Genomic DNA, 144,179 nt, shown 5'->3' with positions numbered 1-144,179 from the left:
GTTATAAGGAGTGGTGGTGTATTGGGCCTCTGTTTGTTTTTGACAGTTGCAGGTCAGTGATTGTGTTCTTTTAGTGGTTGTTGGCCATGTTTAGTGGCTGTGTGCCTTTCGAATGGTGTATTCTTGTGTTGTTTTGTTTTGTCCTTGTTGTGTACGTGCGTTTTGAGCGTGTGTACGGTGTGTACATGGGCCATTTGGTTGATACGATTATGTCCTTGTGTGTGGCTTTGTACGACTCGTACATGCGGTTGTGATGTTGGGGCATGGGGTGCGCTCCGTACTTAGGAGGTTGTGTTGGGGGTGCGCCAGGAACGTACTGGGGTGTAGGTACACGGGGGTATGACACGTACTGGGGTGGGGGTGGGGCTCGAACGTACTGGGGTGTACATAGACGGTGGTACGACACGTACTGGGGTGGGGGGGTGTACATTGACGGTGGTACGACACGTACAGGGGTGGGGGGGTGTACATTGACGGTGGTACGACACGTACTGGGGTGGGGGTACGACTGGAACGTACTGGGGTGTAGGTACACGGTGGTACGACACGTACTGTGGTGGGGGTACGACTGGAACGTACTGGGGTGTAGGTACACGGTGGTACGACACGTACTGGGGTGGGGGTACGACTGGAACGTACTGGGGTGTACATAGACGGTGGTACGACACGTACAGGGGTGGGGGGGTGTACATTGACGGTGGTACGACACGTACAGGGGTGGGGGGGTGTACATTGACGGTGGTACGACACGTACTGGGGTGGGGGTACGACTGGAACGTACTGGGGTGTAGGTACACGGTGGTACGACACGTACTGGGGTGGGGGTACGACTGGAACGTACTGGGGTGTACATAGACGGTGGTACGACACATACAGGGGTGGGGGGGTGTACATTGACGGTGGTACGACACGTACAGGGGTGGGGGGGTGTACATTGACGGTGGTACGACACGTACTGGGGTGGGGGTACGACTGGAACGTACTGGGGTGTACATAGACGGTGGTACGACACGTACAGGGGTGGGGGGGTGTACATTGACGGTGGTACGACACGTACAGGGGTGGGGGGTGTACATTGACGGTGGTACGACACGTACTGGGGTGGGGGTACGACTGGAACGTACTGGGGTGTACATAGACGGTGGTACGACACGTACAGGGGTGGGGGGGTGTACATTGACGGTGGTACGACACGTACAGGGGTGGGGGGGTGTACATTGACGGTGGTACGACACGTACTGGGGTGGGGGTACGACTGGAACGTACTGGGGTGTACATAGACGGTGGTACGACACGTACAGGGGTGGGGGGGTGTACATTGACGGTGGTACGACACGTACAGGGGTGGGGGGGTGTACATTGACGGTGGTACGACACGTACTGGGGTGGGGGTACGACTGGAACGTACTGGGGTGTAGGTACACGGTGGTACGACACGTACTGTGGTGGGGGTACTACTGGAACGTACTGGGGTGTGGGTAGACGGGGCTATGACACGTACTGGGGTGGGGGTGTGGCTCGAACGTACTGGGGTGTAGGTACACGGGGGTACGACACGTACTGGGGTGGGGGTACGACTGGAACGTACTGGGGTGTGGGTAGACGGGGCTATGACACGTACTGGGGTGGGGGTGTGGCTCGAACGTACTGGGGTGTAGGTACACGGGGGGTACGACACGTACTGGGGTGGGGGTACGACTGGAACGTACTGGGGTGTAGGTAGACGGGGCTATGACACGTACTGGGGTGGGGGTGTGGCTCGAACGTACTGGGGTGTAGGTACACGGGGGGTACGACACGTACTGGGGTGGGGGTGCGACTGGAACGTACTGGGGTGTACATAGACGGTGGTACGACACGTACAGGGGTGGGGGGGTGTACATTGACGGTGGTACGACACGTACTGGGGTGGGGGTACGACTGGAACGTACTGGGGTGTACCTAGACGGGTGGGGGTATACATATACGGGGGGTACGTGTCGGACGTACGGGGGCTGGGGGAGTGTTGGGCGCGTATGCGGGCACATGTCTCCATGGTTGCTATAGGTGTTCGGTGCGGACGGTGTTTTTTCCATACGGTTGTAGGCTCGGACGCACGGGATGGATCGTGATTCCTCGGTCGGACTTGGATTTTTACGTTTGTAAGGTAAATCGTCCGAGGACGTGTCGGACACATTTTCCGACCCGAGGACGTGTGGGGAATGATTCCCAGTGCGGTTCGTATGGACTTTTTACCATGCGAATCGTGATTGCCAGTTCGTACGGCACTTGTACGATTCGTACGGTAAAAAGACCCGATACGAGTCGCACGGGGGAATTTTTTACCGGATCGTGATCGGCACCATTGTCTTTCATTTGCAAGGCAGAAATGCATTGAATGTCAATAGGTTATAACAGCTGCTCTACACTTCTGAGGTACCCTAAGTCTCCCAATAAAAATGATACCCTACTTGTGTGGGTAGGCCTAGTGCCCGCGACAGGAAACAGTCCAAAACGCAATGTGGACACGCTATTTTTACAGTGAAAACTGACCATTTTTTGCAAAGTGCCTTGCTGTAGATTTTGAAACCTAGCTCTGCCGGCACCTATGGAAATCTAGAAAACCTATACAGTTTTGAAAACTAGACACCCAGGGGAATCCAGGAGGGGGTTACTTGACTTGCTCTCACCAGGTTCTATTACCCAGAATCCCTTGCAAACCTAAAGATTTATTTAAAAAACCCACATTTTCCTCACATTTCTGTGGTGGAATGTTCTGAAATCTGTGTGGATCCACAAAATTCCATCCACCCTGCATTCCCCAAAGTCTTTCAATAAAAATGGTACCTTACTTGTGTGGGTAGGCCTAGTGCCCGCGACAGCAAAAGGCCCAAAAGGCAACGTGGACACAACACATTTTCATGATGAACAGATACCCTTTTTTTGCAAAGTGCCTACCTGTAGATTTTGAACCCTAGCTCTGCCGGCACCTAGGGACACCTAGCAAACCTATACATTTTTGAAAACTAGACACCCAGGGGAATTCAGGATGGGGGTGAATTGATTGGGTCTCACCAGGTTCTGTTACCCAGAATTCCTTGCAAACCTCAAAATTTGTAAAACAAAAAGCTAATTTTCCTCACATTTCTCTGGTGGAAAGTTCTGGAATCTGCATGGATCTACAAAATTCCACCTACCCCGAGTTCCCCAAAGTCTTAGAAGAAAAATGGTACCTCACTTGTGTGGGTAGACCTAGTGCCCGTGACAGGAAATGGCCCAAAACGCAACGTGGACACACCACATTTTCACAGTGAAAACTGACCCTTTTTTTGCAAAGTGCCTAGCTGTAGATTTTGAACCCTAGCTCTGTCGGCACCTAGGGAAACCTTGCAAACCTATAAATTTTTGAAAAATAGACACCCGGGAAATTCCAGGGAGGTATGGCTTGCGTGGATCCCCCAACGTTTTCTTACCCAGAATCACTTGCAAACCTCAAATTTAGCTGAGAAAATCACTTTTTCCACACATTTTTGTGTGGGAAAGTTGTGACATCACCAGGCTGACACAAATTTCCTACCACCCAGCGTTCCCCCAAAGGGCCCATGACATTTTGTGATAGGCAATTTTGATATTGCCTCAATACGTTTTGGGCCCTTGCCTGTCGCGGGTACTTGGGCCTCCCACACGAGTGAGGCACCATTTTTATTGGCAGACCTGGAGGAATGCTGGGTGGTAGGAAATTGTGTCAGCCCAGTGATGCCACAACTTTCTCACACAAAAATGTGTGGAAAAAGTGATTTTTTCAGCTAAATTTGGGGTCTGCAGGTATTCTGGGTAAGAAAACGTTGAAAGCCATACCTCCCTGGAATCCCCATGGTGTCTAGTTTTCAGAAATGTGTGAGTTTGGTAGGTTTACGTAGCTGGCCGCCGAGCACAGGGTCAAAAACCCAGGTGACACCCCTTGCAAATCCAGGTCGTTTTGTGATAGGCAATTTTGATGTCGCCTCAATATGTTTTGGTCCCTTGCCTGTCGCTGGTACTAGGGCCTCCCACACGAGTGAGGCACCATTTTTATCAAAAGACCTGGGGGAATGCTGAGTGGTAGGACATTTTTGTCAGCCCGGTGATGCCACAACTTTCCCACATGAAAATGTGTGGAATAAGTGATTTTTTTCAGCTAAATTTGAGGTTTGCAGGGGATTCTGTGTAAGAAAAGGTTAGAGAATCCACGCAAGCCATACCTCCCTGGCATCGTCTTGTTGTCTAGTTTTCAGAAATGTGTGGGTTTGGTATGTTTCCCTAGCTGGCCACCAAGCAGGGGGCCAAAAACCCAGGTGACCCCTCTTGCAAAACCAGGTCGTTTTGTGATAGGCAATTTTGATGTCGCCTCAATACGTTTTCGGCCATTGCCTGTCGCGGGTACTTGACCCACCCACACGAGTGAGGTACCATTTTTATCAGGGGACCTGGGGGAATGCTGTGTAGAAGGAAATTTGTGGATCCACACAGATTCTAGATCTTTCCCACGACAGAATTGTGTGGAAAATTTGTTTTTTATTTACAAAGTTTGAGGTTTGCAAAGGATTCTGGGTAACAGAACCTGGTGAAAGCTAGACATGTCACCCCATCCTGGATTCCCCTTGGTGTCTAGTTTTCGAAAATGTACAGGTTTGCTAGGTTTCCCTATGTTCCAGCTGCGCTAGGGCCCAAAATCCCCAGGTAGGCACATTGCTAAAAAAGAAGTTGATGCCTAGTGGGCTTTCTGCTGCCCTGGGGGGTAATCAGGGGAGGGGCGGTTCACCCCGATATGCCGCCAAGCGGGGCAGAATGACTGTGGCTATTTTTGTGGGGGTGGGGTCATTGGTATGCCCATTTTGGGCAGCCCCCACCCCCACGCATAAAAAAAGCCAGCGTAATCGCTGGCGCCTAGTGGGCTTTTTGCCCCCCCAGGGGGCAGATCAGGGGCCACTGCCCCCATCTGCCCTGCCGGGGGTGCAGAAAGACTGGAATTTCTCTGGGGGGGATTATCATGCCCATTCTGGGCAGCCATTACCCCTACACGAATAACAACAAAAAAATCCTTGGTTTCTAGTGGGCTTTCTGCCCCCCCGGGGGGGCAGATTGGGGTCTACAGCTCCCATCTGCCTCCCAGGGGGGCAGAAAGACTGTCATTTTTATAGCGGGAGGGTGGGGGCATTGGCATGGCCATTTTGGGAAGCCCCTACCCTAATTAAAATTGCCCCCAAAAAATCCCTGGTGTCTAGTGGACTTCCTGCCCCCCCCCGGGGGCAAATTGGGGGCTACTGCCCCATCTGCCCCCCCGGGGTCAGAAAGGCTGTAATTTTGGCAGGGGTGGGGGCATTGGCATGCCCGTTTTGGGCAGCCCCTACCCTAATTAAAATTGCCCAAACCCCCCCCCCCAAAAAAAATCCCTGCCATCTAGTGGGCTTTCTGCCCCTGGGGGGGAAATTGGGTGCTACTTCCCCCATCGGTCCCCCAGAGGGGGCAGAAAGGGTGTAATTATGGTGGGGTCATTTTTGTGTGGGGGTTGGGGCATTGGCATGCCCGTTTGGGCAGCCACCATCCTAATTCACATTGCCCAAAGCAAATTCCCTGGCATCTAGTGGGCTTTTTGCCCCCACCGGGGGGACGATTGGGGGCTACTACCCCATATGCCCCCCAGGGGGGCAGAAAGGTTGTAATTTTGGCAGGGGTGGGGGCATTGGCATGCCTGTTTTGGGCAGCCCCACCCTAATTACATGTGGGAACAGAAAATCCCTGGTGTCAAGTGGGCTTTCTGTCCCCCCGGGGTGCAGATTGGGGGCTGCTGCCCCCATCTGCCCCCCAGGGGGGGCAGAAAGGCTGTAATGGTGGTGGGGGCATTGGCGTGTCCGTTTTGGGCAGCCCCCACCCTAATTACATATGCCAGTAAAAATATCCTTGGCATCAAGTGGGCTTTCTGCCCCCCGAGGGGCAGAAAGGCTGTAATGGTGGCAGGGGGTGGGGGCATTGACAGGCCTGTTTTGGGCAGCCCCCACCCTAATTACATATGCCAATAAAAATATCCCTGCCATCAAGTGGGCTTTCTGCCCCCCCGGGGGGCAGAAAGACTGAATATGGCCAATATATCTTTTGGGGGGAGCAAAGGCCCTTGCCCAAGGGGCCGCTCCCCCCTCCCTGGTGTCTAGTGGTGGATCCCTGCTTGGGGAACGCACTCCTGGAGATTCTCCCCTTTCCATTGATACCTCTCCCGTGTTTCTACGTGCTCAGGGGGCTGAGATAGCCCCCTGAGCACGTAGAAGTGAAACTGAAATGAGCTTAACAGCTCATTTTTGTATTGGTTTCAGTTCAATGATGTCAGTACGATCGTCATTTCACTGAAACGGGGGTGGGGGCTTGGGAGCTGGGAAAGCTGTTCCTCAGCTCCCGAGGCTACAGGGGAGAAATAGAAATTTCTGGTGCCATGTTCCAAGACGGCCGGGAGCCGTCCTGCACACACGAGCACTGTGGTGCACGACGGCTCCCGGCCATCCTGCGCACCGAAGGGGTTAATCACTCACCGTAACTACATATAAAACTTCAGGCTGTGGTACGAGGGGACAAAGAGAACCAAACCCCCAGGTCACAGCCTTCAAAACCCGCTAAGTTTAGTTTCTGCTAGGTTTCACTCCACCGTGCCTCCCGATGACATCACCTCAGACAGACAACCTCTGCCTTGTCCAGGGGCCCGGGAGGAGGCTCAGCCCCGTGGCGCTACTAGGGGCGGCCCTCCACTAGGAGCAGAGCGTGCCTGTTCAACATTGAAAACCCCAAAAACACATACATTCCCTTCTCTTTCCACTGCTTTCCAATGCTTTACCCCTGTGAAGATGGACAATAATAAGAGTGAAAATACCATGGACTTTATTCTTCCTGCAATCAGCTTGATATGTGCCTGGCTTAAGACTTTTGGGTGCTCAGCTCCTCCATTTATGAAAATCAAAACTGTATATCCTGAAAAATAGCTGTGCAAACTGTGAAGATGGATTGCCTTTCTGCCACTTCTAAAACAACACATACATTTTGGGCCCCTACTGTTCATTGGGGACACTATGTCACACCTACCTGAAGCCAAACTGACAACTGTTTCTGGGCGCGAGCGCGGTGGCCGCGTTCGCTCACGCCTCAAAAACTTCATTTCCCAGGTATCCTGCTTCCGGGTAGGCGTGCACGCCCACTAATGATGCACCTACCCAGAAGCCTCTTATGCAGGGCGGCGGTGGCAATGCAGTGCTGCGAATTCCGTTTGGCAGACGCCGGAGAGAGGAAGACCCACGCTGAAGTGAATCATTGGCATTTGGATGCTAGCATGCAGGGTTGTAAGGGTGACGTAGTCACCGCTCTGAGGGCATATGTTGTTACTTCACGAAGATGTGATTTGGATCGCTTTGCTCATTTTCTTAGCATTTGACAATCATGTTGAGGTAGGGAAGTTAATACCTCCAACGTGTACTGTTTATCGAATATCGATTCTTGGTGGTTAAGCATAAGAAGTTAATTATTACTGGAATCTTTATTCATGACATTTGCTGTGCTTCAACAGCCGAAGAGTGCTAGGCATGAGAGGTTAATGCCAGTACAGTTTATTTAGTTTATGATGATGAGTATTACTAAAGACTTAGGTGCCGATTACGATCCGGTAAAAACCGGGTACGAACCGTCGGTCGGAGCGTTTTCCCCGTCCGACTCGTACCCGGTCGTAAAACTTTACAAACATGGAATTACGATTCGCACGGAAACACCATTTCCGTACGAATCGTAAAAAACACCGACCGACGAAAATATACATACGAATGTGATCCGGGAATGCCGCGACGTGACGTTGGGACGCATTCAGGCAGCGTTTCACGACCCAGGAATTACGATTCGAACCGACAGCAGTCCGGACGGCAATATTTTCACGGCACCCAAAAAGTGCCGCAAAAGCGAAGTACGGCGCGAATCGACCAGAGTAGGTGGGCCGGTACGCACCGTACCCCCCCCAGCCCCCGTAGGTACGCGCCGAACCCCCCCCCAGCCCCCGTAGGTACGCGCCGAACCCCCCCCAGCCCCCATAGGTACGCGCTGACCCCCCCCAGCCCCCGTAGGTACGCGCCGACCCCCCCCAGCCCCCGTAGGTACGCGCCGAACCCCCCTGTATGTACACCCGTGTAGGTGTCGAACCCCCCCATGTACGTTCGAGTCATACCCCCCCCGTGTACGTTCGAGTCGAACCCCCCCATGTACGTCCGAGTCGTACCCCCGTGTACGTTCGAGTCGTACCCCCCGTGTACGTTCGAGTCGAACCCCCCCGTGTACGTTCGAGTCGTACCCCCCCGTGTACGTTCGAGTCGAACCCCCCGTGTACGTTCGAGTCGTACCCCCCCCGTGTACGTTCAAGTCATACCCCCCCGTGTACGTTCGAGTCGAACCCCCCCGTGTACGTTCGAGTCGAACCCCCCGTGTACGTTCGAGTCGTAGCCCCCCGTGTACGTTCGAGTCGAACCCCCCCGTGTACGTTCGAGTCGTACCCCCCCCCGTGTACGTTCGAGTCGAACCCCCCCGTGTACGTTCGAGTCGTACACGGGTGGGGGTACGACTCGAACGTACACGGGGGGGTTCGACTCGAACGTACATGGGGGGGTTCGACTCGAACGTACACGGGGGGTACGCACCGTACATACACGGGTGGGGGTACGACTCGAACGTACACGGGGGGGTTCGACACGTACACGGGTGTACATACAGGGGGGTTCGGCGCATACCTACGGGGGCTGGGGGGGTCGGCGCGTACCTACGGGGGCTGGGGGAGGGGTCAGCGCATACGTACGGGGGCTGGGGGGTGGTCGGCGCGTACATACGGGGGATGGGGGGGTCGGCGCGTACCTACGGGGGCTGGGGGGGGTCGGCGCATACCTACGGGGGCTGGGGGGGTCGGCGCGTATGCGGGCACGTCTCCATGGTTGCTATGGGAGTTCGGTGTGGACGGTGATTTTTCCATCCGGTTGTGACCTCGGACGCACGGGATGGATCGTGATTCCTCGGTCGGACTTCACCTTTCACGTTTGTACGGTAAATCGTACGAGGACGTGTCGGACACATTTTCCGACCCGAGGACGTGTGGGGAATGATTCCCAATGCGGTTCGTATGGACTTTTTACCATGCGAATCGTGATTGCCAGTTCGTACGGCACTTGTACGATTCGTACGGTAAAAAGACCGGATACGAGTCGCACGGGGATATTTTTTACCGGATCGTGATCGCCACCTTAATGTGGCTCTTGTGATCCTTCTTCCTAGCAGGGGCATTGGTGTGAGTTATGCTCAACCCCCTCTGTGATGCAAGTACCAACAATCATTGTTGTGGGTACAGTCTGAGTGAGCGTGGTTTCTGAGTTGTGTATGACCTTAGTGTGTTGAAACTGATGATATGGTTTTTTTTTTCTCCATTTACATATAAAGAGCCTTCCTATGATACAATACTTCATCAAAGAATTGGTTTGCAAGAATGCAAGTTCTTTTTTTCTTTACAGGTAGTTACTGCTCAGTATATGTTATGTGTATTTAGACATGTGTTACAAGAAGTGGAACAGGCCTTTAATTGTGTTTCTTGTGTTGTAGATCTCCCTCCCCTCTGTCCCCATCCTTCCCTCGCTTAATCATTCCTACCCTCTGTGCTGTTATAGCATCAGAGAGTGTAGCGATTGAGAGGTGGACCCATTTGAGCAATGCACCGATCCTGGGAGTTTGGAATAAAACCTTGACACACTATCAATAGTAGCGTTGTGACAACCTGACTGGGGGGCAATGGTGTTGGCGTTTTCCTGCAGAGTTTTCGTATTTCTAACAAGGCCTACACGTGGGCAGCTCTGACTTGCAATCTTCTTTTTGTTCTGATGTTTTGTTGCTCTGTGAGCTCTCCATGTTTATACTGACTCAGATTGAGTATAAGTATCTCTATGAACACCTGCTTGTGAATGCTCTTCTGTGAAATCTTTTCTTCATGCCAATCTCAATCTATTTGCGAATGTGGAAATGTCAGTATAGGCCAAAGGGTCACCATACCATTAAAATTGATGGATTACTCCTGTGCTTTAATGTGGGGTCGAGTTCAGCTGGATTTGTAGATGGCATCACCCCACCATATATGTTGGAAAGTAGGTCAGCTTTTGCAAGCTGCCAGTCTGTTCCTTCTACTTTCCTGCATTTACATGTATGAATGTTTATATGTTTATTATTTCTAAAGTGGCAACCTAGCCAACTGGCAACGTAGCGTTGTACAGGGATGGGGCAAGCTCTAATGGAGATACAGGGGAGGAGCAAAGGGAGGGAGTAGAGGCACTTGAATGATTGAGAAGTCAATTTTTCCGAGTTAGTGTTCCTTGAAAAGGTGAGCTTTCAGTTTCCTCTTACAATGTATGAGGGCTGGTGCTGCTCTGATGTTGGAGGGTATGTTGTCCCAGATCCTGAGGCACAGGCTGAGAAGGATTATTTTCTCCTCCTTCCACTGTTTAGTCTCTAATCTGATGATGTTGGAGCTTCCCACCTGGCACTGACTTCGAGATATTTTATCTGGTTAGCTAGGATAACCGGTTTCTTGGTGTAAAGAGCCTTGTAAGTGAGGCAACTGATCTTGAAGATGAACTAGGCTTCCAGAGGGACCCAGAATAGATCCTTTAATGTGATGGTAGGTGAGCAGTCTATATATCGACTTTTTAATATCGAGGGACATAAATATCGAGTCAAAAATATCAAATGTACAAAATATCGAAATAGATAATATCGATGTGAAAAATATCGTTTTTTTTTTTACTTATATGTCGATGTAAGTAATATCGTTAGTAATAATATCGACATGTGAAAATATCGTCATTGTGTGTTTAGTAAATATTTTGAAGTTGTTTGTATAAATAGTTAAAATGTATATAATATGAGAAATAGTTATATTGTTTTAGGGGCGGGATGTTGGGTTATAGGGGATAAGGGTGGGGAGTGTTTTAAAAAAGTTAATTAATTTTTAAAATATTTTGTAAAATTTAATTAGTAAATTTTATTTAAAATGTGAAATGTATTTAATTTTAGGAGTGGGATGTTGGTTTATAGGGGATAAGGGTGGGAAGGGTTTTAAAAATGTTTATATATTGTTTAATTAAAAAAAAATAATAATTTAGAAATTGTAAATTAAATTTAGAATTTTACAAATAATTTTAGGAGCGGGATGTTGGTTTATAGGGGATAAGGGTGGGAAGTGTTTTAAAAATGTCTATATATTTGTTAATTTAAAAAAAAAAATTATTTAGAAATTGTAAATTAAATTTAGAATTTTACAAATATTTTTAGGAGTGGGATGTTGGTTTATAGGGGATAAGGGTGGGAAGTGTTTTAAAAAAGTTTATATATTGTTTACATTTTTTTAAAATTTATTTAGAAATTGTAAATTAAATTTAGAATTTTACAAATAATTTTAGGAGCGGGATGTTGGTTTATAGGGGATAAGGGTGGGAAGTGTTTGAAAAATGTTTATATATTTGTTAATTTTTTATTAAAATTAATTAGAAATTGTAAATTAAATTTCGAATTTTACAATTATTTTTAGGAGCGGGATGTTGGTTTATAGGGGATAAGGGTGGGAAGTGTTTTAAAAATGTTTACATATTGTTTAATTTTTGTAAAAATTTATTTAGAAATTGTAAATTAAATTTCGAATTTTACAAATAATTTTAGGAGTGGGATGTTGGTTTATAGGGGATAAGGGTGGGAAGCGTTTAAAAAATGTTTATATATTTGTTAATTTTTTATTAAAATTAATTAGAAATTGTAAATTAAATTTAGAATTTTACAAATAATTTTAGGAGCGGAATGTTGGGTTATAGGGGATAAGGGTGGGAAGTTAATTAAAAATGTTTATATATTTTTTAATTTTAAAACATAATTATTTAGAAAATTTAATTATAATTTAGAACTTTACAAATCCCATAATTTAATATAGATTTGAGTCAGAATAGTAAATTAATTAAGTTCAGTGTCCAGCACTTATTTTAATTAAATATAGACTGGAGTGGGAATAGTACATTTATTCAGTTCATTGTCCAGCACCTACTGTAATTTAATATAGTTTGGAGTGAGAATAGTAAATTAATTAAGTTCAGTGTCCAGCACTTATCTTAATTAAATATAGACTGGAGTGGGAATAGTAAATTAATTCAGTTCAGTGTCCAGCACCTACTCTAATGTAATATAGGTTGGAGTGAGAATAGTAAATTAATTAAGTTCAGTGTCCAGCACTTATTTTAATTAAATATAGAGTGGAGTGGGAATAGTAAATTAATTAAGTTCTGTGTCCAGCACATACTCTAATAAAATATAGGTTGGAGTGAGAATAGTAAATTAATTAAGTTCAGTGTCCAGCACTTATCTTAATTAAATATAGACTGGAGTGGGAATAGTTAATTAATTAAGTTCAGTGTCCAGCACCTACTCTAATGTAATATAGGTTGGAGTGAGAATAGTAAATTAATTAAGTTCAGTGTCCAGCACTTATCTTAATTAAATATAGATTGGAGTGGGAATAGTAAATTAATTAAGTTCTGTGTCCAGCACATACTCTAATAAAATATAGGTTGGAGTGAGAATAGTAAATTAATTAAGTTCAGTGTCCAGCACTTATCTTAATTAAATATAGACTGGAGTGGGAATAGTTAATTAATTAAGTTCAGTGTCCAGCACCTACTCTAATGTAATATAGGTTGGAGTGAGAATAGTAAATTAATTAAGTTCAGTGTCCAGCACTTATCTTAATTAAATATAGACTGTAGTGGGAATAGTAAATAAATTCAGTTCAGTGTCCAGCACATACTCTAATTAAATATAGGTTGGAGTGAGAATAGTAAATGTATTAAGTTCAGTGTCCAGCACTTATCTTAATTTAATATAGACTGGAGTGGGAATAGTAAATTATTTTAGTTCAGTGTCCAGCACCTACCCTAATTTAATATAGGTTGGAGTGAGAATAGTAAATTAATTAAGTTCAGTGTCCAGCAGTTATCTTAATTAAATATAGACTGGAGTGGGAATAGTAAATTAATTAAGTTCAGTGTCCAGCACCTACTCTAATTTAATATAGGTTGGAGTGAAAATAGTAAATTAATTATGTTCATTGTCCAGCACTTATCTTAATTAAATATAGACTAGAGTGGGAATAGTACATTAATTAAGTTCAGTGTCCAGCATCTACCTTAATTAAATATAGATTGGAGTGAGAATAGTAAATTAATTAAGTTCAGTGTCCAGCACTTATCTTAATTAAATATAGATTGGAGTGGGAATAGTAAATTAATTAAGTTCTGTGTCCAGCACATACTCTAATTAAATATAGGTTGGAGTGAGAATAGTAAATTAATTAAGTTCAGTGTCCAGCACTTATCTTATTTAAATATAGACTGGAGTGGGAATAGTTAATTAATTAAGTTCAGTGTGCAGCACCTATTCTAATTTAATATAGGTTGGAGTGAGAATAGTAAATTAATTTAGTTCAGTGTCCAGCAGTTATCTTAATTAAATATAGACTGGAGTGGGAATAGTAAACTAATTCAGTTCAGTGTCCAGCACATACTCTAATTAAATATAGGTTGGAGTGAGAATAGTAAATTAATTAAGTTCAGTGTCCAGCACTTCTCTTAATTAAATATAGACTGGAGTGGGAATAGTTAATTAATTAAGTTCAGTGTCCAGCACCTACTCTAATGTAATATAGGTTGGAGTGAGAATAGTAAATTAATTAAGTTTAGTGTCCAGCACTTATCTTAATTAAATATAGACTGAAGTGGAAATTATTAATTAATTCAGTTCAGTGTCCAGCACCTACTATAATTTAATATAGGTTGGAGTGAGAATAGTAAATTAATTAAGTTCAGTCTGTAGTGGGAGTAGTATGTTAATTAAGTTCGGTAAATAGCAAATATTAGAATTAAATATAGAGTTGAATAGGAACAGTTAAATTAATTTGTTTTAATTTACTAAAAATCTGTAGATTTTAGTTTTGGTTGGATAAAAGATAGAAGTTATATCAGAATGCAAATTCCAATTTTTTTAATAAAATAGTAGAAAGGAAAATAAGATTTGTTTTATAGTTGTTGGAATGTATATTCAGTAGAGAGAAAATATTGTTTATTATTACGCATATTCTAATAATTAAATCATTGAAATAAACATGTAATAAAATAATTAATATTTTACATTTCTATTATAGTCATACATTTTTTATAATGGATATATATTTGTTTAATGTATATTTTGGACATGTATATATGAACACACAAAATAATTAAAAATAAAAATATATGATTTTTATAGCTGTTTAATATTTTTACATTTATATTGTGTACTCTCAAAATTTTTAGACTTTATTTGAATTTATAAGAAATTGTATGTTTTGAAATATATGATTAATATATTTTAATTATTAATATTTATATTACATAATTAATATTGAAATTGTTTACATTTTAGAATATGTATTTTTTTATTTTTTTTGGTATGTTGTAGATACAATATATTAATTATATCATGTTCATCAATTTATTTTGGTAATATATACAGTTTTAATATTATATTAATAAAAATATTTTATTATATTTATTTATATACGTTAAATAATTTTCACATAGATAAAAAAAATAGGTATTCTTTTTGAGTATTTTATTCTAATGTTTTACTAATTTTTAAAGTAATGTGTAATGTTAAATAAATAGTTAGGGCATTTATTGGTATTTTTTTAGTTGTTATGTTTGTTTGGGTCTTTTATTTTGTAACCGCTCGCTGTTGTTTTGGGTTATTTTGGTCGAATCCAGGTCGCGGTCGGGAGCTGTTTCGCGTTTGAGAAGGTAAGAGTTATTTTTTTTATTATTAAATAGTTTTAAGTGTTTTGTGGAAGTAGTAATGTTGTAATAAGTGTGTATGGATTGATGTTTTAGAAGTTAGGGTGTTAGTAATAGTTTGTATACGGTTTTATAATTTACGTTGTGTTCCGTGTTTGTGGCTTTGTTAGTGTTTTGTTATTTCGGTGTGTTAAAGTTTTATAGTGTTTGAATAACGTTTGTAGTGATGTTTTTAGGTGCCTTATGTGTGTTTGTGTGTGGGTGGGAATGTTTGTTTCTCTTTTGTAGGTTTTACGGAGAAGATATTTTCGTCGGTTTCAAACACCTTATTTTTTTTAAAGGAAGTGTGTATTAGTTGTGTTTACTAATCTTTATTTTACACTTCCTTTATTGTTCGGGTTTCCAGGAGCGGTTATTTACCTTTTTAATATTTTTCGGGATCTTTATGGTTAATGGATAGTCGTTTTTTTGCGTACACGTTGTTTTCGATAAACAGTTGTATTTTTACATTTTATTTGGATTTTTTTTTTATACCTATGGATTTTGAACTATCTGGATTTATTTGGAAGGAATGTTATTATCCCATTGGAGCAACTACACAGGTAAGTTCATTTAAATATTTTAATTGTTGGTGGCCAAACCTTATATATTTAGGTGCCGATCACGATCCGGTAAAAAATTTCCCCGTGCGACTCGTATCCGGTCTTTTTACCGTACGAATCGTACAAGTGCCGTACGAACTGGCAATCACGATTCGCATGGTAAAAAGTCCATACGAACCGCATTGGGAATATTTCCCCACACGTCCTCGGGTCGGAAAATGTGTCCGACACGTCCTCGTACGATTTACCGTACAAATGTGAAAGGTGAAGTCCGACCGAGGAATCACGATCCATCCCGTGCGTCCGAGGTTACAACCGGATGCAAAAAACACCGTCCGCACCGAACTCCCATAGCACCCATGGAGACGTGCCCGCATACGTGCCGACCCCCCCCCCAGCCCCCGTACGTACGCGCCGACCCCCCCGCAGCCCCCGTACGTACGCGCCGACCCCCCCAGCCCCCGCATGTACGCGCCGACCCCCCCCCAGCCCCCGCATGTACGCGCCGTACCCCCCCCAGCCCCCGTACGTACGCGCCGAACCCCCGTGTATGTACACCCGTGTACGTGTCGAACCCCCCCGTGTACGTTCGAGTCGAACCCCCCCGTGTACGTTCGAGTCGTACCCCCACCCGTGTATGTACACCCGTGTACGTGTCGAACCCGCCGTGTACGTTCGAGTCGAACCCCCCCGTGTACGTTCGAGTCGTACCCCCACCCGTGTATGTACACCCGTGTACGTGTCGAACCCCCGTGTACGTTCGAGTCGTACCCCCACCCGTGTATGTACACCCGTGTACGTGTCAAACCCCCCCGTGTACGTTCATGTCGAACCCCCCCGTGTACGTTCGAGTCTTACCCCCACCCGTGTATGTACAGTGCGTACCCCCAGAACGTACATGGGGGGGTTCGACACGTACACGGGTGTACATACACGGGTGGGGGTACGACTCGAACGTACACGGGGGGTTCGACACGTACACGGGTGTACATACACGGGTGGGGGTACGACTCGAACGTACATGGGGGGTTCGACTCGAACGTACACGGGGGGGTTCGACACGTACACGGGTGTACATACACGGGGGGTTCGGCGCGTACGTACGGGGGCTGGGGGGGGTACGGCGCGTACATGCGGGGGCTGGGGGGGTACGGCGCATACATGCGGGGGCTGGGGGGGGGTACGGCGCGTACATGCGGGGGCTGGGGGGGTACGGCGCGTACATGCAGGGGCTGGGGGGGTACGGCGCGTACATGCGGGGGCTGGGGGGGGTACGGTGCGTACTGGGCCACCTACTCTGGTCGATTCGCGCCGTACTTCGCTTTTCCGGCACTTTTTGGGTGCCGTGAAAATATTGCCGTCCGGACTGCTGTCGGTTCGAATCGTAATTCCTGGGTCGTGAAACGCTGCCTGCAAGCGTCCCGACGTCACGTCGCAGCATCCCCGGATCACATTGGTATGTATATTTTCGTCGGTCGGTGTTTTTTACGATTCGTACGGAAATGGTGTTTCCGTGCGAATCGTAATTCCATGTTTGTAAAGTTTTACGACCGGGTACGAGTCGGACGGGGAAAACGCTCCGACCGACGGTTCGTACCGGGTTTTTACCGGATCGTAATCAGCACCTTAATATTGTTGTTGTGTACTTGGTTTGTTTAATTATGTTGTCTAAATATATGTCGATGTAATTGATTTATATATTTTAGACCACATAATTAAATATGTGATATAATAAAGTGGTTTATTTATGTTGTGATAGTTGTTTTAGTAGAATTGTGGGTTAATATTTAGGAAAGGGTTTAGAAGAGAGTTTGAGCTATTATATTTAAGTACTCAAGTCCTCTTGTGGATGGGTATAGCTGTACCTGTTGTTGTAGGTAATTATACATTTGAGTCGTTTGTCTAGATTATTTTGGTTTTAATTGTAGGACAGATTGTTGCATTCTTAATTCTTGGAAACTTTGTTCCTTTTGTATGGCAATTAGTAGTTTTTGTAGTGTTGGAGTTGTTTTCCCAGTAGAAGTTAGGAATGCATTATGCCAGCCCTCGACGACGTTGTTAGTTTTGGCTTGTTGGTTGAGTGTACTTACATATACATTCCACCAAGGTATTTGGAACTTGGGCTGACATCTATGGCCTGATCTGTGTAGTCTCCCCACCCAGGTATCCTCAAAATAATCTAAGAGGGGAGATAACTTTACTTCATTTTGTTTGTAGAATGGACTTTCTAATAAAAGATTGTAATGTTCTGCAACATCTGTGGTTGGTACATAAGCTAGGGCTGTTAGAAGTTTTATTTGATGTGCAAAACTTATGTTAGTGGCATATTCTACACTTAGGTGCCGATCACGATCCGGTAAAAAATTACCCCGTGCGACTCGTATCCGGTCTTTTTACCGTACGAATCGTACAAGTGCCGTACGAACTGGCAATCACGATTCGCATGGTAAAAAGTCCATACGAACCGCATTGGGAATCATTCCCCACACGTCCTCGGGTCGGAAAATGTGTCCGACACGTCCTCGGACGATTTACCGTACATACGTGAAAAGTCAAGTCCGACCGAGGAATCACGATCCATCCCGTGCGTCCGAGGTTACAACCGTATGGAAAAAACACCGTCCGCACCGAACTCCTATAGCAACCATGGAGACATGTGCCCGCATACGCGCCCAACACTCCCCCCAGCCCCCGTACGTCCGACACGTACCCCCCGTGTATGTACACCCCCACCCGTCTAGGTACACCCCAGTACGTTCGAGTCATACCCCCACCCCTGTACGTGTCATACCACCGTCCATGTACACCCCAGTACGTTCGAGTCCTACCCCCACCCCTGTACGTGTCGTACCACGGTGTACCCAGTACGTTCCAGTCGTACCCCCACCCCTGTACGTGTCGTACCACCGTGTACCCACACCCCAGTACGTTCCAGACGTACCCCCACCCCTGTACGTGTCGTACCACGGTGTACCCAGTACGTTCCAGTCATACCCCCACCCCTGTACGTGTCGTACCACCGTGTACCCAGTACGTTCCAGTCGTACCCCCACCCCTGTACGTGTCGTACCACCGTGTACCCAGTACGTTCCAGTCGTACCCCCACCCCTGTACGTGTCCTACCACCGTGTACCCAGTACGTTCCAGTCGTACCCTCACCCCTGTACGTGTCCTACCACCGTGTACCCACACCCCAGTACGTTCCAGTCGTACCCCCACCCCTGTACGTGTCGTACCACCGTGTACCCCCACCCCAGTACGTTCGAGTCCTACCCCCACCCCTGTACGTGTTGTACCACCGTGTACCCAGTACGTTAGAGTCCTACCCCCACCCCTGAACGTGTCGTACCACCGTGTACCCACACCCCAGTACGTTCCAGTCGTACCCCCACCCCTGTACGTGTCCTACCACTGTGTACCCAGTACGTTACAGTCGTACCCCCACCCCTGTACGTGTCCTACCACCGTGTACCCACACCCCAGTACGTTCCAGTCGTACCCCCACCCCTGTACGTGTCGTACCACCGTGTACCCCCACCCCAGTAGGTTCGAGTCCTACCCCCACCCCTGTACATGTCGTACCACCGTGTACCCAGTACGTTAGAGTCCTACCCCCACCCCTGTACGTGTCATACCACCGTGTACCCACACCCCAGTACGTTCCAGTCGTACCCCCACCCCTGTACGTGTCCTACCACCGTGTACCCACACCCCAGTACGTCCTAGTCGTACCCCCACCCCTGTACGTGTCGTCCCACCGTGTACCCCCACCCCAGTATGTTCCAGTCGTACCCCCACCCCTGTACGTGTCGTACCACCGTGTACCCAGTACGTTCCAGTCGTACCCCCACCCCTGTACGTGTCGTACCACCGTGTACCCAGTACGTTCCAGTCATACCCCCACCCCTGTACGTGTCCTACCACCGTGTACCCAGTACGTTCCAGTCGTACCCCCACCCCTGTACGTGTCCTACCACCGTGTACCCACACCCCAGTACGTTTGAGTCCTACCCCCACCCCTGTACGTGTCGTACCACTGTGTACCCAGTACGTTAGAGTCATACCCCCACCCCTGTACGTGTCGTACCACCGTGTACCCACACCCCAGTACGTTCCAGTCGTACCCCCACCCCTGTACGTGTCCTACCACCGTGTACCCAGTACGTTCCAGTCGTACCCCCACCCCTGTACGTGTCCTACCACCGTGTACCCACACCCCAGTACGTTCCAGTCGTACCCCCACCCCTGTACGTGTCGTACCACCGTGTACCCCCACCCCAGTACGTTCGAGTCCTACCCCCACCCCTGTACGTGTCGTACCACCGTGTACCCAGTACGTTAGAGTCCTACCCCCACCCCTGTACGTGTCGTACCACCGTGTACCCACACCCCAGTACATTCCAGTCGTACCCCCACCCCTGTACGTGTCGTACCACCGTGTACCCCCACCCCAGTACGTTCGAGTCCTACCCCCACCCCTGTACGTGTCGTACCACCGTGTACCCAGTACGTTAGAGTCCTACCCCCACCCCTGTACGTGTCGTACCACCGTGTACCCACACCCCAGTACGTCCTAGTCGTACCCCCACCCCTGTACGTGTCGTCCCACCGTGTACCCCCACCCCAGTACGTTCCAGTCGTACCCCCACCCCTGTACGTGTCGTACCACCGTGTACCCAGTACGTTCCAGTCGTACCCCCACCCCTGTACGTGTCGTACCACCGTGTACCCAGTATGTTCCAGTCGTACCCCCACCCCTGTACGTGTCCTACCACCGTGTTCCCAGTACGTTCCAGTCGTACCCCCACCCCTGTACGTGTCCTACCACCGTGTACCCACACCCCAGTACGTTCCAGTCGTACCCCCACCCCTGTACGTGTCGTACCACCGTGTACCCCCACCCCAGTACGTTCGAGTCCTACCCCCACCCCTGTACGTGTCGTACCACCGTGTACCCAGTACGTTCGAGTCCTACCCCCACCCCTGTATGTGTCCTACCACCGTGTACCCACACCCCAGTACGTTCCAGTCGTACCCCCACCCCTGTACGTGTCGTACCACCGTGTACCCCCACCCCAGTACGTTCGAGTCCTACCCCCACCCCTGTACGTGTCGTACCACCGTGTACCCACACCCCAGTACGTTCCAGTCGTACCCCCACCCCTGTACGTGTCCTACCACCGTGTACCCACACCCCAGTACGTCCTAGTCGTACCCCCACCCCTGTACGTGTCCTACCACCGTGTACCCAGTACGTTCCAGTCGTACCCCCACCCCTGTACGTGTCCTACCACCGTGTACCCCCACCCCAGTACGTTCGAGTCCTACCCCCACCCCTGTACGTGTCGAACCACCGTGTATGTACATCCCAGTACGTTCGAGTCCTACCCCCAACACAACCTCCTAACTACGGAGCGCACCCCAGGCCCCAACATCACAACCGCATGTACGAGTCGTACCAAGCCACACACAAGGACAGCACCGTACAACCAAATGGCCCATCCACACACCGTACACACGCTCAAAACGCACGGACACAACCAGGACTAAACAAAACAACACAACAATACACCATTCGAATGGCACAAAGCCACTAAACATGGCCAAAAAACACTAAAACAACACCTTCACTGACCTGCAACTGCCAAAAACAAACAGAGGCCCAATACACCACCACTCCTTATAACCAACCCACCCAAAATTCAAACACAGCCACACCCACCAATGGACCAATAAAAAGGGCCCACACACACAAACCATGAGCCTTTGCAACAGACCCACTGCTGCCAGACCCCACAGACAACCCACAGCACCAGACCTCAACCTTTACTACACTTGCACACCTTCACACAACCACCTTCACAAACACACCCTCATCACATTCACACACACACACACGCACCTGCACAACCACACCCACACACCCACAACCATCCACACACCACCCCCACCATCCACACCCCCCCCACCATCCACACCCCCCCCCACCATCCACACCCCTCATCATGCCCACTACCAAGAATCCAAAGTTCAGTAACCGAGAGTTGGAGATTCTTGTTGATCAAATCCTCAGAGTCGAGCCACAGATCTTTGGAACATTGGTCAGAAACACCAGCCAGGCAGCAAAAACAGCCATGTGGCAGACCATCGTCGATGCTGTGAATGCTGTTGCGGACACCAGACGGACCAGGCAGGAATGCCAGAACAGGTGGTACGATCTGCGGAGGAGGGTCCGAGCCAAGAGGCAGGATGAACACGACCAGGCCAACGCCACCGGAGGAGGGCCCTCCCGCAGACCCGTACAGTACCATCCCTGGGAGGAGAGGGTGATGGCCATACTGCCGGTGGAGGCAGTCGAAGGATTAGAAGGACTCCGAGACCCGGGTGAGTACACAAACAACGCACCTCACATGGGGGGAACGGCATCCACAACCAACATCACTAACAGGCACGCAACCACCACAAGCCATCGCATGACTCAACCACACTCCATGAGCACGCACATGCCACTGCTGCCACCATGCCCCATGCACCCAGCTGGACAATGTCAAGTCACAGGCCACAGAAGACAACAACACATGACACGGTAACCCGGATGGCGGGAGGCTGGGCCCAAAAAAGCACATAGTGCAACTCAGAAGCAGACAACAATTCACTCTACCCATATGGCCTAGGTCACAGCCAGACAAACAGTGTGTCCCAACACAGGAATGACTTGCCAGCAAATGGCGGACGCCTTGCATCAACACATGGGGGTGAAGGCACTGTTTTGCACATGACAGCAGCTAATGAACAGCCAACATTGTGAAAGAGTGGCAGCACACACCACCACAGCAGCAGCGCACAGACACACATCACACCCAATGGGTGCCTGGAGATCAGAAACAAACTCACATCAACAAGCCAAGGGCCACTCAAAGATCTGCTAACAGTGTGTGCCCAGGAAGCTGGGCCGAGGTGACAGAGGGTGACACACGGAGGGAGGGAGAGGGGGACAGAGAGGGAGGGAGAGGGGGACAGAGGGAGGGAGAGGGGGACAGAGAGGGAGGGAGACGGACAGAGGGAGGAGGCTGACACACGGAGGGAGGGAGAGGGGGACACAGAGGGAGGGAGAGGGGGACAGAGAGGGAGGTAGAGGGGGACAGAGATGGAGGGAGAGGGGGACAGAGAGGGAGGGAGAGGGGGAAAGAGAGGGAGGTAGAGGGGGACAGAGATGGAGGGAGAGGGGGACAGAGAGGGAGGGAGAGGGGGACAGAGAGGGAGGGAGAGGGGGACAGAGAGGGAGGGAGACGGACAGAGGGAGGAGGCTGACACACGGAGGGAGGGAGAGGGGGACACAGAGGGAGGGAGAAGGCGACAGAGAGGGAGGAAGAGGGGGACAGAGAGGGAGGGAGAGGGGGACAGAGAGGGAGGGAGACGGACAGAGGGAGGAGGCTGACACACGGAGGGAGGGAGAGGGGGACACAGAGGGAGGGAGAAGGCGACAGAGAGGGAGGGAGAGGGGGACAGAGAGGGAGGGAGAGGGGGACAGAGAGGGAGGGAGACGGACAGAGGGAGGAGGCTGACACACGGAGGGAGGGAGAGGGGGACACAGAGGGAGCGAGACACAGGGAGAGCTAACCAGCCGTGTTGCGTGTGTGAATGTCTGCTCGTCAGCAGGTAGACTGCGTGCATGTAGACAAGGGTGGCCAGTGCCAGAACCCCCCCTCTTCACCATGGCAAAACACAGGGCCATGTCACAACCTGTACACGAGCACAAGGACAGCTACCTGGATCATATAAGTGTGTGGATCCACTCCATGTGCACATGTACAGTGCTACACGGAAGGCGCCAATGCATGGCTCGCCACACCTGCCCACTCCACTGCTGACTGCAGTCACACTTGACGCAGCAAGTAAGACTGTGCCACACATAGTTAAAGGGGCCAAAGTGGTGGCCAAGGGACACACCCATGCACAAGTGCACTGTGAGTGGAATGCAAGACAGATCCTAATTCCAAGAGGAAATGTGCCAACTTTGAAACGGATGAAACATGGATGTTGCATGGACCAAAATTAACATTGTCTCTCTCACACACAGGTCAACGTCGTGGTGCACCCCCCAACACTGGGGGGGAACACTCACAGGACCCGGATCTGCAGGAGCCCGATCCCACCGGCAGCGACCACTCTCACCACTCTGCGGACGACCCCGACCGACCTGGCCCCTCTGGTGTCCAACCACCTGCAGCACCTGCGTCAGGTACAACTGTGCCAACCACCACCCCCACTCCTGCCACATCCCAGGAGACACCCAGGATCCCTGCCCCAACACCACAATGCAGCCAGGCTCGCCAGGAGGGACACGGTGTCCCGGGCACCCAGGAGGAGGCAGGCGACAACGCCAATGCCACCCCTCAGGGGTCCCGGAGACCCCATGTGCCCACAAGTGCAGGCCAGGTGCAAGTGGGCAGGGGTTGTGGGAGTGGAGGACGGCGGAGGCGCGAGCCTGACCAGTTGGCTGGGGATCCGGTATTTTCCCATGTCCGTAACATCCTGGACTCATACCGGCAGGACACCACGGGCATGGCCCAGGTTGTGTCCGTCCTCGAGGGGATCAAGGCCCAGCAGGCCCAGCAACATGCGGAGCTAATTGCCTGTCTACTGGTACACCAACGGAGGATGGAGGACAGACAGGCTGAGCAAGTGACGGCATTCCAGGGGATTCACGCTACACTCCGTCGGATGGCCGACACCATGGCCGACCCTCCCTGTGCCAGAAGGCGGAGAACATCACCACCCACAGGGAGGGATCAGGAGGAGGAGGAGGAAACATCCGACGGAGCATCCCAGACGTCGTCACGGCCTGCTGGTGAGGTTCCCCGCAGGAGGCCGGGTCGTCCACGGAAAGGACCGTGAGGGTGGCTGCTACATCACTATCTCCCAGGACACCTGGCCTGGCACCTGGCCCACTGGAGCAACAGCATCACAGCATCAAGAGACATTCTCTGCCACATGGCCCTGCTGGTCACTGGCTGACCAATGTTGACAAAGACTGTGGCATGGACTCTGAGGATTTCCAATGGCAAGGACACCAACTCCCCTACTGAACTTTGGATTCCCTAATCCCGGAAAGCCCCTCACTTTGTCCCCCCCCCCCCCAATAATAAATCACACTATGAAGAGTAGATGCCTGCTGGTAGCATTATTACCTAACATGTGTCTTGTAAAGTCTAAACATGCCTGAGTCATCTTTTCTCTTCAACCATCCACACCCTGGGGCCTGAGTCTGGCACAGGACACATGGGTCACAGTTTATTAGGCAAGACAGACATGGAGCACCATACACACCCGTGATGGGCACAACCAGCTGAGGGGGTGGCCGAACAACCGTGCTGACACACACATTGAGTACTCCAACAGTCATGCGCAGAGGTCAGGGATCCAGTCCAGTGTCCTGGGTGGCACCCAGGTATGTGTAGACAGGTGGCAGAACCATGTCCTGCAAGCTTGAGTCCGGTGGATGCAGAGAATTGGGGCCTGGCCAACGTTGGATGCATGGGGATGGCACATGTCACAATACCCACGCAGTCATGGACATCATGCCCAATACACAGTCTCAGCCCACACACACAGCTTGCATCTTGCGACTCGACACATTGACACATAGCCACAATCAGGGAATACCATGCCAGACATGCAGGATGCACCGTGCCAACACACCAGCATTGACTGAGAAGAGGCACCTTGGAGGCATAGGGACACCTTTATTAGTCATGTATTCGGGTTTGCAGAGGCAACTCGAAGTACAGATGAACACATCATGTGGAGTGACATGTGGGTCCAACACTGGCACCCCCCTTCTGCAGCACAAATGCGTGATAGCCATGGTACTGGCACACAAGCGTCGGCTAACAGCTAAATACCCACAGCTGCACACGGAGAGCCTGCCATACACCATAGATCCGCTGATGTGGAAGTCCCACACCATGTCAAGCCAATGCTAACCGTATGTGTCCGAGGGCAGTGTCACACACATTGATGCCATCATCACAATCCACTATCCCATCACTGATGACTGTCAACCAGGCAGACCATCTATTCAGGTGTACACAGCTGCATGTCGTGTCCCATGGGGATGCGACATGGCTGCAGAGGAACCAAACCCCGACAGGGGCAGTGTGCACACATCGTGAACAACTGCCACACCCAATACACCCCAGATGCATCCCTTACCCCATGGAGACTTCCAAACGTGTCCGTGCCTGTAACGCTGAGTCAGCCCACGATGTCATGTCCATGAGGAATAGCAGTGCCACAACAATGCAACCAGCAAACGGCATGCGCAGGTACCTGGGGAAGAGAGACACACAAGAAGTCAGCCACAAAAAGCACAGCCACTTGCATGTGCATTTACTCGACACATGTATGGATGACAACATGCTAGGTCACAATTATGACTGGGGAAATACTACCATCACTGCCACCATCACTCCAGTGACACACCCACACACACCTCTGACCCACGTGCCATACATGCAGGTGGAGACACACATCACAACGCATGCCACACGGGGACCAATGCGTGCACACTCAGACACTGGTACTCACCACTAAGCAAAGAAGTCGCGTATGAGCCGAGTCCGGATGTCCTCTTGCGGCTCCACATCCTCCACATCACTAGCCCCATTGCCAAGCCCTTCGTCCTCCATGGGTGGATGGTCCTCGTCATGTTGATTCAGGATGAGTGGCACAGCTCTTTCAACTGCCATGTTGTGCAGCATGCAGCAGACCATGAAGATCTTGCAGACCTTCGCCGGGGCATAAGGTAGTGCACCGCCGGTCTTGTGGAGGCACCGGAATCGGCTCTTCAGCATGCCAAACGTCCTCTCTATCACTCGCCTTGTCCGGCCATGGGCGGTGTTATAGCGGAGCTGGGCCGGCGTGATGGGGTTGCGGAGAGGTGTCAGCAGCCAAGGCATGTTGGGATAGCCAGCGTCCCCTACATGGGAAGCACATGGACATCGTTAGAAGTGGTGAAGCGGTCGTGCTGGTCGGCTATACAGAATACAGGACAGACAGACTGTACCCACCAACAACACATGCCCGTTCGTTGCGCAGCTGCATCATCATATCACGCATCCCGCTACGCCTCATGATGTAGGCATCGTGTGCTGATCCTGGGAAACGAGCACAGACATGTGAAATCACCATGTTGGACAGACACACCACAAGGGCATTGATGGAGTGGTAGTGCTTCCGATTGCGGTACGCCACCTCCCGTGCGTGTGGTGGTACCAAAGCTACATGTGTCCCATCTATGGACCCAATGACATGGGGCATCCCTCCCAGGGCATAGAATCCACGCTTGACCTCAGTCATCTGTTCAGGGGTTGGGAACTTGATGAAGTCATCCAGGTGAATCAACATGGCCTCCAAGAAATCATGCAGCACACCGCTAAACATGCTCTGGGACATGCCACCAACATGAGCTATGGTATTTTGGAAGGTACCCGTGGCAAGAAAATGTAGGGCAGCCATTACCTTCAGCTGGGGTGTCAGTGCCGTAGGATACCTGTGCTGCGGTTTCAGGTGTGGTGCCAGTCTCGCCGTCAGCTCCAGAATCAACGGTTGGGTGAAGCGGTAGAGCCGGATCCTGTCATTCTCCTGCATGGCAGCCAAGTCTGGAATTCTTCGGGCAAGAGGCGGCGCTCTGCAGTAATTTGGAAGTGACAAGGAAGAGTGAGTGCACTACGACAACAACTCATGTCTACTGAGCACATGTAAATCTGGCAATACACACATGCTACATAGGGAGTCAGGTATGTGCTACATGCCCAGGACACGTATGGATGCAAGGTGACACTCCTTCCAAGACCCAGCTACACACGGAGATTGAGAACCTCCCCATGCCACGCCATGGGAATAGCTGTGTCCCAGTGCAAGTGAACAGCCCGACGCAAGACAGGAGTGACATACACCCACACATCAGCAGAAGTGGGATGCCGATTGCAGAGACTGGTAGCGGAACACCGGAGCCACAGGTCACATGACATTACACTAGGCCTGCCCACACACCTTGCCATGAAGGTGCACATGTCATGACTCACCACACATTCCTTGTGAGGATGCTGACATGGCCTTGTCACGCTACTCCGTGTCTCATGCATACATGTGCACCTCACATCCGATAACACATGTGGCATGGTGTGCGGAACAGTGTGCAATGACAATCTACACACAGACACATGTTGGTTGCTGCAACGGCTGCAGCTTTTGAGGGTGCTACAACATCAACCTGATGAAAATCCCGGACACATAAATGACATAGTCACATTGTGCACTGTGGGTAGTGACAAGTCATGTGTCATGACCCCTGTACCGGGCATCATGGGACACTTCCATGTGTTGGTGTCCGTGCCATGCCAGTGACGCTCACCCCAAGTGAGCAGTACGACATGCACACATGTCAAAGGAGTCAAGGGCATGCCTGGCACACATTGCACCGTCACACAGTACACCTATACACATCTCATCATGCATCTGGTGCCTTCTCCACTCAGGAGGCATGTTCCACATCACAGCCTGTCACACCTGTGCCCCACACATGTAGTAATGCACAGACGATGCCTTGATGTCCATTCCTGGACAAGTATGTCCATCCATGGACAAGTATGTCCATCCATGGACAAGTATGTCCGCCCTATTCCTACCTGTGTGTCGCCTATCACCACTGTGATGTGTAAAAACCGCCGTACTGCTGCTAAGAGGGCCTGTGTATGTTCCCAAATCACTGTGGGAGTGCTGCCGTATGTGTACCCATCGTGATGGCGAGCGTACAGGCATTTGTACGGTCCGTACCACTACGGGTACGCATACGCGTGCAGACCCATAGTGATAGTGAGCGTAGATGCGTGTGTACGGTCCGTACCACTACGGGTACGCATACGCGTGCAGACCCATAGTGATAGTGAGCGTAGATGCGTGTGTACGGTCCGTACCACTACGGGTACGCATACGCGTGCAGACCCATAGTGATAGTGAGCGTAGATGCGTGTGTATGGCCCTATCACTATGGGTCTGCACGCGTATGCGTACCCGTAGTGGTACGGACCGTACACACGCATCTACGCTCACTATCACTATGGGTCTGCACGCGTATGCGTACCCGTAGTGGTACGGACCGTACACACGCATCTACGCTCACTATCACTTTGGGTCTGCACGCGTATGCGTACTCGTAGTGATAGTGAGCGTACATGCGAGTGTACGGCCCGTACCACTACGAGTACGCATACGCGTGCAGACCCATAGTGATAGTGAACGTAGGCATGCATGTACGGGCCGTTGCCATGCATTTGGGGTGCCCTAGGGCCCCGAAACGCATCGTACCTGTGGGTGATGCTCCAAATTACATAGGGGACAAGTATTAAGGCCTACATGCATGCTGGTTGTCATGGAGACCAAGTTCAAATTTCGAAATTGTTCTGGAAGGTGCACAGCAGAAGTCAGTTGGAATTCTTCTACTTTGTTGCAATGTGTTTGTGGGGCTGACATCATGCAGGAGAATGAAACCGATAGAGAACCCACAGACTGCTAGGTTTGAAGGGATTGGTGGAAACATAGGATGCAAATGTGAGTGACCAATCACTCTGTACTCCTGTGCATGAGACTGGGCAGAAGGGCACATATAAGGCAGCCAGGTCCCATGAGGGAGTACTTGCCTCCACATCTTTGCATTCGTCGACCCAGCTGCTGCTACTGATTCCCTGGAACCATGTCAAGGGCTGTGGAGAGGACACAGCCATTCACCCTGGAGGAGAACATGGCTCTGCTGGATGTGATCCTCCCACAGTACTCCATGCTGTATGGGCGACCAGGGTATCAGGTGAGTGCATAGGCCACTGCCACAGACTGTCCCTATGTTGTGACTGTGACTTCAGGCATTGTGTCCTGGTGTGACACACATGCCATGTACTGTCGGGGGGGTACCAGGGGGGGGGGTGCCTGATGTCTCCCAGCAGTGCCCTGAGACAGGAGGGGTGGGGGCCTATCACTCACAGCAGTGCCCAGAGACAGGAGGGGTGGATGCAGAGTCCTCACAGCAGTGCCCTGAGACAGGAGGGGTGTGTGCCTATCACTAACAGCAGTGCCCTGAGACAGGAGGGGTGGATGCAGAGTCCTCACAGCCGTGCCCTGAGACAGGAGGGGTGGGGGCCTATCACTCACAGCAGTGCCCTGAGACAGGAGGGGTGGGGGCCTATCACTCACAGCAGTGCCCTGAGACAGGAGGGGTGGGGGCTTATCACTCACAGCAGTGCCCTGAGACAGGAGGGGTGGGGGCCTATCACTAACAGCAGTGCCCTGAGACAGGAGGGGTGGGTGTGGAGTCCTCACAGCAGTGCCCTGATACAGGAGGGGTGGGTGTGATGCACAGTGTGAGCCTTGATCATTGATTGTGACATTGCCATCATTCCACCTGTGTACCCACTATGGCACGTACTGCTTTTTCCCTCACCAGGGCATGATGTCCCTATGACAAAGGTGCAATGCGTTGACTGCATGACATGCCTTGTTGTAACCAGCTAATTTGTACTCATATGTCTCTCTGTGACATGTGGCTGGTGTATTGATGTGGTTTCACTTGTTCTTCCTCACAGTGACTTCAGGCATTGTGTCCTGGTGTGACACACATGCCATGTACTGTCGGGGGGGTACCAGGGGGGGGGTGCCTGATGTCTCCCAGCAGTGCCCTGAGACAGGAGGGGTGGGGGCCTATCACTCACAGCAGTGCCCAGAGACAGGAGGGGTGGATGCAGAGTCCTCACAGCAGTGCCCTGAGACAGGAGGGGTGTGTGCCTATCACTAACAGCAGTGCCCTGAGACAGGAGGGGTGGATGCAGAGTCCTCACAGCCGTGCCCTGAGACAGGAGGGGTGGGGGCCTATCACTCACAGCAGTGCCCTGAGACAGGAGGGGTGGGGGCCTATCACTCACAGCAGTGCCCTGAGACAGGAGGGGTGGGGGCCTATCACTCACAGCAGTGCCCTGAGACAGGAGGGGTGGGGGCTTATCACTCACAGCAGTGCCCTGAGACAGGAGGGGTGGGGGCCTATCACTAACAGCAGTGCCCTGAGACAGGAGGGGTGGGTGTGGAGTCCTCACAGCAGTGCCCTGATACAGGAGGGGTGGGTGTGATGCACAGTGTGAGCCTTGATCATTGATTGTGACATTGCCATCATTCCACCTGTGTACCCACTATGGCACGTACTGCTTTTTCCCTCACCAGGGCATGATGTCCCTATGACAAAGGTGCAATGCGTTGACTGCATGACATGCCTTGTTGTAACCAGCTAATTTGTACTCATATGTCTCTCTGTGACATGTGGCTGGTGTATTGATGTGGTTTCACTTGTTCTTCCTCACAGGTAGGCGCCACTGCCAAGGAGCAGATCTGGCTGACCGCCGTCAGTGCCGTGAGGGGTGTGGATGGTCGGAGGCAGAGCCTGTCCCAGGTGGTGAAACGCTGGCAGGATATCCGGTGCTGGACGCGGAGGATTGCACGGCTCCTGCTGGGGGACTCACCTGAGAGCCACAAGAACCGCGGCCGCCGCCGTCTGAACCACCTCCAAGGGCGTGTGCTGCCGGTGGTCTTTCCAGACCTGGAGAGGCGCCTACAGGCGATGCAGCAGCCGGAAGGGGGTAGGTACATGTGTGTTTGTTGTGTGTCACCGGCATTTGGAAGGGCACAGTAGCATGAATTCACTGGCAGGGTTTAAAGGTGCTGTGCAGATCCTGTTTGCCCCAGTATAGCGCTGCGCCCCTGCCACCCTTCCCCTCCTTGCAATGTGTTCCCTGGTCTGTGTGTAGTCACTCCTTCACAAGGTAATGTAGGCTGGCGCTTTGTCCACGAGAACAATGACTGTAGCATCATGTCTGGGGGTGGTGTGTAACAGGTTGTGGGACCTTGCCTGTGCACTGTCAAGTTCACTGCATGTGGGTTCCATGTCAGTTGGCACTGATGCTGACTCCAGACATGGGAGTTGGTCTCTCATGTGTCATGCCTTACAGCGCGCATGTCCTATGTAGTGGCCTGTGACATGATGTGCATGAGTGTGCGATACGCATAGTGCAGGGATGGTGACATGTGTTGCAGTCATTACCATTCAGTAGCATGTAGTTGCGTGCCCACTACTGTCCCCTGGGGCACCTTTTCCTCAGTGTTGTATGTGTCATCATAAACGTGGACACTCTCAGTGTCTACAGCGTAGGTTGTGCTCTGTGCCATTGTCCCCTGTCACCATGTATATAGACGTGCTATTATGTACAGGTGTCCACTGTGCAGCCTGACCTGATTGTCCTTCTTCATACTCACAGTTGCCAGTGCCTGTGTGTCTTGTTATACTCATCTGAGGATGGGCACTGGTACCTCATTATTTGTACAGGCGCACCTTGGCTGTTTGGTGTCCAATCTTGCTTTTTGCCTGCCCCTGTGTTTATCACCCAGACTATGAGATGTTGGTGCCACCCGTGTCTCAACAATTTGCCTCGTGTAGGGGTTTGTTGGGGCGGGCAATGCCTATGTGTCAAATCCGGATTTCTACTTGCTGGGTCTGGGCAGTGTGTGATGTTTCTGGACACACACGCAAGGTGCAGTGACCGAGTCATGTTGGGCATGTTTTCAGCATTACCTATGCAGCATGTGTCTCAAGTTCATGGATATGGTCCCTGGTCATCGGTATTTTCGCCAACGCTGTGTGGTGCAGATGCAGTGCTGGATTGTCCCCAGGGCCTGGGTGCTATGTCAGACTCCGTTTCCTGTCTTTAGCTATTGTCTCATGCTCTCCATGGTATTTCAGTGGCATGGTGGCTCAACCAACTGTGTGTTTCATGCCCTACATCGGTACCTTGTTTTGAAGATGTTAGGGATCTTCCTTTTCAGGCTATGCAGTGTTACCTATGTCGATTGGACTCATGTGACTGATGTGTACAGCTGTCTGATTAATTTCTGTCTCTCCACCCTGCCCACAGCATCGTCGGGGGACACAGAGGGAGACATGGACACAGGCAAGGCGGAGGGACCGAGCACCAGTGCCAGCCGTGACATCGGGGCTGGCACATCGAGTGGGACAGAGGTGGAGGATAGTGCGGCCGAGGACCTGTCGACTGGCACGTCAGAATACGAAGCTGACAGGTCCGAGGAGGAGTTCTCCGAGTGGGCGGTGGCTGCACCAGCAGCTGACAGCGGAACAACACCTCGCACCGCCCCCTCACTTCCCATCAGCCGCCTCCCACTTGCTCGTGTCCCTTCCCAGCGTGCCCGGTCACCGCATGTCTCCTTCCGGCCAGGCACCGCACCCCCTGCCCCTGTCTCCACTGCTGCCGCCAATGCTGAGTCTGTGGACATCCAGCGGCAACTGCAGGTTGGTCAGGCTGCGATCCTTAATGTCCTCCATGGCCACGGGAAAACCCTCACCAACATCGAGGCATTCTTGGAGGGCATTCATTCATCGCAGGCTGACCAACGCAACTTGCTGAGGTCCATAGACTCCACACTGACTGCAGCAGTGGGTCTCCTGCAGCGCGACCTCCCCCCACCTACCCCTGTCCCATCCACACTTCCCACTTCCATGCCTGTCCCACGTACACCCAGACGTCGGCATGCACCCACATCAACAGACACAAGCACCACACCAGCAGGGAAGGTCCACCGCACTCCTCCTGACACGCACACACAGGGTGAGGTAGGCACACCCACTGGGTCGGGGGGCAAACGTGTGACACGCAGCCATAGTGGGAGTCCGCATTCCACCCAGTCCACTCCCTCCAAATCCCCTCCCCTCAGCTCTCCTGGCCACATCTCCCCCAAGGACTCCTTCATGGCCGCTCTGTCCCTGAGCCCCACAGTTACACCACCACGCAAGCGGTCAAGGAAGTCCTCGGTCAGGGTGGTTGAGTCTCCCCCCCTGTCTCAACCCTCCCCCGGTGGCGCTGCGACCCATCCCTCTGACCCCCCCCCCTCCTTGGGGCCTGAGGTCACTTCGGGTGCAGGGGAGTCCCTGGAGGACCTTGCTAAGGTGTGTAGTGCCATCCTGGCCTCCGCCTTTGGCCATGACACACCCCCTGTGGTTGAGTCCTCCATCCCTGCACCCACAACGCCGCCCCTTTGCCCTGATGTCCCTGCGGTGCCTGTTGCTTCCCCCCCCCCTGATGCCCTCACCAGTATGGAAGACAATGCCATTTGACTGTGCAGGCAAGGTAGGGGACACGCATCCCACTGTGTCCCCCATCCAGCTGGGAATCATTGACTGCCCTATGGGCTTTGTGAATATTGAACTGCCTGCGATCCACGGACATTGTGCTCATGCTGAATAAAGCTTAATTTTCTTTTCATTATCACACTACTGCTATGGTGGTATTGGTGTTGGTGGGGCTGCTACATGGTTTTGGGTGGTGTTTAAGGGTTTGGGTGTGTGGGATTTGTAGTAGTGTTCTGCTCATTGGGGGGACCCTGGGATCTGTGTGCCATCACAAGGTGTTGGCTAACTTCCTTTGGTCATGTCAGCAGTTACTGCATGGTGCAATTGTCCCAGGGTGTATTCCTTCCTCTGTGTACCCAGATTTCTTCCCTGCAGGGTGTTCCCAATGTTTAGCGCAGAGCAGTGTCTACATGAGCTGTGTGTGTGACGGAGCCCTTCTACTTTGGCCATGCATGCATGGCCATGTCTCCACCTGCAACAATCGTGGCATCCTTGGTGATCACTGTACTTGTGTGTGGAGTCTGTTGACATGAGTTCATGGGGACATGTTCCCTTGTAGGCAGTATGGATGTGGGTAATACCGGCCTCACACACATGTGTTACACCCCTCCTGTCTCAGGGCACTGCTGGGAGTGATAGGCACCCACCCCTCCTGTCTCAGGGCACTGCTGGGAGTGATAGGCACACACCCCTCCTGCCTCTGGGCACTGCTGGGAGGACTCCACACCCACCCCTCCTGTCTCTGGGCACTGCTGGGAGGACTCTGCACCCACCCCTCCTGTGTCTGGGCACTGCTGGGAGGACTCTGCACACACCCCTCCTGCCTCTGGGCACTGCTGGGAGTGATAGGCACACACCCCTCCTGTCTCAGGGCACTGCTGTGAGGACTCTGCATCCACCCCTCCTGTCTCAGGGCACTGCTGTTTGTGATAGGCACACACCCCTCCTGTCTCAGGGCACTGCTGGGTGGACTCTGCACACACACCTCCTGTCTCTGGGCACTGCTGGGAGTGATAGGCACCCACCCCTCCTGTCTCAGGGCACTGCTGGGAGGACTCTGCACACACACCTCCTGTGTCTGGGCACTGCTGGGAGGATTCTGCACACACCCCTCCTGCCTCTGGGCACTGCTGGGAGTGATAGGCACACACCCCTCCTGCCTCTGGCCACTGCTGGGAGGACTCCACACCCACCCCTCCTGTCTCTGGGCACTGCTGGGAGGACTCTGCACCCACCCCTCCTGTGTCTGGGCACTGCTGGGCGGACTCTGCACACACACCTCCTGTCTCTGGGCACTGCTGGGAGTGATAGGCACCCACCCCTCCTGTCTCAGGGCACTGCCGTGAGGACTCTGCATCCACCCCTCCTGTCTCAGGGCACTGCTGTTTGTGATAGGCACACACCCCTCCTGTCTCAGGGCACTGCTGGGTGGACTCTGCACACACACCTCCTGTCTCTGGGCACTGCTGGGAGTGATAGGCACCCACCCCTCCTGTCTCAGGGCACTGCTGGGAGGACTCTGCACACACACCTCCTGTGTCTGGGCACTGCTGGGAGGACTCTGCACACACCCCTCCTGCCTCTGGGCACTGCTGGGAGTGATAGGCACACACCCCTCCTGCCTCTGGCCACTGCTGGGAGGACTCCACACCCACCCCTCCTGTCTCTGGGCACTGCTGGGAGGACTCTGAACCCACCCCTCCTGTGTCTGGGCACTGCTGGGTGGACTCTGCACACACACGTCCTGTCTCTGGGCACTGCTGGGAGTGATAGGCACCCACCCCTCCTGTCTCAGGGCACTGCTGGGAGGACTCTGCACACACACCTCCTGTGTCTGGGCACTGCTGGGTGGACTCTGCACACACCCCTCCTGCCTCTGGGCACTGCTGGGAGTGATAGGCACACACCCCTCCTGTCTCAGGGCACTGCTGGGAGGACTCTGCACCCACCCCTCCTGTGTCTGGGCACTGCTGGGAGGACTCTGCACCCACCCCTCCTGTGTCTGGGCACTGCTGGGAGGACTCTGCACACACCCCTCCTGCCTCTGGGCACTGCTGGGTGGACTCTGCACACACACCTCCTATTTCTGGATATGTACGCTTGGAACATACACGGTGGGGGTGCGCTCCATGCATTCGAGGTGAGGGTACAAGTCTAGTTACACTGGTGTGGTGGGGGTACGGTCCGTGAGTCCGCGGGTGGGGGTACGTGTCGTACTTACACTGTTGGGGTGGGGGGTACGCTCCTTGCATACGCGGGTGAGGGTACGGGTCGTACTTACACTGTTGGGGTGGGGGTACAGTCCGTGAGTCCGCGGGTGGGGGTACGGGTCGTACTTACACTGTTGGGGTGGGGGGTACGCTCCTTGTATAAGCGGGTGAGGGTACGGGTCGTACTTACACTGTTGGGGTGGGGGTACGGTCCGTGAGTCTGCGGGTGGGGGTACGGGTCGTACTTACACTGTTGGGGTGGGGGGTACGCTCCTTGCATACGCGGGTGAGGGTACGGGTCGTACTTACACTGTTGGGGTGGGGGGTACGCTCCTTGCATACGCGGGTGGAGGTACGGGTCGTACTTACACTGTTGGGGTGGGGGGTACGCTCCTTGCATACGTGGGTGAGGGTACGGGTCGTACTTCCACTGTTGGCATGGGGGTACGCTCCATGCATACGCGGGTGGGGGTACGGGTCGTACTTACACTGTTGGGGTGGGGGTACGCTCCATGCATACGCGGGTGAGGGTACGGGTCGTACTTACACTGTTGGGGTGGGGGTACGCTCCATGCATACGGGGTGGGGGTAGGGTCCGTACATATCCGTCCCCACGCTATGTGATGCTTGTGCGGGCCGTACCCAGGCCTTTGCCACGTGGGTACGATCCGTCCCGCCATTGTTGGGGTGACGTGTGTGTGGGCGTGGTACGACTCGTACCCACGCTCTTCAGGCGTGGGTACGGGACGTACCTGTCTGGTTGTGTTGCCGGTTCGCGTGGTGACGGACTTCCGTTGTGGCGGTCGCTGGCTTATCAGGACACGATCCCACCCCCTCGTGGTGACCAGGGCATGGGAGTCAGGTATGTCCAGGCCATGTGTGGTGTGTGACTTATGTGGTTGTTTTGTGGCCTGCCCTGGTCGTGCCACCCCCACCCCACCCCACTTTCCCCCCTCCCTTAGTTATTCTGACCTTCTGCGGCGTCTGCGTCGTAACCTGTAGAGGAGGTGGACTGCTATGAGGGCAGGGATGACTCGTAGGTTCGGGTCCATGTCTGTCCGTCGCGTACTGGTACTCCTTGATCGCGTCGTCCTGTCGCGTACGGGTCCTCCTTGATCGCGTCGTCCTGTCGCGTACGGGTCCTCCTTGGTCGCGTCGTCCTGTGTGTCCGTCGCGTACTGGTCCTCCTTGTTGGCGTCGTCGTCTGTCCGTCGCGTACTGGTGGTCCTTGTTGGCGTCGTCCTGATTTCCCGGCAGTTTTTGGCTGCCGCAAAATATTCACCGTGCGGGGTGACGTCGGTGCGAATCGTAATTCCTGGGTCGTGAATGGCTGGCTGCGAGCGTCCCGACGTCAGGTCGGCGCTTTTCCGGATCGCATTGGTAGGTTTTTTTTGGTCGGTCGTGCTTTTTTACGAATCGTACGGTAATGGTGTACCCGTGCGAATCGTAATTCCTTGTTTGTAAAAATTGACGACCGGGTACGCGTCGGACGGAGATTATGCTCCGTCCGACGGTTCGTACCCGGTTTTTACCGGATCGTGATCGGCACAAGTGTTTTTGGTTGTATTTGAATGAAGATGTTGTTTGTAGACAAAATGCTGTTTAGTTGATGTAGTCTCTGAAAGTTAAAGAACATATATTGTTTTGGTTGGTTTAGTTTTTTAAGTGGGGTGGTATTGCTGTTTGGTATAGACTATATTTTTTTTGTTGAAACGTATTTTATTGTTTTACAAATCAACAACTCAAAAAACATTCCCCCGCCTTCACCTGTCCCGGAAGTACCACACATTTATCATCAAGACAAATTATTCAGGAGAAGGAACAACCTTCCCACCCAGTTCTCTACCCCCCCTCCCCCACCACATGTCAATGTACCCCCGTCCCCTACCCCTCTTACTATGTGCCCCTCCTCCCTAATAAATAAGATGCAGTAGTCCAACCTCTCCCTAAGCAAACAGAGCCTTCCCTCATGCCCAGTGGTATAGACTATAGGTGTTAATTTATACAGGTTTTTTAAAACTTAAAAAAGAGAACATGGATTTGTTTAGGGGTTTAGGATGTTTTGGGGTTTGAGTAGGATTTAATTAATATTTTATAAGGTATTTTGATAGTATACTTACTTTTTAGTGAGTCTTTTCTGGCAATCTTCAATATTTTCTTTAGCTGTTTGGAGTAATATCTGTAGTGGAAACATAAAGAGATGGAATATATAAGTTAGTTATTTATTTGAGTAAAGATAAATTAGTGTTTTAGTTTAATTTGGCAGTTTAGTTAGAAAAGAATATTTACTTACGTTTTTAGAATAGTAGTAGGATGTAGGTTTCTTCTGTTTAGCAGAGTTTCTTCTTCGTTCAATGCTTTGGTTTAAGGCACAGTTGAAGACTTGTTTTAATTGGTTTATATAGTGGTTTTAAATTGTTTCTTGAATGTTATTGGTTGTTTTCTGTATGTGGCCTTTCTATTGGATGGTTTGAATTTTTTTTAGTTAATTGGTTTCCTTTTATGGAAAATGCTAAGTAACAGTATATTTAGTTTTAAAGGAGGAGAGTTTTAAATCATTATATATAAAAAGATTGTTTATAATGTGTAGTAATTTTTTTTAAATGTGTTCGAAATGCAAATGTGATAATTATTTCAGTGTTTTTTATTATGTTGTTAAATATTGAGATCGCTATAAATGTTATGTTTATGTTTAAGTAGAATCTCATTAGAAAATGTATGTTTTCGGAAAATATTGTCTTTATGTTGTTTAAAGTATTGGTTTTATTAGTATTAGAATTGTCGATATATTTAAAAAAAACGATATTATTGATGTCTATATTTTGGTTATCGATATTAGTGACATGTGTCATATTTATTTACTCATGTCGATATTTAGTATTGCGATATTTATGTGTGCGATTTTTGTGTGATCGATATAATTGTATTACGATATTGTAGTGTCGATATTAGTGTAGTTTTTTAAATAAGTATACAATGTCGATATTTTTGATGTCGATATATTTGATGCGATATTTGTGTAGTTCGATAATGTGTCTGTCGATAATATGTCAGAGATCCGTGATGGTAGTAAGACTGGATTTATTTAGCCCCTTGATAAGCTGTACCACTGCATGAAGAATGCCTTCAGGAGAGCGAATGTGGTCTCTCAGATGCTGTTGTGCAGGGTGTTGCCTGCCTCTAGGTGGAACGGACCAGGGCTTGAGCTGTCACTCTGAAATCAGCTCCTGGAAGGAAAGGTTTTACTTTTTTGAGAAGAGAGAGTTGCAACCAGTCTGTTTTAGTCTTCTTCGCAGTGTGTTATCTGAGTGAGAGAATTGCTGTTATTTGCAAGTAGGAGGAATTCAGACTTCATGGTATTTAACATCATGAGGTTTGTTGGCATCGATGTATGGTTGCGTTTGAGTGTGACTTTGAGTCCCTCTATGTCATTGGTAAAAGAGATTTGGAGAGAGAGATTTTGGTGTCATCAGAATGTTGGTGGAGCTTGATGTTGCTGTACGCAATTCTAGGTCCCAAGGTTTCCTAAGAACGTTGAAAACGATGGGTGATAGGATGAAGCCCTGGGAGACTCCACAGGTGACGGGAGAATTTGGGATCTCATAGATCTCATCTTAACAATTTGCTGTTAGTTGATGCTGTGCAAAATGAACCATTGTAGGATTGTGCCAGTGAAGCCCATGTGAGTTTTCTGGATGTGGATTAACAGAGAATGGTTGACAGGGTTGAAATATGCAGAGAGGTCGAGCAGGATCTGGAGGCAAGGGGCGTTAGTGCTATTGAGTTAAAGGGCATTGTCAACTATGTACAGTGTGATGCTTCAATATTGCATGTCTCAACACTATTTTGTCTTAACCTTCACCAGAGGTACAAGAGGAGGCTACGGAATTCCTTTCATTTCTTGACTCAGCCAGAGTACCCCATAGTACCAGAACTTTCTCTGCCTTTCAAAGGGAAAAGTTTCTCCCACATGTTTAACCCTTAAGGTGAATAACTCCTCACCCCTACAATGAGTTGCACAAAGCAAAAGTGCACTGATATTTCCTCTAATACATGTTTCTTCATCACACATGGTGTAATTTAGAGTTTTGGTGGAGCAGTACCACCTCTGTAAATCAGTGATGGCCCCTCGACCCACAAACTCTTGGTAGCCTGGTTAGAGTTGGGAGAAGCACTGTGCTTATATCGGTGAAGCCTTTAATACTCTGCCAATGTGAGCCTTTGACATGGAGTTCCATCCGCCAAAGGGTCCCAAGACCACAATTAAGGTGGGTCCGCCATACTAAGGGTGAAGCGACTGTCGTCATTTTCCATGCCTGCTTTTTCAAAACTTTGGGGGTTTAATTACTCAATTCAAAATGTTTGCTGACCAAACCATTTGAATGTGACTTCCTCCTGGGAAGTCTTCAGTACATTGTAGGGAGCCACTGCATTGGAAATACGTAGAAGCTTCCTCCAGGCAGGCAGGGACCTACAAACAGGGCAGACGACCAACATAAGCTCCCTGAAAAGCATCTCCTTTCATTCCTCTTGAGGTATATCATGATTGTGTGTATAACAATAAGACAACAGTTGCAGTGACTAGATATCTTGTCTGCTTTAGATTCAAAGCTGAGGTAATTTTTAGACATATCCTATGGGTTTGAATCCTTATTGGTCTTTCCCTGACCATCCCCTGGGGTATCTGGCTAAGTGAGCAGGAGCTGGCTCTTAGTGTCCAGCCTGTACAACAGGATCTGCACTTTTCACCTGTTTGAGCTCATCCATTGATGTTCATCCAGCTGAAAGTGATGAATATAGTTAGAATATTCAAATGCAGTCCTTTCCAGTGACACTTCAGTGAGGACCATGAGCTGAGAACCATCTGCAGATACAAAGTAAGTCCCTCGATCAGCAAGGCTAGGAAAAAGTATGATGAGTAGGGATCCTTTCGGCACACCACGTCAGCAACGAAAATGATAAGAAAAGAAAAATCCAAATTGTACTGGCTGTGAATGTTCTAGGAGAAAAGACTCCTTCCATTTCAGTTGCAGGAGCTAGTAGTTAGAATCACTCAGTGATCAAGGAGTGTAATAGTGTCAGATACTGTATCAAAGGTGACCAACAAACCAAGAAATAGCAATGCTGCCAGTCATCTCACAGCTTCCTTCTGCTTCTCAAGCTTGTTGAGTATCAATTCTAAACTCCGTTCCACCTCTCAGGTTTTAAGTTCTACAATATTTCTTTGTAGGTACCCAGTTGTCATACATGACCAATCGTTAAATGACAGTGTAATGAAGTAGGTAAATGGAACTTTTCTTCCTTTGGCTTTTTAGGCATCTTTTTACGCAGTGTGTGTAAGGGTACGCTTAATGGCTGCTTCAATGAGCTTGGCAGTTCGGGCTGGACTGTTCCCATGAGGCACAGGGTCAGACTGATTTGCATATGGCTATGTCTGAACTGGGGTGGTGGATGAGCTAAAGAATGATGATGGATTAAACCCAGATCAGTTGACTGGGGGGGAGTGTTTGATTTGCTCAAATGCTCCGACAAACATCCCCTTTGGTATTGCTTTCTTCGCCCTAAGTTGGCAGGGTATGCCCAGATGTGGGTCCCTTGCTCACTCTGCCACTGGATTCAAGATAGCCTGGCTGATGAGGGTTATGAACCTGAAACCGGTCCCAGGACGCTTGTTTCCGGTCCAGGGAAGACATGGCTTGGCAGTTCGGGCTGGACTGTTCCCATGAGGCACAGGGTCAGACTAATTTGCATATGGCCATGTCTGCACTGGGGTGGTGGAGTGAGCTAAAGAATGGTGATGGATTAAACCCAAATAAGTTGACTGGGGGTGAGTGTTTGATTTGCTCAAATGCTCCGTCCATCATCCCCTTTGGTATTGCTTTGTTCGCCCTAAGTTGGCAGGGTATGCCCAGACGTGGGTCCCTTGCTCACTTTGCCACTGGATTCAAGATAGCCTGGCAGATGAGGGTTATGAACCCAAAACCGGTCCCAGGATGCTTGTTTCCTGTCCAGGGAAGACATGGCTTGGCAGTTCGGGCTGGTCTGTTCCCATGAGGCACAGGGTCAGACTGATTTGCATATGGCCATGTCTGAACTGGGGTGGTGGAGTGAGCTAAAGAATGATGATGGATTAAACCTAGATCAGTTGACTGGGGGGGGAGTGTTTGATTTGCTCAAATGCTCCGTCCATCATCTCCTTTGGTATTGCTTTGTTCGCCCTAAGTTGGCAGGGTATGCCCAGACGTCGGTCCTATGCTCACTTTGCCACTGGATTCAAGATAGCCTGGCTGATGAGGGTTATGAACCCGAAACCGGGTACCAGGATTCTTGTTTCCTATCCAGGGAAGACATGGCTTGGCAGTTCGGGCTGGACTGTTCCCATGAGGCACAGGGTCAGACTGATTTGCATATGGCCATGTCGTAACTGGGGTAGTGGAGTGAGCTAAAGAATGATGATGGATTAAACCCAGATCAGTTGACTGGGAGGGGGTGTTTGATTTGCTCTAATGCTCCGTCCATCATCCCCTTTGGTATTGCTTTGTTCGCCCTAAGTTGGCAGGGTATGCCCAGACGTGGGTCCTATGCTCACTTTGCCACTGGATTCAAGATAGCCTGGCTGATGAGGGTTATGAACCCAAAACCGGTCCCAGGATGCTTGTTTCCGGTCCAGGGAAGACATGGCTCGGCAGTTCGGGCTGGTCTGTTCCCATGAGGCACAGGGTCAGACTGATTTGCATATTGCCATGTCTGCACTGGGGTGGTGGAGTGAGCTAAAGAATGGTGTTGGATTAAACCCAAATCAGTTGACTGGGGGTGAGTGTTTGATTTGCTCAAATGCTCCGTCCATCATCCCCTTTGGTATTGCTTTGTTCGCCCTAAGTTGGCAGGGTATGCCCAGACGTGGGTCCCTTGCTCACTTTGCCACTGGATTCAAGATAGCCTGGCAGATGAGGGTTATGAACCCAAAACCGGTCCCAGGATGCTTGTTTCCGGTCCAGGGAAGACATGGCTCGGCAGTTCAGGCTGGACTGTTCCCATGAGGCACAGGGTCAGACTGATTTGCATATGGCCATGTCTGAACTGGGGTGGTGGAGTGAGCTAAAGAATGATGATGGATTAAACCCAGATCAGTTGACTGGGGGTGAGTGTTTGATTTGCTCAAATGCTCTGTCCTTCATCCCCTTTGGTATTGCTTTGTTCGCCCTAAGTTGGCAGGGTATGCCCAGACGTCGGTCCTATGCTCACTTTGCCACTGGATTCAAGATAGCATGGCTGATGAGGGTTATGAACCCGAAACCGGGTACCAGGATTCTTGTTTCTTGTCCAGGGAAGACATGGCTTGGCAGTTCGGGCTGGACTGTTCCCATGAGGCACAGGATCAGACTGATTTGCATATGGCCATGTCGTAACTGGGGTGGTGGAGTGAGCTAAAGAATGATGATGGATTAAACCCAGATCAGTTGACTGGGAGGGGTGTTTGATTTGCTCAAATGCTCCGTCCATCATCCCCTTTGGTATTGCTTTGTTCGCCCTAAGTTGGCAGGGTATGCCCAGACGTGAGTCCCTTGCTCACTTTGCCACTGGATTCAAGATAGCCTGGCTGATGAGGGTTATGAACCCGAAACCGGTCCCGGGATGCTTGTTTCCGGTCCAGGGAAGACAAGGCTTGGCCGTTCGGGCTGGACTGCTCCCATGAGGCACAGGGTCAGACTGATTTGCATATGGCCATGTCTGAACTGGGGTGGTGGAGTGAGCTAAAGAATGATGATGGATTAAACCTAGATCAGTTGACTGGGGGGGGAGTGTTTGATTTGCTCAAATGCTCCGTCCATCATCCCCTTTGGTATTGCTTTGTTCGCCCTAAGTTTGCAGGGTATGCCCAGACATGAGCCCCTTGCTCACTTTGCCACTGGATTCAAGATAGCCTGGCTGATGAGGGTTATGAACCCGAAACCGGTCCCAGGATGCTTGTTTCCGGTCCAGGGAAGACATGGCTTGGCAGTTCAGGCTGGACTGTTCCCATGAGGCACAGGGTCAGACTGATTTGCATATGGCCATGTCTGAACTGGGGTGGTGGAGTGAGCTAAAGAATGATGATGGATTAAACCCAGATCAGTTGACTGGGAGTGAGTGTTTGATTTGCTCAAATGCTCTGTCCATCATCCCCTTTGGTATTGCTTTGTTCGCCCTAAGTTGGCAGGGTATGCCCAGACGTGGGTCCTATGCTCACTTTGCCACTGGATTCAAGATAGCCTGGCTGATGAGGGTTATGAACCCGAAACCGGGTACCAGGATTCTTGTTTCTTGACCAGGGAAGACATGGCTTGGCAGTTCGGGCTGGACTGTTCCCATGAGGCACAGGGTCAGACTGATTTGCATATGGCCATTTCTGAACTGGGGTGGTGGAGTGAGCTAAAGAATGATGATGGATTAAACCCAGATCAGTTGACTGGGAGGGGGTGTTTGATTTGCTCAAATGCTCTGTCTATTATCCCCTTTGGTATAGCTTTGTTCGCCCTAAGTTGGCAGGGTATGCCCAGACGTGGGTCCCTTGCTCACTTTGCCACTTGATTCAAGATAGCCTGGCTGATGAAGTTTATGAACCCGAAACCAGTCCCAGGATGCTTGTTTCCGGTCCAGGGAAGACATGGCTTGTCAGTTTGGGCTGGACTGTTCCCATGAGGCACAGGGTCAGACTGATTTGCATATGGCCATGTCTGAACTGGGTTGGTGGAGTGAGCTAAAGAATGATGATGGATTAAACCCAGATCAGTTGACTGGGGGTGAGGGTTTGATTTGCTCAAATGCTCCGTCCATCATCCCCTTTGGTATGTCAATTTGCACTGTGTAAGTGTCACTTGCTCAAGTGATATGTTGATGACATTGCGGTTGGTTGAATATTACTGGTGATATTTCTTTAAAGAACGATGTAACACACAAGTGTTTTATGCAGGGGTGTGAACAATGTTCCCTAGCGAAATTATGTGGAATTAGTGCAAAATTATGCGTAATTAAGGAGGAGTGTAACCAGTATTTAGCACTATTTTCTTTGCGCAAAATACACGCTTGCATGTCAAATGGACTGAAGGATGCATTTTGCTTTGAGAAAATACCAATAAATGCAACAGAACATGAACAGCAGCAGTCAGCAGCCACTTGCCCTCTCTTAGTTTGTTGTTCCTGTGCCCTTGAAGTAGGATTTTTGCCCCAAATTACTCTTAATTACACGAATGGGCGTAATCGTGTAAATGTGGTAATTTCGTATTACACGAGTAATGTAGAACTATCGAAATTGCTCCGATTACTCCGAATTAATTAAACTTTTGCTCAAGCCTAGTTTTAAATATAAGGTTTGAACTCATTAGTTAGGTCAGCATCTATTGTGTTTTCAAAGTTGTTCCAGGTTGTTGATGTTATTTCAGTGTAGTACCCTCTGTCATTTAATTAGGTGCTACTTGTTGTTTAGACTTGACACTTTGCATTCTGTGTCTGCAAAAAGTGCACAATGTCCCCAGATTCTAGATTGGATTGCTAAGCGTGGCCCTAGCCACTACTTCCCTGAGGGACTTTGTTTCTTCTAGAAGGAATTCTGTCGGAGGTGGACAATATGATACCGAGGGTGGAATTCCCTCTGCCAGGTCTGTCAGCGAACTTTATTCATTTTGCATTTCATTAGCAGTACAGTTTATTATTTGCTTTCATGAATTGGATGCAAGTATTCCACTCGATGCACTTTACTCGGTTTTCCATTTGTTTCCTTTTTTCTCACAATCCCTTTTGTGAGTTGCCAGCTCAGGGGCACACAAACATGACGGAGATTTCCTTGGCAGCCGGAGTTCTTGAAATAATACCTAACAGAGAATCGCCGCACAAGTGCAAGGCGCAGAAACTATGAATAATTCAAAGGTTTTAGGGAAATTCTCTCTCCAGTTTCTCAAAAGCTGCTCAGCCCTGAAGAAGACTTTTGACATTAATTTCAGACCCCAGAAGCGTTCGTCTACGGAGGCACATTGATGGTGTAAAATTAAATACAACGTGAAAAAAAACCTTTTCTCCCATGTTGAAAATATGATTTGCGAGATCCTGGACTCTTTGCTACTAACCAGGATGTGCAGTGATTGAGCAACAGGGAGGAGGCCGCTTCGATCTCCTGCGATGTCTGCCTTTGGGTAAGCTCCCCTCCCAAAGCTCCCCTCCCAAAACTCAAACAGGCCAGCGGAGCCCGGCCTCCCTCAGCATCCTCTGTTTACCTGCCCAGGTAAGCTGGTTAGCTGCAAGACACTCCCCTGGACAGGGCGAGTGCAGGAATTTAGGGCAGAGCCAAGGGCTTCTCCTATAAAACCTTCCTGTCAGCCCCAAGAGAATCGAAACTCCTCAGACATCTCCAGTTTGGTACCAGCTACCAAACTCCAAGAAGGATGGGCTCAGGCAGGGGGGTCCCGCTGCCCGTATGGATCTGTATAGTGGCAGCCACCTGCTTCCAGCAATATGGTAAGAGCCTCTCTCTCCAGCCCAGTCCACTGTGGACCTGTATCTGGAGCCCTGAGCTTTGCTTCAGTTACCATGGATTGTTAGTCCACTTTTTAGCGCTTAAAGTTTTTAGAATGTTTGTATGTGTGAAGATGTATATATGTATCTACACAATCAAGCTTCTAAACGTGTTTGTGGTTTATTGATATATATTTATGTTTTCATGTAAGTATAAAATTATATATATACATATATATATATATTTATTTTTTTATATTTATTGATTTATTCATAAATGTGTATCTGTCTCAGTAGTGAGGCTTGTATTCCAATATTTTTGGGACGTTTAGTGTCCAAGCGGGTTTATTGATATTTGTGGTCCCTAAGAAATGAGTGTGTGTGCACCCCAATCTTGGGAGCCTAAGGAAAGATGAGTTTTGGAGATGTCGATTGTCTCACTTTCTTGGGGACTCATCCCTCTCACGAGTCCATGGAATGAGTGCTCATAGTGACAGAAGTAACCTCACACTTCAGAAGAAGGAACTGTCTGGAGAGCGTGCAAGAGATGGGTTGTTATGGAGACCTTGCCTCCTTCACCGTGAGACAACATCCCCTAGCGCCTGACTTAGCTCCAATACCACGCTCTGAGGCGGTGTAGAAGGCCATGGCTATGATGGTCATGATGCAGACTTCCTGCTCCAAACTCTATCAGATAGCACTCCCCCCAAAACTGTTGTCAGGGTCTGTGCGGTATGTATCATGGAGGGTACCCCCGAGATTACGTGACGAGACAGTAAGGACATTTTATGACTTGTAATAGAAGGGATGGGAAGAGAGCTATGACCTATGAGCGCAGATACTGGTGGTGGAATTAAGAATATGCATTCCAATGCTGCTTTACCACTTCAACACACTTTGTGATCCTAAATGAATGAATGAATGAACGTGGACGCCTGCACCATCCTAAAGTGTGACCGAAATCACAACTGCAAGTTTCCTGACTAGGAGAGTGCTTGGAAGGCGCCAGGGAGTGGACTCAAAGGTCTGTGCACACACATCGCGATGGGTGCCATCCTTTCGAGTTGCAGCATATCCTGTGAGCGCGAGGTAGTGCAGAGGGAGCATTGCTCTGTGTTTGTGTTGAGGCACTCTAGGTTTCTATGGGCATACTGGTCACATCACTGGATGTCCTTGTGACGCACTTCCCTTAACCTGCTGAAAATAGGAGTGCTCGGAAGCATGCTATCTAGTATGAAAGAGAAAATGAAAAAAGAAATACAAAATCACCCTCATCTAAGTATGGTGGAGGCTATGCAAAAGGTGCCCGCTTCAAGCAAACCCACATCAGGAGACATGATATAATAATATCTACCATCCTTTTGCTTCCACTTGAGAAAGTGCTGACTTCTCGTTCCAGAAGGCCACAGGCAAGATTCAGTGCACGATCACCAGTGCTTTCCTGGACAGTCCCTGCTCTAAGCCAGCAGCCAGCAGCCAGCTCTTGGAGGTCATGGAAGCGCGATTACTGTGCATCGCTTAGAACTGGCTTACTCAGAACACCATGATTTCTCATAGGAGTTGGTCATGGATAACAGATGGTAAACGCAGGATAAACCTGGCCCTAGGGGCAGAGAGTGAAGTATCTAATGCACTAGCAGAGTCTGTTTGTGACAGATTCTTCTGTGTGAGGTTATCTTGCACTGCGGCTGTCTGGTTTCAGCCAGATCTTTAAATGTGAGAGAAGATTGTACTACTGTTTCCTGGTTTGTACCAGTTTTGTATATGTGAGGAAAGCTTGCATTGCTCCTGTCTGGATTGTACCAGATCTGTCCCAGGTGTGCATGTCTGAAGGAAGCTTGCACTCGTGCTGTCTAGTTTGTATGTAGCAGATTAATATGTATGAGTGAAGCTTGGGCTGGTGCTTTCTGGCTTGTACTAGATCTGTAAGTGTGAACGAAGCTTGCACGGCTTTACAGGTTTGTACCAGGTCTGTCCCAGGTGTGCATGTCTGAAGGAAGCTTGCACTCGTGCTGTCTAGTTTGTATGTAGCAGATTAATATGTATGATTGAAGCTTGAGCTGGTGCTTTCTGGCTTGTACTAGATCTGTAAGTGTAAACGAAGCTTGCACAGCTTTACGGGTTTGTACCAGGTCTCTACAGCCGAGTGAAGCTTGCATTGTTTTTTCTGTGCCCTCGATGTCTTTTGATGAGGATGTCCTTAGCGGTCACACATAATAATGGGCAAAAAAACCCTGTTAAGCAACCAGAGAACGAGAAAACCTACTCCAAGAGGGAGGGCACGACATATTAACAACTTGGGGTGTGCGAAGTTTCATTAACTGCTTTTGCATAATTATGCATAGTTTTGCAAAAGTTCTGCTTATATGCATGGAATGGAAATCTATCATTTAGTACTATATTTTAGCATAAAATGTGTCTTTGCATCAATTTTTGACATGAGAATGCATTTCACGCTAACAAAAGTAGTGCAAAAAGCAAAAGCTGCTTGTGCTCTTTTTCTTCCTCTGCATTTGCAGAAGACTGCATGTTCGCAGTAAATTGTAACTGTGAACAAGTAAATACTCAAAATGTGCAATGGTGGAAGCTTGTAAATTTTGCATAACAAATGTAACGTGCAAATTCTGTAATTATGCAAAATACACTAGCGTACTTGAAAGTTTTGCCCAGACCGACTTATAACAGTGTTCATTTATCTTCCACACAATGCAAGGGTATTGACTCTAGTCCCTAAACCCAAGAAGAAGAATGACAATCTATAATCTGCCTATTACATACAAATCGAGGCAGTAGGTTCATTAACGCCCTGACTATCCACCAACTTTATGTTGTGTTGCTGTTAACTAACATATTATTTGTTGTATCAAGTACATTAACCACAGAGTGCTGAGCGTATAGAAAAAATCACAGGGGGTGAAAGCCTGTAAGTGGGAACTCTGGCTTTCAGTGTCCAACAGCAGGCAGGGCGGATAGGGCACCCTAGTTTTTGGGTGCATGCAGTGCAGTGCTCCAACCTTGGTGCACTGTGTACCCCTACAGGACCCCCTAAGACAGGGCTTTAAGTGGGATGAAAAAACTAAGTGGGGAGGGAGGGGTCTGCCAAAGAGGTATGGCCCATGTAATTAAGGGCATGGTTTCGAAACAAGTAAGCTGAAAATCTGTGCTTAGCATAGTCTGCCCTCCAACTGGTATTTTTCTGCTTTTGTAATCGCATCCAGATATATAATACAAGTGACAATCCAGGACTATTGGCTTTGTCAATTGTTCTTAGTTGCATAACATGAATAAACAACAACCATGGCTTCATAGTATAGCATATTGAAAATGCGACAGTGAAAAAACTATAACGAGTTTCTTTGAGGTTACATCGAAGTCAGCAAAGGGTGGTACTGCTGCAGAGTAAATTTATTTTTTTCATCCTGAGGGTCAGAGCAAAAATGGAGAGCCCGCTAGGGACCCATCTCAGCACCGCCTTTTAGGTTTCGCCTGCATAGCGCATGCACTGTGCTTGTGAGAGTGTTTGTATTTATTATATCTTAAAAGGGGGCTCTTATCAGTTCCCATCACCGAATTACTGGGTTTATTCACTTTTGTGTGGAACTTGTTGTTTAACTTCCCCTGGCTGCACACATTTACTATACTTCTACTAAAGCTGTTCACACAGTTTAAGCCCCATTCACTGTCAAGATAAGATCTCTTCCTGCTTGTTCTTTATTACTTAGCTGTGTAAAGTAGATGCTTTTGCCTTAGAACATTTGTGGCATTTCCGATTCATGCCTCAGAATCTTTCTTTGCACTTTATAGGCATTTTAGGTTTGATTTTTTTCAACTTAATCTATTTGGTCATTATGATCAAATTCAAAATGTTGTAATAAACATTGCACGTTAAAAATAAAGTTAATATACAAGAGCTATGCAATATTTTACTACTAGACAGGCAGCTACAAGTGTCGTTACCTTGCAGAACCAGGATCATGATTAGAATGGTGCAGCAGGTGCAGTAGCACCGGGCCCAACAGATGTCAGAACTCCTCTAAACACATAATATTGCTATACTTGATTACTAAACAGGCAGTTTCAATGGAAGGTGCCTTGCAATTGAAAGGGGGTTGATTTAAATGGTGCAGCAGGTGCAGTGGCACCTGGGCCAAAAGTTGTCATAACTCCACTAAACACCAAATATTGCTATATTTTACTACTAAACAGGCAGTCACAAGTGCAGTTATCTTGCAGGCAATAGGGTCATTATTTGAATGGTGCAGCAGGCACAGTGGCACCGGGCCCAGAAGTTTTCAGAACACCTCTAAACACCATATATTGCTATATTTAAGTACTAAACAAGCAATCAAAAATCACCTTGCAGCACTAGGATCATGATTTCAATGGTGTAGCAGGTGCAGTGACAGTGGGACCCAAAGCTCTAGGAACCCCTCTAAACACCTAATATTGCTATATTTTGCTACTAAACAGGCAGTCACATGTGCAGTTATCTTGCAGACAACAGGATCATGATTTGAATGGTGCAGCAGGTGCAGTGCCACTGGGTCAAAAAGTTGTCTCAACTCCTCTAAACACGTAATGTTGCTATTGCATCATTAACAGCACAATAGATTGCCTTTTTGTCATAAACAAGCCATAACACTTTAACTAACTTTCTGTAACTTATATTGTACAACAACTCAGCAAGCTACAACCTACAACAACAAACTGCGTATCATTAATCACCTAGGTGAAACCTGATGCATTTACCAATGCTTGTTAGAAGTCTGCTGATGCTGATCACCTGCAGAACCCGGCCCACTCAAAGCTCCGCCTGAAGTTTTTTACAGGCATTTCAGTAAACCCACAGACTGCTCCCAAATCTCCATGCATGCCAGGTAAAGAGAAAGGCTTTCCAGCCCTACTAGGCTACCCAGGGGGCTCCAACTTGGCACTGCAGGCACTTTCACCTGTTCCAGTGCCAGCCCTTAATGATTTAAAGGAAGAGGAAGTTTGTGCGGAACAAAAGAATTGGCTTTCACAGCCTGAACGTAGCATATTTCAAGAAAGGCGCAGCACGATGAATGTGCAAATAGAAGTGACCTGAAGAGGGGTGCTGAGATGGGAAACTCCATCTTGGCTGCTCCACCCCATACCTCCAGTCATATGTAAACGTTTTAAGCAAATGTGTGCACAGGTGCGTGAGCACATATATAGACAGCCTTTGTAGATGACCCCACCGGGTTTTATATGTGTCCAAATGTGAGCCTCCCTCTCAAAATTCAATCCTAGAATCACCACTGCACTCTAGAAGTTGTATGACTTTACCACGCATGTGTTACAACGCAAATGCAATTACTACACATAACCTTTACCACGAAAATGCCTTTACCACGCATATTTTTACAACGATTTTCGTTGTAAATCTGTGCATGTTAATGGCATTTTTTTGGTAAAGGTTATCTCCGATCCCTGCCCCAACTCTTTAAACAGCTCCCGATTCCCACACACAAACCCTTTCATCAAATACCCCTCCCCTTAACCCTAATAATTTACCCCATCTCTTCACAACCCCCTCATCCCTTACATTTTTATTTTTAAAAACGAAAATCCCCCATAGCTTTCCTCGACCTCTCCTCTTCAAGCTCTTCTGTGTGATGTTGCACGTCGTAAAGAGGAAGCAGAAGTGTCTTTCCGTTTCCTCTAACGACACCGATTGCCTCTACATTGCGACGGAAACAGGTGAGCTTTTTTGGGGGGGAGACCCCACCAAGCCCCCTTCTTTTTCGCATGTTTTTTTATGGGGGGGGAGACCTCCCAAGCCCCCTTTTTTTATAATAGCCTTTACCACACATGCCTTTACTACGTATTTCATCATAAAGGTATGCGTGGTAAAGGCTATTCGTGGTAACCACGCATGCGTTGTAATGCATGCGCGGTTAATGTTATGTGTGGAAACGGCCGCGTTGTAGTGGCCGTTTCCCCACTCTAGAGGGGAAGAGACATGTTTGTTACAAAGGGCCAGAGGCCGGGTCTCCCCGCTGTGCTCGAGGCTAGCATTGCAGAATCAGGGCCCACACAGGGATACATGTTAACCGTGCAGACATGGTCACTCTGCTGTGGCTTGTGCAGTGGAAGGGACATGGCACGCTGAGTGCATGGTCCAATGGTGTTTCGAATCTCCCTCTCACATAAACACACATACACTGCCCCGGGCCCTGTAACATTCACACACCGCGCTCCACTCGCTCGTGGACACTGCGCTACACCAGGCCTTCTCAAGACCCACACATCTTGCCAAGGCCCTCTTGGATCCACACTCACCCGTCTGTGGCTCTTCTGGATTCCCGCACCTACACTGATCATCTGTTAGACGTGCTAGTCTATTCTCTGGAAGCCACTTCCTGCTGCAGTGCAGTGAATCCACCGTAGAGTGTTTGTATGTAATCTAATAAATCCATTATGAACCGGGGCAATAAACTCAGTCATTTAAAGAAAATTGAATTCCTGGAAAGAACATTAGGGTTGGAAATTGTATTGCTTCCCGTTATGATTTCGGGGGATCAGCCAGGCACGCAGAGAAGAAGCACAGCACACACAAAACTGAAAAAAATACACCTAAGGAGTCTCCCTCCCTGCCTGATCTTTCATTTCTTGGGGAAATAACACATTTTTCCTGCAGGGTGAGTCTGCTTAAAAAAGGAAAGAGGTTTTGTAACTAGGACAGAGGGGGGTTATATACTTGGGCCACACAGTTTGTCAACCCTGGTGCCAATTCTGAAGGCGTCACTCTTTAACCCTCTGTAGCAGGGTTGGTCAGAGTATGGGGCCCAGGTGATGTCTCGGGTAATACTCATAACTTTATGCAGCAGGGTGTGGTAAGTCACAAAAAAAGCTTCATGACCATTTAGGGGCCTCCACTCTGGGCAGAAAGCTTGCCAGGGCTGTCAAACTGCACCTGTAATTCCCGTTTACCACCCTACCCCAAAACTGGTCCAAGGATGCTTGTTTCCGGTCCAGGGAAGACCTGGCTTGCAGGATGGGCTGGACTGTTCCCAAAAGGCACAGGGTCAAGACTGATTTGCATATAGCTGGGTCTGAACTAGGGTGGTGAAGTGAGCTAAAGAACGATGATGGATTCAACCCAGATCTGTGATGGTGGTGAGTGTCTGAAAAGTTTCAGCGCTCGGTCCAGTCCACCAGTTCCTTGTGTTTATCCAGGCGTTTGAACTGGTCAATGGTTTGTTCATTGCTCTTGATTTAACTGTAGGGGGTAGTGTAGGGCATACACATGAGTCGTAATGGACCACACTGGGGTATCGAAGAGTAACTAGGACCAGAATGTAAGAACTCTTTGCTTGTTTATTTAATGTGTAACAAAGTTACCGCGGGGCGTGAGGTCGCATTGCTTTACGCTTTCTTCTTGTGCTTGTTTGCAGCCCACGCGCAGACGGAGGAGGGCGTCCTGCAGGCAGATGACCCGGAAGAGGTTTCCGACTCTGGCCACCAGAATGAAGAAGGTATGTGTGATTTTGCTCGCTATTCCTTCCCCCACTGCCGCACCCCACAGATGCCGGATATCCGTTTCATCCCTGCGGACACGCACTGTTGTCTGCGTGTCTGCTTCTAGCTGGACAGGTATTAAAGGCGAGTGCTTCACTCTTCCCTGAGCTTTTAATTCCAGCCCATCATCAACAAAGACACAGGCTACGCGGTTTGTTTGCTCAACGTCAGCGAAAAACACACATTTTAACACACGCTAAGGACGGGCACTTTGCCTATGTTTTGTTTTGAATTATTTGTAAGCTTGATTAGCACCAGGCGCGCGTGGTTTACAGTGAGTGGATGGCACCGGGAAGTTTCCTTCATAACTCTCTGAGTGAAAAACATTTATTTTGCCTTTTGTGTTTTTTATTTTATATATAATAGTACTCAGGGACTCATGGTGCTGCTTTAGAGCACTTAATATATGGCACATAGTTCTGTAATGAGTTGCAGACACCAGTTTAATGCATTTGACATATTTATGAGAACGCCTTTAGTGCATAGCTTCTTAAAGCCTGCCCTTCCTTCCTGTTTCATCCCTGCACCACAGGTGTGCAAGAGCTCATTATTCCTGCCTATCTGAAGTGTCCCACCAAGAAAGTAATACTTTATAAAATTAAATGAAAACTATAGTTAAATGCTCAATAAGTTCCGTTTTTACACAAAAAAAATATAAATAAAATGGATAAATTCCGACTGTGACGCTCCAAAGAATCTTTTCAGCCCAATGGCATTTTGACGAAAGGATAAAAATGCACTAGTTACGTCACAACTGGTGTTGTGGCTGAGCCACGGGCATGTGGGTGGCAGTAATCCTGTGCTGAGATATGTTTACTTGTAAGGAGCTATGAAGTCTGCACAAATCGACCCCAAAGCATTAGTGGAAATGGTCCTAGTTAAAGTTACAAAGATGATGTTGATTTGTTCGTGTATGTGAGTGCATGTGTGCGTGCATGATCATGTAGGTGTTACTGAGCGTAAAAGGGCAAAAGCTCTAGTTCGCCAAAGCAGTGTAGGTATCACAACATGTTAGGGATGAGCTTTCAGTACAAAGCCATTGCTGGAAGTGCTGAAGTTCCAAGGCTGACAAATAGTGCTATGTACACTTGGTCTCAGAAACCATGGAGTCCCAGATGTGTAGAACACCATACACCCTGAACGCCAACTACTCCGACATTGGCCTTCCTTACAAGAACAACAATTGCCCACAGCGGAAAATATGCCGCTCACGCATTTGCAACGCCCTCCTGTTTTCTTTATTAATATCATCATTTTGTTGACTAGGTTTCATTTTGTTTTCTTCCACCATATCTGGGTGCACTTCATCTGAAGCCATCTTTTTACTTCCCAGAAGTGACTTTTGCTGCGTCTAATACTATTTATATGTTTCCCTTTTTTCTGTAGTATCATCTGGAGTAATTGTTCGTGGTGCTCTGAGGCAGATACCGAAGCGTAAGTACTGGGCGATGGCCACCTTGGAACATCCCAAATGCCTCCAGAATGTAATACTGGCTGGGTGAGGGCATTGAGAGGAGAGCAGTCAGACCCAGACGTCATCTCTTATAAATATAGGGATGAGATGGAAAGAGAGTTTGTGTGTGTGTGTGAGAGAGAGAGAGATAGAGGGGAAGAAATAGATGAGCAGTTCAAAAGATACACAAATGACAAGCGCTGTAGGTGGACATTGCTAGTTCTACATTACTTCAGCTGGGATCTCAGACCAAGAGGACGAGAGAGTGTGATGCAGCATCTATGCATGCCTGCTAAAAATACGAGTCTCCATTCACAAGGAGGTGTCTGAACAGAGGTGGCCAACAAAACATGGGAGTGAAGGGTCAACAACAGTCAGATGACTAGACATTTAGAGATATAAAAGATAGACAACTAAATTATGTCTTGAGACACAAGAAGAGACAAGTATACAAGATAGTAAATAATGTATCTTTCTTCTGGAGACAGATTGACAGAGGCATAGCTGAAAAGATATATAGACTGAGAGGTCGAGATCCTTCATCATTTGTAGATTTGTTGTGATCAGAAATTGCTGATTGCAAATAAGCGCGTTGAATTATATACTGCAATGATTGCAGCTGCTCTCCGTACTTTGGGCCCTAACTGGAGTTAGTTTCCTGTTACTTAGGTACCTAGAAGCGTGACTCATTGCATTGAGGGTTCTATCCACTGTGGTGCTGGGCCTAAGCATTAGTAACCATGTTACACAATTCATAGCTACTGGTTTGGAAACGCTGGTGAATGTTTCTAAGCAGAGATGTGTAGATAGTTGTTGAGACAGACAAACAGAATGCCACCACGTGTACTTATGATACTATTCACTGTGCCATACCTGCCTAATGATCTGCTTTGCAATCACAGCTCTTATTAAGGCACACAATGACCAGGTATGCAGCACATGGGGCAACTCCCACTTCAAGACCTTTGATGGTGACGTCTTCCACTTTCCGGGGACCTGCAACTACGTCTTGGCCTCCAACTGCAAGAGCACATATGAGAGCTTCAATATTCAGATCCGGCGCGAGGTGGTCAACAACATTCCCACTATCACCCGCATCACAATAGTGCTGGAGGGCGTGGTCATCCAGTTGAAGAATGGAACCGTGACAGTCAACAACGAAGAGTACGTTTGAGTTCCCAGTGGTACTAGGGGGCGGCAAGGAAAAGAGGTGTTCTTGCAGGGAGCCATTTTATGACCTAATTTACATTGCAATAGCGGTGAGGAAAGTTTCAATCCTACTGCCAGAATTGGGTGAACAATCTCAAGTTGCATGTTAATAATTCGAGTCTATAGCTAATCGAAGGCAAACAACATATTTAGTTGTGCTTTATCACTAAATTAGCATGTGTCTTCTTCTGTTCCCTCTTGGATTTCAGACCTGACCAACCAAGGGTTAATGTCAGCAAGCCCTACTCGGCAAAGGATGGTTTGAAAGAGTAAAAGAAACATTCACTGTTGAAAGTGGAAGGAAAAGAAAATACAACTGTGTGACATATTAATCTAATGAATCAATTTTTTTTAAAAAAATCCAATTGTCTGTTGTCTTTTAAATTCACACTCTCAATGACTCCCTCAGCACATTGACACTTAGATGTTGGTTTCTATAAAGAAACTCGGCTAACTGCCCACTTTCTCAGTAATGCCACTTTCATGGCTATTAGGCTGCAGACTTTTCACACCCAAAGTATGACTTTCAGAAACATAAGAGTTTGAAGACCAGCCTCTGTTGTCCTTTTTTTCAGTCTCACCTGCTGCTTTTTTTCTCCTCATGGACTCCGTCCTCTCTATGCCAGTTTTCCCTTGGTGCCATGTTGATGGGATACTTTGAGTCCACAAGCATAGAAGTTAGTTTGTCATTCCCATTCTCATTTATTTTTGGAGCTTCTCCACGTGGTCTCTACGCTGCCTTCAATCCCTACAGAGATAGAGAAGAAGGCTTTATTTTGCAATTGAATCATGCAACCATGTCATCTGAGGCAAACTCTGCTAGCTCACACGCCGCTTTACACATAGAACAACGACAAGGATAGGATAGGAGGGGATAACATTTATTAGAGCACACTAAAACCCAAAGGTGCCAAAGCGCTATGGCAGGACAGATGAGTCGGCAAGAGTGGCGCAGCTCAGAATCAAGGATTCTAAGATGAAAAGAGGCAGGTTTTCAGATGTTTTCAAAAGGAGGTTAGAACAAGCCTTTTGTTCCAATAAAAAAACTTTTAATTCACATGAGAAAAGAAAGGGGGCGTCTCTGGAACTGAGAGGTTTTTGCACTGACAGGAGGTTTCCCGCAGAGATCATCTGTTGGGGTGCAGAAGGTGCTTCCTGTGCAGTCTCGTAATCAGTACACATTTGTCAATGGGATGCTCGGCTCGAGCCCCTACATTTTTGATGCTCGTTTTCCCACAATGATTATAATACAAATAGCCGGTTACCACATTGGTGAGCGATAGAATAGAAATAGCAGGTCATGATGTACAGAACTGTCTCTGGTGGTAACGTGTGCTCAGGAGAATGGTTCTCACTCACTAAAAAGATAGTCGTAAGGCCATCCTAAAATCTGGCGCTCCAGGGATGCGCGGAGGTGGATGGACTTTTGTCAACATTGCCTAGCCTTCTATGACTCTCTGTTTTTAACTAAAAAGCCTTGCAGAGTCTCATGGTATTCAGAAACTGTTCTAAACCATTTGTCCTGAACTCAGGATTGTTTCCATGAGTTTTTTTATGCTACGTGTTTGGAAAAACTCACCACAGCCAGCAAAACATTGTTACGACCATGACACTGTCTCCAGATTTAACCTCCGTTTCAGTCCATCCTCCAAAGGTGCAACTTCTCACAAACATCACCCTGCTCCAAGCCTTTACCTGAAGGTATGCCTAGCCCAGAATCACTCATCCTTCACCAAAACCTTCAGGGTGTATTTATCTAACTGTCAGTAGGAGACCGTCTCCATGCTCTAGCGAAGGCATGCCCTGGAGAACAGCAGACCACTGCGACTCCAGAGTGTGTGGCCACTCCTAACTCCAAGCTTGCGCTCAGGTTGGTCTGTAAGGCTGGCCTGGTCTGTGGTGCCCATCCGCATTGTAGGATCATTGTCTGTTTCTTCTTGCACTGTCTGTTATGAAGCGTTGGCTTCCACTCATCTGCACAGCCAAAATCATTCATGCTAAATCTCCTTTACTCCTTCCCTCTGCAGGACGGAGTTGCCATACAGCCATTCAGGGATCCAGATGGACCGAAGCGGCCTCTACTTGCGCGTGACTTTTAAGGAAGGAATGGACTTCACGTGGAACGAAGAAGATGCCATCATGGTAAAGCATCACTTTCAAGGAAATCCTATGAGCACTGGCCTCTATACTGCAGGGCAGAATAAGATCAACCCCAACACAAGCACAACTGTAAAAAGCATTGTAGTTTGACTTGAACTGCACAACAGTGTTTAGGCATCTGCACTTCTTTTCACATTGTGTTTTTACCAGGGCAGAAAAGTGCATACAACACTCATGTTGATAATGATACTGACTCAGGTCAGACTTCTCACAGTGTAGCCTATAATGCCAGTAGCCCTGCAAAGTAGCGCAGTCCTGTACAGATTCACCCACTGGGGTCACAGATCCTGTTCTGATGAGGCACTTCAGTTGTTTCTTGCTGCACCTTCTTCTTCAGAAGTGGGTCCAACACACACTGCTCTGCCATATCACTCTGCTCTGCCATATCACTCTTGCCCGACCTGCTGCATGCCTTCTATTCAGGCTTCAGGTTAACAGGCCTGGGTCTAGAAAACTGTCTCTATCCTGACATGTGGCACTCCTGATATTCCAGCCCTCGGACCCATACAAGGCTCTGTCAATGCACCTCATTTCAGACTGACAGTACAGAGTCCTGTTCCAGTAGAGGAACAGAAACTGTTCTCTCCCAAGCCGCATCAGCCCAACCTGCAGTACCTCATGATAGTCTAGTGTTGGCAGCTGGAAAGTACTCGCTCATGGCATTTCTTTTCTTCATTTGTGAGAATAACACAGGCCCTGTCAATGCATCTCCCTGCTAATGTGCCACCTTTGCTTTAGTCTAACAATGCTCACTACAGCATAAGCACCAGGGTGTCTTGGCCCGTTTACCATAGTAAACCAGAGCTGCCCACACCGTCTAATGCATGGGTACTCGCAAACAATTTCCCTGGCGCCACAAAGTTTGGTTTGGGATGTGACCGAGGGCCGCATTGATGCTAGCATGGTGGCAGTCATGAATGAAGCAGGCATTTGGCAGAGGTTCTGGCAGTATGGTGAGTGTCGAGGGAGCAAAGCATATACATCTAGTGGCTGAATTGCATAATATGAAACCAGAAAACCTGGGATTAATCCCGGATTCCCCACTTTACCAAATTGTGTGATCCTAGGCATTTGTTTTATTTAACTTTTCCTACTTTTACTTCATTATCACATACAGGAGAACCTCAAAATCAGGGCCGGGGTGGCCAAAGCAGGCATCAGGCGTTTGCCCAGAGGGCTGGAAGGGTGGGGGCTGCTTTTGGAGTGGTGGGGGCCAGTTTTGTTACTGGGCTATGCTTTTGCAGTGATGCTGCAATATCACCCCTCAGTAACAAAAGCAGCGGTGCTGGGGGCTGGTTTGGTTAAGCAGCAGTGCTTAGTGCTTGCCCCCCCCCTCTTAGGGGGACGGGGTGGGAGAGTCAAACAAAATTGCGAGGGTTGCTTTGGGTTCTCTGTTCGGCCCTGCTAAAAATGCATGACTTCAAGCTCTGCGCCGTGTAAAACCTTCTCCTGTGTTTAATTTAATAAAGTATAATGTTGTTTACGTATAATAGGCACTCAGGCCACCCAAAGAGTGCACATAACAACTGACTTGCCTCTTAGTTCTCTATTGGCATTATTTTCAGGGTGGGGGGGAAGAATGAATGTTTCAGAATTTTTGTTCGAAAACTATCACTTAAAAAGAAAATACTTCTCAATGCACTGATATAATCTGATGTATTAAAGTGAAACGGTTCTGCATGTTAATAAAAGACACTTTTTTATTTTTGAAGAGACCTTATCAAACTTTTACGTTTTTGCTGCAAGATATCTTTTAAAAAATGAAGGTCTTCCTAAAGTTAAGCAGTGCAGGACATACTAGTTACTTCCTTTCTTTAACTTAAATTGACGCTTAAATAAAGCTTGACTGTTTATTTATCGTAATGCTGAGTCAAGTAAACAGCAGCCCAGTGCTACTGTTGACCAGGGGGCCGCATGTAAAGCTCCGGAGGTCTGCTTGCAGTCCCTGGGCCGTACTTTGAGTATCACAGAGCTAATGCACTGTTGAAAAGAACACCGACGAAGCAGGAAAATCCCAAGTTTCCATTTTGCAGTAAATTTGTTTAGAACTAGGAGAGCTGCCTTGTGCTCCTGTTTGGGTTGATGAATGTCGCTTGGTCTTCCAAAGCATGATCTCAAATGTGGCCCATATGTCCCCTTGTTCGGCCATCATACTACTGGCCTTAGCATTTCATGTATGGTGAAAGAGAACAATCAAAGATTGATAGGAAACTACAGAGGAAGGATCAGCCAAACACAAGACATGTACTGTCGATGCCTTCGTGGTGCCTCCAGTCGTACCAGTAAAAGCCAATGCAAGTTTCAACCCGTGAATGAGCTCCATCAAACTGTAAATAAATAAGCACAAATCATCGAATGCTGTTTCCTCAAAGTTTCTTATATTACCATTGAGCATTGTGGTGGATCATGCAGCAGCAAAAGTCCTCGGTCATTGCAGCCCAATGTTTCTAACAACGAATACATATCTTTTTTCTGATAAACAACACACAAGATGAACCTACAACTTTCTCTCTTCTTTGTAGGTGGAGCTAGGTGCAAACTATGCCAACACAACCTGTGGGCTCTGCGGAAACTTCAATGACATTCCAAAGGACGAGTTCCTTGTAAATGGTAAGGATGAGAAACAATTTACTTTCCTCCAGTCCTGGAGGGAAAATCAAATGCTTGGTCCTCTTAGGAAGTTCACAGAATGGTGTGATTTGTACTACTAGTATTCAAAACTGGACGATGCTGGAATCTAGATTATCTAGATTGGATTACATTAAACTGCAATCTTAAATCTTTATTCTCATTGAATGAGATCAGCCTGGACTAAAAGTCGAAGCTCTGGATAATGATCCAAGTATAAATATGCCCATCAAGGGACAGATTTGTAATTTTATTCCATGGAGAACACCTCCGGCATTGAACAACCCGAAAGTTAGCCTTAACAACAAAGTGTATATTAGAATGCTTGCCCTCTGTGTTTGTGTGTGGCTGTTTGAAGACCAATCACATGATTTTATTGTATCATAGGAGAACAAAATGAGCCATGGGTATCATGGCGGGAGTGATAAATGTATTACTGCAATGGAGACACTAAACCATTTACCACATTTCTTTTTGCAGGATTCGAGATGACCCCCCAACAGTATGGGAACTTTCACAAGCTGAACGACCCAACAGAGGAGTGTGAAGATATGATCATTGAGCCTCTCAACAACTGCACCGGTCACGTAAGTGTGAAGCATTGCTCCCAAAGCGTTTTTTTCCTAGCACCTTTGCAGCACAAGTGAAAAACGCACATGTATGCCTAGCGGTAATGTTCTTGTCTCAGATGCAGACCTAAACGTACTTTAAAATCATCCATGGGTCAACCATATATAGCTTGCACCGATGCACCAGTTTTTCATGGCAATTACCAATAACGATAACCTTGTCTTCTGGCAGAAGTGCATTTAAGAGCCCTTGGAAACTGAACCCCTGAAGTTTCCTTCCAAATCTCCATTGTATGAGTTTTTCATGACTAAGAGCCTGATTTAGATCTTAGCGGATGGGGTACTCTGTCACTACGGTGACATTGGATATAATGGAATTCATATTTTGGCAGACGGGATATCCATCACCGTTGTGACGGAGTGACATATTTTCAAAGATCTAAATCAGAACGTAAGTTATCCAGGCTGAACCAATACGGCACATCCTAGAGGCCATCTCCAACACAATGTCATGTTTTGAGGACTGACTCGGAATCCATGTCCGGTTTCCAAGCCTACAGACTAAAGAGTTCATCGTTCACACAGTCAGACTTGGAGATGGGCTCTGCACATACTGGATCTTGGCGTAGAATGCATTTTGCCTCACGGTGCTACTTACATGTTCCAATCCAGAGGCCAATGACGAGCATGCCTGCTGCTTTCACATCCTGCCTCATTTAGAAGTACAGTAAAAGAGCTGCAGTTTATCAGTGTGCTCCAGACGCATGAGGAGGTGTCAACACTATCCATGCTGTTTCACAATTTCTACTCCATTTTGCCTCAGCAGGTCGAGTATTGTGAATCCATCCTGACTTCCAGTGCCTTCGCTGACTGCAACGCTGCCATCCATGTCCAACCATACGTTGAGGCTTGTGCACAGGACCTGTGCCGCTGCAATAACGAGTCGCAGTCCTTCTGCCTGTGCAACACCTTCGCCGAGTATTCCCGGCAGTGCTCCCATACTGGCAGCAAGCCTTTGAACTGGAGGAAACCAGATCTATGCCGTAAGTGTTTACTGACCAAGGTATTTCCGAATCTGTAACCTCATGCTTTCATGGAACGGCTTGCCTATCCCCCTAAGAGCACCTGGAGCAGTGGCTTATTCAGGCTCTCTGACCTCCTGAGATGAAACACTGTTTCAACAGCCCTGGGTCTAAATAGCACCAAAAGGCTCTCACATAAGGCGCTTTAGGGTTGCATTAGTGGATATTTCCTTTGTGAAAGGACTGACCTGAAAGACACTGGTAAGAGTAAAATGTTCAGGTTAGGAGTGCAATATTTCTCTGCATACAACTAGACTCCTCCTGGGCCCGTAGATGGTTGAACATGAGTGTCCCACAGAGAAGTAGGTGGCTCTCCTGGATGGGCCTTGCTGTTAGCAAGCAGGCAGTAGGCATGTAATTGTCCAGCCAGCTGAGGAGAAGCGCCTGGCCTCTGTCTCCCCAGATAATGTTTTGGCAAGGGAGTCAGCATCACGTTGTAGATCAATGAAGCAATGTAATGTAGAATGACGTAGATGATTAGGCCTGGTATAGCGAACCTTTTCTATATTGGATTGAGATATAAACATAGTCTTGTAGCACATCTAAGACTACTGAGCTGAGTCAGAGACAGGCAGGATGCATACGATAGCGTCCTGCAAGAGGTCACTAGGGCCTGATCAGATGTGTCTCTAGAAGTGTTTTTTTGGGCAGGGCAAAAACTGGGCCACAGATGAAATTGGTGGGGCCACTTACAAAGTGCTAACTTAAAGACTTAAAGACTGTGTGAGCACACACACACGTCCTGATTTCCACAGTTGACTTCCAGGTTTGATGCACAGTTACGTATATATGTATATATATATATATATATATATATATATATATATATATATATATATATATATATATATATATATATATATATATATATATATATATACACTTAAAAAACCATAGGTTTCACACATGTTATAGTTAGCTGGACATTTCACTCGTAAAAAACCAATGAAATTCCCCCGTTATAGTTAGTTCAGATAACTATAACTCGCGCGCCCGCAATCCACTGCTCATGACGTCACATATTACATCACTCATGACATGGTCAGTGGCATCACTCATGACATCACTGATGACATCATCCTTGTGATAGAGTGGCGGTCGCGCAAGTTATAGTTATCTGAACTAACTATAACGGGGGAATTTCATTGGTTTTTTTATGAGTGAAATGTCCAGCTAACTATAACATGTGTGAAACCTATGGTTTTTTAAGTGAATTTGCAAGGTTTTTTAAATGCTAATTCCTAACTATAACGTGTGTGAAACCTATGTCTTTTTTTGTGAATTTGTAAGGTTTTTTAAACGCTAAGTTATGTATGTATTATTATATTTTTTATATATTTATTTTACAATAAACTACCTATGTATATAGTTATAGATTGACTGTATCCTGTAATATGGAATGGCTCGTTTAAAATGTTTTTTTTTTTAAGGTTTTTCACCGTGCGCGCACCCCGCGAATTTTTGAAAAAAAAATAAAATGTTTTTTTCACCCTTCGGGGTCCTTCAGAGACCCCCTGACAAAGGCTAGGGGGTCAGGAACTCTCTACCCTGCCCCCTTTTCACGTTCTCCACCTTTCTTTTTCACTGTCACACACCAAACACACAAAATGGCGGCCGACACTTCCTGATTTCGACCGATTCGAATGTTGACTGACATGTAACCACCAATCAGAATTGCGCTCGCGCACGTTAGGGTGCGCGCTTATAGATATTTATGTACTTTTAAATGCAATTTTCTCAGGAACTACTGAACAGATTGACACCATATATGCAAAAGGCACATGCCTGACCTGAGGACTACCTCTTTGCCAAATTTCAAGTAATTCTGTTCAGCCGTTCGGGCTGTACCTTCGACTAAAGGTCCTATGGGAAAATGCATGGGGAAAACACCTTTTGGGACCCCCCTTTTTTCTCAGCCCCCGCTTGACAAATCACCCCGAGACTTTCAGGGTAGGAGCTGAGCGGAGCGCCCCATTAGTTTTGAAAATTTCCCGAGGATTCGTCAACCGGCGCCAAAGTTATAAAAAATAGAATTTTCAGATTTCCTATGGAAACACGGTCCTAACTATAACTATCTACTGGCGACCGCCAGTAGATTATATATATATATATATATATATATATATATATATATATATATATATATATATGTATATATATATATATATATATTATATATACGTATACTCCATCACTCCTCAGCTTTCTCTGTAAAGACGGAGACGGACCACAGACTGCTGCTTAAATGTTTTTATTGCCCGCGTCGACTGTCCCTGTAATTTTGTACTAATGGTGAAACAATAAATGTTTAGAAAGTCTAGCCTTGCGGTGCCGCTTGTTCTTTACTGAATTGAGACTTAGTGGTGAGAACAAATTCAAACATACATATATATATGTATACATCCACCTCATTAAGTTTCGCTTAGAAAACCCAAGCCACTTGCAATGGCGGGCCACGGCGGGAAAGCGACTCCCAATATCCAGAAACAATCGTTACCACGTTTTCACAAGAACGATGCCATGGCCACAAAACTTCATCTCAGCGTGCTTTTATTTCAACGGTCTTGTCACTCTACGCGTTTCGGAGAACACCTCCTTGTTCACGAGTAAGAGCGTTGTGTAAGACAACTTCATTTAACATAGTCATGTGACACCCAAATAATAAACAGTGAAAACAGATTCTCCGTATACATGGGTTTCTCAGAGCTAGGAAAACAGACGTTTCAAAACATTATTGTGCAACAGTTGCAAGTGCAAACAAGGGGGAGCTCATCAAGGTGCTCAAATTGTTCGTATAATTTTAAAGCAACAGCATAAAATTAAATGCATCTCTACCAATAGCCCTGTCTTTTCATATGGGCGTAAGGAATTAAACGTTTACCAGAGCATTTCACATATGAGATATTATCTCATAATTATAATTGGAAGACTCAGTGTAAATTATTTTAGCATGAGCGATCAAGGAATAAGCATTTTAAACTCAAAATGTCAGTTCTGCCCAAGTGGGCCAGCAATTTTTTAACTCAGAATAATCAGTAAAAAGTGCACCAAAAGTATATATTTGAATCAAATCAGTGATAGCAAATCACGCCCCAGTGGGCATACAAATCAATATTATCTTGTCTACGGTGCAACAAAAAGTTTCAAAAGAAAATATGTGCTGGAATAGTCAAAAAACCGTAACTTCCTCACTCAGTAAATTTCTTCTCTTCCTCATTCGTATCCACACTCTATGCACTTAACAAGAATCAATCAGGTCGTATCCCACTCTCTGTTTGAACCACATTAGAGACCTGTGAAACATAATCAAAATAAGGTGCGATTATTAAGAGAAAGTTTTTTTTGTTGTTTACATTTGCTAAATTTCAAGTAAAAGGGAATGAGCGTTAAAAACAATTAAAAACAATTAATCGTCTAGTCTATGGACAGTGGAGTTCTATGTTGATCAGAATTGCAATACAGAACATAAATCTAATGACTAACCCAAATTAACTGATAACCCTTCATCACCATTATGCCCTGCTGGTTGCATTGTATGATATTTTATAATCATTCTGGACTCAAGTCGTCTAAGTTCTTGAAATCTATCACCCCCTCTCTCTCTCACGGGGATATTGTCAAGAACACAGAAGGACAGTTTAGAATTGTTCTGATTATGGCAGGCCGTGAAATGTCTAGCAATAGGATATTGCGTGTCGTTGTTTTTGATAGCCCTCAGATGTTCCAGTACACGTTTTTTTGCCTTGTGTATAGTACTCCCTATATAGTATTAGTCAAAGGGACATCTGAGGGCATAAAAGACATACTCAGTATTGCATGTGTAATGTCTCAAGATTTTAAAGGGTTTCATTTGGTGCGACAGTCTGACTTCTTTACAGTTAGTGCTGTATTTACAGGCTTTACACTTCCCACAAGTGTAAAACCCCTGTATTGTGCTTGTTTTAGCATTGGTAGTCATCAAAGTTCTACAAACACTATCTTTAAGGGACTTGGATTTGCGATAAGTGATTTGAGGATACTCTTCTATACATTTGACTAGATCTTTGTCAAGTTTCAAAATTTCCCAGTATTTTTTAAGTACAGTTTTGACCTCAAAAGATCTAGTATGGAAAGTCGTAATGAATCGTACATTAGTGGTCTGTTCATTGGTTTGTGTTTTCTGTTCAGGTTTATTATTGAATAGCTCATTTCTTTCTCGTTTATCAACTTCATTGCATGCCTCATTGAAGCAAGTTTTGCTATAACCTCCTATTTTAAAACGTTCACACATAACCAACTTTTCTTTTTCATACTCATTAGTTGTGCTGCAGTTACGTTTTGCTCTAAGAAGCTCTCCAAGAGGGATACTGTTGATCAAACTTCTCGGATGACAGCTATCAGCGTGTAGCAAACTATTTCCTGCAGTCACTTTTCTAAAGAGTGCAGTGGAAAGTTTGTTGTTGTCAATTTTGACATTTTGATCCAAAAATGCAATACTTTCAGCATTGATATGACTAGTGAAAGTAAGGTTTAGAGTATTCTCATTGAGTGACTCAACAAACTTACTGGCTTCTTCAATGCTACCTCCCCAGACGCAAAAAATGTTGTCTATATATCTCATCCAGCTTTTCACATTGGTGTTGTACTGGTCCATGTTGCTGACTACTTGCTCCTCCCACCAGCCCAGGTACAAACCTGCAAAGCTGGGGGCGAAGCAAGTACCCATCGCAGTCCCCAGGGTTTGACGGTAAATTTGGCCATCAAAGAGAAAGAAATTTTGTGTCAAACAAGTTAAAATCATATCTAATATCATTTCAGTGTGAAATAGCAATGACAGTGACCTGTGTCTTAAAAAGTACCTACAAGCTTGGATACCTAGATCATGGGGGATGCTGGTGTATAAACTATTGACGTCCAAGCTCATAAGTAACCAGCCTGGCTGCCAATTGATTGTCTCAAGCTTCTGTAGAAAATGTCCTGAATCTTTTAGGTAAGATGGAAGAGATTGTACCAGAGGTTGTAGATAATGGTCGACGTACCTAGAAGTATTCTCCAAACATCTACCCCTGGAGGATACGATTGGTCTTCCGGGGGGATTTATTTTATCTTTATGCAGTTTGGGTAAAAGGTAGAGAGCAGGTATTTTGGGGTGCTTGCATTTGAGAAAATTAAACTCCTCTTGTTCCAATAAACCTCGATCTTTCCACTCATTCAAATTGTCCTGGTGACTTTTATTGGCTGCATCAAATTTGATTTTACTACTTTTTTCATATCTAGTCACATCTTGTACCTGATTCAATCCTTCCCTTAGGTATGCTTCTCTTGATAATACTACCACATTACCCCCTTTGTCGGATTTTTTTATCACTATATTGGTGTCATTTTTAAGCATCAATATTGCATCTTTCTGTGATCTGGTTAGATTATTTTTAGCACAATTTCTTTTCTTAGATAGTTTCACAAACTCTTTGACCACTCCTTTTTCAAACATATCAATAGTTTCATTGGTTATTTGGGGTAAAAACATTGATTTAGGTCTTAGGCCACCATCGTGATTGAGGTCTAATCTAATGTTCTCATTAATCAAATTGAGGTTGGGATCTTGATTAGTCTCTAGATCCCCAGCTAGATCATGCAACATATGGAGCATATTGATATCTTCAATTTGTATTTTGCTCAACATTTCAGCATTATTTACAACAGGCTCTTTTACTTTAGTTGCAAACCATTTTTTCAATTTAAGTTTACGAGTATATTGAAACAGATCTATTCTGCTCTGTGTATAGTCAAAATTAGCTGAGGGGCAAAATGAGAGACCAAAAGCTAATACCTCAATTTCTGTATCACTGAGTTCACCTGTCGATAAATTCACCACAGTTTTAATGTCTCTCATTTTTGTTGTTTCTTTTGTCCCCTTGTTCTGGTTCCCACTGGACTTGTGATTTTCTCCCGTAATGAGCCGCTTGATCTTGCGTCTCCTCTGCCTCTTCTTCCACGACCTCTTGACCCGCTGGCATTTACTTTGCTCTGTATTGCCATTCTTCCTTGGGCCATCATGGAAAATTCTTTTAAAATTAGTTCTTTTGGTCCTAGTTTAGTTGGGCTCTTCGTCATCTCTGTGGTACTTGCTATGCTTGTTGTAGCTATTTGTGGATCGTCGATCGAGAATTCACAGACATTCGGGGTTACATCATGCGTGACTTCTTTAATGTTAGGGATACTGCGTAGGTGGTCATATCTCTTGGCAAATGTTATTACTTGCCCTCTTTCATAATTCACCTGATCCCGCAAGTATTTCCTTAGTTTTTTCTCTTTTATTTCATTTTCAATTTTGTCAAGCTTCTGTTCCATTTTACTCATATCATTCTCGAATTCCTCTTTTTCACAAATCAATTTAAGTTTGGTTGTGATTTCATCAATTTCAGTTGTGATTCTCGCACATTCTTTTTCTGCGTACTTAATTAACAACTGTAACATCACCGTGGAACATTGATGGCTATTAGTCGCCCATTCATCCACTAAATCAGGATCCGGGTCATTAAAGGTGGGCGTAATGAAAATCCTCAGACCTCTTGGTATACGTCCCGCTTCTACATATTTACGAAGCGTTGTGGCTTCCCACCATTTGTTTTGTTCGAGCTTAAGCAATTTCCACAATTTGTTCCAAAGTCCTTTTTTGTTTGTAGTTACATTGTCACCTGTGTCGTTGGTTACAGATTGCTCATCGGACAGCAGACCCGACTGTCTGTCAAACATTTTACTCGCTGCCTCATTCCTTTTCTCATTTCTCGACATGGCCATTGTTGATTTTAAAGATTCGTTTTGGCGCGATTTGAGCGCCCTCGCTGAGATGAAACAAAGGACCGAGTGCTTACCTTCGTCCTTTGTATCCACTTGCCCTTTGTTTGCGCATCGACAAACAGCGGTTGTTGAAAAATAGAGAACCATGCACTGCTCACTCACCAATGGCGGCTTCTTAGCGGTTCCACAACTCCCCGTCACTTCGGGAATCACTTCCGCGCTAGCCTTCACCTTTCGGAGCTATGCATGTAGTGTTCATGTGCCGGTTAAGGGCGGGCAGGGGTTAATCCAAATTTAGATCCACCTCATTAAGTTTCGCTTAGAAAACCCAAGCCACTTGCAATGGCGGGCCACGGCGGGAAAGCGACTCCCAATATCCAGAAACAATCGTTACCACGTTTTCACAAGAACGATGCCATGGCCACAAAACTTCATCTCAGCGTGCTTTTATTTCAACGGTCTTGTCACTCTACGCGTTTCGGAGAACACCTCCTTGTTCACGAGTAAGAGCGTTGTGTAAGACAACTTCATTTAACATAGTCATGTGACACCCAAATAATAAACAGTGAAAACAGATTCTCCGTATACATGGGTTTCTCAGAGCTAGGAAAACAGATGTTTCAAAACATTATTGTGCAACAGTTGCAAGTGCAAACAAGGGGAGCTCATCAAGGTGCTCAAATTGTTCGCATAATTTTAAAGCAACAGCATAAAATAAATGCATCTCTACCAATAGCCCTGTCTTTTCATATGGGCGTAAGGAATTAAATGTTTACCAGAGCATTTCACATATGAGATATTATCTCATAATTATAATTGGAAGACTCAGTGTAAATTATTTTAGCATGAGCGATCAAGGAATAAGCATTTTAAACTCAAAATGTCAGTTCTGCCCAAGTGGGCCAGCAATTTTTTAACTCAGATTAATCAGTAAAAAGTGCACCGAAAGTATATATGTGAATCAAATCAGTGATAGCAAATCATATGTATATATATATATATATATTTATAAATATGCATATATATATGTGCATGTTTCCTTAAATTGTTTAAATCTAGCACTGAATATTATATCGTTTGTATAGATGTGTATACATCTAGACATAAAGAAGCACAGGTGCAAACAAAGTCGTATCTAATCATTTTAAGCAAATGTGGGCTAGTTGGGCAAACTGTGTGTTTGACAAATTGTGTGTGCAAAAGTACCGTACCTTTTTTTTAATGTATCGAATGTCAGCAAATCTGGCAGCATCAGTGATGGGGCCGAAGGGGGATAGACCAAATGGAGCTGGGGACCAGCCCCGGCTACCTGCTATATTCATCCCTTACACCCCACAGGTGCCACTGGGCCTGGCATGGTGTGTATATGATTTGATATCATCCAGGGACCCTCGTTGGATTTACTCATGCTGATATGGATACTGAGCATGCTCAGCAATAAGGTATTTAGTATTCCAGTCCAGTGATTGTTAAGTTTGTATGATGGTTTATATGTTCCAAAGCAAGAGAGGACCAAACTGTCTTCTAGTACCGCTCTTTCCACGTAAGATAACCAGAAAAGAGCAGCGCACATACCTGACATGTAGCACCGCGGGATTCCATGAGCTCAGACACCAAGCAGTCTCCCAGTTCACACCCCAAACTTAACAAATCCCAGATGTTCCTAATTAGATGGGCCACTGTGCCTTGCACTGTGATGCTTATTGTGACTCCTCAGGGTCAGCAGCGGATAACAAGGGCTCTGCCAGGGTAGCATTTCAGCCCTCTCAATGAAGGACGAGCAAGTTTATCTTCATGGGCTTAGAGAACCCCTAAATACCACTGTTTTAGGTGTTGTGTGATACAATTGCATTAAATTATCCCGTTGGGTGACAGGAGCTTGATTGCAGAGCCAGCACCATGGAGCAGGGGAGGGTGTGAGCCTCGCGCAGTTGGCCACGGTTCTCGTGGATGAAAGAGTTAACATCTCGTTGTGGTTCTCCTCCTAGAAATCACATGCCCCTTCAACATGGACTACGAGGAGTGCGACTTGCCCTGCGTGGACACCTGCAGCAACAACGAGCAGTCTGCGCTCTGCGATGACCACTGCTCCGCCGGCTGTTTCTGCCCCGCAGGTAGGTGATGGTCCACAGAAGTGTGGGTATGTGGAGATGCGCTACACCGGGCTTAGCCCCGCCCTCTCGCCCTTATGCTGCTTTAGTGCTCTTGATGAGCTGAAGTTCTAGGGTTCAGCACACCGGGGTTTTCCGTGACCCTGTTAAGCAATCCCAGCCCGCAAACGCTAGCTCCCCCCGCTGAGGAGACCCACTCCAGAGGGCCTCTGTCTACATCCGAAACAAGCCTCGAAGGCCAGAAGCAGCAGGGAGAGCAGATACAGATACTGCAGAGGACATATTAGTTCTTGCTTCATGGTCGTTTGTACTTCAGTGTAGCTACCCCGGGGCTGGGGCATCCACTCCACATGTTTCTATTTTCAACTTCAGAGATATTGAGATATGACCAAGATGACCCGAATACAAATAAAAGAGAGAGTGGCGAGGATATACTGGGTGAATTAGAATATCAAAATGTTGTATAACAAAGATATACTGCTTCTTCCTCTTCACCGCTTTGTACTGTATACAAACACACACACACACACCCACGCACGCACGCACACACACACACATATACATAAATAAATATATATATATATATATATATATATGTATATATATATATATATATATATATATATATATATACCCATCTAGCTTTAATTTGAGGCTTTTGTAGGCCCAGTTAAGTAGAAAGACGGGACATGGTTTGACATGATAGGAATCCTCTTGGCGCCGTGACATACTCCTCTGTAGGGTCCATCATGTCTTATCTTTTGTCTACGATCAGGAACTGTGTACGATGACATCACCAACTCCGGCTGCATGAAGCAGGAGGACTGCCCTTGCATCTTCAATGGCAAGACATATGCCCTGGGCTCCAATTACACGACGGCCTGTCAGAGATGGTAAATAACCTGCCTTTCCTTTCTCCTGCATGATGTTGGAAGACTACCGGCAAGCTGGCCTCCCAGGCCCTGGTTTTAAATTGGAAAGAGCAATGGGTTACCGGCTAAGCCTTGTTTTCCCCTAGATTTCCAATGTTTCCCTTTCACTGGATCTGGCTCATGCTCCTGAAGCCTTTCTGATCAAGCTTCCTTGTTTCTGACTGTCGCTCTTTTGCACATACAAAGCCTCTCATCTCATCTGCTGGCATCTCTGATTTTCGATTCTCTATCGCATTCTCTAATACAATGGTGGTCATCATTTGATGCTGCAACACTCAAAGTTCCTTCACAGTCTCTTTGCTCTGCTTCTCACACCCTTCTTCTCGCTCTCCCATCTCATCTGCTGAATCCCACTTCCATTCCTTTGTTTAAGGGAAGTTGCACAGGCTCTTCTTGTGATCTCTGCTTACTTTTTCACAAAACAACACAAGATGTGTGAAGGATGCTACCTGTATGTGATTAGGAAATGTGTGACTTTTGCTATGTCTGGTCCACTGGTTTGCAACTTTGTTCGCTTGGAAAAGCCACACAAGGTTTGAGATCAAGTCGAAAATGCTGGAGATGAGAGCGTAAAATGAAAAACCTTTTGAGTCTTGTATTATTACATGAATGATATTAATCGTGGAAAACATGCTCTTGGGTATGTGAGAAAGGAAATGTGAAAACTCTGCAAACCACGTGAATAATCTGGAAAAATAAAAACCTATTTGCACCCAAAAGCATTTTTACACCACTACCTTATTGGATTTGATATTTGAAACTTACCTTACATCACCGAGGCACCCATCTATATTTGTTACTGTTCCTCTTTTTTTCTGAAAAGCAATTTCTCACTGTCGACTTTAGCATTCGAAGTACAAATAAATCCAAATTGTATTGCATTATATTGCAATTGCATGTATATAGCATTGGCGCACTTCATAATGGGCAGCACATGGCTCCTGAACCCAACGTCAGTGGTCAATCCAGTGGTGATTGGTTATAGTTGATTAGTGGGAAGATCAGTATTGCACTCTCAAGGAAACCATTGCATGCATTTAGTCCAGTTTCTTTGTGGTAGATTAAATTAGTAGGAGTTTGGTGTGATCATTAGTTGAGGGGTATGTGAGTCCAAACTGTTGGTTGGTGGGATTAGTAGAGGAGCCAGAGCAGGTTAGATCTTGGTAGGTTGCAGAGTATGACTTTCAAAGAAAGACATGGTCTTTGAGATTAGGTCTGGGCAATCTGCATTTCATGGTCCATTACGCGTATTTTTGATGGAAGGTGTCAAAGTGGGCTCGGTTTGGTCAGCAGTAAATGAAAGTGTGCAAGTTAGACAAAAAGTATCCAGGTGGAGGTGTCCAGGGCCATATCATGTGTCCTGATTTGTAAATCTACTCTTTGTGCGCAGCACCTGTGCTGGAGGGACGTGGGCATGTGAGAAACTACCTTGCGTTGGGACGTGTTCAGTCGATGGAGGCTCTCACATCAGCACCTTTGATGAGAAACTTTACAACTTCCATGGCGACTGTGGCTACGTGCTGGCCAAGGTAATTCACAAAGACATTTCCGGTAATGCTGCTGTGTGTGAGGGATGAATGGGGATCCCGTTGTACTGTATTCTAAAGCAACAAGAGCATTTGCATTATATTGTTCATTTCCATGATCCTGTTCACATATACCTGTATTTTCAGGCTTCCTACCATTATAATCTATTCATACTAGTGACCCTAGTAAGGTAAACATTGCAAGCCTCTCATTGTACTATAAAAAACCCTTGAGACCATGGGTCCTGGCATCATAAATCCGCCAGGACACGGATCGTCCTACTATAAGTTTTACAAGCCTTCAATATTACTGATATAAACATTTACATACTATAGTCCCTACTGATATAAACCTTTCAAGCCTTAATACCCCTATTATAAACTCAGACATCCCACGAGCACAGAAAAGAAAAACATTTCAAGTCCAATCTCCTGATGATATGCTATTATAGCCATTCCAGGCCAAGAGCTGTGTGGCTATGAACCTGTCACCCTAGTGGTCCATGTGGCTCTGGCACCAGGGACTCCACTGATTTGTCTGTCTATCCAGTTGCAACCACTGGAAGTCATTAATGCCGCCGGTTGTCATTTTTTCCTAGGATAGCGTTGGTAACTCATTCAGTGTCATGGCAGAGATGCGCATGTGTGGAAGGACGGAGAGTGAGACCTGCATGAAAAGTGTCTCGATCAGCCTCAACGGAGGAGACAAGGTATGTGGCTACATCTTACTGGCAAAGGTCATAAGTGTGGAAGGAGAGATGTGAGTGGCAGAGATGTGAGCATAATTTTAATGAGATGCTGGGTGAAAACAAATTGGTTACTAATTGCAGGACACACCATGCTCTTCAGAAAGCAACAGAGATGTCACTAATGATTTCCTTAAATGATATGAGGAGAGGTCCCTACCCCTTTTTCAAAACACCAAAGTTCCAGTGGCTCCGCAATATAGTGGGTAGTAAATGTTAAGGTGGGCATCCTAGATTGGTGCGTATTGAATGGTCATGAGGGAATTTAAAAGATGTATTCATGTTATCAATAAATTGTAATGCATAGATGGATTAATGGTACGGCATGAGACAACAACAGACACCCGAAACACCTATTCTTTCTCTCTCTATCTCTCTTTTCTTTCTCTCTCTTCTACCTTTCCCAGAGCTAGCATGCAGTCTAAGTACCCTGTAGATGATACAATTTAGATAAAATTTCCATCTGTGCCGCATCAAAGCTCTAGACACTTGGTCGTTTTGTTGCCCATCCATGTAGTTCCTTCAGTGACACTCAGATCGCTGCATTGGTGGGGAAGGAACCCCATATATGAGCCTTGCAGTGTGTTTATGGAGGTAATAGCTGGGAAAGAGGTGACAAGACGGTCCAAGAGATTCAAGGGAAGATAAGGGAGGTGCTAATAAATACTAAGTGAATAAATGAGGTGGATTTAGGATGATGCAGAATAGATCCCAGTAGTAAACATACACCTCTCATACCTATCATTTTGATGTGCCTTGTTCAATGTGCCTTTCTCCAAAAGTTTAGAGACGTTCCTACTCTTGAAATGCAATCCACCATCCGCGCCTTATTGCATGAAACAACAGGAGTTTTGGACAGTAATGAGATGTTTTCTAAATCCCCTGACCATATCTCCTTTCATGTGACACAACAATGCTTTTGGTTGAGCTGTTTGGGAAGTTAGTTAAGTTTGGACGTGCCAATCCCTTTAAAGAGGGAGATCTGGTTGCCAGAGAGTATCTCGGATGGTGAGTTTGGCTCTCTGCTTGAATAAATACTAGGGCGCTCTCATTTAGTGTTGACATTTGTCCTATGGGATCATGTTTGACAGTTGAGCCAAATCCCTCCAAATAAATCTACTCCCAGTTTTTGCAGTGGGCCACGTGAAGCCCCCTTGCCTTCGACTAGAGCAAATGGTGCTTTGGTGTTGTGTAGATCAGTCCAGAGAAGGTGAATGGCTGGTCTGATTTGTGTTCTGCTCTTCCAATCTACAGACTTTCTTCATCAGGCCAGACTGCACTGTACTCATGAACATGGTCCATGCAGAGCTGCCTGTTGTTTCAGGTGAGTTTCTAGTTCAGACCTATCTCTGGATTGCTGGCTTCCTCTTGACTTTCTTTGTTTTCTTGACTTGCATGCAAGGTGTGAAGGCTGTGTTCTATCGTTCCTGATCAGTCGCATTCTGTGCCCTCAGATGGTGTTACCGTGTTCAAGCCCTCTTCCTCCTTTATTGTTGTGGAGACAAATGTTGGCCTCCAGGTTGAGATCGAAGTGAAGCCCTTTATGCAAGTTCGGATCCGGCTGCAGCCACACTTCGAGGGGAAGACCTCTGGTAAGTCTCCCTCTGCTCATGATATGAAGCTCATTCACCCATCTACTGACCGCTTCTCAACACCTGTGTGACTGCACTTTAAATGTGCCTTGCTTTCTCAAAAAGGTCTCTGCGGAAACTTCAACAAAGATCAAGCCGATGAATTCAAAACCTTGAGCGGAGTGGTGGAGGGCACTGGCGCTTCTTTTGGTAACAACTGGAAGACACAAAGTGACTGTCCCAATGTGAAAAACATCCATGAGGATCCGTGTGCCTCCAGTGTACAGAACGGTATGTGTAGTTTTCTACACATGACTTTGTGACTTCTTGACCATCCTCACTCTGTGTGCCAGGCTATAATATAGACATTGACCATGTGTGCCAAGTGTGAGAGAAAATTGTTTTTTATCAATGTTAACAGCTGAAGGTAAACATTGAGTGGTTTTCAAATGCTGCTATTATGTGTGTATCATGTCACCTCTTGAGCTGTGCTGGTTATTCATTGACTTCCACTCAACCTCCCCATCTTCACACACAGTGTCAAAGACCGTCAGCCATACGCACCTGAACTGACGTGGCTTGGTAGTGACTGTTGCCTGATATCTGTGCCTCTGGGGCATAACTCCTTCTTTTCCTTCTTTCTATATGCAGCCGAGTATGCTCAGCACCACTGCGAGATGCTGTCAGACCCATTGGGACCTTTCGAACCCTGCCACGCTTTCCTGCCTCCAACGTCTTTCGAGACGGTGAGTTGATCTAGCGTGGTGAGTCAAACCAAGGTTGGCATTCTCAGCTGGTGTGCAATGGCTGAGAGTCATTTCTCTTCACCGTACAGTTTGTTGGGATCTCAAACCCTAGCTTTTCAGGTCCATATAGGCGCAATGTGTTGCTGGCCTCTGCTGTCCTCTGCTAGCGCCAGCATCCTTAGTTGATGCCACACAACTTCGCGCTTGACATATCACTTTCAGTCATTCAAAGGGCATTTTTGAGTTGATTAGTTTTGTCGTACAAATTTCATGCTTATAAATATGAGTACACGTCCTTCCCAAGGCAAAATATGCATTCGAATACCAGTTGGCACTGCTGGTTCATGTCCCTTCTAAACACACTGGCAGCAAACAAGAAAACGAATGAGGGAGGTTTTTATAGGAAACATTAGAGATTCTACCGTAAGCCGTGGACTCTCCGCAGGTGAACTGCCAGCATGCAGCCCACATCAGGCATGCGAGTTTAGCGCACACTAGAACGCAGGTAAGGCTGGGACGTGGTACAGACGGTCACTTTCACTCCTCGTGTCACGTGTCTAATCTTGGTGTTGAGCCCATAAAGCTTTTGAATCATTCTAAATGACAATTGTCATCACATTAGAGGCCATGGCACAAGGGTTTTAGAGCAATGTGGTGAGTTTATAGTCTTGTTTTCTTATAACAATGCATACCCGTGATTATCGGCGAACCAAAGACCCGTGCCTATAGAAGTGCATTCCCAGTGTGTTTTTGTGTGTTGAGTGTCTGCCATTTAGTGCAGTATTATACCTCAACTTGTACTTTGCACTCTTGTATAACATGCAGACGTCACTTTTCCTTTTGTAACGTATCGTTTGCTACCTCTTGTATTTTGGGTTGCTTTTGATACTTGCACAACGGCCACCACTGCCTCATGTAACGTAACTTTTGTTTTAGTGTTTTGAGTGTCTGCCATTTATTGACCTCTGTGTACTTTGTATGCTCTTGTAACCTGCACACGTCACTTTCTTTTGTAACGTATCGTTTGCTACCTCTTGTATGTTGTTTGCTCCTGATACTTGCACTAATGTCACTATTGCCTCATGGACCGTAACGTTTGATTTTGTAACATGTCACTTGTAATTTTTCTCCTTATGTATCATTTCTGCTCCTATTGTGAAGCGCTCTGACACCTTCGGGTAAAGTCCGAGCTATATAAAAACGCATTAAATAAATAAATAAATAAATAAGCGAAGCAGTAGTTGATTATGGTGAAAAATAAGGTGGGGCTTAAACACCCTGATGTGTTTAATTCTAACTGCGACGGCGTTTCTGTCTTCTCAGAACTGCATGTTCGACACTTGTAACTGTGAGAAGACTGAGGACTGCATGTGCGCAGCCATCTCGTCCTACGTGCGCGCATGCGCAGCCAAGGGGGTCTTCCTAGAAGGCTGGAGGAGCGAGATATGTGGTGAGTGGGGGAGGGTCTGAAACTAAATAAAACTTACTGCTACTGTTCGGGTCCTAGCTTGGGTACACATGACACCTCACTAGTAGAGTATAAAAAAAATATATATATATATATGTATCGGCGGCCATGATGAATTAGCCAGATTCTTAAAGAGACATGCTCTGCATTGTGGTTGCCACAGCACTCTGACTCCCATACTTGACGTGCGCTGGTTTAACGTTGGGGCTGTGAAATGTAACCTCCTGTTTACCTCTCCTCTGCCAAGGCAAGTACAGTGAAGACTGTCCTGCGACACAGACCTACACATACTCCGCGCACACGTGCCAGGCCACCTGCCGGTCCCTCAGCGAGCCCGACAACTCCTGCGGTGTAAAGATACTACCTGTCGACGGCTGTATCTGCCCAGAAGGCATGTACCTGGATGAGAGCGGCAAGTGTGTGGAGGTCGAAGAGTGCGGCTGCTACTACCAGGGCTCCTCCATGGCACCCGGGGAGGTTGTGCACGAAAACAAGGCTATCTGGTGAGTTCAGGAAAAGGGTCCTGCCATTCCTGTCTAGGGCAGAACTAGTCTCAGCTGGGTGCCCAGGGCAGACGTCGGGTGTAGACTCGGGGTTGTGGAGTTCCCCCATTACTTTTAGAAAGGGGGACTCGTTCCCCTTATTTCGATGATGAGAGGTGTTGCTTAACAAACTGCAAGTTTAAAGCACTGTAGGGCTTTGGAGAGAGGCGAGCTTAAGAACATAATCAGGAAATAAACATGCACTCTTAGCCAGTTTAATATTAAAAACATACATCCAGCATATTTAGTTAAGTGACTAAAAGCTGTTTAAAAAATGCAATTTACAAGTTCCACCTGTCTGTTTAAAATCATTGACATTTCCAAGCTCAGTGGCACCTTTGATATGTGGAAAAATACGTGATTTGTAAAAAACGTAAAACCAAAAATTTCTTTTTGTTTTTTTGCTTTGTGATCATGTCAAGTTGCTGTTGCTTTAAGAAAGACACTTGAGGTTTAAAGTAAAGCTTATTATAAGGGCATGCCATTACATCGTGTGACGTGACTTGCTATGTCGTAATTTTTTAACTGCATATGATAAGTCCCCCCAGTATAGGACTTGTGTCCCTGTGGGTACCGTTAAAAAACCGTCCAGCAAAGGTAGGACTTCGGGTTAGATGGGAAGAGGTGATACTCAATATTTGGATTAACGGGTGTAATGCCTTTGTTTGATTCACCAACACGTACGTACTCAATGCTTATAACCACATTACATAAATCTCGTAGCAAGGTACACACCGTCCTGCGCGCGCAGCCACATCTTGAGCTATAGCTCTGCAGCAGTGCAGCTGTCCACTACAAGAAGTTGTGCAGATTCATGCATCCTGCGTGGGCAGCTAGCTCTAGAGGCTGAGCATAAGCAAAGGATGCATTATGAAAATCCAGCAGGACAGCCTCGGCCACCCAGCCTCCTGCAGAGAAAATACATGGCATCTAATACTATTTTACACAAGTTCTGTGACTCCAGCTGTTGTGCTTTTTGTGCGTTTCCAGTTTCTAAACATGAAAGAGAGCGCAGGCTGCTCCAGGACATGGAACAACACACATATTCATTTTATCTGCAAATAAAAACGATCAGGAAGTTGTTTATTTTAAGATGTCTTATAAACATGTGAGATGATTATTGATTTCTGTGCCCCATGCTGCAAAACGTAAAAACAAAACCACTCTGTTCAGCACCCGCAGGTGCTAAAACAACAACCAGTGAATTTAATCAGTAAATGATAAGCACGAGACCTCCGGAAAGAAATTCCTGACATTGGCCACCAGGTGGCAATGAACCGCCCAAAAAAAAGAAAAGGAAAAACATTTCACAGAAAGCTGAACAAGTAGAACACTTTTCTAACGCCTTGGTGTCTTTCTCCCTTCTTCTCCACAGCACCTGCTCACAGGGGAAGGTCAGCTGCTTGGGAGTGGCAGTAAAAGAGCTAGGTAATCTTCACAACTAATCCGCGGACACTACAATCCAAGTCCGTGTTTGTCGCCCTTTGACACTCTCTGATCCCCAATGTTGTACCACTAGCATCAATAATATTCTCTCGTTCTGTCTTTGGGGTTTATTTTCCTCTCCCATTGAGTAAAATGTATTCACTTCTTTGCTTATTAATTCCTCATCTATGGTCACAGATTCATCAGCGGAGAAAAGGTTCATTTCCCAGGCTAGGCAAGCAGACCAGTAGAGGAGGGGCCGAGACACTCCTGTGTCAATCCCCATCGCTTCACCTCTGCATATCGGGTTCTGACTTTGGCTAAATTGTGTCCTTAGAAACCCCCCGTCTTGTTTGAACAAGCGGGGATTGGGAAAGCATCATTTCCGGAAGTGAGACATGCCGATATCTCACACGCCTCTCATTTTGTCGCCCCCTCCAGAATGCAAGGACCCCATGGTGTACTTCGACTGCACGAATGTTTCTACAAACGCCAAGGGCTCCGAGTGCCAGAAGAGTTGTCAGACGTTCGACGTGGAATGCGTGAGTGTCTCGTAGGGTGGGTTGAAGGAGGTTCGGGGGGGAACACAGGGCGAGGGCTTGGGGAGACATGGAGAGGATGGTTTGATTTAAAACAATATTTTGCCTCCGCCTGTTCTTTTCTTTTGTTGGAGACGTTGGACGGGGATGGAGGAAGACCCTCCATGTTGCTGTCCAATGGCCCAAGGTCTCAAGGCTCAGGACACGGTGCCGGAACCACGACTTGTCTAATGGCTGGGAAATGTTTTCAGACTGTGATGCGTTTATCGTGGACTCTTCCAGCACCGGGAGTCTGCTCTATTGTTTCTCTGCCCTGGGCCCTGCTAACAAAGCCTTTTCTTCCTTGACTTTACAGTTCAGCACCCACTGCGTGTCCGGATGCGTCTGCCCAGAGGGGATGGTGCTCGACGGCAAAGGTGGCTGCATCCAGGCCGAGGCCTGTCCCTGTCTCCACAATGAGGCCGAATACCAACCTGGAGAGGAGATCTCCGTCAGCTGCAACACCTGGTAGGTGTAACGGTCTAGTTGTTAGACTGAAAGAGAACGATAGCCTGGAAGGGCAACCACACAATGTAACACTCTCTGGCCAGGCGTGGCCAGAGAGCTTAAATATACGGGCGGAGGTCACACGGGACTTCCGGCCCAGCTAGCGATTGTGGGGTGTGCCTCGTAATTATTGAGCAGCTCAGCATTAACATGTATGTCCCCCCCTTACCTTGTGGCCATCGTTACACTGGCGACAAGGGTGGGCGCCATCTGGTTTGTAATCTCGCAGTGCACCCGTCGTGTGCCCCGGTCCTAGCTGCGACCCTCCACGACGTCTCCCCATGGTACTGTGTCTCCGGGAGCCGGCGCGCTCCCGCCGAAGCCTGCAGCCGCCAGTCATCAGCAGCTGTAAATCACTGCGTGGGTCGCGCCGCCTGAGGCCTGCAGCGGCGTCATCCTGCCGGTGTTCTGGCTGCCTGCCCCGTGAGCCTGATCCGTCACTGCCTCATCGTTTCAGCTCACGCGCGCTTGCAGGAGACAGTGTTTCCCAGCCTGACGAGTCTTCTGTTTGCTCCGTCAGGGAGCTGAGCGGCGCCACCTGCTGGGGGAAGGTCAGTACTGCATGCTCCCAATGCTGCAGCTATCGTGTATCCAGCCTTGGCCCTGCAATCTCCCAGCTTATGCACACAAGTGAGCACACATGTCTAGCTGCATTTTGGAGGGGGAGACAGCTGCAAGCTAGGAGAACAGGCCCCAGTACCCCAGCATTCAAGGCAGAAGGAGGAAGTCTGACTGCCAGGGGCAAAGCATATCCAGCCACTTTGCCATACTCAGGCTAGCCTTCCCAACAAATACCACGTTGCTGACGCCCCTGTGACACCACCATGTCAAACCCAGGGAACGCAGCCGCAGCCCAACAGAATGCGGCCCCCGCTCCACAAGTGGCGCAGCCCACATCAGAGCACTCACAGATTGCGGCGCTGCCCCCGTTCAGCGAACTGATTGACCCTGCCACGGCGACTCGCGAAACGGATGGCGAGGTCAAGAGGTCACTACTGCTCCATTTTGGTGGGGAGGAAATATACAAACTGTTTGCCCACCTTCCGAACACAGGCCCTCCCACGGATTATGACGCCGCCGTCAGGGCGCTAAATGGCCACTTCGACCCGCAACTCAACCCCGACTACGAGCGTTTGAAGCTCCGTCAAGCGTGTCAGAGGGTAGGCGAAACAATGGACGCATTCCACGCTCGCCTGCCGGAATTGGCCAGTACATGCACGGATGATGACCAGAATAAAGAGGTGAGAGCACAAGCAATCCAAGGATGCCGCAACAAACATCTTCGGACTCTCATACTGCGACAGCCAGGAATCACTCTAGAAGATATCCTTATCCTAGCAAGATCGCCCAACTGTCCGATGCTAGAGCAACAGTCATGGATGCGGCGCTTGCCCAACAGGCAGAAAAACCTGTAACAATCAAGACGGAGAGAGCAGATGCCGTACGGACATCATCCAGAGGCGCCTGAGGGCGATGGTCAACCAAGAGCTCGCGAGGGCCACACTGTGGCTACTGTGGGAATGAGGAACACCAACCAGAGGTATGCCCCGCACAAGGAGGGACATGCTCAAAATGCGGCATCCCCAATCACTATGCAAGTGTTTGTCGGGGAGGAGCCCAAGCAGAGGAGCGCGCGGAAGACGACCTCCATCCAAAGCGGTACGACATCTTTCACTTGAGGAAGAAGAGAATTCTAAAGCGATGAAAGCAACAGCCAGTCGGAAGCAATATCTCGAAGACTCATCCACTGATGACGAGGCGGAAGCGTACCTGATATCATTTGCAAGTGATCTCAAGAGAAGGCGGAGACCTCAGCTGACATGTGCCATTGAGATTGCAGGGACACCAGTGACAGCGCTCATTGACAAGGGAGCGTCAGTAAACGTCATGGGCTGCCAACAATACAAACAGCTGAAGCCAAGACCAGCACTAACCCCGTCAAACGTGAAGATCCAAACGTACGGGAGCCAAAAGCCGTTACCTCTCAAAGGAAAGTTGAAGGTACAGGTCAAGTCCGACACCCACGAAGTCACCACGATATCCACGTCATAGACCGAGAGGCGGAAATCCTAGTAAGCAGCCACACAGCCGAAGATTTAGGGCTGGTAGCATTTGCCAACTCAGTCAAGACACTGCGGAATGATGACACCATGGAGCTGTTCCCACAACTCTTTAAAGGCCTTGGGTGCATGAAGAGGCCTCCGGTGAAATTACATATTGACCAAGCCATGAAACCAATTGCCTTACGACACCGTCGTATACCGTTTCACCTCCAGCCACTCGTCGAGCAAGAGCTGCTGAGTCTAGAGCAGCAAGGAGTGATTAAAAAGGTCACTGGACCAATGCCATGGGTGTCGCCGATGGTCATCGCGGAGAAACCAAAGCAGCCCGGAAAGATCCGCCTCTGCATCGACATGCGCATGCCAAATCAAGCAATCAAGAGTGAACGCCATCTCACCCCAACGGTCGATGATATCCTAGCTGATCTCAACGGCTCTAGGTGGTTTTCAAAACTCGACCTCAACGCCAGCTATCACCAGCTGAAGCTGGCGGTAGAAAGTAGGTTCATCACAACTTTCTCAACTCATTTAGGACTACAACGCTATAAGAGGTTGAACTTTGGCATTTCTTCGGCAGCGGAGATATTCCAAAATGCGGTCAGAGAAATGCTATCAGGACTCCAAGGGGTCCTCAACGTCAGTGATGACATTCTCATACATTCTGCAACACTCGAAGAACATCACCGGCGTCTCCAAGCCACCCTACGACACCTAGTCGACCATGGAGTAACACTCCACCGGGACAAGTGTAAGTTCTTTCAAAAACCTATTGAATTCTTTGGCTACGTATTCAGTCAAGATGGCGTGCAAGTAGATCCCAAGAAATCACAAGCTATTCAGCAAGCGCCGGCTCCTACCACAGCATCAGAGGTCCGGAGTTTTATGGGTATGGCCACATACTGTAGTCGATTCATACCCAACCTTGCAACAATAGCTGAACCGCTAAGAGCCCTGACCAAGAAAGATGTGGAGTGGAAGTGGGGACAACAGGAGGACGAAGCGTTCCAGAAAGTAAAGTCGACTCTGTTGAGCAAGACCACGATGGCTTACTTCGACACTGCGCGTCTGACGGAGGTGATAGTGGACCCCAGCCCCGTAGGGTTGGAAGCGCTCCTGGCCCAGGAGACAGAACCCGGAAAATGGGCACCGCTAGCGTTTGCAAGCAAATCGCTCACACCAACTGAAGCTCGCTACTCCCAAATCGAACGGGAAGCACTCGCCATCAAGTGGGCTTGTAACCACTTTCCTCTCTACATTAGCGGACACCCGTTCAAAATGGTAACCGACCACCAGCCATTGCTCCCTCTGTTCAGAGGCACCGCTCCGCACCCGCCCCCAAGGATCGAAAGGTGGGCAATCCGACTACAGCATTACCAAATGGAAATAGAGTACCGACCCGGAGCCAAGAATCCGCCAAAGGAGGGCACGATCCCGAGTCATAGCACCAGGGTGCACTGTCCTAGTGCGCCACCGTCGCAACGGAGGGAAATTTCGTACACTGTACGAGCCAGGCCTGGGGACCGTACGGAACTTCAGCCGTCATGGCTACAAAAGGAGGGGAGACCATCACCCGAAATATATCCTGGTGTAAGCAAGTACAGCCAGACAATGTGGTGCCGCAACATCCCAGTGCCCCCGGTGATGACTACCCCACCAATGACAGTTCGCCATCGCGTACAGAAGGTATTCCAAACAGACGCCACGAACCTGCCACTTCATCCACAGAATGTGGACAAGACAACACCAGGGAAGCCGCATCAGCAGCCAGCCCAGTGACAAGTCAACGGGACACGCAACACCGATACAACCTGAGACCCAATCCCAGACCGAGTCAGAGACTGGCAGATTTCGCATGTTGACATTCTGAAAGAACACTAATGTGATGTAACGGTCTAGTTGTTAGACCAAAAGAGAACGGTAGCCCGGAAGGGCAACCACACAATGTAACACTCTCTGGCCAGGCGTGGCCAGAGAGCCTAAATAAATGGGCGGAGGTGGCACGTGACTTCCGGCCCAACTAGCGATTGTGGTGTGTGCCTCGTAATTATTGAGCAGCTCAGCATTAACATTTATGTCCCCCCTACCTTGTGGCCATCATTACAGTAGGCACTGCCACGCAACCGCTTGTCAGGGGCACCATTCTTTATAGACTCAGGCTGGGATGGGAGCTGGGGCTGGTCGCTGTATGTTACTCCTCATGTGCATGTCCTGGCTGTGAAAATGGGCCCTGGGAGACGTCTCGCTACAGTCCCCAAACAGCTCCTTTGACAGATGGGTCCTTTGCAGCAGCCGAAGATGTGGTCGCCTGATAATCCAATAACTCTTGTAGACCAGAGAAGAATTTTTGCGTAGCCTGTGGGCAAGCTAAACATGTCTAGGCTCCATTACACATCGTTCCTACACCTTGTGTTAATAAGATGCCTTCTAGCTCCTCCGCCACAAAGAGAAAGCTAGTAATGACTAATAGGACAGGCCCTATGGGGAAATACACGTGAACTACTTTTGCTAAAGATCACAGATTTAATGCAAACCAACAGGGCTTTGTTAAAATCATGCCCAAGAAATCTTTTTGCCCTTTGGTACAAAATGGCACATATTTTCAAGAAAGAGAGTGTACTTTACTTGAACCACACCAGAGTTGACCAGTTTTGATCCACCTGGGGCCATGGTATATGTTTTCACTGGCATCTATCATTCAAAAGACGTGGAGCCAGGTCAGATTTCCGGGATTGTCTGCAGTGGTTCCCAAAGGACCAACATCTTATTATAGTTAATGAATACCCCTATGATATTTATCTGCCGTGAACCTAAATTGAAATCATTTGTGTAGTCAGCGGTCATCCTAGATTTAGGCATGGATCGGCGCATTCTGAAACAGTGCTGGATAGCTCTGCTGTGTAATGTCATGGAGAAATCATGATCTATTGAACGGTGGTAGAAAATAGTCAAGGGCACAGGCTGCTTGAAGATGGATGTTAGGATTTGAATAAAGCATCGATTAACTCATTTAAGCCAAAAATTCTTAACATGGTTTGTGGTTTCTTGCTTGGAAAAGATTATACTTTCAGTAGGTCATGGCTCAATGTAGGGCGATTACTAATCAAGAGATGGGGTAAAAAGTGGTGTTCAAGGATTAGTTTAACAGTTTGTTGACATTATAAAATTGGGCATTAGGAAAGATGGCAGACTTCACAGAAGACACATGCACTGTAATCCAATCAAAAAAGATCAGAAAGCTCAGCTGGTCTAAATGTTATGAAATAGATAAATACAGCGTTGTGCTCCTCTGCTGTAAAGAGGAAGACACCAGAGTGACCTCAGAGGATGGGACTCTCCTGCATTAAAGAAAAGTACGGATAGAATCCACAGAACGGATGGGCAAGAGGCCACCTTTGTACAAGGTGCAAGCCCTTTCCATGTCATATGAGGATAATGAAGAAAGAAACACATCTAAATATATGCACTCTGTCCCCTCTCGTTGCCTGTGCCTCCTTCACTTGAGCAAGCCCTCATTGCTACACACGCTGCGATCAAGGGCCACCTGGAGCTAGAAGTGACCGGGATGAGACTCATGGGCACTGGAGCTGAGGCCAGTGCTTGCCGAGAATATTCCACTTCAAAGAGCTAAAAGGAGATAGGAAGGATGGTGTTGCAATTAGACAACTGAGGTAGCGAATAACGTTTAAATGTTGAAGTGTGCCTCAGTGTTTGATACATTTGAAAGAGTATTTTGAACTAAAGAGACTAGTTACCTTATGGCAGGTGTGTCAATCTTCTGCATCTAGAAAGTAACTCTGAGGGGCATATTTACATGCCCCTAATGCCGCTAGAGCATCACTTTTTCTGACGCTCCGGTGGCTTTTCTCCATACCCCATATTTACAATATTGCATTAAGCCACTTAACATGGCTTAATGCCACCTTGTACATATGCCCCTTTCCGCAGTAGTCCGCTAATGCAAAGGGGCAGGCGATGGGTGTTGCAGTGGGCATTCCACTGCAACACCCATTGCTGTTTGACGCCGCTCCATATTTACAACGATGTGGAAGTGCCAAAAACTTAGGCCAGGTAAAACCTGGTCTTAGGATGGCGATACGAAGAGAAATTAATAATTTCTCCTCGTATTTTGCTCTTTCTATGTGTTCTGTTCTCTGTAGCACACATAGAAATGGCAAATCACCTGTAAAGACTGTTAATGTGCAGGATGTTTATGTGATTATTTGAGCTAGGCAGCTTTTTCAGTGCCAGCACTAGGTGAGACGCAGGGGTGCGCCGTTGTTTGTAAATACGGCGCATCCCTGCATTTTGAAAATGTCTGAGTGCGGCATTGCCAAATTTGGCATTACATCACGCTCTGACATTTTCTTGTAAATATCTCCCTGCATTTCAAGCTGAATTCAAGAGCGCTAAAGCATGGGGCATGGAATGTGTTTTGTGGGCATGAGAAGGGTGCACTTGTTCGACTGCACTGCTTCATTGATTGATGAGAGGGTTTCTTGTTCACAGCACCTGCAAGAACCGGATGTGGCAATGCACTGACAAACCTTGCTTCGGCACCTGCACTGTGTACGGCGATGGACATTACATCACTTTCGACAGCAAGCGCTTCAGCTTCAACGGGGACTGTCAATACACCCTGGCTCAGGTATTTAGAGAGTATTCTAATAAGAACCCTTCTCACAGCCTACAACCTGCTGAGGATCATTGCAAATGAATACCAATATGCTTCTCCTCAGGACTACGGTGGCAACAGCACTGCTGGCACCTTCCGAGTGATCACCGAGAACATCCCCTGCGGCACTACTGGCACCACCTGCTCCAAATCCATTCGGCTCTTCCTCGGGGTGAGTAGCGCGTACTGCGTATGAATGGAAATGTCTGGATGTCGGCTGGAGCTCTAGCTGGAAACGAAAGCCACATATCGGTCTAGCATCACCACAATAAATAGTCACTTAATTAAATTGTGTGGCTGAAGATGTGAAAAGGATCTGTTCCCTGTTGCTTCAAAGAGTTGCAATTGCTCTGAATGAATTGATGAACTCACATGTGTTCTGTCTAGGAAAGGGTTTCTTCAATGATGCCTCTGTTTAGAATATGACTGATCATGACGTTGAGTGGACCAGTGTTTGTTGCTCAGCCTCTTGGATTTACAGCAATTCCCATGTGTTGGAAGACCAGGGGTCTTTGCATAATGCTTCAGTAATGTCAGCACAGCTGCCCTCTGCCCTTGTCCACATTTCTGCAAGCCTCCCTCAATCCTTTAAGTACTGACACCCTTCCGTACGTTTTAGCGTGGAGGCCGAGGAGTGAACAGCCATTAAATCTGAGGATCTTTCTCACTGCTTAGAGAGCCAGCACAATGGACATTATTGAGGCTGAGCTTAAAGACTGAGCTACCCCTCTCAGCCATAGAAGTGAGATACAGAACCTTGATCGGGCACGGAAATAGAAAACTACACTGCCAGCTCTCATGCGCTTTCTCATTTGGGCACGAATGGAGTGCTACGTTTCATGCACTGAAAATTGAGATCCTCCATTAATAGTCATTCAAGGACTCTGATTGTTCACTGGATAGATATAGAGTCAAACTTGCATTCTGGCAAATAGCTTAAGTCCAACAGCATACTCCCCACTATTGCATATGTTAACAGGTGCAATACATGAACAATTTGATTTACTTTTACAAGTAAAGATCATTTAGAAAGTTTATAAAGAGATGGAGTAGTTTACTGCTAAAGCCACACACTCATTGGTCGTCACTGCTAACTGAGATTGTTTATTGACCTGTCTACCACCTAATTGAGCCTGTGTCTTTTCCAGGGCAATGAACTGATCCTGCATGAGGAACACATCGATGTGGTGCAAAGGGACAGCACGGTGGATATGCCTTACAACGTCCGCTCCACAGGCATCTACATGGTGATCGAGACAAAGCATGGAATGGTTCTCATGTGGGACAAGAAGACCAGCATATTCATCAAGCTCAGTTCAAAATTTAAGGTGTGGATTTAATCAAAGGACACTACATGTGTTCAGAGGACATAATAATCCCTTGAGTAACGTAATACTTCCAAGGGTTAAGGTTAAATGGTGTTTCTAACTTCCCTTCCCCCACGAAAAAGCAACAGTCTCTGTGACTGCAATGTTGTGCCTTGGGGCATTGGCATGGGTATGGCACAGAACTCCCTGCAAGCCTTTTTTTCTTTAATTTGTTAATGATTATGATGAAAGACTAATAACCCACACTTGTTTGGCTCTTTACACAGGGCACAGTTTGTGGTCTCTGTGGCAACTTTGATTCGAATGGTATCAATGACTTCACTACCAGAAGCCAGTCTGTGGTTGGCGATGTACTTGAATTCGGGAACAGCTGGAAGGCCAATCCCACCTGCCCAGATGCCTTGGAAGCCAAGGATGCTTGTACTGCCAACCCGTACAGAAAAGCTTGGTCCCAGAAGCAGTGCAGCATCATCAAAAGCGACGCGTTCTCAACATGTCACTCACAGGTAACGTTGTCTGGTTTTTGAGCGACAATTCTGCTTGGCGTATCAAGTCACAACCCCCTTAATGTATAATAAAAACGTTACCACTGAAACCATCCACCAAGCTGAAGGATTTCTAGTGATCTGATAACACACATTGACTCCCCTACCAGGTTGGTGTGTTTGTAACCACACTATTATCACAATCTGCGATACCATAGCACAACTCTTCTTAGAAGTTTTTTACTTTCTCTGCTACTCAGAAAGTTTAGATAGGGTGCACGCATTGTATCCTCCCATTCCCAGTTCTTGTGTTTCTTTCTACTCACAGGTTGACCCAAGCAAATACTATGAGGCCTGTGTGACTGATTCCTGTGCTTGCGACACAGGAGGGGATTGTGAGTGCTTCTGTACAGCTGTTGCCGCTTACGCCCAGGCCTGCAGTGAGGTTGGAGTTTGCATCCACTGGAGAACCCCAACTATTTGCCGTACGTATACGTGAACAGAACATGCAATTGAAAATCTTCAGAGCTAGAGAAGTTGCAGCATAAGTCATTGAGAGAGAGAGAGATAACGTTGCTTACATTGAATGAAATTTTAAGATGTATTGGAGAAAAAGGTGTTGCTTTCAATGGCACTCTCCAGAAAACAAGATTTTTTTTTTTAGTTTTCATGTACCTGTGTCAATTGAGACTAGACATTGCACAAGATCTCTACAGTTCACATGAATTTTACATTTAGATTGTACAATAATGAAATAGGACCACCAACTCCTAATTACCCAGGGTTTACTAATGTCTCAGTCAACTGTCAACTGTGTTGGTCTAGTTATCGATCTGTCTACTACACAGGATGCATACCAAGTAATGTTATATTATGTTCCTACAATGCAATTTAAGCTTTCTCTTTAAATACTGTACCAAAGGGACACACTGCTTGATGCACATTCACAAAGAGCAATAATGTCTAAGCGGAGTTGGTGAAAACCTGCTTGTAGGGCACTGTGTGTGCCTTATAGAGGTGTTTGAATGTCATACGTTCCAGCATATAATACAAACTCCTGAGGGATGGGAGAACGTGCTCTCATATATTTCATTTACAAGTCTTCCCTGGTGCTGTGTTTTGGAGGGGTTAAAAATTAATATGGTATAGGTAAAAGCATCTGAGAGTAAAGAAAGTTAAGAGCTACAATAAAGGACAGGGCTTGAGTTAATGTGGGTGGGGCGTAGAGCAGTGGTTAGGTTAAGGGACAGATTAGGTTTAATATAAAGATTGGGTTAATAATTAAATTAGGATTTGGAATAGATTATGGTTTAGGGTGAGTTTCAGACAAGGTGGCTGGATCCCAGATTTGTTTAAACAAATTGTTGTAAAACTTTTTTAACACTGTCCATCTAATGATAATGGAAAGTTTTACTTTTTGAGAATTCAATGTAATAGGTTTTTTATCAAAGTATTATGTTTCTAAAAATATTCTTCATTCCAACACGTAGCTGTTATAGTAGAGTGATCAAGCTAAGTGAAGTCAAGTCAAAATTGCTTTATTTCGATAGCCAATATCTTAAAAGCATTTCTTACAACTTTCAATTTATAAAAGCCATACAAATATTTTAAAAAGAGACAACAATTTAAAAGGAATGAAAACCGATAAAACGTTAAGTCATTAAATTCATCAATTTCTAATTGCCCTAAAGATTACAAAAAATGGTGGTAGTAAGAATGAGCTTGGGTAAGTAATAAATAAAAATTCATTGCAAGCCCTTCTTCACATAAAGCCCCCTCCCCCACCCCCATTAGGTTGTTCTTGGACCAGAAATAGGGAATAAAGTGTCAGTGCATAATATCATGTGCAAACCTTCAAGATGAGAATATAGAGACATAATTCATTAAAAAACTCCATTAAAAAATTTGAACCTTTCAATCCAGGCACAACCAAGATATGTGGCTACACCACAAGTAAAGAGAGACCGCGCATCCGCCTTTAGAATACGTAAAGCAGTACGGTATTCGTGGGTCTTCAACTCTCTGCAAATGGGTTTAAGCCATCTGGTTCTTATACTAATGTAAGCAGGGCAGGCAAACATGAAGTGGGCTATGGTCTCTACCGGTGTTTTACAACAGGGGCACCCTAGTGGTGTCCGATGTGGGGTGCTCCATTTCGCAGTTAACTCTCTAACCGGCAGCGAGCCTACCCTAAACTGTATATAGAGTGCTCTATCCCGTGGTATTTGGATAAAATCTAAATACGGTTCTAAAAATGTGTATTGCTTGTGGAGGTAAAACTCCTCCGTCAGTGTGCCTACTCCTGAATTATTAAGCTCTTGGGCATTGACCCAAGCCCAGTAGCATCTTTTGAGGTCGGCCTTGCTAGGGGGGGTTTATGTATCCCAAGCTTCTTTTAGGCCTAATGCGATAAGGGATTTTTTGAGATTGTGTACCCAGCTAATTCTTTGGTTAACATCTAAGGCCATGACTTCTGCCAGAAACCGGTCCCCGGAAGCTTGTTTCCTTCCCAGTATAAGAATTGGCTTGGTAGTTTGGTTTGCCCTGTTCCCATCATGCACTGGGACAGGTACAGACTAATTTGCATGTAGCCAGGTTCTGAGCTGGGATGGTGCAGTGAGCTAAAAAACGGTGATGGATTAAAACCATGATCTCTTGACTTGGTAAGAGTACTCTGCATCATTCAGAAACTCTGTCCATCACCACCCCCTTTTTCCCAAATCATGACTTCTGTTAGTGCGGCGGCGTAGCTAGTTAATTCTGGGGTACGGCATAAGCGAGCCCAGAATAACAAGGGTCATAACCTAGCTATGTCTTTAAAGGAGTGCCTACCCATATCTTTTAACAACGGTTTCAATGGCATCACTAAATTTCTTATAAATTTATGTTCAGACATGCAAAGACTTTCGGTATTCTCGAAACCCCACAGTTCAGCTCCATAAAGAGCTGAACTGACTGCATAGATTGTAAGAGCAGGAGCCACAGGTCTACTGTGTGAGGAGCGGTGTTCTTTGATTAAAGTGCCTGTGACATGCTTATGGTTTAGTAGCATTTTGTCAGTGTGATGCCTCCATCGCATTTTATCGTCAAGTCTTATTCCCAAATAATCGAACATTGAGACTTTTTCCAAGCTTGTACCATCTAGGGTAAAATTGTCTCTATATGGCTTGTAAGGGTTAAATGTCATAAGTTTCGTCTTAGAGGTGTTCACAATCAAACCCCTGGACTCACAAAAAGTATAGAGTCTGTCTAGGAGCTTTTGGAGCCCTGCTGGCGTTTTAGAGATAAGTAGCGTATCGTCTGCAAAAAGTAAAGTGGGGACCCTTTCACCTGCCAGGGCTGGAGCTAAGTGATAAGTAATATGACTATGTGCCTGATCTAGACTCTGTCCTTCAGGGTGATGGAGGACTTTACGTTTGCCACCCTGATGGACTGCCGCCCGCCACATTTAGAGCTAACCACTGGTTCACTGGTGATCCCTGCACCTTGACAGGAACCACTGTTATGGCAGTTGCTGTTAAGGTACAAAAGGTTTGGTGGACAGCTGCTGTTGGTTTGTACAGCAGTCTACAAAACTTTAACAACATTTTTTCCAGTGTTTGTTATTGAAAAACACAAAACTAATAACCTACATTCCCGGCCTTTTTCTCTCGATGTGGGGTTCATCTTTTGTTTTTTTCTGTCCTTCCCTGTCCGGTTTTACCTGGCAAGGAAGGAGAAAAAAAGGACATCACATCATACACCCTAAAAAGGGTGGGGGGCCATCAGTTTCATAGACAGGGAACTATATCGCGCGCACCCTATTTGGAAAACTCTAACTCAACCCCTATGTTACTAGAATACTCAGATTATAAATTCATTTTGAGTATTTTTGGTGAAGTCTTTAAAGTTTGCTTCCAGGCAAACGCCAGCTAGGCACTTCTGGAGATCCCCAGCCAAGGATCTAAGTCTTAGCACCAACTAGTGTTCACCAGGTAGCTTAACACCCAGTAACCAGACATGAATTGGGTCACATTTGCATATAGCAATGGAGAATGTATGAAGAAAGGTGTTGAAATGGGATCTGCTAAGGCAAGGAGATATTGTAAGACAGAATCAGGCGAACTATGGATGCCTAACTTGCTAAAACATTCACCCTGTGTGCCTGTCAGGCCTTTGCTAGTCCGTGCCCTCGCAACGGCATCAAGTTGCATGTATCTTGCCATATACAGCTCAAAACACATTGTTGAAATAGCAAAATACATACAAGACAAGAGGTGCTCCATTATCTTTCTCTCTGCAGCTCTGTTCTGCGACTTCTACAACCCAGATGGGGACTGTGAGTGGCACTACAAACCGTGCGGCGCCCCATGCATGAAGACCTGTGCCAACCCTGGTGGAAAATGCCTTTATGAGTTGCCCGGCTTGGAAGGTATGGGAGAAACAAACCAGACTTTGTCCATATTCTGCTCTGTTTTCAGCAGTTATGATCATTTGAAACAGTCCATACTGGACAGTAGAGACGTAGTCAGGATGTAAAGGAGAGAAGTTTGTAAGTTGTCTTCCCAAACTAGGCTCGTGCTGGGGTTCAGAGCGAACAGCCCTGCCTTGGTCGGACTCCAGAACAGAGACTAGGGTGTGTGGAGGCCCAACATATTAACAGGGAAAATTTGTGGGCAGGTAGAGCTTTTTTCCTTATATATGTCTGCCACAAGATTTGTTTTCTTCAACCATTCTAAAGTCTTAATACTGTGGGTCATAAGGGAAAGTTATTTGGAGTTTCACCATGACAGCTACAGCTAGTTGCTTTGGCACATTCCTGACCTTTCACAACTCCACATTGTTCAGAAATCTCTCATTTGTCCAGATGCCAGTTCAACTCTGATTTATACCCTCAGGGATGTTTGTAAGCCAAAGTGCAAAAAAGATGGCTAAAATGTCAATTCTCCCAATAACAGCCTTTCAAATATGAGACAACATTGCAGTATCAAGGCCATCCTCCCTGCCAGCTCGACTCTGTGGGTTCCAAAAAGCTTTGACAGGAAATAAGCAAGCATAGAAAGCTATGTGTTTTCCTTCTCACCGTTCCCTTGTTTTTTCATTCTTTTTATCTGTTGTCTTCTGAAAATCTTTAGGTTGCTACCCCAGCTGCCCAGAGGACCGACCCTACTTCGATGAGCAGAACATGGCCTGCACTGCTAACTGTGGTTGCTATGACAATGATGGCAACCTCTACAGACCTGGAACAAAGATCCCCAGTGTGGAGAACTGCATGTCTTGGTAAGGGAGGATGAGTGACAGGGCAATGATATTGTATGTGACCTCCTAGATAAGTAGTTGATGGCTTCTTTTATTTTCTCGTGGGTATTCATCATCATTTTTGGTTTGGGAAAATAATACCTCTGCATGTTTTCTTGCTTGGTTCATACTTGTATAAGTTTGCGTGTGTAGCTGCTAACAACAAAATTACATTTTTTGCTTGAAAAGTAACATAGCATGAACGTTTGTGAGGCTTGTAACTCATGTCTACCTTCTCTCCAACTAGCATGTGCATTGGCAATGAGATGAAATGCAACTACGACCTTACAGGTAAGATGTCAAGGGTAGCATGCGCAGTACAGTTTTTCTGCTACAGCACTGGACTTCCTGGGGGCCTGAATATTCCCTGACTACATGCTTGGTTTTTCAGCCTGTTTTTGTTCTTACGATGGCAAGAAGTACAAGTATGGTGAAGAAATCTACCGAACAGGAGATAACCTGGGCGACTGCTTTGTAGCAACCTGTGCAGCCAATGGCACAATCAACCGTCAGATTACAGAATGCTCAACCGCAGCACCCACCACAGCCTTCACCTTCACCACTGGCACGGCCACTTCCTCGCACACCAGCGGTAGGTTGTTTGTGTTCTCTTTGATAAACTTGCTCCTGTGGTCAGGGTATTTAGATTTCCTTTAGTCATTGGTGGGATCAGTGGGTAGGACCAGTAATAGAGCTGGATGGCCCTATGGAGGTGTTGTTCAGGGCAGTGGTTTAGCACAGAGACTGTTATTTCTGAATAATTTCCTGCTTTGGCACCAGCAAACCTTAAGATGCCATTCTCTTGCTTACTTTACCATTGCAGGCGCTGTTTGGTTTCAAGATTCCCCCTTCTTATCAGAGGGCAGTCATTCGGTAGCAAAGGCTGTGTGACTTCCTATGAGCAGGCACCATCAGTACCAGAATCATAGGGCCCGATTCACAGAATTAACTTAAGACAAAATCCTAAACTTACTACTTTTGGTATTCACAGAATGCACTTACTACTTTTGGTATTCACAGAATGCACTTACTACTTTTGGTATTCACAGAATGGATTTCCGACTACTAACTTTACGTCCGCACTCGGGCCGGAAATTCCGGGCCGGAGGCGGAAATTCCGGGCCGGAAATTCCGGGCCGGAGGCGGAGCTTCCGGGCCGGAGGCGGAGCTTCCGGCCCGGAGTTGGGGATTCCGGCCAGTGGCGGAGATTTAGCCATGGCCAAAATCTCCACCTCCGGGCCGGAAGCTCCACCTCCGGCCCAGAAGCCCCGCCTCCGAGCCGGAAGCTCCGCCTCCGGCCCGGGATTTCCGGCCTGAGTGCGGACGTAAAGTTAGTAGTCGTAAATCCATTCTGTGAATACCAAAAGTAGTAAGTGCATTCTGTGAATACCAAAAGTAGTAAGTGCATTCTGTGAATACCAAAAGTAGTAAGTTTAGGATTTTGTCTTAAGTTAATTCTGTGAATCGGGCCCCTAGTGCCTACTGGAGCTACCTGACTCAATATTTGTGGGTCATTGCAGAGACACCAACTATTAAACCCGTGAGAGAGATGTATAGCTTTTTATTCTATAGAACTTGAGGAAATCGCGAATAGTTGAGGCAATGTAGTTACTTTGGTACTGCAGCTGCACTTGAATCTGGCAGCAAGTGGGATAAACAACATTACAATGTATTGCAACTTGAGCTTTTCATTAACATTTTATATTATCAGTATTTTATGCCAATTGACTTAATCATGCAAAGGGTTGGATTCAACTAGTTTTCTCAATTATTTGTACAATACCATGTTAAGTACTGCCATAAAGGAGAACATGTGATTCTTTTTCTCAATGAGTAAAATAATAGATAATATTGTTTGTCCTTTTCTCTGCCCATCACAGCACCACCCACTCCAACCGTCTGTGTCCATGAGGTGTGCAGCTGGACAGAATGGCTTGATCATAGTTATCCACGGTCAGGACCTGATGATGGAGACTATGAGACATTAGAGTTAATGGAAGAAAAGGGGGAGAAGGTTTGTAAAACGCCAAAAGAAGTCCGCTGTCGAGCTGCAGATTTTCCAGATGCCTCTTTGGAAGAAGTCGGTCAGGTAGTGGAGTGCACCCCTCACACTGGGCTTAAGTGCAATAACAAAGATCAGACGCCCGCACTCCAGTGCGACAATTACCAGGTCAGCTTTTTATGTTGTTCCTATGTGCCTTGTGGTTCTACGCCTTCATCAACGATCACTTCTGCCACAGAACCAACCACAACCACAGGAACTACAGGGGCCCCATCAACACCTACAGGCACAGAACCAACTACAACCACTACTAGTACAACCTCAATTGTTACTGAAACAACCACACCTCCATCTACAACTTCAGAAACTACAACAATCACAGAATCAACAACTACTCCCTCCACAACCACTGTGTCAGAAATGACATCTCCACCAGCAACTGTCTGTGAACCAATTTGCAAATGGTCGGATTGGTTTGATGATAAGGAACCTACCTCAGATCCTGATGATGGTGACAGTGAAACGTTTGAAAATATAATAGCATCAGGAAAGACAGTTTGTACAAAATCAGAGAAAATAAGCAATATAGAGTGTAGGGCTGCAAACTTTCCCGAAAAAGACATTGCTGCACTTGGGCAAAATGTAAAGTGTGATGTAACAACTGGGCTGGTGTGTAATAATGCTGACCAGACTGAAGAGGGGTATGTGAGAAAGTGTTATAACTATAAGATGAGAGTGCTATGCTGTGACACCACTCACTGTGCCACAACAGCAGTAACCACAACAGGGAGGCCAACCACAGAAACAACGGCCCCATCAACATCAGCTGTTACAGAAACTACCACCGTCACAACTGGGACACCCTCAACACCTGGCACTGTACCAACAACAACCACTGGTACTACAGAGACTCCATCAACACCTGGCATAGAACAAACAACAACTACAGGTACGACAGGAACGTCATCAACACCTGGCATTGAACCAACTACAAGCGCTGGCACTGCAGGGACACCAACAACAGAAAAACAACCAACAACAACCACTGGTGTGACAGGGAGACCATCAACACCTGGCAGTGAACTAACTACGACCACTGGTATGACAGGAACACCACTGACACCTGGCACTGAATCAACCATGACCATTGGTACCACAGGGACACCAACACCAGGCACAGAACCCACTACAACCACTGGTACAACAGGGACACCATTGACCCCGGGCCCAGAGCCAACCACGACCACTGGTACCACTGGAACATCATCAACACCTGGCACAGAATCAACCACGACCACTGGCACTACAGAGACACCATCAACACCTGGCACAGAATACACTACAATTACTGGTACTACGGGAACACCATCAACACCTGGCACAGAACACACCACACCCATTGGTACCACAGGAGCACCATCGACACCAGGCACTGAACCAACTACAACTATTGGTACCACAGGGTCTCCAACACCAAGCACAGAACCCACTACAACCACTGGTACCACCGGCACATCATCGACACCTGGCACAGAACCAACCACGACCACTGGCACTACAGAGACACCATCAACACCTAGCACAGAATACACTATAACCACTGGTAAAACAGAGACACCAACAACATCTGTCTCAGAACCGACCACAACCACTGGTACCACTGGAGCACCATCATCTCTTGGCACTGAACCCACAACAACCACTGGTACTTCAGGAAACCCATCAACACCGGGGACTGAGTCAACCACGACCGTTGGTACTACAGGGGCACCATCAACTTCAGGCACAGAACCCACTACAAGCACTGGTACAACAGGAACACCATCGACACCTGGCACGGAACCAACCACAACCACTGGTACTACAGGAACACCATCGACACCGGGGACTGAATCAACCGCAACCATTGGTACTACAGGGGCTCCACCAGCATCAAGCACAGAACCCACTACAACCACTGGTACAACAGGAACACCATCGACACCTGGCACAGAACCAACCACAACCACTGGTACCACAGGAACACCATCGACACCAGGCACTGAAGCAACTACAGGCACTGGTACAACAGGAACACCATCGACACCTGGCACGGAACCAACCACAACCACTGGTACTACAGGAACACCATCGACACCGGGGACTGAATCAACCGCAACCATTGGTACTACAGGGGCTCCACCAGCATCAAGCACAGAACCCACTACAACCACTGGTACAACAGGAACACCATCGACACCTGGCACAGAACCAACCACAACCACTGGTACCACAGGAACACCATCGACACCAGGCACTGAAGCAACTACAGGCACTGGTACAACAGGAACACCATCGACACCTGGCACAGAACCAACCACAACCACTGGTACCACAGGAACACCATCAACACCAGGTACAGAAACAACCACTACCACTGGCACTACAGGGTCACCATCGACGCCAGGCACAGAATCAACTACAACCACTAGCACTCCATGGACACCATCAACATCTGGCACAGAACCAACCACAACCACTGGTACCACAGGAACACCATCCACACCTGGCACTGAATCAACCACGACCATTGGTACCACAGGGACTCCAACACCAGGCACAGAACTAACTACAACCACTGGCACTCCAGGGACACCATCAACATCTGGCACAGAACCAACCACAATCACTGGTACCACAGGAACACCATCCACACCTGGCACTGAATCAACCACGACCATTGGTACCACAGGGACTCCAACACCAGGCACAGAACCAACTACAACCGCTGGCATTCCAGGGACACCATCAACATCTGGCACAGAATCAACCACACCCACTGGCACCACTGGAACACAATCAACACCTGGTACAGAGACAACCACTGGCACTACAGAGACACCATCAACACCTGGCACAGAACAAACCACGACCACTGGCACTACAAAGACACCATCAACACCTGGAACGGAAACATCTACGACCATTGGTAGTACAGGGACAGAATCTACACCTGGTACAGAACCACCCACAACCTCTGGTACTACGGGAACACCATTAACACCCACTACAAAGGCAACCACAACCACTGGTAGCACAGGGTCCTCATCGACACCTGGTACTGGTACAGAACCTAGCACAACCATTGGTACCACGATTGTTACAGTGACAACCACTTCAGAATCTACTACATCTGAAACCACCACTGTATCTACCACTACACCTTCATCAGCTGCTGTCACAGAAACTACTTCCCCATCGGTAACTGCTTGTGAACCACTTTGTGAATGGTCTGATTGGTTTGATGATAAGGAGCCCTCCTCAGAACCTTATGATGGTGACAGTGAAAAGTTTGAAAACATAATAGCATCCGGAAAAACTATTTGTGCAAAATCAGAGAAAATAAGTGATATTGAGTGTCGGGCTGTAAACTTTCCCGAAAAGGACATTGCTGAAATTGGGCAAATTGTAAAATGTAATGTAACAACCGGGCTGGTGTGTAATAATGCTGACCAGACTGGAGAGGAGGATATGAAGAGGTGTTATAACTATAAGATGAGAGTTCTATGCTGTGATACCACACACTGTGCAACAACAGCTGCAACCACAACCACAGAAACAACTGCCCCACCAACATCAGCTGTCACAGAAACAACCACAGCAACAACTGGTGCTACAGGAGCACCATCAACACCCATTGGCACAACACCCACAACTACCACCAGTGGCACAATGCCATCAACAGAGGAAACTACTTCAATTGTTACAGAATCAACTACTACTCCTTCCACAGCTACGGAGACAAGTACAGCAGAGACCTCCTCAAAATCTCCTGTCACATCTCCCGAATCTACAGCAACACCTACCACAGAACAAACCACGACCACTGGCACTACAAAGACACCATCAACACCTGGAACGGAAACATCTACGACCATTGGTAGTACAGGGACAGAATCTACACCTGGTTCAGAACCACCCACAACCTCCGGTACTACGGGAACACCATTAACACCCACTACAAAGGCAACCACAACCACTGGTAGCACAGGGTCCTCATCGACACCTGGTACAGAACCTAGCACAGCCATTGGTACCACGATTGTTACAGTGACAACCACTTCAGAATCTACTACGTCTGAAACCACTACTGTATCTACCACTACACCTTCATCAGCTGCTGTCACAGAAACTACTTCCCCATCGGTAACTGCTTGTGAACCACTTTGTGAATGGTCTGATTGGTTTGATGATAAGGAGCCCTCCTCAGAACCTTATGATGGTGACAGTGAAAAGTTTGAAAACATAATAGCATCCGGAAAAACTATTTGTGCAAAATCAGAGAAAATAAGTGATATTGAGTGTCGGGCTGTAATCTTTCCCGAAAAGGACATTGCTGAAATTGGGCAAATTGTAAAATGTAATGTAACAACTGGGCTGGTGTGTAATAATGCTGACCAGACTGGAGAGGAGGATATGAAGAAGTGTTATAACTATAAGATGAGAGTTCTATGTTGTGATACCACACACTGTGCAACAACAGCTGCAACCACAACCACAGAAACAACTGCCCCACCAACATCAGCTGTCACAGAAACAACCACAGCAACAACTGGTGCTACAGGAGCACCATCAACACCCATTGGCACAACACCCACAACTACCACCAGTAGCACAATGCCATCAACAGAGGAAACTACTTCAATTGTTACAGAATCAACTACTACTCCTTCCACAGCTACGGAGACAAGTACAGCAGAGACCTCCTCAAAATCTCCTGTCATATCTCCCGAATCTACAGCAACACCTACCACAGAACAAACCACGACCACTGGCACTACAAAGACACCATCAACACCTGGAACGCAAACATCTACGACCATTGGTAGTACAGGGACAGAATCTACACCTGGTACAGAACCACCCACAACCTCTGGTACTATGGGAACACCATTAACACCCACTACAAAGGCAACCACAACCACTGGTAGCACAGGGTCCTCATCGACACCTGGTACAGAACCTAGCACAGCCATTGGTACCACGATTGTTACAGTGACAACCACTTCAGAATCTACTACGTCTGAAACCACCACTGTATCTACCACTACACCTTCATCAGCTGCTGTCACAAAAAATACTTCCCCATCGGTAACTGCTTGTGAACCACTTTGTGAATGGTCTGATTGGTTTGATGATAAGGAGCCCTCCTCAGAACCTTATGATGGTGACAGTGAAAAGTTTGAAAACATAATAGCATCCGGAAAAACTATTTGTGCAAAATCAGAGAAAATAAGTGATATTGAGTGTCGGGCTGTAAACTTTCCCGAAAAGGACATTGCTGAAATTGGGCAAATTGTAAAATGTAATGTAACAACTGGGCTGGTGTGTAATAATGCTGACCAGACTGGAGAGGAGGATATGAAGAAGTGTTATAACTATAAGATGAGAGTTCTATGCTGTGATACCACACACTGTGCAACAACAGCTGCAACCACAACCACAGAAACAACTGCCCCACCAACATCAGCTGTCACAGAAACAACCACAGCAACAACTGGTGCTACAGGAGCACCATCAACACCCATTGGCACAACACCCACAACTACCACCAGTAGCACAATGCCATCAACAGAGGAAACTACTTCAATTGTTACAGAATCAACTACTACTCCTTCCACAGCTACGGAGACAAATACAGCAGAGACCTCCTCAAAATCTCCTGTCACATCTCCCGAATCTACAGCAACACCTACCACCTCTATTCACACACCTTCCTCTCCAACTCCCACCACAGAAACGTCCACGTCAACAACTACTTCTGTCACAACTACCTGTCACTGCAAAGTTGGCGAGAATCTGATTCCTCCTGGTGAGTGAAGATTCCTTCATGTTAATGAGATAACAAAAAGAAAAAACACATGCTTAGCAATTGTATTTTAAGGCACCAATTCCTATATTATTTGTGCATTTAATCAATATTCGGTTTTTTGTTTCAAGGAGAGTCACTGCATTAAATTGCACTAACAATGATGGATCCTGATTGGACGATGAAAGTCTACAGTAGCAATTATAGTGGGATATGCCTTTTCAGACAAAAAAGTCTGTGGAGTTTTGAGACAGGAATTGATTTACCATTTTGAAAGAAAGATCACTCTAGTGCCCGTTCTAAAAAGGATATCTTATCCTAAAATGTGGTTTAGTGGAAGGATTTATCTGAAAAAGATGTAACATGCCTTATGGCTAGTGGTTTTTAAAGACCCAAAGTTTTATTCTAGTGCTCTGCATGTATTTTTCACAAATTCTACAATTACTAAATGTAGATTGCACAGCTGTACGCAAGTGGGATTTAACATGAAATTAGTACCCTATAAACTTGTGAAAAAACAATTAATCGATTTCCAATATCCATTCCAGTTTGAAAGTTGGGGAGAAAAATGGTTTTACTGTAAACTCGTGAGAAAATGGTGCCACAATTTTCAGTGTCAACCAGCACTTCCATGGAAAAAGTGTATGTTTCCGCAGAATAACAATCCTATGGTGCAGACATATAAGTGTGAAATTTTGCAAAATAAGTATAGCTCAATGATCAGGATTTATGCAAGACTTTGCTAATGTAATAAAAACTTTGCACACTCCAACTTCTGACTCACAACCGAGGATTCAGCTCTCCTCTCTGCATGTAGTGCCTTATTTACATTGGTGGACTATCCTCTAATTTCTGAAAGAAGTGATAAACACGCTTGATAAAGAGAATCCTCTTTTGGAATTTTGCCCACCATACAAACCATCAGGTGGTAAAAAAATTCTATCGTGGACGCTTCTCTGAGTTTAGAACTTCTTCTGGGATTGACCAGATTTCCCATTACCACCTGATTCTAAACTGGGCTCTCATTTTAAAGGGTGATCTCTAATGATTGTGAGCCATTGATCCAAAAGAAGTGAAGATAAGAAGGGGATGGAAAAACATAACTTGCCACCAGAGTCTCTCCACTGCTGGCCTCTAGCCATTCTTTTAAGATGCAAATCCAACAGATGTGAAAATTTTAACGCCATCATTAATGAAAGCAATCAAGGGCAAAGTCATCTCAGCTTACAAAATATCAGCATGATGAAGAAACTGCAGTTCCACAAGGGGTCAGTTTGCCTTAGATATGTGATCCCTGGTAGACTCATAAGATTTGGGAGAAGGGTGCGTGTCAAAATGTGGCTATTGTTGAAGACTAGCACATGCAGGATTGCAGCACCATTACGTAGAGAGTGTCAGGTCGTATAAACACGAATAGGTGGAGGAACCACGAGTGCGCCCCAAAACTATCTAACGTCATATTGTTGAAGACTACCATTGGGTCAGTCAAACTAGTTAAATGAGATTTTAGAAGCAGAGGCAAAACCTACATGACATGCATTGGTGGCTCCAATGCTCTTATGGAACCTAATGTTTTAGGGGCATGATCTGTTTTGCTTAAAAGAGTGCCTGTCTCCAGTAGAGGGTCACTATAGTTCATGCTTTATATCACATGCCATTACATCAACTAAATTGACTTACTACATTGCAGTGAAAGTATAAGTAAGTATACCAGGAGTTAAAAATAGTATATATATATTTTTGCTGCGATACAGTGATTAGGTAAGTGTAGTGAATCCAAAAATGTTTAGGTCAATAGCATTAGCCTTGATTCCAGGAAGGAAATTTGGGCATTCTGATTAACATTAAAAGGTGTAAAAACTCATATTGGTAAGGCAAAGACATTAAAATGTAATGCCAGAGATTGTAAATGAGAGGGTTTGTAAATTGCAGGGGTTTCCTTACTGTTGGTGATACAGCTCTTACCATGAAAAGAAGAACTATTTTGCTTGTTCATTTTCTAATGTTGTCACTTCATCACTCACTAGCAATTGTGCTTCTCATATCATTCAGGTGGCGTCATCTACAATACAACAGATAATGAAGGCTGCTTGTACTTTGCCATTTGCGGTGCCGACTGCACACCTGTGAAGTCCAAAGGTCCCTGCATAACCACTGGTACCCCTCCGCCACAAGTCACTTCGCCAATCACTACTGTGACACCAGTTACTCCAGAAGGTACAACTGAAGCAACCACCCCAAGCACAACGGAAAGCCCTGGCGCCACCACTACACCTTCAACCTCAGGATCACTGCCAACCACTCACAAACGTCCGGACACCACTGTCTCCGAGGGCTGTGAAAGTGTAGAACCCTACAGAGAGGTAAATTGATATACCAGGCAGCCAATTCCTGCAAGTGAGCTTTTTTGGGTTTATTATTCGGTCAGATCTCCTTGTTTATTTACTCTCAAGGTAAATAGAATAATATCTTACAAATTCTGGTCTCACAATTCTGAATGGATGGAGGTGTAAAGGGAAGATAATTTGAGCTTCCTCTCTGAAATGTGTGCCTTTATATGCTGGGACTCCTTGTTAAAGGTATTTATCAAACTTCAGTGTGATGAAGACACTGCCATGCCCTACCCAGTAAGTAAAATAAAAAAGGCTGACATCGTTGTCTGGACAATTGATATGACGTGATGTCAATAGTACTCAATCTTAGGTAAAAAAAGAATGACGCATATTTGGGAGTCTCTACCTCAAAGACTTAAACCACTTTTTTGTTACAGATTGGTGAAACATGGGAAATTAACAAATGCACTAACGCAACCTGCGAATTTGGCGGGAACATCACCCTGCAGCATGTTGAATGCCCACCCGTCAAGGAGATTACATGTGAGGGTGGATTAGCTCCCAAACAAGTCTATGACGAGAAAGGCTGTTGCTTCCAGTACGAATGTCAAAGTAAGTGCTGCCAAAACCCAAGCAGAGACAAGATGCGCCTTGCGCTCTCCCGTATTTTCAGCTTTGCACACCTGAAGCCTAACAAAACCATTCTGCTGACAATGAGCAGCCAACGAATCATGTAAAATCTAGATATAATAGTGAACCAATGCTTGTCTAAAGTTCAGAAGATAGGGTCTTGTGCCTTCCCCTTTCCCTCTTTTTTTGGCCATGCACCAGGTTAAGTAGTGTCCTACAATGACACCCTTTGATGTGAACATTTAAAGGATGCATGGGCATTGGCAGAGATACCCCATCCACTACATGTCTGGGTGCGCTGAGACATCCACAGCATTGGGAATAGATTAATTCTATGGTAATTGAGGAAACGAGTACACAAAATGGCAGGAAACTGCATTTTGTAGTACATAGCTAAGAAATTTAGAAAATTCCTCCAGCTCCAAATGTGTGATGCAGTGAGTGGTCAAGCCACTGTTGGCTTACACAGTACAGTACGTACTCCCTGCTTCTGTGTCAGACCATGGCTGTGCTCTGTCACTGCCTTTGGGCTCTTTTAGAATTAAATAGATTAACGCTAGTAACTTCTATTGTGTTAGGACAAATGCATATTATAAAGTAAAGTATGACGATGGCAGTGGTCCCTTGCTGCACGATGGAGGAGATGGGTTTTATCTTAAGAGAACTTTGCTTCCTAAAATCGAGTTTTGCAGTCAGTGTCTCTGCCAACTGCCTCAGCACCTTCCCACTGGTGATGGTTGTGCTGTTAATGGGTAGCCTCCTGGGGGAACAAAACATAGGCCCTACCCACGCTGTGAGGAACAAATCCAGTGATGCTTGGTATCCAGAATGCACCCGCAAGAGCTATCTCATCCTTTCCTACATGCATCCTCCTGAGGTTCTTTCCGCAGAACCACCCCCCCCTAAAAAGAACTGGTTGGCGGGAACATCACCCTTTCCGCTCCTTTGTTACACGTTTGCCAGAATTTACAACCTGGTTTCCCTTGACTTGGTTTCGTCTATAAACTGTGGTTCTTGTTAGACAGTAGTTGGCTGTGAAAAACGTAGCTATAATTCTAAAGACCTTCATGTGGAATGTTTTATTAACTTCAAGTAAAAGCCTGTCCTTTCTTTATTCAGGCTGCGTGGGACCTGACGGAAAACCTAGAATGGTGAGTCCACCATTGTATATTTACTAGCACTGGCTTTCATCTCGTATCCGAAATATATAACATTCTCTGGTGGGCAGTGGCTTTTTGGTTCCAGCTCTTCTTTCGAGACAGGCATGGTGTGTGTCTGTATGTGTGTCTGTGTGTTCCTATGTCAGTGCCTTGGGGTGCCCTAGCCTATATTTATCACTCTAATAACATGTTATGGTATGTATATCATTGTGTAACCAGTGTGCACAGAAGGCAGCATTCACCGCAGTTTATACCTGGACTCTCACCTTGGCGGCCAATATCCAAGTTAGTTCTGCTGTCGAAATGCTGCTGGTAGTATCTAGTTTAAAGAAAAGCCTATACAGAGGTGTAAGTTTTCATTAGAACTGCATGACATATAGGGGAATCACTGATTACGGCTTTGTTCAGGGTTCTGTTAGGGGTTCACAGTGAAGTAACTCATAATGGTATACAATACCTTACCATACAGAAATAATGCACATCGCCGTTAAGCGCTGTACCTGGGACCTTTCTGCACAGCAGCGAGGTACAATCGCTTGTAAAGCATAGTCAATTTTCCATTTCTCATGAGTGGGGTGGGTTGGGGGAGACTTGCGTGGGGAAGTTCTGCCATCTTAGATACCTTTAAAAAGTGCTCCTTAGCCCGGAGGTACTGTCGCAATTGCTTAACAAGTGTATATTCTGAGTATCAAATACAGAAATTGTGACATCCTAATATAATGGACAAAATACCATGGGCTAAAATATCAAAAGATAAGTATGTATAGATTTTCTTTACCTAACTCCACATATATAGACCGTCACGATATATATAGCTCTAAGGTATACATAGATGTGAGGTTAACAATAGTACATCTATACTTCCCTGTATGCACTTACCTTTTGGCAGTTTGATCCTCGACACTTTGTCGCTGGTATCAGAGTGCCATGGTATTCTTGTACTTGATGTTCCAGAGTGCGATTGCCTCAAAGGTTGTTTTAACCCCCTGTTCCTTTACCCTGTGGTCCAGCCGGGAGAGTCATGGACAAGCGACTGCCAAAAATGCTCCTGTGACATCAATACCATTTCAGTCCAGTGTGAGGAAATCAAGTGTCAAGAGTCTACTCCACCAGCATGTGACAAGGAAGGCTTTGAGCTGGTTGAGGCCCCAGTGCCAGATAACCCCTGCTGCACCGAAATGACATGCAGTAAGTGCTTCCTTTCCTGACCCCTTAGTGAGGAGGGAGGCAGCTTAGCAGACTATGCGCACATTGATTTTACATTCCCACCAATTTCTCATTCCCCCAATTTAAGATGACTTAGCTGCCTGCTCCTTTTGTCCCATCCCATATATCATGACTATTGGATGAACATTTCACTAAACTCCCCTCCTCTCCCATACCTAACGCAAACGTGGCAGAAATACTAAAGAGGGTGACTTACTTGCCAAAAGATCAACTTAAGTGACTTGAGAAAAGGGATTGGACGGCCTGTCTGCTAACAGCATTATAGTAGGGTTAAAACCAAGGTACGGTGGCATGTTACATCATGTCAAAGTAGTACCATTCAGCCACAGTGCTTGACTGTGGAACTAACTCACCGGTGCTACTTTCACCTGGCAAACCTTTACTTATCCCGCTGTGATTATTTTAATGGCCAAGACAATCGTGTTCTACTGAAACGATGAACCCATACTAACCCATCCCACCTACAAGTGGTGTACCAAGCCAAAGCAACCCACTAATTGCTGTCTCTGCATAGAGTGTGCACTTTCCACTTGTGGCAACAGGTGATAGCCTTGTCTAGTGTAGCCATGGCCAGGAGTAATATCTGCTTGCTTTACATATCGCTAGAATTGATATACCTGGAAGCCATATCTAGACTTGACAGAATGTCCAATAACCAATCACTGAAAGTGAAGATCACGTTTATAATAGATGATTAACACATAAATATTTCTATAAGTGTGTCTAGTGATGGTGTCCATTATCATAAATTTTTTTTAGAATTTGTGGTTCTGCCTCAAAGCCATGGCTGTAATAGTTAACACTTTGCTATTCTCTCGACTCCAGACATCTTGCACCACTGCCCCTGCAGCTGGAAGGGCTGTCTCTGGCTACAATACAATGTCAGCCTTGATTATTCCAGGACTGTAATTAATGTTTGGTGGAAAAGTTTTCGATGCCCCTTTCCTTTGTGTTTACAGAATGCAACCCCATTCTGTGCAATCCAGGTGTGAAGAAATGCGAGATTGGTTTCACGCTGTCGTCCATCCTTTCAGCCGGTGACTGCTGCGTCAAGATGGAATGTGGTATGTGTTCTGGGTTCTCACCATGTAGTACAGAGTCACGACTGTGCATAAAGTATAGGGGCAGCCTGAATGTTTCAGATATGAGTTCTTGGGTTGATCTAGTAGATTTAAATTCCCAAAGGGTTTACCTAAAATATAAAAGAATAAACATTTGTTATGACAACTTCCACTGCACAGACTATTGCCTGCCATGCATTGACATATGACCAAAGGTTTCCGGTTGGTCTTGTGGCAACAGGGTGCGTTTGACGAATGCATGACGAAAGATCTCACAATTTCCTAAAACTAGAGGGTTTTGTGGGTGCAATCTAGCAAGATATCTAGATATTATTGAGTTGGGATGTAGATTGCTGTGAGAAGAAACTGAAGAGTTTTTCTTGATCAGGGAGGTGCACGTGATCTGAACAGAAAATAGTTTGTTGTGAAAGTCAAAGCACTCTAACACTGGGCGATAGAATTAATTAATGGGAAGGGCGTGGCTGGTTCTACATTATTTTGCTGTGAAATGCCATCCCTGAGTCTGCTCCTTTTCAACGTATGCATGCAGTAGCACAAGAACTTTGGGCCATATGTAGGTAAGACGTGTTTTGCGATTCTCAAATTGCGATTTTTAGGGAATCGCAATTAGAGAATCGCAAAACGCAATGTAGGTAGGATTAGCAAAATATTTTGCGATTCCCACCTATTCCTTATTTGCGAATCGCAAATTGAGATTCGCAAATAAGGAATACCTTGCCATTCATTCCTATGGGCTAGAAGGCCCATAGGAATGAATAGGAAGACATTCTCAATTTGCGATTCTCAATTAGAGAATCGCAAATTGAGAATGCAATTTCAAGGTTGCAAGGGTGTCAATAGGACACCCTTTTGCACCCCTGAAATAAACATGTGTGCACATGTGGTGCACATGCATGCTCTAAGGGCATGTATGTGCGCCACATGGCACTTTGAAAAATGCAAAAAAGTGCATTTTTCAAAGAAATCGCAAATTACAACCTACCTGAAGTTGGTGGTAATTTGCGATTCCTTAAGCCAAAATCGCACAACTTGGGTGCTTCCTACATTGCATTTAAGGAATCGCAATTTGGGATTCCTTAAATGCATTTGCAAAATAAGGAATCGCAAATTTTGCGATTGCTTATTTTGCGTGTGGGTTTTTGTGTGCTACATAGCACACTGCACAAATTGCGATCGCAAACGCTGAAATTCTGCGAATTTCAGCATTTGCGATCGCAATTTGCCTTCCTACATATGGCACCTAGTCACAAAAGAGAGCTTTGCAAGAGAGGAAGGGACACATTCCTTTCACTTACTTTCCTAAAGGCAGATGTAATGGTGGCTTACTCGGGGTGTAATGTAACAGTGGCCTTGAGACATGATAGTTTAAAAGGATAGGCACGTTCGAAAAACTCAAGTTCGCTTTCAGTTTATTAAAAAAAAAAGAACTAATGGTAGGAATGCTCTGTGTTCATTTGTTGCTCGCTTTGCCTTCTGTCTTTACTTTGCTGGTCATTTCTGAATGTTTGTACAGGTAGTAGAGGGTATCTTGTCAGAGTAACACTCCATGAGAGGTCAGAACTCTGGTGCAACTTTGAGACTGAAAAGAGGAAGACTCCCCGTTGTGACCAGTTTCTATATGAACTTGCGTCAGACAGCTTGCTCGAGATTCTCATGACTGCAGGCCAATGTATAGCATAGAACAGCTCTCTGAAGAGATTGCACTGAAGCAGATATAAGGTTGACGTCTCGTTGTTTCTGGGGAAGACCAGGAGATAAAACATCAGTTGAGATTACTTACATAGTTATACAGAAAGTGACCTACCGCCATCTTCTTTTTTCTTCTTCCAGTGCCAGAAAAAGTCTGTGTCTTCAACAATGTTACATACCAGGTAAACTATTGTTCTTACTTTTCCCCTCATGTGAGACTCTTGCCCGAGTGTGCTTACACACAACTGAAAAGAAAGCCACGTGTGCCCCCTGCAGCACTCTTGGAGGTACTGCCAGATTGAATCGTTGTGAGGAATTCAGCTGTACTTTCCAACAGAATGTCGAGTTATTCTTTCATCCATCTTTATGTGAATGTTCCTGCCCTTTCTCTTTTTGCTGGCCACTACCTGCTGCATAGAATCCACAGTATACAGCATGCAAGAGAGGGAATACCTTAGGCCCATCTGCTTTGAAGTAGACCCTTTTTCCTAAGTCTCACAGCCCCTCATCTGGATCTTTATCGCTCAAACCCCTTGCTCTGTAAATGTTTGGCCTTTTCCACAACTTTACTCCACATAGATCAGGCAGCCTTCGCTGACTCCGCCCCACAACCATGCATGATATTGAATGCAATGCATGACCTGGAGCTGTTTTATCTTTGACTTCCTCTAGCCTGGATCCAACATCCCACAGATCAAGGGCGCCTGTAAGGAATGTGAGTGCACGGATCAGGTGGACCCAGACACCCAGTTACTCACTGTGAAGTGCCAGGACACAGTTTGCCTGAAAAACTGTTCAGAGGTAAGAATCTATACCTCATCGAGTAAGACCCCTTGGCATGCTATAAAGCGTCCTCTATTTAGTCTACTCTCTAACATGCTTGTAAAGTAAGCATGTGTTGTAACGTAAAAAGTCCTAATTATTAAGCTACAAGTTTATTTTAAGAGGGACAACAAGAAAAGGGCACACAGCCAGATCAAACACCTGGATCCGTGTATATTAGGGGACATCACACATAATAGGAAATTCTTAATACCTTTAGACCCCTTTGACCAGTGTTCACCACCTTCAAGAAAAAGGTTTTTTGTAAAACATCTACGAACTTACCAGACTTGATGCAGATTGAAAAAGCAGTTCAAGGGTGATAAGGAGAGTCTCCAAATGAAAGGCTGTTCAGGTGCTAATTAAATGAGATTTCTGTTAGGTAGGAAAATACAACTCTCAGTAGGCTTCAGAAATATTTAATCCAAGATAAGAAATCAAAGGAAGCACTGGCGGTTACAGGACTGCAATCTCCGGGTGCTGACACCAACTGTCCCAACACTTGATTCCTGGGACGATCACATGTTCTATTCTAGAACATGCTGATCGTGCCATGAACCAAGAGTACAAACAACAACATCAACAAGAGCTCGTGCATGCAAGCACGAGGAAAATATTTAAATGTAAATAACATACACGTAACAATTTCCCATAAGAAGATTGTGTGTGCTCCTAATGGTAAAACAGCGGATAGGATGCTAGTCACATTTTAATGGTATGTGGCTTTCTGGGAATTTTATGCCTTTTCTTGGTTTGGTGAACATCCATTCAGCTGTTTAAGAGAAATAATAAAACATGTGAATGTTTAGTGTGCATGTATATGTATGTATATTTTTCAAAAAGCTTGGAAACACCTAACTGGACATGTCTGAACAGAACAACCCCAGAGTGCATGCTTACTAGAGGCACACAAGTATTTGCCTCTCTATCTTCACATGCACTGGGAGAGATAAAAAATAAAGAAAAAAAGGAACAAAAGACAGCAGCCTGGCTGAAGAGGCGATACTACAGTATTGATAAAGGGCAGATTGGCCTATCCACTTATGAATATCATTCCCTAGCCTGCGCGACAGGCAGAGTAGAGACAAAAACCTCCATTCCCCGCAAAGCCAAATAGTTGAACTAGACTTCGCTAGGAGTGAGGGAAAGGGAGGAATGAGAATGAGGGAGGGACTCATTTTAGCCATCTGCCTTGCCCAGGGGCAGCACAAGTTATTTGTCTTTTCGGACTTGCTTCAGGGCTGGGAGGAGAAATGCCCCCTCTATTTGCACTGTGTGGGCGCAAAGTGCAGGGTGGCACTGTAAAGTCCCATTGGCGTGAGGGTAACTCACCCTATGACACCCAATCACCCACACCTTGCCCAAGAGTGAATGGATGGGAAAACGTATTCCAGTCTCTTTTACAATATCCTGCTCTGGCGAAGTGCGAGCAGAGGCTTGCCCAGTGTGAGGAGGAAATGGCCGTCTGCCCCCACGTGCACAAGAGCAAGGAGGAGGTTTACAAAGATCCAGGGCTGGCTTTAGCGCTGGTGGCACCCAGTGTGGCAATCACTTTTTGTGCCCCACGTCCCATGACCACCACGTCAAATTCTCTCCCTACCACCTGCAAAAGTGCCCCGTATCTCGCCTATCATAAGACATTGCTAAACACAGCGCCCACCTGAAGTCACAGCGCCCCCCTCCACAGACTGGCGCCCAGTGTGGCCGCACCAGTTACACTGCCCCAAAGCCGGCTGAAGTAAGTAGAAATGACAGCAGGCACTGCAGGTAAAGGTAGGCGTTGATTTATTCAAGAGACAAGGTGGGTAGCATCCAACTCCCGGCTGACCGAACTCGCAACTGCCAGGTTCAAACCCCCCCAGGTTCCAGCCACACGCATAGAACATTCTATCCTTCTAGAAGGCTACCAGGAAAGGACACAAAGGAAGGGTTCAATAATGGACATACATTTAAGTGTAAACATTACAACACATCTTACCCCTTACAAATAGATAAAGAAAATCACACAAGAAGTATGTGTGATAGGAACATCTAAAACTAACACAAATAGTCATTCAAATAAGTAGGGGGTCTACGAATTCTACCCAGGCGGACTCCAACACCGGGCAGAGACTCTTGAGACGCCACACTAGTAGAAGCTTGTGAAACCTGCTCACAAGAACCACTTTGCAAGGCATCACCACCCCCTTCGTTAGAACGAGAAATTGAAGAAGGAACAGCATTTCCCTGAACTGAAGCAGAAAGCATATACCCCGTGTTGGCCTCAGATTGCACAACAGGATGCATAGAGAAGTTAGGAGAAGAGGACTTTTGATATAAAGCGATCCTCCTAAGATTCCACTTCTGCCCATCCGCCAACACAACATAATCTTGAAAGACCTCCTTAACTCTGTATGGCCCCTTGAATTTTGCAAGGCCCTTAGTAATCCTGCCCGGTTTAACTTTGATTAAATCACCACAAGATATAGAGCTTGTCAAATCTCGCTTACCACACAGGCCAGTACCACCATTATTAACATCAGAAACTCTATTCTTAATCCAAGAGGGAGTCAACTTAGTACCAGGGCGTCTCCCTCGCATTAACTCGAATGGAGACTTCCCTGTATGCTCATGGGAAGTAGTACGGTAAGCCCAAATCATGTCTTGGACCATCACATCAGTAAACCCCCCAGAAGAAAGAGACATTTGTATAATCCCCTTCACCACTCTATTAGCCCTTTCACAAACACCATTCCCTTGAGGATTATACAACGAAGTACGATGGTGTGTTATGCCACAACCAGATAAAAAGGAATGCATTTTCTGTGAAGTAAGCTGTGTACCATTGTCCGTTATCATGACTGAAGGACAACCTTCTTCCAAAAATAAATCCTTCAAGAACTTAATAGAGCATTCAGTAGTTATGTCCTTGACAAATTTGACTGTTAACCTTTTAGAAAACATATCCACTACCACAATGGCAAACCTTTGATTTACTGGCAACTCATCCATGGGACCAATAAAATCCAGGCATATGCTATGCCAAGCTTGCTCAGGAGCAAAAATACTACCCATGGTCTGAGTAGAAACCAGTTTGAGTCTTTTCTCACTGTCTTTGCAAACTGGACAGTTTACAACCCAAGCTGAAACCTGTGCATCCAAACCCGGCCACCAAAAATCTGCTCTGATTCTACGTTGGGTGAAGGTCTGTCCCAAATGACCCTCGTGGGCTAATTTAATTAATTTGGGTCTTAAGATACATGGTGGAATGAACTTGTCACCTCTCATAAGGATATATTCACCACACACTGAAAGTTCATCCAAGACCTTAATGAAGGGACGAACAGAGGGTTGGACACAACTCTCACGTCTTGCTCCTAATTTGACCAATTCCATGACATTCAACAAAACACTATCACCTGACATGGCAGAACACCACTCCTCTTTACCAAACGTACCATCGCTCAATGCCTCAATATCACGGACAAACGCAATGGCACCATCATCTAGAAGATCAGCAGAATCATCACTGGAATCTTCACCCGGGATAGCCAACCTAGACAAACAATCCGCCTGTATGTTTCGCCATCCTTGGATATAATTAACATCATATTGGTATTCCTGTAGTCTGGATGCGAGTCTAGCTAACCTAGGAGAAACTTTCCCCGCACCCCCGGGTGACAATACCTTAATCAATGGTTTATGGTCAGTCCAGAGTTGAAACCTGGTACCCCAGAGATACGTCCTAAAATATTGTATGCCCCAAGCAGCAGCCAAAGCGTCTTTCTCAATTACAGAGTAATTCTTCTCAGAAGTAGAGAGGGTGCGTGATGCAAAAGCAATAGTTTTATAACCCTCACCCGACTTCTGGAGAAGAACAGCCCCTAAACCAGTTGCACTCGCATCTACCATGAGCGCTGAGGGACATTTGATGTTGAATGATGCTAAAATCTTTGACTCACACAATTCTTTTTTTATGGAGTTGAAACACTCAGTATGAGACAGATCCCAAACAAATTTCACTCCCTTCTTTAACAACAATCTTAAAGTTAAAGTTTTGTCAGAAAAATTCTTGACAAATTTCGAATAGAATTCGATAAGACCCATAAAAGATCTAAGTTGATCCTTATCTACAGGACAAGGAGCTAAACGTATGGCTTGCAAAAGATCCCTTTTTGGCTTAATGCCCAGCACAGAAATTTCATAACCTAAATATTCAATTTGTTGTACTAGGAATGAGCATTTGTCCTTACGAAGGGTTAAACCAGCATCTCCAATCCTCCTCAAAACCTCCTTAAGAACACAATTATGATCATTAACAGTTTGCCCAAATATTAAGATGTCATCTTGAAAAAATACAACATTGTTGATACCCTTGAATAATTCTGTCACCATACGCTGAAAAACACTGGCCGCAGAGGTTAGGCCAAAAGGAAGCCTAGTAAACTGGAATGTCCCCTCTGTGGTAATGAATGCGGTAAGGCTCTTAGAGTCATCATGTAAACGGATCTGATGGTATGCACTTTTGCGATCTAATTTTGTGAAATATTTAGCACCACTTAATGTACTAACTAATTCTCCAATGTTGGGCAGAGGAAAGGTGTCTGCTATGACACTCTTATTAAGAGACCTGAGGTCCACACAGAACCTAATTTTCCCATCAAACTTGCGTGAAATCACCACCGGAGAAACCCACGTGGATGCTTCGACCGGCTCAATAACCCCACTCTGAAGCATCTCATTGATAAGAGATTTAACTTCATCCCTCACAGTGAGTGGAACTCTCCTAAGTTTGTGTTGGATGGGAACAGACTTATCTTTGAGTAATATTTTGTGGACATAACCCTTTAATTCACCCAATTCATCGTTAAAAACATTGCTACTGTCCCTCAAAATATTGTCTAAAGAAAGCTCCTCGACGACCATTACCTGAGGAACTGCCCTGGGGTTCACAATTATATGTAGATCATACTGGTGTATCCACCCAAGGATAGGAGGCCCATCAACAGCAACATAGACTTTGCCTCTAATAGACTTGCCTGAAAAGGAAATATCAGCATCAAAATAACCTAACAAGTCTATTGTTTCACCTTGATAACCTGTGGGGCTTATGTCGCAAGTCAAAAGGGAAAGATCCGACCACTCTTTCCTGAATGTAGGTTCAGAAATTATCGTGTACCTTGAACCAGTATCCACCATTAATGACACCACATGGCCATTAATATCAAAATCAGCTATTGGACGTTTTTTCCTCATCTCATTGATAAGATTAATATGTTCATCCGAATCATTTACTATCAAAATATTATCTTTCTCTCTCCTAATTTCGATAATGTTGTCGTCCACGACTGCTACTCTAGGTTTACCTCTGTATCTGCACATTTCTGAAAAATGTCCCATCTTGCCACACTTTAAACATTCCTTGTTATTGGCAAAACAAAATTTAGCGTCAGAAGAATGTGTGTTACTTCCACATCTTGAACAAAATCTTGTGGGATTTTTTACAAAGGTATTTTTCTTGACAAAGGATTTCCCTTTAGACTTGAGTGCAGCAATAGATTCCTCCTCACAGTTTTCACACTCTTGTGTGTACTTCTCAGATACTTCTGATATTTGTGCTTGATCACTGGATCTCTGTAACTCTTTCATGCACAACTCGGATTGTTCAACAACTTTTGCTAAATCCACAGCAACTTTTAACGAAGGGTTTTTAGCCGCCCAAAGTCTTTCTTGTATTTTCTTATTGTTGCATTGGACTATCAATTGATCACGTATTAATTCATCAGCCATAGTACCAAAATTGCATTTGACTGATAGTTCTCTCAATCGTGTTACAAAATCATCAATAGATTCATCCATACGCTGCTTGTGTGTGTAGAATTTATACCTATTCATGACTAGATTCTCTTCCTTCATGAACTTTACTTCCAATCTGCATACAGCGTCCTTGTACTCATTGTGCGATTCTTGGCCAGAAGCTTGCAACGTTTGAGGTAAGTACTTGAAGATGCGTTGCGCCTCTTTCCCAAGGGCACCCAACAATAATGCTTTCTTGCGCTTAGCAGAAAACTCCTGTCCATCAAGAGCATCGAGATAGTTTTCAAACATGACTATCCAGTCATCCCAAGGAATTTGAGGTGTTCAGGGCTCACTTAAGAAAGGTGGGGGAAGTGCTACATTAATCTGTTGCGCCATGGTGGTAGTGTAATAAGGTGTATAAAATATTCTTAGTAACACCAAGTGAAAATGTTGTAATTTCCAAACAGTCTACAGGCGTAACAGTCACTTCACTAAATAAATTGTTTGAAAAATATTACTGAAGATACAAATTTTAAACACACACACACCCCAAGAAAGCGTTGAAAATAAATAATTTCCAATTACCAGTAATAAGTATTGAGGATTGAGAGAGAATCGTTGAACAGTTGCTTGCTAGTGAAGACAGCTCAGCTTGTAAACTGCTTCTCATCCAGCATGTTTCTGATGTCTGTTAGAGTGTGCCAGTAGGTGGCGCTAAGAACGTGAAATTTTGACGAGCTGCTCGTGTGAGTTTGAACACACAGAAACTCCGTAGCACGTTACGAGCTTTGTTAAGATCGTAGGTGATGATGTTTCACAAGACGTATCCCAGCAACGGGCACAAAGACGAGCGCGAGGGGCCTTCGAAATCGCTCGATACCAAAATGTCCAAAAATGAAGAATTCAGACGACAGAAACCAGAAGAGGATGCATGGGGAACAGCACCAATCGGTTCACGCGTAGGATCGTTGTCTTTGGGAGAGTCACCACACCGATTACGCCTCTTGACCTCAAAGCCGCCGCTGGATGGCAATCCGATCAGCCATGAAGATCGTCGCCAAGTGAAGTTAGTAGAAATGACAGCAGGCACTGCAGGTAAAGGTAGGCGTTGATTTATTCAAGAGACAAGGTGGGTAGCATCCAACTCCCGGCTGACCGAACTCGCAACTGCCAGGTTCAAACCCCCCCAGGTTCCAGCCACACGCATAGAACATTCTATCCTAGAAGGCTACCAGGAAAGGACACAAAGGAAGGGTTCAATAATGGACATACATTTAAGTGTAAACATTACAACACCGGCCCTGCAAAGATCGCACCCTCACCTTGCCCTAAGGTAAAAAGTGGAAAATTCACCTAGCGTCACCTCCTTGTAGTCCCCCTCTTGTCTGGGGAGCAGGGTGCAAGGGTGTGTAGCAGGGAATTCGCTCATCTGTGGTGCGTAATTGCATATTACACTTAGTGGAAGGCGACCGACATGCTTGGTTACTACAATGCAGTTTTTCAGGTGCAGCACATATAATAAAAGGTATATAGCCATGTTCAGACCACGAGTAGATACACGCATGCAGTGAGATAGAAGCACAATCACCAAGCTTTGTGAGTATGGCCTCATTTGTTTTCTTCTGTCAACTGATTCTAAAATATGCTGTGTGAGACAACAAGCATTGTTTTCTGAAATCATTAAAGCTGTACTGCTGTAACATGGAGTTTGTCATTTTGACTGTAATAATGTAAACGTGCTTTTATCATTACAGTTGTTCTAAATATCATGCTATGTGGCCACATTTATTTTCACTGGCATGAGATACATCTATAACCATATCATGTTTGGGTGATCTATTACACAAAATGCACTGGTATAACAACTCACATTTCATAGGCAACTGTGACATATTTCGAATCTCAAATGATTGGGGTTCCCAAATGTTTCTAGTGTTGTACATGATTCTCAAGGCAACAGCACCTCCCTAGAGGTTAAAGTATGCAACCACTAATGAAATGTCACGTAGGGAACTACATGGGACCCGCGTTGAGGAGAGATATCGCCTCCTGCCCCATTCGCACAAGGGCTACAAAGAATCCACTCTCGCTTTGCCCAGGGGCAAATATTGAAGTATCCCCCTTTCCCCATCACTTACTATTCAGAGGATTACAATATTGTGTGGTTGACTTTGTGCTGTTTGGCTGTGCCATGATGGAAATATAGCACCTAGCTCAAGAAGTTTGTGAGTTTTTCGTTTATATGGCGAAGCCACTGCTAACAGATTGGTCATCCTTAAGTCGCTTTTAACTGTAGTTTTTCAGGGAATACTTTACCCACCGATACAGGTAGTTTAAAACCCTCTTCATTACTCTGTTGTGTGTGGAGAGGAGCATGAGTCACCAGACGTGAATCCTCACATCCCTTGACAATCGCAATGGATAACACATTATATTCAGTGGATCCGGACATGTAGGTTACACCATACTGTTTCTCTTTAATTTGTAATGTGCAGCACTCAGAACCAAGGGTATGTAGCCTCATGGAGAGCAGAAGAGGTTGAATGCATGCAGTGAAACAGAATCACAATAATCAAGCTCTATGGGTATAGCTCCTGTGAAATATTTCCAATCTCAAATGAGAGAGGTTCCTAAATGATTCTAGTGGTGTCGGGGTCTCCTGAATTTGTGGCCTTTCTCTAGAGGGCACCACATACCACAAATCATGAAAGACATCTCAGGTGCCCACATGTGACCACTTTTCTTTCACCCCTCTGTGATGCAGGGATATGAGTATACTAAGACGCCAGAGGAGTGCTGTGGAAAGTGTGTGCAGACGCGGTGTGTCATGAAGACACAGAACAATGAAACCAAAGTCCTTGAGGTAACTCTGCTGTGATGAATGCTTCCACTCTCCTGTCCTAGAGCCTTGTGTGTCATTCTGGCGCTGCAGCACCATGTTGAGTGGTTTAGATGTTGTTACCTATTGGAGGCAGGTCCAGCCTTGCACTGCAAGTACTCAGAGTTCCAGCATGCGGTTCCTTTGACCCACCGCCCTTATCCAGTATGAATGTAATGAAATGATGGATATAGGAGGGTGCCTGCCGTAGGGCTCACAGATCACTGGATACATTAATCGATACCCAAGCCCTGTGTATATCACTTCATGGCTGGCTTTCCATTAGAGGACACAGACAATGTATCATCACGGGTCAGAGGGAGTGCCTTTACATTGGCAAAAGCAGCTTAACGGTTTAATAGAGAGCACCAAGAATGACTCGTCAAAAAAGCTGCACATTTGAGTCCTAATTTTCAATTTTAGGAGCAGCTGGTACTTTCAGAATAGCTGATTCAATTATTTAGCCAATAACATAAATCTTGGTAGTCCTCTGTCTATGCTCGCATGATACGAGGAGGTGCCCTGGGATCATACATTTACATTTAACAAATACTCTTAACAGTGTCTGATATAACTATGCAAACAAATATGACTAGTATGAAGGGTAACATATCTCCAAAGGCACCCAGTCCCTTATTTAATTGTGGTGCCAATAAGGACACATGGCACTGAAAGATTTAGAGCAGATTAAGTGAATTGCTTGACGGTAGGATATATCAGTTAGACATCAGATAGGTTTATGATAGTTAGCCTTTCACAGTGAGAATAAATATATTTGCCCAAATATAGTATAAAATCTTATATTCTTGCAAAAAGGTGGGATAATATGTGGGGTTAATTATAAATCTCTATTATTATAAATGACTTTACTGAAATACGCATAAAGAATATTATTTTTATTTACATGCTTCTGTTTCCATTGGGTGCAATGTAGGTGCAGTGCAAACAACACCCATGGGGATGATTTGTAAAATAGGACCTTGCCTAGGTTTTCTTTGAAACCCCCACACCTGTTTTAATTTTTTTAAATTTCAGGTTGGAGAGATATGGAACCCATCCGGTGATGACTGCGGCATGCGATACGAGTGTGAAAAATTCGATGATCATTTTGTCGTATCCTCTGTGAAGAGGGTGTGTCCGGCCCTAGAGCCCGCAGACTGTCCAAATGTAAGTCTTTCTAACTCCTCAATAAGTATCCTTTCATTGCATCAATTTGTGGCACAAATGGATGTTATATTTTCTTACCCTAGAGCATCTGCCTCACCCGTCAACACTTCCCTTTCTGTCTTGTATTCACAACTCCTCCCACATAATCCTCCCTGCATATGTTGTCAAAATATTTGAAGTGTGTCAGACTCCTGGAAATTATTGTATCTGAAATCTGTAATGACTCACCTTCTTTTGGGTGCCTCTTTCTACTCTAGGATTGTTGGATCAACCATCAGAAGTGCAGTTAGATTGCAGAACGAATGATGGATCCTCTTTCTGTCAGTTTTGTTTGGTGCTAGCACCATTGTTGGTTGGAATCACCTCTCTTGCATATCAGAGCTTCATAAAATAAGCAAAACAAGCTCAACTAACTGGTTCTATTTCATAAGGTACAAGCACCCTTAGTTTAGTCCTTTTTCATCCTTTGCTACTAAATTGCACAGTAAGCAGTTTGCCCTTAGCTGGCAGCGAATAACCTTCCAGTGTGTTATGGATGCCTGGTTCGTTTGTTTGTTGCCTACAGAAGAAATTGCATGTAAGTAGCAGGCGGACCTTCTCCTACCGACTGACGCTGAACCTTCCCATGCTTGGCATGTTATGAATTAATTTTATGGATCAAAGACCATTTGGTTCCATTGGCAAGCCCGAATCTCTGCCTTACAGCACTTCAGTGGCTGTATCTGTCAGTCTGGATCTGTGCATTTCCGTTGTGTAAGCCATTACTCAGTAAGTGTACAGTGTTTATTATTTTTAGTGGCTCCCATCCTGCTGTACCATAAAGTGTCTCACACTAGCTGATCAACCCTTTCCATGAGGCTATGGTCCTCCTTTTCTGCTGGTGTGTGTAAAGCTAAAGCCCTTTCTAGCCTTTGAGGTTTATGTAGCTCTCTCACACTTTTTGTAAGTGCTTACTGCAGTGAGACTGTGCTGAGAAACACAAAACTGTTAAAAACTTTAAGGGAAACTTCTGTGTTTACACCGGCGAAGCATTCACTGGCTTGATCAGTGTAAACTTCTGACATAGCGACCTATTCGTCGAAGGCAGTGGGGTCACAGTGATGGTCATGTCACCCTATTGAGCCCACGCCGACTGGTACTGAGTTTCCCTATCCGTGTCTGGTGCATGGGTGACACGAACAGCGAAAATGTACGAAGATCTTCATATGGTGTCTGTAAACAAAACAGGTTGTCAAATGGCACTTTAAAGACGGTGGAGCTGGACAAACTGGCAGTGGTGTGAGAGGAGCATCAGCAGTGGTGTTTTCCTTCATCGTACACAGATTTCCGCCAGGCAGGTCAAGATCTCCCAATAGGCCTCCGCTGCCCTGGCGGTCCTGCGAGATGTCTTCTAGTGTCTAAGTGATCCCCATAGTCTGAAAAGTGAGTTCTCTGCTCCCGTTTCTAGTCCAAGATTGTGTACTCCCTGACGGTGCAGGCAGCTGTAATTCACATGGTGCTCTACGTCTTCCGTGGTTGAACTATTTTTCTAGGCTGAGAGGTGGGGGGTTATGAGTAGAAATTCATGATCCCTGGCATAGCCTCCTGCATGGTCACATTCAGATTGTTGAGGTTATGTTGAGGTTCTTGAGAATATCATCATACATTGATTGGTCTAACCAGTGTCTGGTTTTTCATATTTCCATACCTTTTTTTCTATTCCAGGAAAACAGACAGAAGACATCCGATGGTTGCTGCGAAATCTGTAAATGTAAGTAATTGTATTGTAACTCAGAGCTGCAAGGGATGTCTGTTATAAGCTATCCCTTCATGACTCTTTCTTTTTTTTTTGTTTTAGAATAGTAATAGAGCGTCATTTGTCAGATGTTTTTTGATAGGCCATACCGTGTTGTTTCTATAAGCTTAGGTAGATCCCTCACCCTCAGGGTTTTCTAAGTGTCTGGTCATTTGCGAGAGAGATTGAATGAAGGAGTAACTGAGTTACAGCTTTTATGCTTAGTTTTTTTAACAATAATTGATGTTTGTCAGTGTTGTGTACAATTATTTGATACTGCTTGGAAACATAAGTAACATCGTCAGTGCTGGAAGAGAAGTGATCTCATACTTGACTGAGTGACATCTCACATGTCAGAGCAGATCTTTAAGTCTTTTTTACTCCCTTTGAATTGGTGAGCTTCATGTCAGATGTCTCTTTTTGTCAATGATAGTCACCATGCACTGATTTCTACTAGTGTTGTATTTTATGATGAAGGAGGTGCCATCTCACACTGGTTTCACCTGAGATATAGGCTCGGTGAAAGACAGTGTTGGTATAGGTGGTGACTAAGGTTCTCTTTTCACTGTGTTGGTAATATTCATACATAGTTACTTCTGAGGAGAATTTAAGTACAAGACATTTGCCCCCATTTCAATCCAGAATACACAAACCTGCAAAGGGTTATTTTACCCTGTGAAGAAGATGTTGACTTTTCTTTCTCATTCTTACAGTGCCCCAGTCGTCTTGCACACCTCAACCGAAGGCAACGGTCCTATCTCATGGCACATGCAACACAACCGTTGAGCTGTCTGCTTGTGAGGGGCTTTGCAGCAGTTCCTCCGGGTAAGTGTTTGCAACTTACAGTACAAGATCTACGCAGAGTGTGGGATGAACACTTTTCACTGAACTGGTTCCCGTGACTGGAAATAGAGTGTTCTCCAGAACCATAGACATTTCCCTGCTCTGCACTTACCAGGTGTGTCATAGTCATTCCTATATCACTAACCTCTGCCCTGCAGTGGAGCCCCACACATTCCCTTCTCACTGAGCTCAGGCACACTTCACTGGAGTCCCACTCATTCCCTTCTCACTGAGCCCAGGCACACTTCACTGGAGTCCCACACACTCCCTTCTCACTGAGCTCAGGCACACTTCACTGGAGTCACACACATTCCCTTCTCACTGAGCTCAGGCACACTTCACTGGAGTCCCACTCATTACCTTCTCACTGAGCCCAGGCACACTTCACTGGAGTCCCACACATTCCCTTCTCACTGAGCCCAGGCACACTTCACTGGAGTCCCACTCATTACATTCTCACTGAGCCCAGGCACACTTCACTGGAGTCCCACACATTCCCTTCTCACTGAGCCCAGGCACACTTCACTGGAGTCCCACTCATTACCTTCTCACTGAGCCCAGGCACACTTCACTGGAGTCCCACACATTCCCTTCTCACTGAGCCCAGGCACACTTTACTGGAGTCCCACTCATTCCCTTCCCACTAATCGCAGATACTCCCCTCGAGTCTTGCTTATCCCCTTTTCACTGATTCTTGACACTTCAGTGGCATCTCAGTCAGTCCATTATCACTGACACTTCATCAATATATTTGTATTTTTCAATGAAGTATTACTAATATTCACATCACCTACCTAATGCTCGTCAATGAATGTCTCTAGATTACTTAACCTCCCTTGTGAATGTGGTCTCACAGCTGTATCAGGTTTTCTCCTTCTTACTTGTAGTTTCACTCATTCCTTTATCTCTGGTCTCATACACCCACTGGAACTGCAAATTCTTCTCCATGTCACATCATTACATGAAAAAATGCAATCGTTTCATGCACTGTGCCCTAAATATTACTCCTCTGTGCTAAATTAATTGAATTATCACAGTATCTATAACTATGTATTTTGCACATTTGTTACTGTAACTTTTTTAAACCGGTTGTTTCTTTTCCTTTTGCTGGACAGATTCTCCTCCATGACTAGAGCAATGGAGCATAAATGTTCTTGTTGCCAGGAGCTGAAGAAAAGCAATAAGACAGCAGAACTGGTCTGTGAGGATGGCACCAGCATCAGCTTCTCCTACGTCAGCGTGGATGAGTGCGGTTGTGTGGGCACCGTGTGCATCCCCCAAGATGGCACATCGGCAGCTCAGCAGGAAAATAGTAGAAGGCGCAGAAGATAAAACACTAGCACCTAACTAAAGCTAACAGGACATGTAAATTAGCTTCACCTGTCCTTTGGCTACTTAATAAACTTGCTTTGAAATTTACTTCATTTTTGTTCTTGTTTCCGTCATCGTAAAGACGACCGCCAAGGTAGTGTCAGAATGCTGCATTTATAGATGAAAAGCTGACAGCTCTCTATGCAGAATGGGAAGAGTTAGATGGCTATTGCTGAGAGGTGTCTTCAAATAAAGTGAAAAATAGGGTATAGTATGTTCTTTTGACCATACCTGGTTGTAGGTGCTTATTGGGTGATTGTAGTAAACTAAAGGCTCGGATGTTGCTCCAGCGCATTATCAGAATAATGCTCTACTGCAAAAACAGTCCTTTGCATCTATGCCTAAAATGATCAATGTGCCCATCCTTATGAAGAGGAAAGTCTGCCATCCCTCACCTCCCACTCCTGGGAGTGAAGTTCTTAATGATCCAACCATCACAATCCAGCACCTCTAAAGTCACTTCAAAGGATGAAGTTGTCTTGTAGGAGCTATTCTAAAGCACAGGAGGCCCATGAAAAGCTTAACAAGCTGTATCTGTTTTGTATTACAATGAATTTCAGAGTCAGAGAAAATGAGAGACTGAGTGCGAGTCCAACAAGGAGCTCTTTCTTTTCTAATCTTTGCTATTTATTTTGATATCTCTTGAGAAACTAGACCTGAGCTGTACCTCTAAAACGCTGCCATTCCTTAATCCTTCACAGAGGACAATTCCTTAATTAGGATTTTTTGTTTCTCTTATGTTGCTGTGTCATTTTTCGTCTTGTAAGGAAATACTCTGCCTATTATAATAAAGCTTTCTGCATCAATACATCATTTAGGCATTGTATCATTTCTGGAAGCATATGCAGCCTCTATAGATCTATGAATTAAAACCTTTTTCATATTCTTGTCTAAGCACTGGAAACTGGTTAATGCAGAAAGCTTTTTCTAGCTCAAATAAATTGCTCCCTGGAACAACAGATCACTTTATTCTATTGCGTTTCTTGTAGCAAAATTGAAGTTAGGTGAATTTTGTGAGCTTTACAATTAAACAGTTTCTAAGTGGTAATGGACATGATGTCACAACTCCTTTATTTACGTTAAATTCATTGCTGAGCCGGGTTAAATTCCAATGGAAATGACGTGCCTTGAAGGATAGGCGAGCCAAACGTGAATATGAAAATATACTGAAATTTTGTACACATCCCACACCCTCGTCTCTAAGCAAGCCTTTATATCTATGAGTGTTTCTGCCCTTACTTTCTAGTTCCTAAAGTCAACAAAGCTAAACTCCTAGTCTGCCTCACACTGGAGTTGTTGTTTAAGAGGGTACACTATGTCACTGACACACACACACACATGCGCACACACACGCTCCTCATCCTCTCTCTCGATTGATCGATCGATCACAAATGCTACCATTAGAGCAGGTAGACCCAATGCAGCCATGGTCATTAGGCTGCAGCCAAACAGCTAGCTTCACTGGAACATGTCCTGGTTTGAAAGTGTAGGCTGAACCACCATGGTCAGGAAGGTCAGGCTTGGGTAGCAAACCTATGACCTGTGCCTAATGCTTAGCAAAACAGACCACCTGACTCCAAGTGCAGCAGGTGCAGTAAACAAGCAAATTCAGTTAGCGAATGACATCCAATAGCTCAAGTTCTGGTCGAAAGCTCAGCATCAGTACCACCATAGCTGCAATCCAGCCAAGCACTATCATTGCCATTATCACCATCATTGTGAGGTATGGAAGACTCATAGTGCTGGTACAAGCTAGAGCAGCCTGATTGAGAAAGAGGACTTCATAAGCCTACCCAGACTTTTCTGACAGGATAGGAGGCAGCTGAAACACCCATAAGTCTTGGCCAATGTGACACAAGCAGCAGAAACATGGTGTTAGAAATGAGGGGGCTCTGGTTGGCGCAGGTGTGTACCCACAACAAGCAGGGACCCTTTACTTCTTGTCAGGGCGAGGGATGACTCCCCAGAATAACCCCTGCTCACCCTCTAGGTGTGTGGCGCGAGCAGTCTAGGCTAAGTCTCAGGCGTACACGGTTAAGCAAATGCAATTACACATACAGTAAACCCCTTGCATGCACCACAAACGGACACCAATCAGGAAGTATATATGTAGATTCAGCAGATTCAAATACAAGGCCCAGTAACGTTGAACTGATGGGGCCACAACTCTTAGAAATACGGTAAAGTTCTCTTTGTTACGGAAAGTTCTTTAGGCGGGCACAAGGTAACTGTGGGCCTCAGCGCACTTCGTGCTGAGGCGGCGCCCGGGAAGCACAAGGCAGATGACAGGGAAATCAGAACGTTGCGGACCCTGGATCCGATGCGAGCTCGCGGTCGAGTTTGTAAGTACAGTACCTTGTTTCTTGACGCGAAGGCGGGTGCGGGATTTCAGCGGCTCTTCAACAGAAGGGCGAGGCGGCGTCCGGGGCTCCCACACTTCACGATGGGGGTCTGATCTTCAGGCTCACGACAAGAGCGGGGTGTTGCAGGTGGCGGGTGAACAAAGCGGGGCAGCCGGGCACGCAGATACGTCCGGGCCGTCCGAGGCTTGGAGATGCTCACAACGCCGATTCCGGCGGGAGGGTGAAGGTGCGCAGTGAGCCTCCAGCGAGCGAGGTGACAGGGGCAGCCCAGCACAGCGTAGGGGGAGCGGCTCCGATCGAGCGAGGCTCTTCCCAAGGCGGGGGCGGCTAAGCAGTCCTGGTCACGGCTCAGGGAGGGACTGGGGCACGAGAGTCACAGCTCCGGCGAGGGAAAGGACACCACAGTCCAGCGGCAGGCGAGTGAAGATCAGGTAGAGCCCAATGGTCCTGGGGCTCAGTTCAGGGGGCAAGCTCAGTTCCAAGCCCTTGGAGATCGTTTTGGAAAGCACAAGTTCTTGAAAGTAAAAATAAAGCAAAGTCTTCAGCAACAGTTTCTCTTCTCCCCTTTGGCAGCAAGGTCACCACTGCAGGCCAATCCCCCAGGACAGGGACAGTCTTCCTCCTACAGCTTTCCCGGTGCCTCCTCCTCAGGCAGAGATTCTCCTTGGTCGAAAGCGGATCTAGTTTCTTAGGAGCAGGGCTCCTACATTTATACAGCAAATCTTTTGTTCTCCCAGGCCAGGGGGGCCCTTGCCTAGTCCAGTCCGGTTTCTGAGTACTTTGTTTACGTGATGCAGGCTTCTTCTTTCAGAGTGCAGGGCAGAGTCCTCAGACGCTCCACAGGGGGCGGAGCCGGCATTGAGGTGGCAGAGCACTGTCCTATTCAGATCCTAGGGGTGCTCCTCCCCCCATCTACCTGTCAATCGTCCTATTCACCACCAGGCTACCTAGCCCTGCCCATCTGGGTTCCCCCAGCCCTGTCACTCACACCAGCCAGACATCAGATACACACCACGCAGAGGCGGGCTGAAATGTTTAGGCAAGCAAAGGCCAGCTTTCTAAAAGCGGCATTTGCAAACGCGGAATATTAAAATAAACCTTGGGAAAAGATGTACCTTATTATTCCGAGTTCAGGCATACTAAACTCGATCTTCTACCATGTTCCCTGGGTCGGTTAGGATCATAAGGTGTAACAATCCAAGCCGCCCATACTGGCCTATGAGAACAGGGTAGCCTTGCAGTAGTGAACAACAAGATGGCGGTAATTCACTACTAGGACATGCCACGCATCTAGGCTTGTCCTACCTTATGCTTACAACGCACCCTGCCCGTGGGCCTACCAGAGGGGTGACTAACATGTAGTTAAGGGAAGGTTTAGGGACCGGCAAGTGTGGGCACTTGCCAGTCAGCATGTCAGTACCAGACTGCACGCAGGTTCTGCGATGGCAGACCTTAGACATATTTTACCGGCCGCTTCTGTGGGTGGCACAACCAGTGCTGCAAGCCCACCAGCGGTGTTTGCATTTACATGCCCTGGCGCTCCTGGCGCACTTTACTGGGGTCTGACAGTAAACCAACCAATCCAATCATGGAATCCAACCAACATATATAATTTCCAAGGGAGCACTCGCACCGCGACACTGGTTGGCAGTGGCACAGCGCGCTGAGCGGCCAACACCATAAAAACACATGAGGCACAGCGACAAAAAAGAGGAAGGGAGACTCACGCCAAGGTGCCAGGTCTAACACATGGGTACAGTAGCACAATTGTGACATTTCACAGCAGAAAGTGAGAGCAATATTTATCTCCCGTAGAAAACCCAAGCAGTGAATGCTTTTTCCTCATCCAGCAAAACCTTTTATCCACTAGGGAATTCTGTCACTGTGATTTTCTTCTGAAAACGTTGTAAGTAATAAAAAGTCCCTAGAGCACGATCTCTCCTTCTAAGTGGGTAAGGATCTCAGGAGATGTTCGCTTACAGTAGGCATGCCTCTAAGCTAGAGTGTTTAACGAGGGCTAGATTCCTCCAAGATGTTCTTCTTGTGCATGAAGACCTCAGCTGTGTGGTTTCCTCCAGTAATGAATGCTCAGTGTTTTTAGGGCACCAGCTACTCCACCCTTCATCGTGAGGCACAGGCCGTGCTTTGGCATCACCCTATACTGTAAACAAGATTGATTTGGTCCAGGTCACATGGAGTTTCGAGAGTTCTCCCAAAAACCTTTAGGCACCTGCATTGCCAGAGGACAGGACCATATAGGACAGCTAAAATATAATAACACTGGGACATATTAACAAGGGCCGGCTATAAATATCGCAAAGCGCGCTTAGCGCTTGCATATTTATCGCCGGCTATCTCTGGAATGTATCGCCCGGTTAGCGCGTTATCAACAAAACGCATCGCCGAGGCGATAAAAATTCCAGAGATAGTGTGGATATCGCCGTTTTCCACGGTGGAAAACGGCGATATCCTAGATGATAGGGCCTGTGGTCTTAGCCACAGAGTCCACCTCCCATGTTAAGTATGCCTGTTGGAAACGGGTAGCGTGGTGCAGAGCGGGTGGGCCAAACTCTGGAGGAAATGTGCAAAGCATTCACGCCGTACACACAGGCGACACACAAGGCACACTATAAAAAGAGACACTACACCAGTTTAGGTAAAAATAACTTTTATATTGTCAGAACACAGTATATTTGGTAATCTCTACACTGCGCCAACTGGCGCTCGATTAAAATTTACAGGGGGGGAATTATATACAGGGCAGGGCCAATCGTCCCCCTGCCGGAATCATTGCGACATAGAAGACAATAAAAATAAGTCCATCAGCCTCAGACCTGCAAGGAAATCATCATGGCATAACATTAAGCAATAGTCCGGAACACCTGTAATAAAAACATCATGGCATTACCCTATGCATCACCAATATGAGTGACCCCTGAGCCTGAGGCAGAAATTAGGGTAGGCAGTTCAGTGACACATCAAACCCTGGCATCTCAACACAGCGCTGCACATAGCAAGTTACTAGCACTTCAAGTAGAGCCTTTTAACATAGCGCTGCACATAGTAAATTATTAGCGCTTCACATATGGCATTCTAACATAGCGCTGCACATAGCAAGGCAATAGCGCTTTAAAACAGGCATATAAACATAGCGCTGCACATAGCAAGGCAATAGCGCTTTAAAATGTGGCATATAAACATAGCGCTTCAAAGCATAGCCTTTAACATAGCAGTTGACACAGCGCTGCACATAGCAAATCCTTAACGCTCCCAATAGAGCATGTCAACATAACGCTGCACATTACCAATCATGAGCGCTTCAAATATGGCAATTCAACATAGCGCTTTAGAACATGGCATCTGCACCTAGCGCTGTACCTGGGGGATCAATAGCACATAGCCACTCAATAGGGCCTCAACATATGGCCTCTGAGCAAAGCGCTACCCCCTTTCAAGTATACCAGGCCTTAGACAGGGCACTCAGTCTGGGGCGAGGTCCCACACTCTGGGGCTCCAAAGTGAGGCAGGCCCCTTCGTTACAGCTGTCCGCTGTCAGGTGGGGCAGCTGTGCAGGGAACCAATGCGGCACTCTTGATACCGCGGGCGGGCACCGGCAATGTGCCACGACACACCCCCACCAAGCACGCCCAGGCCCTACTCACCAGGGCTCCTCCGGCGGCCTGCACTGAACTTCACCCGGGCCCCCTCCTGGGACCCGGTACTTCGAGAAGGCTCCCGCTTCCTCACGGGCTTCGGCCTGGCAGCGGGGGCGCTCTCTACACTTCCTGCGCGCTTCACCGGCCAGAGCCTCACTCACCGGGACTCTCCTGACATGCGGCCGCCTCCGCTTCACCCGGTCCCCCTTCCCGGGACTTTGGCTGGGGACCCGCGAGGCTCCTCTCGACTTCGGCTGCACTCGGGTCTCTTAGGCACCACCGCGGGGCTCTCCCAGACTCCCGGTAGCCCCGCTCAATCACGCGGCCACTTCCTGCTTCGGCTCCGCCCACGCCAGGCAGTCTTCAACCCTTCCGGGTCGCCACAGGCAGCGCGGCGGCCCTCAACGGCACCTCGGGTCGCGGCGGTGATTTGATGCAATCTTCTCCTTGCGGGGCCAATACGGGGTAGGCTCCCGTGGAATCAGCATCATAACCACGGGGTGGGCTCCCGCTGGGATAAATAAAAAAACATCGCGTGGCAGCACACACACGGGGTGGGCTCCCGATGTTGTAAATATGCGGCGGTGCCACAAATGGGGGTGGGCACCCGCTTTGACTAAGGCAGTTCTCCCCACCTCCCAGCGCTATGGGGGCCGTGGATATAGCGCTTCCCAGGCGCTAGGTAGCAGGCAGCTGGGATTCCCACACTCACCAGCAGGGCACAGTCAATTAGAAATGTAGCGCTCACCGGATATAGCGCTCTCCTTCCACAGGCAGCTTGTAAATAGCGCTCTCTTTCCACAGGCAGCTTGTAAATAGCGCTCTCTCTCTGCAGGGACTGCAGTCCGGGTCCCACGAGGCGCTTGCTGGTTCCTGCCCCTTGGTTGAGGGTTTCTTGAGGGGGGAAGTTGTGTTGGTGGCTGACGGTAGACTAACTAGTCTCTGCCGGTCAGTGCTTAATTTGTGCCGGGGCTTTCCGGTGCTTAGCACCGGCACTTATTTCTCAGCTCCGGGTCTACAGGCTGGTTGAGTCCACATGCAGTATGAATAATAATTTTATTCGCTAAGGGGCCTGCGCGCTGCTCAGAGTAGGTGCCACTGACTGTTCAAGTCTCCCCCCCTCGCCCCCCCATGAAGCGCTGATGTCGCACATTAATGCGGGCGCCTAAAATATTTCAAATTGGTTGCAGCAGCTCTGCCGCCCACCTAAATATGAGCCACACACATTACGATTACCGCCAGAAATTGAAGCAGCGTGGGTCCCTGCCTCGGCGTAGGTCACCAAGTTTATGCCCCGCATTGAACCAATGAGAAGTGTTTTCACCCGCGGCCCGCCCAGCATACTGCGCAGCTGCCGCCTTAATCATTATCCAAAGTCAGAGGCAATCAGCGTGTCTTGCAGCAGGCCTCATCCGTCGCAGATTAATTAAAATGAATAAGGCCGTCTCGCAGTGCCAGTAAGTAATGCCTTTTAGCAGCGTTATATTTGTCTGCAATGTTATCTTTGAAATGTATTATTATGCTAAATAACATTTTATAGTGTTGGACCCATGGCTACAGCTCTTCCTCCACTGCTGCTGGCTTTTAACTTTTGCAGCGAAATCTTTTTTTTAAAGTTAAAGCCAGCTGCAGTGGAGGAAGAACAGCAGCTGTGGGCCCCACACAATAAAATGTTATTTTGCAAAATAAGCAATGTGAATGCTTTGTAGACAGATAGGCGTGGGCAGGCAGTCCGTCCGGTGGCCCCGTGTGATGCCAGCAGTTTCTGCAGAGAGGAAGAGACGCAGCAGGCCGCAGCAGGCCTGAGGGCAAGAGGAGAATCGGAGTTAACAGTGACCCCGGTACTGCCTCTCACCTTAAAGCAGCTCTGCGCTGTTCCTGCCCGTTCTGTCACTGTCCTGCCTGTGCTGTCCAGATTAAGCGGTGCCTGAGCCATGCTTGCTCTTTCTGTGCTGTGCGGCCTGTGCCTCTGCCTTCTGTGTAGGCGCTGTGCCAGCTCTGTCCGTGGTGTCATATCGTTCTGCCTGCACTGTACTTGTCCTGCCAAGGTTGTGCCTACTCTGTCTGGACTGTGCCTCTAGTCTACCCTGCATGCTCTGGGCATATGCCCTGTCTGCTCTGTTCCTCTCCTAGCTGCACGTTGCCTCCGTGTGCCCTGCCTGCCCTCTCGATCTGCCCTACACCTGCACTATGCCCAGTGCTTAATTTGTTAAATTAGCGTTCATTTGGTTCCACGGGCACAGTGGTTTTGTGGTTTTTGTTATAGCCACATAATCAGGACCACTGGCCATATTTTGAGCAAACACGGGACCGGAAGTCTTATATTTACTATGGGTAGCGCTGGTACTCGTGACCGCTGCACAATTTTGCACTGCTCTTGCGTGCTTTTTAATGATTAGTATATCGACACATTTTGCATAGCTTTTCGTACCGTGACTGCCTGTGCAAAACCTTAGCAAATACGAGCCCACCCTCAAAGAGCGGTGACTTTGCATACCCTAGAAACACCAGCACGAGTACTTTAAATTACAGGGCAAAATTTGGGGAGATTTTTTATCACCTTCTGGGCAAACTCTGGACGTTGGATTTGTCTTTCCCTGTTAATGGACTGATTACTTCACTGTTCTGATTGAATGTATCTGTTTTTCAAACCACTACCGGAGGAAAAAACAATTCACAACAATAGATTTTGCACGTTGCCTCCGTGTGCCCTGACTGCCCTCTGGATCTGCCCTACACCTGCACTATGCCTGCTCACAGTTTGCCCCACTTACGCTACAACTGTTCGGCCTGCACTCTGCGGGTTTTAATGCTGCTGCTGTGCCTGCTTTGGCCGTACTATACCAGTCGTGCCTATCCTGGCCCACTCTGCTTGTAATATGCCTGCCATGTCTGTGCTGTGTCTCCCCTGCCTGATCCTTGCTCTGGATGCTCCACCCATAGCTTTTTCAAAGTTCCTACAGAAAGGAAGTATTTTATTCATTTAAAAAAAATGATAATAAAAATGCAGTAGGGCTGGACTTCTAACCAAGCACTCTACAACTACCGGGTAGGGCCTCTCAATAACCCTTGGGCTCTTAACCAAGTACATCGTCGCTGATCTAGAGGAGCCGCTCTGCTCACTAAGTCTCAGGCTGCCAAGCACGCACTCTACGATGCAATGGAGGAGACACTCCCATTTTAACCAATAACTCTACCCCTGAGTTGCAGGAGCAGCACCCGAGAGAACAGCTTACCTTTTCCAGGCTGGTGCTTGATGTTGGGCGAGTGCTCTTGACTCTGCTCTGAAGCGCGGTTCTCGTCGCTATAGGTCCTGTCTTCTTGGTGTGCATCAGTGTTGGCGTGAGCCCTGAGTACTGGCGGCAAAAAATTGCCTTGAGTGGCACGTTCAGTTAATCTTGTTTTTCTCTAATCAGCTGTGTGCCAGTGTTCAGTGTTATATTTGTCTACAAAGTGGCTGATTATTCTATATAACATTTTATAGTATGTGGTGCTCATGGCCGCAGCTCTTCCTCCACTGCTGCTGGCTTTTAACTTTAGCGACGAAAGACATATTTTTTTCAAGTTAAAAGCTGGTAGCAGTGGCGGAAGAACTGCATCTGTGAGCCCCACACACTATACAACATTATTTAGCATACTAAGCCATTTGAATGCTTTGTAGACAGATATAACACTGAACACGGGCACGTTCAGGTAGACTTGATTTTCTTGTTTTTTTGCCATCAGCTGTGTACTAGTGTTCAGTGTTATATTTGTCTGCATTATGTTACATTACTTTTTATAGCGTGGACCCACGGATGTAGTTATTCCTCCACTGCTGCTGGCTTTTAAGTAAAAAAAAAAAGATTTATTTTGCCTTGAGTGGCACATTCAAGTAGTCCTGTTTTCTGTCATTAGCACACATTCTTGCAATGTTATAAAGTAAAACTAAAAGTCCTACAACGCATTGTGTTATGCTAGTTCTTCACAGCCTTGTACTGGCTAAAGGTAGCATACATTATGGGTCCCTTGGACGCTATTCAGAACAGCCCGCCAAGTGCTGCCGAGTTCCTTCCTGGCCTCCAGTAATATTCAGGCATGAATTAAAATGTCAAGTTAACTCTGCCTCTGGTGATTAATTGTCTTCCTGGAGAGAGACAGGAGTTTTTTCTAGGGGGAGTTGTGACTGCTTGTAAGGTAGTACAGATGGTTAATATACCTGCTGCATTAAACGTTTACCATGCAGATGAAAAAGTGCATATAATGTAAAGTAGGTCAGTGTGTTACTGCTTCTGTCAGAGAGATCCTTTTGTTACCTGCAGTTTGTAAGTTAAAATCCTATCATAGAACAGCAAGCTATTAACTAGTCTGAGTGTCATCAAAGAGCTGCATGCAAACTGCAAGTTATATATTACAGCTATATGTTTTTTTGCCCAATCTTTCATTATCCTAATCTTGCAAAAAGGGTTCATTTGGGTAGAAATCAATTCTTATTGGAGAGTAACCCTAACAATGCTGTTATGTTTTTAAATTCTGAATTTGCGGTTTTCCATACTTACAACACTTAAACTATATTGCCTACAATGACAATCATGGATGACATGTGACTCCTATACCTTGTAGTCTTGTCTAATGTAACATTCCCTATATACTGATTTACACACGTAGGATTGTATCTATGCAGTGTGTGTATGATGCAAAGTGCTCTGATGCCTTACACTGGTGTGAGAGGCACTATAAAACTAAATTAATCTGAGAAACAGTGGTTATGTTATGGAGACTTGAAGGGCAGTGTTAAAGGGTTGTACTGAGGTAATGCGTGTGAGGGGTGGTCATTGGGGAGCACCAACAATGTCACACAGGGCGCCACGCCGCCACCAGTGTTAAAGCCGGCCCTGAGCGAAGTAACCTTTTGCAAAGGGCAGGAATATTGCATAATGTGCAGTGTGGTGGTGGCGTGATGACGGTCGCAGCAGGTCAGGTCACGTCACCGCGTGGTAGTAGTAGCATGATGTAATATGTTTTAATACTCTACTATACTGAATAACCCCATACCCCTTCGGCCACTGGTAGTGACTGTGACTGACTCATTCAAGTGTATTGCCTGATTTTATTCAGTTTATCTGTTTAGTGTTTTCACAACATTTTGGTTTATTTTGCCACATAAGCTATGTCAAAGTTGTACCTTTTAAATCATAGACTCTGTTAAAAATGGCATACCCTACCCCAGTATTGTCCTTTCCCCAAATCAGCACATACAGCACTGAAATTGTCCCTTTTCAATGCATTAGTGATTTTAGCTAATTTATTCCAAAATTGTGCTTTAAATGCACTTTTGATGTAATCTTTTTCAAAATGTTCACAGGGCAGGGGAACCTCCTATCAAAACCTGATTATAAGGACGACTCCCTTGGAGAAATTTAGATCAGGCATATATTACATCTGACTTTTAGCACTGCCAGTTGACGATGTGGGTGGAGCTAATATAGTAAGTGGGTGGAGCCAGTGGAGGAAGTGGGTGGAGCCAGAGAAAATAGGTGTGGCCTCCGACAAACATTTGAGCACCTGCACTTCATATTTTACAAATTAAGCACTGCTGCCGGTCGCCCCTAGGTTCTCCTCTCGCCGGGCCAGATCAGTGGGTTAGTTCAGGATCCCTCACTCACTTAAAAGGCAGCACCTAAGCCCTGTCACTTTCAGAGGCATAGGTCCCTGACTAAACCCTACCGCCTAAAACTCCTGCGTAGGCTTCTCCAGGTCTGCTTTGCCCCAACTATAGCTTTACCTCGCCCTGGTGACAGTAGAGGGGGTAGGTAGGCTCAGGGCCCAGCACACAGGCCCATGTGGCGGTAACCCCTGGCAGCAGGTCCCCTCTCTCTCAGGTCCACCCTCTGACTGAGCACATGGCAGCCCAGCTCCGCCCTTTATACGCCCCTCACCCCACCTTCCAGACAGTGCCAGAAGCTTCTAGAAGTGTCTGGGGAGACTGGCTCTAACTGGCCTAGGGGGAGGGGTAGAGCACCCTGTGTGCCAGGCTTCCCTCCAAAAGCTGGGAAATAATAACTAGACTGTTAACCCAGCTCAGTCAATTGGCACAACCACACAGCCATGGCATCCATTTTAAAAGTTATATGTTTAAAATGGGGAAACTCAGTCTGCGTACTTTATCGCACAGCATTCAATCTTCGCATTTACACATCATGCGATTTCCCAGAAAAGCGAAAAATTTAGGGAAAAAGGGCCAAGTCCAACAATACCTCAGTCAGGAATTTAACAGACGTTAAATTCCTGCGTTAAGGCATACTTAACATGATTTAAAAAATTGCTACCCTTCCTTGTTAATTTCGCGAAACTGCCTTCACGATATTTTCCCTGGTTGCTTTCACAGCCACGCCTACTTTGCATCTCATTAGCGATGCAAAGTTAGGCGTGCTGGAAACAGGCGCTAAGTCAGCAAAACACGCGATAGCGTGTCTTTGCTGATAAGGCGATAAAATGATCGCCGCTTTTCAGGCGAAACGCCCGCAAAAGCAGCGATAATTTTATAGCACCGCCTTGTTAATATGCCCCACTGATCTTTCACAATAGGGCCAATTGGAAGCCTTAGAAGGAGACATCATTATGAAGCAAATCAACTAGGGTCTCTATTGTAAGAGGAGAGGGGAAAGTGTAAAACCCTTTTCTGTGCCCTTCCCAATAAGAAATTGTGTGACAAGATCACGCATAGCCATACCCTGGCCTAGGTTGTGTATAAACGACCTTCCCATAGTTAGAAAACTGGCAAGGTGGTGAATAAGTAGTTCAACTGACCTGTATTGAAGGCTTTCTCCATTTACCGCAAGATGCTTCTCCACTCTAGGGGCCGCTACCCATCGATTGGGGAATTTCCAAGTGTTATGGGTTGACCTCGAGAACGAGATGCTCCATCACTCTTAGTGACTGATTAGCCAGTACTCTGGCTGAAACCTTAGCATCAGCTTAAATCAGCAAGATGGGCCTATATGAGATGCACAACTCGCCTTGACAGTCATGCCTGGAGATCACTATAAGAATCAGCTGGTCGATTCCCTCAAGATCACCAAAATGCAAGGTAGCCTTACAGGGGAGAGGTTTTTGCACAGTGCTAGTCTTGCCTGTTCGAAGTTGACTTAGGACCTCTACACCTATCCCTTCAAGGTTTCTGCCTCACGCAAGTTGCTCTTGACCTGTTAAAGGGTCCCAGTTGGAGCGCATGCAGATCACGCAGGAAACTCTTGAGGTCAGGATGATCACCATCCCTATGGCATGAATATGGCCTGATAAAAGCTTCGGGGCAGATCTACAAGGAAGAGCTGCAGCGCAGCAACGCAAGCCCTTTGGATGCGCGACGCTGCGGCACTTCCGAAGTACAGGAATGCGCCATATTTACAATAATATGTCGCATTCCTGTGCTTCCTCCTGTGCTGGTGCAAGGATGCCTGCGTAATGGGGAGATTATTTTTGTGCAGGAAGGGGCACCTTCCTGCACAAAAACAATCACTACAGGCACTTTCCTCTTACAATGCGCTAATTCGTGGTAAAGAACATTCATCACATAAATGCGGATTATCATATGACCCCACACAACAAGTTAAACACAGAAATTGCAAATATATTTGTGAATGTTTATCAGAACATTAAAATAAAAATAAAAATTAGCATTAATCCTAAGAAAATAGAACTGATTACTGAAATGTTGGCAATCATGGAAGTAAAAATCCTGGGCCTTATTTATGATGCCCTTATGCCGCCTTTGCGTCACTTATGTGACGCTGCGGCGGTGTGAAAAATGAGCCACACTGCACCATATTTACAAAGTGACGCATCCAGGCAGATACGTCACTTTGAAAACCCCTGCGCTACATTATACCTGCAACAGGTATAATGTTTTCAGGGCGGGTGTTTCTGGCGCAGAAAAGGCTTGTAGAAGTGTTGCAGTGAAATCTATGAGATTTTACTGCGATACTTCTACGGCCTCACTGCGTTCACTGCGTCAGATCCTTAAACCGGCTTGAAACAGGCGGAAGGGATGATGCAGGTCTTTTCACCTGGGGCTTGTCCCATGTAAAATGACAAATTGCTGGAGTTGCGTCTGGTTCAGACACACTCCAGCAATGCGGCAATTTTGCGCCAACAGATACGTCATGATTCCTGACGTATCTGTCAATCCTTGCAACATGGAGCGCCATGCAGTAAATACGGCGCATCCATGGAATTGCAAAGAGGGCGCACTGAAAAGTGTTGCAGCGCTGTTTTACCACAGCGATGCAACACTTTTCATAAATGAGGCCCTCAAGTTGTAAGTAATATTGAAATATTTCTCGCCATTGGGAGTAAACCTGCAAAATGGACACCAAATTCACCGTTAGGGATACCCACAGAGGTAGATAATTCCAGATCCAAATTTCTCTTCAGCAACTTGGCTCTCATAGTGGCGAAACGGGATGTGGCCAAACATTGGGGTGCCCCGGAGCTACTTACTCTGCAGGAATGGAAAACAGGTCTGGACCTTTATATGACTGCTCACAAGATCACCTTTAAGGTGAGAGGTTGCCTGAAGAAGTTCTATAAAGTGTGGGATTCCTGGCTAAAATATGGTATAGACATGGGAGATGGTGTGGAATTACCCCCTCTACAGAACCCCCAGTGATGTGTACTGAACAATTCTGTGGTGTGTCAAACCTGCTTTTGCGTGACCACGGTGGCTATACTGACGCTGTACCATATCATTGCAAATCTGAACAACTGTATATCCATTCCCATGTAGCTTTGCTGTTGAATGTGATGTTGCACATTCTGTATTGTTCGCAGAAAACTTTAATAAAAATATTTTAAAAATATATAGCATTTTCTAGGCCTTAACAAAGACAATGTCCCTCACATTGGCATGCTACATCAAGGAACATTTCAGTTGGATCGGGGTTAGACACTGAACCTGAATTATGCTCTTGTTTTGTTACCAACATCTAGTGCTTGGAATCAGGGTGATGTGTTGCAGAAATTGGTTTCCAGAGATTTTCCTAAAGTTTTCATCTATTAACACAGTACAAGTCCATTTTTATTACTACAATCCTAGTCAGGATATGTCACAAGCACACCCTAAACTAACCAGTGCCCCTCTGGTACTTTGGCACTGAGCAGTCAAGCTTAACATAAGAGGCAATGTGTAAAGTATTTATTTGTGCAACACTTCAAACAGTAACACAATGAAAACACCACAAAACACTCTACACCTAGTTAGAACAATAGAGCTTAATTTTATAGATAAAAGCAGATCAAAATGACAAAATACAACAAGTAGAAATTGAGATATGATTTTTTAAGGAATGAACTGTAAAATATTGCTTAGAAGCAATAAGCGTGTATTTGGGCTTTGTGGTCACGCTGAACAGGGACCAAGTCAATAGTTCATGTCACCGCGATGGAGCTCGGGCTGCATACAGGGACCCAGTTGGCCCGCTGAACAAAAGTACCTTGATCCAGGCTGTGTCGGTGAAGATGCAGGGTGAAGTCAAAGTGATGCATAGGCATCAATCCTTGCATTGGCGTAGATGGGCTGATCCTGGTCCATGCAACAGCGGTGATGCAACAGCTCTGATGAGCGCAGGGGCTGCAATGCAGAGTTCTCTGCATCTTTGTCGGAGATGTGAAGAACTCGAGCCTGGGCGAGTGTCGCACAGTGCTGGTTTCGAAGGCGAAGCGTCATCATCGTTCCTCGCAGCAGAGTCAATGCACCGGTTCTGGTCGGGCAATAGATGTGATGTGCCGGTTCCAACCCATGCAACGGCGCTCATGAGCCGGTTCTGGAGAGAATGCATGGATTTCATTGACGCAGCACCTTGGCCTCACTTCTAAGGGTTCAGAACTGCGGTGGCACCACTTGGCAGAGCATACTCCCAGATGGCCGAGTCCAGCTGCAGCAGCTGAAGAGATGAAAGTCTTTTTGGTCCCTGACACTTCAGATCAGGAGGCAAGTCAGCAAGCCCTTGGAGCCATTCTGGGTCCAAGTGATGCCGGTCCAGTCCCTCTCACCCAGGCAGGGGACAATATGGCAGCAGGGTGGAACAGCAAGGGAGGAGTCCAGCAAAGCAGCAGTCCAGCAGAGGGGCAGTCCTCCAGCAGCACGGCTGTCCTTCCTGGCATAGTCTTCACAGGTCCAGAAAAGTACTCGCACAGCTTTATTCGATCTTATAAAAACAGACCATAAAAGCACAAAGCATCCTAAAATTTACACCACAAATAAAAAAGCATGTATACAATGTTAAAAAGAGAATTAAACAGATTTGCCATGATCAAAGCAATAAATTCACATAAAATGTTTAAAATCAGTTCAAAGTTAATGTTAGTCATTACTAGTAAGGTTTTGTCCCACCATTTTCCTCTTTCTAAAGCAGGCCCACAAAAATGAAGCTACGGAAAAGAATACAAATGGATCCAATAGGGCCTTTAAAAAATTACACAGCCACCCGATACTGTTTGAACTTGTGATACCTCAGGATTGGGAGGATGAATGTTTTTCTTTCATCTGAATAGTTTTTACAAAACCGTAATATGTGTAGGTCTGACTGCACGGCGTAGTTATTACAGGGACAGTGTGACAGATCTGCCAATCTGTATCTCTTTTCAGGATACCCCAAGAGTAACAGAATCATATTCAATCGAAAACGCAGTAGAATAAATCTATGCTGCGCATTATTAATTCAAGAGAGATAATAAAAACCTTTCCCTGGTCTTGGTAGAACCAGATCATAGGCAATAGAAGAGTGGAGAATACAGTTCTTTTTCCTTCGCAGATAATTTGCTCTCTGAATAAAAAGGTCTGTTGGGGCATATTATCAAGGACGACGTTAAAATTATCGCCGGTTTAGCGGCAGAAAACTGCTGCTAAAGCGGCGATAATGGGCTTGATAATATGCCCTGGAGAATTCCAATAGATCCCATGTTCACACCAGAACATGGACTTCAATTGAAATTCTCAAAGGCATATTATCAAGCCCATTATTGCCGCTTTAGCGGCAGCTTTCTGCCGCTAAACCGTCGATAATTTTTAACGCCGTCCTTGATAATATGCCCCTGTTATTCTTTTCTTTGTGATCCTTTTGCAGGAATCAGGGTCCTGGAATAATTCTCCTAGCCCTAGGGCATTCAGTTGGACCTCTACATAATTTAACCACCCGATCCTCTTGTAATAATCCAATTTACAGCAATCCCTGATAATGGTTTGAGGCAGGTCCACCGCAGATCTCCACCATATTGAGAGCCACAGCAAGACTGATGCCAATCTTATGCAATCGCTCAGATAAGAGAGCCCCAATTCGAGAAGTAAGATATAATTTGGGCTGACTGCGGTAAGGACACTCGATTTTTGAAGAAGCTGTCTTCCACTTGCTGTAGCGGTTCGACGTTAGCCATCCCCCAAACTCCTGCCCCTTATGTTGTAGCGGACTTTGTTTTTGCAAAATAGATATTTTTAATTATGTCCAGGGAGCTACCTCCCAGCTTCTTTGCGAATCTTTTGACAGCATTGAGGCTCCTTAGCATACCCTGGGCTCTTGCCACCACTAAGTAAGACCATGAGTGATCCTTATCAAAAAGGACTCCAAGGTCTGAAAAGGAGTCAACCACCTCGATTTTCTTTCCTGCCACCTGGAAATGAGGATGTTTCTCTCCTCTGGCAGCTGATACCACAATTATAAAGGATTTGGATTTATTTACTTTTAGGTCAAGGGAGGCCATGAAGGTGGAGTAAGC

The 144,179-nt window shown here is 46.4% G+C and overlaps 1 protein-coding gene across 2 annotated transcripts; it reads left to right on the top strand.

Annotated features, from left to right (window-relative positions):
* The first annotated feature begins 46,301 nt into the window (after positions 1-46,301).
* LOC146860929 (uncharacterized) lies at positions 46,302-126,460 on the top strand. 2 transcript variants are annotated; one of them, XM_085644909.1, is made up of 43 exons: positions 46,302-46,414; positions 53,830-53,910; positions 55,340-55,387; positions 56,309-56,570; positions 58,643-58,757; positions 61,298-61,385; positions 61,884-61,990; positions 62,799-63,015; positions 71,823-71,948; positions 72,721-72,838; positions 74,268-74,406; positions 75,003-75,113; positions 76,404-76,473; positions 76,604-76,741; positions 76,847-77,011; positions 77,372-77,466; positions 78,790-78,916; positions 79,182-79,437; positions 80,852-80,904; positions 81,343-81,443; positions 81,796-81,947; positions 88,553-88,691; positions 88,783-88,890; positions 89,867-90,046; positions 90,313-90,552; positions 90,860-91,016; positions 94,814-94,942; positions 95,646-95,790; positions 96,056-96,099; positions 96,200-96,400; positions 97,689-103,661; positions 105,711-106,021; positions 106,429-106,603; positions 107,741-107,772; positions 108,792-108,969; positions 109,968-110,072; positions 111,921-111,961; positions 112,452-112,580; positions 121,144-121,242; positions 122,293-122,424; positions 124,129-124,174; positions 124,912-125,023; positions 126,157-126,460. In XM_085644909.1, exons 1-43 carry the CDS (start codon positions 46,342-46,344, stop codon positions 126,371-126,373), a joined length of 11,535 nt encoding a protein of 3,844 aa, XP_085501035.1. In that variant the 5' UTR covers positions 46,302-46,341; the 3' UTR covers positions 126,374-126,460. The 2 variants fall into 2 exon arrangements, with proteins under 2 accessions (XP_085501035.1, XP_085501034.1); XM_085644908.1 differs by having other exon boundaries at positions 62,796-63,015.
* Positions 126,461-144,179: the final 17,719 nt, after the last annotated feature.

The sequence above is a fragment of the Triturus cristatus genome, chromosome 3_1 (assembly GCF_964204655.1).
Source record: "Triturus cristatus chromosome 3_1, aTriCri1.1, whole genome shotgun sequence".
NCBI lineage: Eukaryota > Metazoa > Chordata > Amphibia > Caudata > Salamandridae > Triturus > Triturus cristatus.
This window is presented reverse-complemented; position numbering and strand designations above follow the sequence as displayed.

What these genes read in the sequence shown, in the direction of transcription:
- LOC146860929 (XM_085644908.1), top strand. Translation starts at nt 46,342, where the DNA reads ATGGGCTCAGGCAGGGGGGTCCCGCTGCCCGTATGGATCTGTATAGTG. An exon ending in ACGACGGCCTGTCAGAGATG is followed by an intron (nt 72,839 to 74,267) that starts GTAAATAACCTG and finishes CTTTGTGCGCAG; the next exon opens with CACCTGTGCTGGAGGGACGT. An exon ending in ATGAAACCAAAGTCCTTGAG is followed by an intron (nt 121,243 to 122,292) that starts GTAACTCTGCTG and finishes TTTAAATTTCAG; the next exon opens with GTTGGAGAGATATGGAACCC.